This window comes from Zootoca vivipara, chromosome 9, assembly GCF_965207765.1.
Source record: "Zootoca vivipara chromosome 9, rZooViv2.hap1.1, whole genome shotgun sequence".
Classification (NCBI taxonomy): Eukaryota; Metazoa; Chordata; class Lepidosauria; order Squamata; family Lacertidae; genus Zootoca; species Zootoca vivipara.
The window spans coordinates 27,978,916-28,120,963 of NC_142592.1; the positions used below are offsets into that span (position 1 = coordinate 27,978,916).

The 142,048-nt window shown below is 44.0% G+C and overlaps 6 protein-coding genes across 16 annotated transcripts; 4 read left to right on the plus strand and 2 right to left on the minus strand.

The window, feature by feature from the left end:
* Positions 1 to 306: 306 nt before the first annotated feature.
* Positions 307 to 11,244, plus strand: CCT2 (chaperonin containing TCP1 subunit 2). The gene is made up of 16 exons (XM_035127650.3): positions 307 to 370; positions 2,344 to 2,418; positions 2,554 to 2,619; positions 2,950 to 3,061; positions 3,412 to 3,488; positions 3,795 to 3,907; positions 5,006 to 5,208; positions 5,744 to 5,844; positions 5,926 to 6,053; positions 6,460 to 6,563; positions 7,527 to 7,646; positions 8,659 to 8,787; positions 8,895 to 8,998; positions 9,653 to 9,752; positions 10,067 to 10,208; positions 10,985 to 11,244. Exons 1-16 carry the CDS (start codon positions 368 to 370, stop codon positions 11,013 to 11,015), a joined length of 1,608 nt encoding a protein of 535 aa, XP_034983541.1. The 5' UTR covers positions 307 to 367; the 3' UTR covers positions 11,016 to 11,244.
* A 10-nt stretch (positions 11,245 to 11,254) lies between these two features.
* LRRC10 (leucine rich repeat containing 10) lies at positions 11,255 to 13,657 on the minus strand. Its single transcript, XM_035127654.3, has one exon. The coding sequence runs from the start codon at positions 13,570 to 13,572 to the stop codon at positions 12,742 to 12,744; it is 831 nt and encodes a 276-aa protein (XP_034983545.3). The 5' UTR covers positions 13,573 to 13,657; the 3' UTR covers positions 11,255 to 12,741.
* Positions 13,658 to 16,795: 3,138 nt separating this feature from the next.
* Positions 16,796 to 29,237, plus strand: LOC118091055 (cathepsin E-A-like). Its single transcript, XM_035127651.3, has 9 exons — positions 16,796 to 16,976; positions 18,210 to 18,387; positions 21,542 to 21,659; positions 21,986 to 22,104; positions 22,595 to 22,794; positions 24,802 to 24,924; positions 25,774 to 25,918; positions 26,642 to 26,740; positions 27,383 to 29,237. The coding sequence occupies exons 1-9, from the start codon at positions 16,921 to 16,923 to the stop codon at positions 27,545 to 27,547; spliced, it is 1,203 nt and encodes a 400-aa protein (XP_034983542.3). The 5' UTR covers positions 16,796 to 16,920; the 3' UTR covers positions 27,548 to 29,237.
* RAB3IP (RAB3A interacting protein) lies at positions 26,642 to 87,961 on the plus strand. 7 transcript variants are annotated; one of them, XM_088651936.1, is made up of 13 exons: positions 58,632 to 58,717; positions 59,449 to 59,562; positions 72,355 to 72,442; positions 74,656 to 74,931; positions 75,092 to 75,353; positions 79,160 to 79,255; positions 80,457 to 80,534; positions 82,826 to 83,029; positions 83,764 to 83,892; positions 84,617 to 84,729; positions 85,858 to 85,957; positions 86,068 to 86,137; positions 87,527 to 87,961. In XM_088651936.1, the coding sequence occupies exons 4-13, from the start codon at positions 74,681 to 74,683 to the stop codon at positions 87,607 to 87,609; spliced, it is 1,386 nt and encodes a 461-aa protein (XP_088508062.1). In that variant the 5' UTR covers positions 58,632 to 58,717; positions 59,449 to 59,562; positions 72,355 to 72,442; positions 74,656 to 74,680; the 3' UTR covers positions 87,610 to 87,961. The 7 variants fall into 7 exon arrangements, with proteins under 7 accessions (XP_088508061.1, XP_088508062.1, XP_088508064.1 ...); XM_088651938.1 differs by lacking the exon at positions 72,355 to 72,442; XM_088651937.1 differs by lacking the exon at positions 59,449 to 59,562 and having other exon boundaries at positions 72,355 to 72,465.
* BEST3 (bestrophin 3) lies at positions 34,290 to 53,250 on the minus strand. Of its 3 annotated transcripts, XM_035127783.3 has the most exons (10): positions 53,046 to 53,250; positions 50,588 to 50,757; positions 48,338 to 48,432; positions 45,405 to 45,638; positions 44,375 to 44,529; positions 43,369 to 43,446; positions 41,847 to 41,999; positions 37,769 to 37,849; positions 36,666 to 36,817; positions 34,290 to 35,375 (listed from the first exon to the last, which is right to left on the minus strand). In XM_035127783.3, the coding sequence occupies exons 2-10, from the start codon at positions 50,737 to 50,739 to the stop codon at positions 34,448 to 34,450; spliced, it is 2,028 nt and encodes a 675-aa protein (XP_034983674.3). In that variant the 5' UTR covers positions 50,740 to 50,757; positions 53,046 to 53,250; the 3' UTR covers positions 34,290 to 34,447. The 3 variants fall into 3 exon arrangements, with proteins under 3 accessions (XP_034983674.3, XP_088508058.1, XP_088508059.1); XM_088651932.1 differs by lacking the exon at positions 37,769 to 37,849; XM_088651933.1 differs by lacking the exon at positions 50,588 to 50,757 and having other exon boundaries at positions 53,046 to 53,064.
* A 1,901-nt stretch (positions 87,962 to 89,862) lies between the features above and the next one.
* Positions 89,863 to 134,617, plus strand: MYRFL (myelin regulatory factor like). Of its 3 annotated transcripts, none has more exons than XM_060279661.2 (25): positions 89,863 to 91,900; positions 93,444 to 93,537; positions 94,600 to 94,667; positions 94,892 to 95,099; positions 96,574 to 96,662; positions 98,201 to 98,351; positions 101,696 to 101,891; positions 102,254 to 102,330; positions 103,801 to 103,911; positions 105,237 to 105,327; positions 107,617 to 107,817; positions 109,169 to 109,277; positions 110,082 to 110,191; positions 114,514 to 114,680; positions 115,763 to 115,817; positions 116,559 to 116,647; positions 118,589 to 118,657; positions 118,955 to 119,001; positions 120,026 to 120,187; positions 121,677 to 121,739; positions 123,008 to 123,095; positions 124,366 to 124,440; positions 125,437 to 125,548; positions 126,289 to 126,363; positions 126,474 to 134,617. In XM_060279661.2, exons 1-25 carry the CDS (start codon positions 91,855 to 91,857, stop codon positions 126,558 to 126,560), a joined length of 2,640 nt encoding a protein of 879 aa, XP_060135644.2. In that variant the 5' UTR covers positions 89,863 to 91,854; the 3' UTR covers positions 126,561 to 134,617. The 3 variants fall into 3 exon arrangements, with proteins under 3 accessions (XP_060135644.2, XP_060135643.2, XP_060135646.2); XM_060279660.2 differs by having other exon boundaries at positions 89,864 to 91,900; positions 94,847 to 95,099; XM_060279663.2 differs by having other exon boundaries at positions 89,864 to 91,900; positions 94,910 to 95,099.
* Positions 134,618 to 142,048: the final 7,431 nt, after the last annotated feature.

A 142,048-nucleotide genomic window follows, 5' to 3' on the forward strand; every position in this document is an offset into this window, starting at 1 on the left:
CCTGCATATTCCATAACTTTTTGTATCCAATTCTTCCTTTGCTGGGACTTCTGCTTCTTTCCATTTTGGGGCGAGTGAGTAACATTCTTGCCGCTGTATCCATCTCCATCCGTCACATTACAAACTCGTGCCGATCCCTGGCTAGGCTCCAACCCGCTACGCAGAGACATAAAGGACCCGCCGGTAGGGAGAAAACTACACTTCCCGGCATGCAACGGGCCCACTATGCCCTTCCTTTCTGCGCCGGCGCCGACGATCGTCATTTCCGGTGTTCGTTGAATCCGCTAGAACGCGCAGCTGCGGCTCCGGGCACGAGGCGGCTGGGAAGATTCGAGTAGCGGCCTGGAAGCCCGACCGCGCCGTCAACATGGTGAGCCTCGAGTCTAATAATCCCATTCTCTGTCCTTCTTCGCTGAGGGGGAGCAGGAGCCCGTCGTGGCCGAGCCGGGTGGGGGTGGTTAGAGGAATCGAAGGTTCCAGAATTACCGGGAAGTGGGAGGGGAGGGGAGCCGGTGACGCCCTGGCGGCAACGGCCGGGGATGGAGAGGCCCCTGGGCCCCGCTCTCTCCTCGGGTTGGGGCCTTCATCCCTTCCTTCCTTCCGCCCGTCCCCCCCGCCAAGCGCCTTTCCTTGGCCCGAGGAGGAAGGCTCGCCTCCCTCTCCATTCAGTGCGCAGGCGGCGCCAGAAACAAAGGAAGCCGCATCTCTGGGAGGAAACTCCGGAGAGAGGCCTCTTGGCTGTAGTTACATGCAGCCGCTTCATAGAGTTGGAAGGAACCCCGGGGGTCATCTAGCCCAACCCCCTGCAATGCAGGAATCTCACCTACATCATACATGGCAGAGACGACCAGCCAACCTTTATGATTCAAAATCTCCCAGGGAAGGAGAGTCAGTCGCCTCTCGAGTTCGTCATTGGGGATCTGTGTGAAGACTCCTTTCAGGGGAGCCCTGGCTGCTGCCATGCCTACGGTGTCGCATAGCAGACCCACCCACACCACCCTTTTTCTTATATTTTGATGTAGTGATTTGCAAACCCTATTTGTTCACGTTGCGTTATGCATCGGGGTGGGGAGACTGGATCTGGTGGGTGGACCAGATACTTATTTCCTTCCCCTGCAGGCCATGTTTGACAGGTGGGCGAGGCTTACCTGTTTTTGCCCTTGTTTGAAACCAAGCAGCACAGGCAGAGAGGCACGTAAAGTGCTGAGTGTCGTCGGATAATTGAGCTTGTTGACACCATGTGTTTGGCGTTCTGCAAGAACCAGCAGTCTTGCAAAGTCCCATGCACAGCACTTTGCAAGACTTGATGATCAGAGCCTGGGAAGCTTTGCGGACAGTGTGTCTTTAGCTGCCCCACACTTGACAATATCAGGTACAAGACAGGCTCGTGCGGCTTGACCAAAATGGCCTGGTTGGGCCGTGTGGGCATTATTTGGCCTGTGGTCCAGATATTCCTCATCACTGTTCTACAGCTGTAAGCTCTTGTTTAGTTGTGTGATTTGTGTGTACATTTTACACCTGAGGAGGGACGAGCATGCTAAGCTCATTCCCTAACCATCACCATCCCTGTTGCCCTCCACGAATTGGAGGATGAAGTGCTTCTACTCATGGAGGCTCCACATGTGATCTAGAACCCTGCTTTTGTAAGATTTTTATTTTTATTACTATTATTGTTTATTAAATTTGTATATCACCCTTCATCTGACAACCACAGGGCAGTTGACAACATTAAAAAACAAAACAAAATGAGAACACAAAATACATAATAAAACAAAAACAAACCAATTGCTTCTCTGCCACAAACACATTTAAAAAGCCATAGAATGTTAATCAGCCCAAGACCTGGTTATAGAGTAACATTTTTGCTGGGCACCTAAAGATGTGTGATGAAAGCACCAGGTGGACTCCTTGTGAAGAGCATTCCACAAATGGGAAGCCACTCCAGAAAAGACCTGATATTGTGCTGCCACCTTCCAGATCTCTTGTGGGGGAGGCACACAAAGAAGCACCTCAGGTGATGATTGCAGGGTCTGGGTCAGTTCATACTTTAAATCACACTGTCATCCTCTACCCTAACCCCCAAAGAGAAAATGCTGTCCACTTCAGACTCATGAAGGGCGATGACAGTGGTGGTCTGGGAGGCAGAACTTAGTGCTCTTGTACCTGTTAGTGTGTAGGATTTATAAGTTAACATCATGCCTGAAAGGAGCAATAGTCACAATGTGAGCAATTCAGAAATTACATAACACTCATAGTAAGTGGATGGGGCAAGGTGTAAAATTGTTATTTGAAAAATAAATCTTTCCTATATGCTAATTGGCATTTTGTTTCCTTTCATTTCAGGCATCCTTATCCCTAGCACCTGTGAATATTTTCAAGGCTGGTGCTGATGAAGAGAGAGCAGAGACAGCCCGTTTGGCAAGTCTAATATTCATTGACACTTGATATGTAGAAATACTGTTGCACCTGTATATGTTTCACCATAAAAGAAAGCTTGAGCGTATTCTGCTTGGGATCATACAGTATTTATAATTTCCCCTTTTTTTATTCCAGTCATCTTTTGTTGGGGCTATTGCCATTGGAGATCTAGTTAAAAGCACTTTGGGACCTAAGGGCATGGTAAGTTATCTGTAATTTCTGAAATACATTCCGTGTTTCTCATATTATAAGACACGTCTTATATTTATTTTTTCCTCAAAAAAACCACACTATGGCTTATTTTCAAGGGATGTCTTATTTTTTTCCTCCTCCTCCTGCCGCGGCCGGCATTGCTGCTGCGCCTATCACTATGTCTTATTTTTGGGGTATGGCTTATATTCCTTGAATGCTTAAAAATCCTGCTATGGATTATTTCATGGGTATGTCTTAAAATATGAGAAACAGGGTTGTTTTTGTCACTGTTACCACTTTTGAGTCAAATATTTAATATCTTCAAATATGGACCTTCAGGACAAGATTCTCCTCAGTACTGGAAGAGAAGGCACAGTGACAGTAACCAATGATGGGGCAACTATCTTAAAAGCTATTGGAGTGGACAACCCTGCAGCCAAGGTTTTGGTTGGTATGTTTGACTAAATACATTACGGGAATATTTTATTTTGCTACATTAAAAGAGTGTAGATTGTCTGCTTCCTGTGTAAACTACACTGTGTTCCCAGTCTGACATTATTCACCACATCATGCTGGTTCTTGAACCAAAGCAGTCAGAAAACAGACATAAAGAAAACGCTGGATGGTGCTGTGTTTGCTTCTCATGGCATAGTGCCCTATCCTGGGCACATACAGCCTTGCCTATAGTATGACAGTGCACTTAGAGAGATCCTGCTTTTATATCTGATTTCTGTATAGCCGTATAGAATGCTAACATGATATTTCAATGTTAAAGCTTATGTGGTAATGTTCTCCTCACAGATATGTCCAAGGTTCAAGATGACGAAGTTGGAGATGGAACTACTTCAGTAACTGTTCTGGCAGCTGAATTGCTAAGGGTAATAAATAGTTACGTTCTTTAAAACACTGAAAAGGTATGCCGAAATGCTAAGTTGAAGGGTTTTTTTTGCTGCAACAAACTAATATAGCTAACTTTATAGAATATGTATAAGGTATACTGATTAAAAAAATTAGGGAGTTTTTATTTGTTGAAGATTCCAGGTAATCTTATTTCAGCCATTACATCATTGAGACAACTGAAAAAAGGAACAAGAAAGTGGCATGTGCTTGCCGGAAAGCACACTTGAAGTTATTGTTTTACTTGCAACTGCATTAAGATAAACTAAATGCTTTTATAATTCTAGGAGGCAGAATTATTGATTGCCAGAAAAATCCACCCTCAGATCATTATTGCAGGTTGGAGAGAAGCCACAAAAGCAGCAAGAGAAGCCTTGGTGAAATCTGCTGTGGATCATGGGTTAGTTCTAGTCACAGACAACATGCATTTGTCTCTCAGATTGTTATGGTCCAATATCATGTAACTAATGTCGGGTGTGGGCAGCCAAACAAAAAAGGAAAGTAGCATTAAGAGCTGAATGGTGCTTGCACTTAAAGAAGTGTTTCCTGCTATTTGAAACACGCAACTTCATTGTAATATTCTACCAATAAGCAAAATAGTCTTGAAATTTATCCTGAACATACTACTAGTACTACTACTTATAATAATTTATTATTTATACCCCGCCCATCCAGCTGGGTTTCCCCAGCCACTCTGGGCGCCTCACAACTGATTAAAAACATTCTAAATTCTGCAGTATATTATTTTAGATATTGCTGTATTTATTTATGAAAAACATGTTTTAAAGACAGTGGTGTCTGATGCAAATGGCTTCTTCCCTCCTAAGTTTTCTGCTTTTCCAACTACTTTAAATATTTTACAGTGGCTATTATGGGAAAATGCTTTTGTCCTAGTGAACAAGACTTCTTCACACCAGGATAGGACAGTGTTCTAGGACGTTCTCCTATATTTTGAATAAAATTGTCTTGTATTACAAAAAATTTACCTGTGTTGCAAAACTTTGATTTATACCAGAGTTCAAAAATGTGCTAGTTACAGAGGGAAAGGAAGGACTGGGTGTATGGCACCTTAATGAGGCAAAACCCTATTGTACTGCTGCTTATTCATGGATTTTAAATGCTGAGGAGATTCTGTATTTGAAAAAATCCATGATTCATGGATTAATTTAGTCTGTTCAATATGCAAATGAAACATTGGACATCTTTATGTGAAAATGCAGTTTTACATTCTTCTAAAATACAAATAGTGCAGCACATGCTATTATGCCTCTGCTAGCGCTTATTTTTGTTCCTCACATTTGAAGATACTGAATGTCTTCCAAGTTTGGGTAGTGGCTTGTTAGGTTGGTGTAGGTGGGTGGTTGCTGTTCAAAAGTGGAGAGTCAGAAGCCTTGCAATTATATGCAGAACTCTGCTGTGTGGTCCTCTGGAGCAAGGCCATATATTTTAGTGATGATCCAAGATCTGCTTTTTAAAGTTTACTTTTTTTGCTTTTCAGGGGAGATGAAGCTTCATTTCACAAAGACTTAATGAATATTGCAGAAACCACACTCTCTTCAAAATTGCTTACTCATCATAAAGATCACTTTGCAAAACTTGCAGTAGATGCTGTCCTTAGGCTGAAGGGATCTGGTAATCTGGAAGCTATTCATATAATCAAGAAACTAGGAGGAAGTCTAATAGACTCCTACTTGGATGAAGGTATAATTTTGCTTACTGGTAACAATTCAGTAAATTATGTCAGAGCAAGGAACCTTCTCATTGCTTACTATGAAGATAAAATGGCAGGCTTGCCGCTAAGCCAGTTTAAAAAACATTGTCTACTGTCATGTAAGCCATAACACCAGACAGTGTTCACAAACAAAATTGTGCCCGCTTTATTCCTGCAGGCTTGCACTGGGAGAAAACTAGCTCACAATTCCTGCCGTAGTGTTATGCCCAAACTAGGAATCATAGTTTGTTTCACTCTAAAACTGTGATCTGTAACCAAATTTTCTTATTTGCTTACTGCTCATGGTTTGTAGGAGCGAAACCATCACAATCCCTGGTTCAGATATACAGTGGTACTTTGATGCTTCATATGATTTGGGGGGAATACTGCATTGTTTTATTCAGCTAAGTGTTTGAATCTATTCCTATGACTGTGAAAAGAGACCCAGCTAACCTGTTCAGTTTCATAAAATATGCCCAATAATCCTTGCTGCTGTAACAAAAGTCTGATTCTTCTTCATTTTAGGTTTTCTGTTGGATAAAAAAATTGGAGTCAACCAGCCAAAAAGGATTGAAAATGCAAAAATCCTTATCGCAAATACTGGCATGGATACTGATAAAATAAAGGTACGTAATTTTTGTGGTGCAAATCCTAGTGTAGTCAAAGCAGTTGAGTTATTGCTGAAAATTGCCATATTTATTTCTTAGATATTTGGCTCCCGTGTAAGAGTGGATTCCACGGCAAAGGTGGCAGAAATTGAACAAGCAGAAAAAGAGAAAATGAAGGAGAAGGTTGAACGTATTCTGAAGCATGGAATAAACTGCTTTATCAACAGGTATGTATTATGCTGAGGGATGTTTGGAACATGCTGATTGACCCCTCAGAGGCTCTGCTGACAAGCATGTAACATAGTGGCACAGTTCACACACCACCTTAAACCACAGCTTAAAATAAACTCTAGTTTAGTGTGAGCAAACAGCATGCTGGTGCAAGGTGCTCAGAAATTCCCACATCACTCCTTCCTCACACCTGCTGCTGCCATGCCATGTCATGCCATGGATGAAAGCTAGAGCCTGGCTTGTCGAACCCAAGAACAAAACCTTGCTTACTAGTCGTTAAAAGTTAAAGTCATACACAATGTATAAAAATCATTGTACTGTTAAGCACTATGAAAGTTTTTGTTGAGATAAATTAAGATATGTTTTCTGCCACATTATTATGAGCACCTTTTCTTATTACAGGCAATTGATCTATAACTACCCAGAACAGATGTTTGCTGCTGCTGGTGTTATGGCTATTGAACATGCAGATTTTGCTGGAGTTGAACGTCTAGCTCTTGTTACAGGTACAGAATTATTTTTAACCTGCCTTTCGTTGCACAAGGGATCCCAGAATGTGGTGCAGTAAAAAACAACAACAACTGCATAATAAAAGTAAATCAGCAGCACCAGATAAAACATGCCACTAATAACCAGGAATCACATAGTAAATACCAGACCTTGACTGCAAAGTACCATCCATTGAACAAAGGATCTGAATTCCTACTCCTATACTTCATTTTTTTTTTACAACATACTGTAAATCTGATTTCTTTCTTAGCTATTCAAGAAAGTTAGACAGAACCTAGCTTCTTTGCTGCGTGTGGGCCAAATATGAGAGCTGAAATTAGCTACCAATACATTTTTTTAAAAAAAATTGCACAATGATAGTGGGGGTGTCTCCATAATTTAAGGTGAATAGTGGCATATCAGCATAGTAAAGGTAAAGGTACCCCTGACCATTAGGTCCAGTTGCAGACGACTCTCGGGTTGCAGTGCTCATCTCACTCTCTAGGCCAAGGGAGCCGGCGTTTGTCCGCAGACAGCTTCCGGGTCATGTGGCCAGCATGAGTAAGCTGCTTCTGGCAAACCAGAGCAGCACACCAAAATGCCGTTTACCTTACCCCCGGAGTGTTACCTATTTATCTACTTGCACTTGACGTGCTTTCGAAGTGCTAGGTGGGCAGGAGCTGGGATCGAACAATGGGAGCTTACCCCGTTACGAGGATTCGAACTGCCAACCTTCCGATTGGCAAGCCCTAGGCTCTGTGGTTTAGACCTGTGTCAGCATAGTAGTTTCTTTAAAACAACAACAACAACAACACACACACACACACAGAGAGAGAGAGAGAGAAGACTGATGGACATCTGCTCATACTTCTTTTCATAAAAGCTTTTCAAAGTTCAGGTTTGTATGCCTATTAAGTAAACCGTTACTAAAACTATTTTACACTTGGGAAAGGCTAACATGAAGTTGCATTCATTCTCAGGTGGTGAAATTGCTTCAACTTTTGACCATCCAGAATTGGTAAAGCTAGGAAGCTGCAAGCTGATTGAAGAAGTCATGATTGGTGAAGATAAACTTCTTCATTTCTCTGGAGTTGCCATGGGTAGGTTTTGCTGCTAAATGTTAGACAGAACAATCATATGTACCAGCTACTGTCCACTGCTATGTCTGTGGAGCAGCTGGCACCTTGCACTCATACTTTACCCCAGGAAGGGAGGAGGAGATACCCACAATCTTAAAATTTTAAAAACAACAGGCACATCTGTCAAGCAGAGATTTGACAGGCATATGTCAAGAATGCTTTGATGGTGTTTCCTGCTTGGCAGGGGGTTGGACTGGATGGCCCTTGTGGTCTCTTATGATTCTATGATTCTATGATCTCTGGAAACTATCGGGGATGGTGGTTAGCAGCAATGTTCATATGTTACCCATACATGGAAAGAGCAGTGACCCCAGCACCTCTACCACCTAGAGACAGTATAACACCTTTTGCAAGTACAGTGGTACCTCGGTTTAAGTACACTATTGGTTCTGGAAGTCTGTACTTAACCTGAAGCGAACTTTCTCATTGAAAGTAATGGAAAGTGGATTAATCCGTTCCAGATGGGTCCACGGAGTACTCAACCTGAAGCGTACTTAACCCGAAGTATGAGTGTAATTGGTTCTGGAAGTCTGTACATAACCTGAAGCGAGCTTTCCCATTGAAAGCAATGGAAAGTGGATTAATCCGTTCCAGACAGGTCCACAGAGTACTTAAACTGAAAGTACTCAAACTAAGGCGTACTCAAACCGAGGTATGACTGTATGCAAAGGCAAATGCCTGAATATGCAACATCTAGTGGAGGGAGAGGGGTTTCTTGGTTTGTTGTTTTTTCTTGTTTTTATGCTTTTGTATTGTGTTTTTCTATGTTGTGAAGTGCCCCAAGATCTGCAGATGAAGGGTGGTATACATATTTTAACAATAATTAATAACAACAACAACAACCAGTCACTACTATGCAGCTTTAGAATTTGGCTTGATAGCAGCAGGTTCAATGTCCTTTTATATATCGCTATGTAGGAGACATGATTTTATTGCAAATATTTTTATTGCTTTCTCCTTTTTATGACTTTAGGTGAAGCATGCACTGTAGTTCTGCGTGGTGCAACACAACAGATCATAGATGAAGCGGAAAGATCTCTGCATGATGCACTGTGTGTTCTTGCCCAGACTGTAAAAGATACTAGAACAGTGTATGGTGGAGGTAAATATACAGTGCTCTTATTTTTACTCCCCAAAATTGAAAGGTTAACTTTAATACTTGCTCAGGTTGGTTACAAGGTGTCTGCTTGTTTGCTTTCTAACTCATAGGCTGCTCAGAGATGTTAATGGCTAATGCTGTCTGGGAGCTTGCAAAGAGAACACCAGGCAAGGAATCCGTAGCAATGGAGTCCTTTGCTAAGGCCTTGAGTACGGTAAGCTAGTGTTTGGTTCTCTTTACTACCAGTATAATGAAGCACAGTGCTCTGGAAAGCTAGTAATTCTGAGGAGGCTGAGCACCCAAACCACATTTATTGGTTGTTTGTCATTGCAAAGTCTTTCGAGATGGTAGTTTTCAGGTTTGTGCCCAAACTGTGCCCTTGCTAACCAAGGAACAATAACATTACCTATCTTCCTCTAGGCCCTTTCCCATGTTTCCTTTGGCTTGGCTGACTTTATATAGCGTTCTTTCTAAGCACTTCAAAAACATGGGTTGGCTTTCTCTCTCTCCAAACCAATTGTAGCAGGATTCCCTTGAACCAGGAATGGGGGACTGTTGCCCTCCAGATGCTGTTGGACTCCACCTTCCATCAGCCCCGGCCAGTGTGGTCCAGTGGTCAGGGATAATGGTTCCCTAGCCCTGACCTAAGCAGAGATCTGGGATTCTCTTGTAAACTTGTTTCTCTTCAATGAATGGGATTACCAAAGAAGGATACACATATTTTGAGTAAGGATAGTGCAATAGTACAATAGTAATTAATAGCGCTTACATGTGCTGTGCATTATTGTTATTTATTTTTGTAGTTGGTATATAGTTTGCAAGTTTGATCTTTGCCAGATGATCTAACAAGCCTGCTTTATTTTGTTAGCTCCCAACTATCATCGCTGATAATGCTGGCTATGACAGTGCAGATTTGGTTTCCCAGCTTCGTGCTGCTCATATTGAAGGGAAAACTACATATGGACTTGGTGAGGAATTTTATTTATAGTTTGTATGTTTTATTTTTTAAAAATACACCTTTGTGTTACTAAGACCAATAAACACTTGCAGTGGGAATAGAAGCTGCTTTGGGGTGGTTTATATTCAACAGCAGCAGTGAAAATTAAAATCAGGCGTAAGACTGAATTTCACTAAACGCAAATTCCACTTGAAAATGTGTAAACCTTTAATTAAAATCAGTATCATTTTAATAGTGCCAAGATAGAAATGCAAAACAACTATGGAAATGGGATGCTTGCCTTATTAACACTGAGAAACTTATATTTTTTTAAATCTCTTGAAGACATGAAGGAGGCTACCATTGCAGACATGGCAACTCTGGGAGTGGTGGAAAGCTTTCAAGTGAAACGGCAAGTTTTGCTGAGTGCTGCTGAAGCTGCAGAGGTGATTCTCCGTGTCGATGATATTATTAAAGCAGCTCCAAGGTACAAACCAAAGCTTTCCCAGTTCTTGCGAGACAATGCCGTAATCAATCTTTATCAGAAAAAGAATTGATTTGAACTATAATTTCCTTATAATAGGTATGCGTTTATGAAATTTCGTTATGGTTGTACCTTTGATGCTGCTGGCTAATATAGGATATACTGCATCAAGGTACCATCATCAGTTTCCTATCTGGTCTAGTAGGATCTGTTCCATCCAGGTTTTGAGGCCTGAGGATGTGGCCAAGGGAGGTGAACCAAAAACATACCCTCTCAGCACTTGCCTTTTGTGGCTGATTCAAAATAATCGGAAAGGCTTGGCCAGAGGGATCCAATGTGTGGTGAACTCGTACATGAATATCTGTGGGGAGGCCCCCTTGATGGAGCTGCAATTAATGTGACTGATACACAGCGCAGGAGGGAGGGCTTTCTTGGTGTTGGTTGTCTGATTGTTGAATTCCATCCCTCCGTTCAGATATAGCTGGTGCCAACTTTCTTGTAGAAATACTAATTTGTCCAGGCATCTGTGGTAGTGGGCCGAATGGTGGTTTTATCCTCTTGACTTGTAGTTACCTCTGCCTGATACTGTTATGAATTGAAATATCATTGTAACCTACTCTGGGATTACCTGGGCAATTAAGAATGGACCAGGCAGACTATTGCTGATGAACTAAATAACAAACATGTACGAACACTTTTAGGTTCTTACATGCAATGAACTTGGAAACTCTTATTTCCTCCCAACATTTGCTTGTACTGAAGTCTTATTCTTCTTTCAGGAAAAGAGTACCAGATCGTTATCCGTGTTGAGTATTCCATGGTCAGTAAGAACACGTGGACCAGAAGTTTGCAAAATACGTTGTGCACTTCAGACCGATTTGAAGAATAAAGGGATGGAATATAGAGCTTTGGCATGTGATCAGTCTTTTGTTGGTTTAACTTATATCGTTTCAAAAAGACCAATTCATTCTTATTGTATAACATCTATACTTCCCCACCATCCTCTTTGTAGTATCCCATAATAAAAGTTTCAAATCTGTTTTGACTTTCTATTTACCTTGGTAAAGTACTAGAGTGTGCACTTTTTATTGGAAAGACCTTCGAATATATACATGTGAAACAATGAGAGCACAATTCAGATAATATGCATGAAAGCAGAGTTTGCTGCTAGTATTTAAAAATGTCATCCTGTGCGATCATTTTATTAAACATTGCATGAAGATAATACAGGCCACTAAACCTTTAGCTAGTTGTGTGTTTATCACATCTCGGCAAGGAGGAAGTAATCTGAACCCTCACTGTTGTTGTTGGAATTGGAGGTTCAAGTGCATGACTCCCTCAAGACAAAAAAAAAGTTAATTTCTAGTTGGCATGTTAAAAAAAACCTGGAATAAGTAACCATATTAGATGATTGCAGCAAATGATAGAGTGCTGTGGTACTGTAACTGAACACATGTCTTGTGGCATGAGCTTTTATAGGCTGTAGTCTACTTTCAGAGTTCTGAAATAGCTTGGAAAGTTGGAGGAGAAATAGTTCACAATGAAATAATTTAAAGCTGTACTTAGGATCCCAGCCAACATATTTCATGCCTTTTAATTTAAAAGGTAAAACAACTAACTGCATAGATCCTCTAACTTGTTAGGCACATATAATGGGCTAAAGAAGTTGTGGTCCAAGGCACCATTCACATAGCAAAAAGTACCAGAGATACCAGTATTTTCAAAAGTAGGGGAGTCATTGGCTTGACTTGAAAAATGGGGTCCGCAGTACTTCGTTAATTGGAAAGCACTGGGCTAAATAGTTAAATGGCAACAAATTATTCCAATGGCATATCTATAAATCTTTTCTATCAGTCATGGCTTCCCCAAAGACTGAAGGTGCTGAACACTATGCTAGGGGTCCTATGTCTCCTAACCCTACACATTTCCTACATTTCCCTGAGCAGCTTTCAAGCTGGTATGCAGATATGCTCCACATGGTTGGATTTGTGACTGGTGAACCCCAACTTAAAAGTTCCCCTTTACACGCACAAAACCAGGATAAAGGCAAATTATTTCCCTGTTTGGCTGTATTAGATACATTTGCAGGATGAAATATCAAAGTGCCTTCAAAATACACACAATTTCTTCAATACCACAGGGCTAGTGGTTTTAATTTACAAAAGGCAAGGCACCTGCATTTTTATCTTTAAATTGATTCCTTTCCCCCTTCTCAAATTAAAGATTCATTTATAATGTGTACTAGGTTTTGTTGCATCTGAATTCCATAGAAGGAGCTGCAGGTATCAGAGGGGATGCATTAGCTGACTGTCACAGTTCAGAGTTTATCTTACTAATTCCAGATATTTAAATTACTCACCAAGCTGGGCATGCACAGAATACCGTAGAAATCAAGTGAAATCAAACACATGAAGCTTTACACTGGATTATACAGCCTGTGAAAACACAGTCCAAATATTCTCATCTTTATCTAGAGATGGATACCCTGGATGAGAAGGCTCCTGTGGCAAGCTCTGCACTCCAGTGGAAATTTTTGTCACTCGGCTAGGCTGAGATGCCCTGGAGGAGGGAGAATGGAGTCTATGTCCTCGGATCCTTTGTCCCTCTCCATACCAGAACGTTTCCTAGGTTCGGGGCTTTCCTCAGACCATCTCCCAACCCTATGCACCCCCTTTGCTACCTTGGGTGCATTTCTACAGGGGTTGTGGTCATAGATCACCAGCTTCAAGCTGCTCAGGTGCACAAGACTGGGGAAGTAAGTGATGGCATTGCGGTCGACGTCAATAATTTCCAGGAATGGCATGTGAAGCAACACGGGGGGGAAATCGGGCAGCAGGTTGCCTGAGAGCCAGATGCTGCGCAGGTCCTTCAGGTAACAAAGCTGTGCAGGCAGGGAGTGCAGCGCATTGGAGCCAGCGTGCAGCGTCTTGAGTTGCTTCAATTCGCACACCACATCGGGCAGGTGATACAAACAGTTGGACTCAATCCAGAGCGTCTTCAGGTTCTGCAGCTGGCACAGCTCCACAGGCAGGTCTCCGAGTTTGTTGTTGCCCAGGTAAAGGATACACAGCTGCTTCAAGGTGCACACCACTGGGGGGAGAGTTTGGAAATTGTTGAAATCCAGTGCCAAGATCTGTAGGTTCTGCAGCTGTTCTAGCTCAGAGGGCAGATGATTCAGATTGTTGTCGCTCAGGTACAATTTGACCAGTTCCCTGAAAGAACAAATGTGCAGTGGGAACCGCCTCACCTGCTTGCTGCTCAGATCCAACATTTTATCAATTGGCATCTCTTCAAGGTCTCCCAGGATGTATTTCTGGCAGGCATCTGATGGGAAGAAAGCAATGACTGTTCGTAAAGCGTTGCCCATCCTAACAACTTCAGAAAGTTACATTGGTTACCCAGTGAATCAGGCTTATGGAGTAGGGAAGCTGCCTGGCTTCTATTTTGTGTGCTGTTCCCTCCTCCTTGCTGTAATATATATATATGGTCCACATAGCAACAATCATGAATCTCAAGAGCCCTGAAATGTTCCTGATAACTGAATGAGTGTCTGCTGATGAGAAATACAGGCATTGCCTTGGAATAGCTCTCACCAAGGTGCAGTTCTGAGATTGCACAGTGGTTAATCAGACATATTTTCCAAAACAGTCCCAATGTTGCCCTTAGCATGCTCTACTCTAAAAGCTCTGCTGTAATGGTGCTTTATGCTATAGTCACTTGCTAGTAACATGTGAGAGAGATATGTTCAGTACTCATTTATGCAAATGTCATCTACTGTAAGTACTGTATTTATTCATTGCAAGTAACATATTATGCTCCCAGGCACAAACTAAAGGGTTCTCAGCCATGGCTTTCAGTCAGGGTTCAACCATCAGCCAAGCAATTCTTGTTGGCCCTAAACTGTGACAGGTTCCCATTCCGGTTAGGTGTGGCTGTTTTAGTATACCTGATGTAAACCACCCTTCACCTGTACCGCAAACCTGAACTGAATTGGACTCCATTGGCTGCTTTTGGTTAAAAAGTATGTGGGAGTCTTAAGCATGGGATTTAAAGACACATTTGACACCAAATGGATGGTTTCAAATTCCATGGCACAATTAGGCAAATCCTACTGCTTAACTTGGACATTGATTTATATGACATTTTGCTCTTTCTGGATGCAGAATGCCCATTTACATTTATATGTTATTAAGGAACATATTTAGGACTTACCTAAATATATTATGCGGTAAAAACTCTGGTTCACAGCTTAACTATTAATCTAGCCTTATCAATGCAGATCACAATGACCTTAGATTGCTGCACCTTGTGACTGTGTTGGCAAGCCAAAGTCTCCTTGCAGTGGGCTAATGAGATGAAGGCAATGAAAAAATAGCCTAGAGTCTGGACTTTTGAGGACCTTAATGAGTGATGGGGGTGAAGACCAATTAACATGGGATGCTCTGCCTCTCAGAGGTGAAAGTCTTGAGACAGACAGTAGTTGCACCTTTGTTTGCAAGAGAACAAGAGCTGATTCACGTAGCCCTCCACATGTGATCAGATGTGAGTGTTGACTGAATCCTGATTCAACTTGGGTTGTGTCCCCAAATGGTCATGCAGTGACTCCATCCACTGGTGCCCATTGGGACTGCTGGAGTGCAAGGCAGGGAGGCCAACAGGAAGTGGAGCCACAGCCAATGAAAAACAGCCGTCTAAATTTGTTTGGATCCCATCCTTGTCCCTGCTGAGTTTTACAATGAGAACAGAGAATCTGGGGAGGAGGAGGGAAGCGATAGGCAATGCTACCCCTTGGGCTATAGTTGTAAGCAAGCAGCCAGCCAGGTTTGGGTTTGGTGGGGCAGTGAGCCATTTGCCCTAAGGGAAGAGCCTGTAGTGTATAGTCTTCATTACTCACTGGGCTTGCCCTGAAGTCTTTGCAAACCTGCTTGCGTTAGATGTGCAAGCCAAAAGCCAGAGCCATTGAGCAACAGTTTTTGACACAAGGATTACTCAACTCCACATTATATATGTCAGGGGTAGGGAAGCTTTTTCAGAGGGCCACATTCCTTTCCAGGCAGCCTTCTGGGGGCCACATGCCAGTGATGGGCAGGGCCAGAGGTAAGGAAGAGGCATTGCCAGAGTTCAAGGATGCATTTGAGCCCCAGGAGGGTGCAAAAGAGGGCTAGTGAGAGGCATGGCCTGGGGAGAGGCTGTGTGGCTGAGGAGGAGGAGGAGCAAACTGGAGACAGCCTATCTGGAGGAATGGATGTGGCCCCCAGGATTGAGGTTCCCCACCCCCAATACATTTTGTAGGATTGCAGACAAACTCTACCTTTGAAGCACGTTCTTTCTCTCCATGAATTCTGGACCCTGTCCTTTGTTTATGAGGTGCTGGGAATTATAGCTCCGTGAGGGGAAAAACTACAACAACCAGAATCCTTCAAGGGAAAGAATGTGCTTAAATGTATATAGTGCCTACACAGCCTTAGAGTGCAAGCTTTGCACCTGCCTCCTTGGGGAGAGGTTAAATCAGGCACCCCCAAACTTCGACCCTCCAGATGTTTTGGACTACAATCCCCATCATCCCCGACCACTGGTCCTCTTAGCTAGGGACCATGGGAGTTGTAGCCCCAAACCATAGCTGCCAAGTTATCCCCTTTTTAAAGGGATTTTCCCTTATGCTGAATAGGCTTCCTCGCGAGAAAAGGGAAAACTTGGCAGCTATGCCCCAAACATCTGGAGGGCTGCAGTTTGGGGATGCCCGGGTTAAATGAAAGTAATTCAGTAATAGCTAATGAGAAAAATCAGGTGAAATAAGGAAAGGTCAAATTGCTTGTTATGGTGCTGAATCTTTCAGATGATCCCATTGACCCTTCATCTTTCTATAGTGCTTTGAATTGCATAGGTTCACCTATGAAGACCTGGAGACATGGTAAGAGACCTGGGTTGTAATTACTTAGTCCACACTGAAAAAGACTCATTATTCTTAAGCGTTAGTGGCATGTGTGGTGAGACACAGCCAACTTCCTTACAACGGAGTCTACTAGAGGCAGACTTTAAAATTTCAATGGCACCCTGTGCAACACAACAAAATTTGGCACCCCCACCCCCATCTCTCAACTTTCATTATAAGTCATTGTGGGTGAACCAGTCGCGCTTCCCTAAATCCACCTCTGTCACTGCTCCTTATTTGGACAGCATTGGGGGAGGGCAATAGTGGCAAGTTTGGGGTGGGGTGGTTGTACCAGTGGGAGAATCCCTGCCGGCCCAGCACTCCTGTCAGTGCAAATGCACAGTCTCGCCCTTATTGGCACCTCAGCCTCATTCAGGTAAGCAACCACACCAGCGTCAAGCTCTACCACACGCACTGCTACTACCTGCCTCCATCACTCCCTTGTTTGAGTATTCTAATGCAAGGGTGGGGAATGCGTGGTCCCCTAGATGTCACTGAACTCCAACTCCCAGCATCCCTGGCTATTGACGATGCTGGCTGGGGTTGATGAGAGTTGGAGTCCAACAGCATCCTGAGGGCCACCGGCTCCCCATCCACCTTGTAACAGATTGCAGTATTTACACAAATTGGTGGGTCCTTGTCCAGCACATTACAAATGTTCTGCCAAGCAACTGACCTGCAGTCGTTGATTGACCCCGCAAACAGCTGGTTGTGATCCAGCAAAGTATATAAAAGAGATAGAGAGAAGAATAGCCAGCTTTATTTCCACTTCCAGCTGAAGCCATGAGGGTTCTCTTAGCAGCTCTGGTTTATATTCCGTGCATCACAGCTGTAGTAAGGTAAGGAAGTATTTCATATAATTTCAATGTGTTCTTAGCAGTGGGCCTATGTTTCTGTAAAAAGAAATCTTGTTAATTACTTTAGAAGCTTGTTTTTTTTAAAAAAAGAAACTTTTGGTGTTGGCATGCTATAGAAAGGTATTTGCTACAAGATGGCCCTAGCCTAAAACCCTGGGCAAAATTCATGGAAACATTTCCCCTGCAACAAGTCCCAGTGGTAGGAATGCATAATACCACATTCACAATTTATGTTAATTTCAGTTCTTAGGAAGATGCTTTATACTAACCCAGGCTATTTTTCTAGTCCAGTATACTACCACAGACTAGCAGTGGCTCATGTACCTCAAGTAGGAATTGGGGAGAAACTTGATTCCATTGGCTCTTAAAAGTGAGCTTACCAACTTTGTGTCTTCTGAAACAAGATGCGAACTGAACTATCCTTCAATATTCTCAGCCAGCTTTTTCAGCGCAGTTCTCCAGTCAACTAATGTACATAAAAGTGCCTATACAATGGTAAAGGGTGCATATATTAGTGAAAATAACATATAAACATGTGAATATTGGTATGCGCATAGGAGAGATTTTCGCTAAAATGTTAAATTTTCATGAGGATTTTTTTAAAAATCGCAAACGGATGCAGAAATGTGGAATTTAAGATTAGAAAACCGAGAGAAACCCAAAATGGACATAGTTACAGGTAGGTAGCCATGTTGGTCTGAGTCGAAACAAAATTTAAAAATTTCTTCAGTAGCACCTTAAAGACCAACTAAGTTTTTATTTTGGTATGAGCTTTCGTGTGCATGTTCGCCCATTCCAGGCCTCAACATCTACCATGTAATTTTATAACACTCTAAAGGCCGGATTCAACTCAACTGGTGCACTAGCAGAAGCCAGTGCAAGACTTCCGATAGCTCAGAAGAGCTTTCCCTCCTCTTCTCCCCCTGCACTTCCCCAATTCATTTCAGAGGGTCAGGGAAACCCCCGAACAACACATGTGGGGAGGAGAAGGATGATTGTTCCATCTGGCGGGCAGAAATGCTTGAATTATCTTATTAGTACTATGTTGATGTCTATCCTAAGCTAGGCAAAATTAACAAGGTACGTACCAGGGCAAAAATATTGATTAAACCACTCTAGAAAAAACATACTAGTCCTAGTCCTAGTTTCGGCTTTTCAGAGATATCATTGTCCATTGTATGCCACACCAAATATGCATTCATGTCATTCGCCCAGGATCCCTCTAACGCGATTTGAATCTATCAGAGGAAAACTCCGCAAAAGAGGAGAGCTGCATAAGTTTCTCGAAGACCGCCAACCTGACATTTTTGTTCAGAGGTACCCGCACTGTCTCCCTTCAGATATTAATTTGTCACAGGGACTTGCAACAGAAAGGCTCTATGATTACATGAATGTGAGTATGTCATTGCATAATAATGGGGTGAAAGCTCATAGGACTGATGCTGCTCATTGATTGACTGAGTTGTAGACTGATATAACCTGCTCTTTCATGAAATAACAAGGCTCCTTCATAAAACAAGGCAGATTGCAACATATAAAAACAGTCTATAAATGTCCATTAAAAAAGTAAAAATGTCAGCAAACATCCACTGCTCAAAGTATATGTCCACCTGTCCCTTAGTAAAATTGCTGCACTTGGCACCTATTAAGCCAATATTTATAGAGCTGTTAGTAGCCCAGACCATACCAGAAGCATTATTGTCGTATTGTAAAGTAAACCTAAATTAGATTGCAAATTTAAACCATCCCTTCACTCCCAGGACAGAGTAGGAATTAAAGCACATGCCTGAAATAAGCAACAATTGACTTTTTTTACATTTTCCGAAAATATAATAAAGGCTCCATATGTAAATTCCTAATTCTAGGAAACATTTATTCCTCATAAACTGCAAAGAGAAGGAAGGTTGGTGTTATCATTTAACATGCCATTGGCAATGTGGTGCCATCTAGATGTTCCTAGACTACTGCTTCCACCATCCCTGACTGTTGACCACACTGCCTGGGGCTGGTGGGAGCTGTATTCCTATGAAATCTGGCGGGCTCCCTCTGTGCTAACCATTTGAGCAGAATAGCAACCAGGCTTCTTGTCTCAGGATTTGTGAGTGGCTCTTGGTTTAATTCTGATCCTGTTTGCTTGAGGAGGTGGCTGGACTTAGAGGAGGTCCTTCAAAAGGGACTGTGCGAGAAAAGGAGGAGAAAGGGATCGTGAGGTAAATCTACTTGATGAGAGGTGTGGTAAAAGCAACTCTTTCCTCAAACTGCTGTAGAAAAGGAACACAACAAGATGGAAAACAGTTTCCTTTAACGGTTTCCTTGTGAGGCCACAAATGTTTTCATTTTGATTTAGCTATGTTTTGAGGTAGCCGTGAACAAGGTTGCTGCCTTGGGCCGAAGATTGGGGGGGGGCAGCAGTGCCACGGTGCGGTGCATGTGTGACATGCCAGTGAATTTCGCAACGTGTGTTGTGTCATGTGTTGTGTGTGCGTCATCGGGAGGAGACAGGTCGTCAGGGGGAGGCCTTGCCAAACACCACGCAGCTTCAATGACCACAGCTCCTCTCTCACACTCGGGAGGAGGCTGCCTTTGATGATGTGCCACACTCGGCTTGGCGCTTTGGCCTCCTCCACCCCCTCAATATTGGGGGCGCTGAGGCCCCTGCTAAGAAATATTGAGGGCACTGACGGCACATCCGCCCCTTAGAGTTGGCACACCTGGCCGTGAAGGTCTGTTAAAGCAAAAACAACTAGGAGTATCGTGGCCCCACTATTATATATGCATATGCGTATGTATACAGTATGTATATAATATTAATTGTCAATAGCAGTAGAGGGACTTGCTCCCTTGCAGTTGTTGACCCATGTTGTTTCAAATGTGTCAACGAGGGCTGGGGAACCCGTGGCCCTTCAAACATTCCAGAAATAAAAAGGTAAAGGACTCCTGGACAGTTAAGTCCAGTCGAAGGCGACTGGGGTTGCAGCGCTCATCTCACTTATCTCACTTTCTGGCCGAGGGAGCCGGCGTTTGTCCACAGACACCTTTCTGGGTCATGCGGCCAGCATGACTAAACCACTTCTGGTGCAGCGGAAACCAGAGTGCATGGAAACACCGTTTACCTTCCCGCCATACCTGTACGTACTTATCTACTTGCACTGGTATGCTTTCGAACTGCTAGGCTGGCAGAAGCTGGGACAGAGCAACGGGAGCTCACCCCAATGTGCGGATTTGAACCGCTGACCTTCTGATTGGCAAGCCCAAGAGGCTCAGTGGTTTAGACCACAGCGCCACCTGCTTCAGGCATTCCTGGATTATAGCTCCCATCATCCCTCCCTATTTGTTCTGCTGGCTGGGGCTGATGGAAATTGGAACCCAGCCATGTCTAGGGCGCCACAGGTTCCCCAGCCCTGCTGTAAACAAGGCTCTTGGTTTGCTCAGGAAAGAGTGAAATTGCCCCAGGACAGCCCCATAGTAGCTTCTCCTATTTTGTTCTTTAAAATTTGCCGGGGGAAACAAATATGCAAAATATGCATTTCCAATTAAAGCAATGAAAATATAAATTAAAAGTTAAAGCCTGTTTTTGGAATACAAGATCATGTCACCTTCTGCAGCAGATGCCTGGAATGGGTTGTTGTTGTTGTTTTAAATACTAAAAATAGAACGTGAGACGGGGCTGTGCTGCTCGTCAGGGGATGATATGGAAGTGGAAGGCTGATAAGCTTGTGGAGTTCATCTGTGGGCTGATCCTGTCTTGTCATCCAGGACTCTTTGCCTGGTTTCTAAATTCACTTGGATGTTTAAGAAAGCATAATAAACCCACAAAGCAAAGCTTAATCAGGCTTGTTAAGAATTTCTGAATAAAACATTCCCTCCCCCCAATTTGAACAACATTCCATGCAGGGTATGGCTCAGAGTTCTGTGCAGTAAGTCATTTAGAAATATAGCTGTGCCTTTAAGTGCAGGGTTTTGTTTTTAAAAGCAAAATTACCATGGTGGGTTCCCTAATGCAAATGGGAATCCTAGCATGGGGTGGGTGGGAGGGAGGGGGCGGCGTCGGAAGCATTACATATTTGCCTCTGTCATGGTCTCAGTCTGGATTGAGGGGGGGGAAGCTCCCATTGCTGGTGTGGGGATTGGGACCACAGCAGGAAAACAGGATTAAAGCCCTCTGCCACTACGCTAAAATTCCAGTCCAGATTAGAACACTGTGCTGACAATCCCTATAAAAGACAAACACCACATTGGCAGGCATGTGACTAATGTAACATGCGTAATTCCTTCCCACAGAGGTGTGCCTGCCACCTTTATTAGACAGCTTCTCGCGAATGCTGAAGACATACCTCTTTACCTTGGCTTTTTAGGTGTATGTTTTTCAAACCCACCTCTATTTTCAGTGTTAGGCTTGGAGGGTCATTACCTTTGCACCTAAAATGGAACTACCTATGCAATGATGTGTTTACCTGCTGGGCACCACCACCCACCCGAAGCTCCCCCAACCTTGTCTGTCAGGTGACTGAATACTGGACTAATGGGTTGTTTCCCCCCCCCCTCAGGCCCAGTACTATGGAGAGGTGAGTGTGGGCACTCCACCTCAGCAATTCACCGTGGTGTTTGACACCGGCTCCAGCGATTTTTGGGTCCCATCCACTAGTTGCTACAGCAAAGCTTGCAGTAAGAAATATTTTGACATTTAACGGATTTAACGCAGTAGCAATCTCAAACATATTCCACCTTGTGTACCACAGAATTCTCCAGACCCAAACTAAAATAATTTAAGGTTTGTTTCCTCCCCACAGCCCCCCAAAGATGGGCGGGGTACAAATAATATATATAGAGAGAAATAATGGATTGGAGACGGGGAAAGGGAGATTTTAGATGCAGTGCTTTGCTTTTAATTAATGAAATGCTTTGCTTTTATTATTTAATCAAAATTAGGCCTAAACCTGGGGGGAAATCATGTTTATTGCTCAGGTTACTAATGGGTTTTGTTTTTGCAGGCATGCATAAAAGATTTGAGTCGTTTATGTCACACTCCTATGCGCTAGGAGGGCAGCCGTTTTATTTACAATATGGGACTGGGAGTTTGATCGGCATCACTGCCAAAGACACCGTACAGGTGAGGGAAGCTCTTACTAGGGTTGCCTTCAAGCATTCTGTATTTTGTTGCGTTCTTGGCAGTACACGTGAGGGTATGGATAATTTCGGACATGTCTTTCATAGTAATTCAGCTGATGTTCAAAATGCATTGTTAAGGAAATCCAGTCCGTGTTTTTTGTTCACCAAAGTCTCTTTGAAGGTAAGGGATCACAAATCACACAACTATCTTATAAAGTCACTTTATATGCAGATGATATAGCACTAATACTATCATTCTTATCTTTGCCGGAACTGGAGAAAGTTGCTGGCATATATGGTTCAATATCAGGTTGTGTGATAAGCTTTTTCCCATCAGAGGCGGGGAAACGTAGGCCCAAGCTGTAGAATTTTGTGACATAAACCAATCCTGAAAAGGTTCAAGAAGGAAATTGTTTTGAACTGAATAACCTGAACTATAATGTGGTTACATGTTTTTCATATTGTTTCTCTTTGGCAAATAAATGAACCAGTTCAGCAACATTTCCATTGAGGCTCAAGACTTTGGAGAGTCTGTCTATGAGCCTGACCTGACCTTCATCTTTGCACACTTCGATGGGGTGCTGGGCTTGGGATATCCATCGTTGTCAGTACTGCATGGACTTCCAGTATTCGACAATATGCTGAGGCAACAATTGATAGAGGAACCTGTATTTTCCTTCATCTTGAACAGGTCAGTGTTTGAGAGTGAAAAGACAGGATGACCAACAAACCAGCCTTTCCACAGAATGGTTTCTGGGGAAATATTCATGTTGTTGTTGTTGTTGGCGGCATCCATCTGCCTCGAGAGACCATAGAGTGTGCCTTCTGGGGTAAATCAAACCACTGTGATAGCAACACCGAAGTAACTTCCCTGGGGCATAGGCCTGGGCTTTGTGTATGAGAGTCCTGGGCTGCCCAGACAAGACCACCGTCTCTCTGGCCTCACTGATGTGGTCCAAAGGAAAGCAGAGCAACATGCTTGGGCTGCAGGAGTTGCCAGAAAGAGGAGGACAAGGTGCCATCCAATCATCTTAGGGACTCTTCTCTGGATTGGTGTAGGGTTTACTCAGCGCTTTCTCCCCTAAAAAAAATGTTTAGCAGGCGTCCCCAAACTGCGGCCCTCCAGATGTTTTGGCCTACAACTCCCATGATCCCTAGCTAACAGGACCAGTGGTCGGTGAAGATGGGAATTGTAGTCCAAAACATCTGGAGGGCCAAAGTTTGGGGATGCCTGGTTTAGAGGTACTCTCATTTTGACTCAAGAAAACCACCATTTTATAGTACAAATTGGGAAAAATAAATACAGTAAATGGACAAAAGTACAAAGATTCACAAAATGTTTAGGGGTATGCGTACCCCTGCGTGCCCCAGGGAAAAAAAAGCACGGAGTATATATATTAATTTATGCAGCTATTGTGAGATTTCTGGTACTACATGTTTACCACACAATTCACAAATTTTATCTACTTGCTGCATGATTTCAGTGAGTTGAGACAGGCAGAGACAGCCACAAGTTTTAGGGGGCCCTCGGACAAGATGCCAATTATCCAGCAAGGAGGCCTACTTATAGTATAATCATAATCATAAAAATTATGAACGTTTATTTATTAATCCCCTTCTACTACACCATCGTCTCAAGTCAATGGAAATAAAAAAAATCCAAAAACAGTTAAAAACACCAAGGACAGCTGATACATTTACAACAAAACCGAAACAATACAAAAGGTCTATTTATCCAGCTGGGAAAGCTTGTTGGAACAAAAATGTCTCCAGTTGTTTCTAGCAAGTGCAGATAGTGGGCACTTATCAAATCTCGGCAGGAATGCTATTCTGCAGAACCGGGGAAACCACACTGAAATTCCTGCTGGGAGTTGCCGCAGAGCTGGCTTCTGAGATCCTTGGAACTTGCAGGAGAAACTTTCCTGCAGACCACAGAAATCTTCTGGATATGTAAGGGATAAGGCTATCCCTCAAGTAACCTGGTTCTGTATATGTTAGTACCAAAACTTTGAACCTGGCCTGGTAGCAGCTTTCTGTTCCATCTTTTTGTTAGAAAATGAACATATTCATATTCGAGCTTTTAAAGCAATCAGGACAGTAATTTCTAATGAACTTCTATTATTATTATTATTATTATTATTTTCAATTTATACACCACCCTATACCCGGAGGTCTCAGGGTAGTTCACAAACAAAACTACAACATATAAAATCAAACCAAAAACCCAATTAAAAAAAACAACCCCAACAAGCCACATTCTAAAAGGGTGTTGGATGTCAATAAGATCAATATGAGTTGCTTTTCAGATTTGGACTTGATGGTTCTGAAGTATTAAATACTGTTTTTGCATTCTGGCTATTCTCTTGTCATGGTTTGACTACGGCTGCACACATACCATACATTTAAACCATGACTTTCCCCAGAGAATCATGGCAACGACAGGTTACCCCTCATAGAGGTACAATTTTCACCACCCTTATCAAACTCCCGTTCCCAGGCTTATTTGAGGAAGGTCATGTGCTTTAAATATGCTTTGAATGTATGGTATGTTGGCAGCCTAGGACACTTGCAGCTTCCAAGGCAAACACAAATACGTATCTGAGAAAACTGAACTAGGTTACACCCTCATTCAACTTCATGTCAAACCACAACTGTGTTTACACTTGCCTATCCAATTGTTTTCCTTTTTTTCCTTTAGAGGAGGCAACACTGAGAATGGGGGTGAGCTGATATTTGGAGGCATTGACCATTCTCTCTACAAAGGGTCCATTCACTGGGTTCCAGTCACCGAGCAAAAGTATTGGAAAATTCATATGGACAAGTAAGTTTGAAAAATAAATGGACCAGAAACCTTTGGAGTGGTAATGTAGAAAGGAAATCATCTCTGGATCAAATAACACAAAAGAGCGAGGTACAGGGTGTGTGTGTTGTATTTGGACCAAAGCCCTTGTAAAATGTGATTTATGGAGCAAAAAAATTGCAGGCTCCATTCTAAGCAATTGCTTTGGGGGGGAAAGAGCTTGCTCTCACCTTTCAGTGTTTTTAACCAATGAGCCAACTCATGCATGTCCTAGAGAGGAATTGTAAAACTAACCAGGAAGTTCCTTCTCCAGACAATGGCTGGCTGCAATTCAGCAGGTTAAGCCTTGGCTATTATGGAAATACAATTATGGTGGAAAGTTTACCTGAGGACATTATGTTTGTCGGGCAAACTTATTACTTGTGTGTGGCTCCTGATTATTTTTGTGGGGGTTTCCTCCACTCCTTTGCAAAACAGTTTGAATACAAATACATTTTATTGCTAATTTTATGCAAATATTGTGCCAGTCTTTGCAGGGTGTGGGCATGACCCAACCCACATGCCATATACCAGGCCTAGAAAATCTCTTTGGAGCTCCTGGCTGATGGTATTTGGAACCCAGCAAAATCTGGACACCACAGTTTCCCCAGCACTGTTTTAAGATATTAAAAATTAGAACTAGTTGAATAATACAGAGTCAAATTTTAATATCCTTCAGAAGATAATTTTGCTGAGATGATTTTAAAAGGTTATGTTTTAACTGAGTGCTGACCCTTGCTTGCTTTCCTCATCTATATATGCCCCACATGCTTGCAACCTGATTCAGTCAAGAGTATTCATGATTGTTCTTTTCTCCCCATAAAAATACAGCGTGAAAATCCAGGGACAGATAGCAGCATGCAAAGATGGCTGTGCAGCCATTGTAGACTCGGGTACTTCCCTCATTACTGGCCCACCCTCACAAATAATACTGCTGCAGCAAAAAATCGGAGCCCACCCAGCCCCGCATGGCGAGGTAAACAGAAGGTTTGGGCAGCAGAGCCCCAAAGAAAATCCAGAGCTGTTGATATGATCCATAGCTGCCAAGTCTTCCGTTTTCTGCGGGAAACCCCCAGATTTTAATCCGTTTCCCGCTGTTATCTTGAATAGAAAAAAATCCCGGAAATCCCCCGGTTTTCCTACCTGCCAGGGAGGCTCCATTTCGGGTGCCACTCTGCCCATGCCTGGGCACCGGAAATCGGGCAGAGGGGCTCCGGAAGTCGCTTCTACGCATGTCTGGACATGCGTAGAAGTGACTTCCGGTGCCGCGCCGCTGCTGATCCCGCATTTTACAGCGGGAGACTTGGCAGCTATGTCCAGGACATATTGTTTGAGTTGCGGGGGGGGGGGGGGGAGGAATCAAAGGTCAAAATAAGGGGGAGGTTTTGGGCAAGGCTACATATATACTTTGCTGGAATTTGAGAGAAATAGGAAGTTACGTTTGTCTACTCTCGCGTTATTGGCAAAAGCAACAAAGATTCTCGTGGCACCTTGTCTCATCTGCACCATACATTTAAAACAGTCTTCTACCACTTTAAGAGTTGTGGCTTCCCCCAAAGAATTCTGAGAACTGTTGTTTGTCAAAGGTTTCCTAGCTGCCAGCTCTCCCCACATACCAACGCCAATAGGTCACTTTCGCTGTTTATGTGAATGACAATAAGAACCCCAGTTCAAGTGGAGGAATTAATTTCTGTTACAGTTTACTGTAGACTGCAGAAGACTCTCCAGCCTGCCTCCGATAACCTTTACCATTGGGCAGAGGGAATACACAATAACTTCAAAGCAGTACATAATCAAGGTATGTATCTGAATTCTCACGGTTGCTGTCTTCTGAAGCAAGAGCTGTGTTGAGTGTTTGTGGGCTGAGTGTCGATATGGAATGTGGGTTTTTAGCTGATGGGCATAAAAAGCCACTCAAGAGCCTCCCTAACAGCTGGCATCCAGAGGAGAGCACTACCTTTAACAGTGGGTGCCCACTGCCTTCTCGCCACTTTCCCCTATACAAACATCCCTGTACCCTTTGGCCAAAGGGTGTGAAAAATTGTGAAAGGGAGGGCATGTGTTTTGCAGAGGCCAAGCGGCTTATGAAACGAAAGCCTGTCGGTTTTGGTTCAATCCAGGGAGGGCATGGCTCATTTCACCACCTAAGGTGAAATGGGAAATGCCAGCTTTACCCTGCTGCTGCTCCCACCCTCACATGTCCTCCTGCATCTGCAGCTGGTGGAGAAATGGCATCACCACCAGTATTGATTTTAGGCAAGATTGCACCGATTTGGGGTGACATCTCACCCAAAATCATGTGAGATCTTGCGCTCTCTGCGTGGGTGGCATCTGCCGCCCGAGGCAGCGGCCTCCCCCTGCCTAATAGCTGTGCCAGCTCTGGTTCAAACGCTAGTGTAAAAGCATCACCCAAACAGAAGTGTTTGTTTTTCTGTGACAGCAAACCAGCGGAGGAGAACCTTTTTGCCTCAGTGGCTTTCAGGCTCTGGATCTCGGCCCCCGCAACAAACCGATGTGGATTCTGGGAGACGTATTTATGTCAGCTTTTTATTGCGTCTTTGATCGCGGGAATAATAGAGTTGGATTTGCTCACAAAGCAAAATAGCACGAGTAATGGGAAATGCTTTGACAGCGGTTTGCATCCCGCCAGTAAACCTGCCCTAGGTGCAACGAGTCCAACTGATTTGGATGAGGGGGTGGGAAGAGGCAGTGTTAAAGAAGACTTGAAAATTCTTGGATCAACTTGGAAGTGAACCAGTGTTTATGTGGGCATAGGAAAGCAGTCGTAGGTTGCAACCCTGTAGCCACTTACAGTGGTACCTTGGTTCTCGAACGGCTTAGTTGTCAAACAAATTGGCTCCCAAACACCGAAAACCCAGAAGTAAGTGTTCCAGTTTTCGAATGTTTTTCAGAAGCTGAACCTCTGAGTGCAAGAAGTGCAAGAACTGCTTGAGTGCAAGAAGCTCCTGCAGCCAATCGGAAGCTGAGCCTTGGTTTTCGAACTGTTTCAGGAGTCAAATGGACTTCCAGTTTGAGAACCAAGGTACCACTGTACTTGCGAATAAACCCCATTAAACTCGGGGCTAACAATGCATGGAATTGTATTTTAAATCTCTGGGCTAGAATTTTTCTCAAGGAGCTGAAAGTAAAGCAGGAAGTGAAGCCATCTCAGGGATGGTGGCCCTCCCAGAGAAGCCTGACTTTTCTAAGAATGGTATATGCACCATTGTTCTCACCTTCTGTGGTCTTCCAATGGCACATTTCCTTTCTTAGTGGAGGGAATATGACATCAGACTAATATAAAAGGGAAGAACCCAAATTATTCACTGCAAACTGGATTTCCCCTTCTTCTGAGCAGTAGTTAAGGAAAGAGGAGTCTTGGCTTCTCAGAGTTTGTGTTGCGTTATAAGTAGGCAGTGATAATAATAAAAAATTCCTTTGACCGTGCAATCCTATGCATGGTTTACTCAGAAGTAGGGATGGAAGGACCTTTTCAGTTCTCCCAGTTTAACAGTTTTCCAACCTTAAATTAAGTTCTTCCCATTTCTGCGGCAATCTGTGAATCTTTTCTAAAAATCCTCATGGATTTTTTAGAGCAAGTTTCTCCAAATAAACATATTTTTGTATGTTCTGACTAATGTACACATTTTTTTGCAAGTATTTCCCCTAAATATAGGTGCTTTTATATGTTATTTTCACTATTGTATCCACACTTTTCCATAATTGATTTTTTTTTGGTAAACCTTATTTGGTTGGAGAACTGCACCACAAAGTTTGGCTGAGTCTGAATTTTGTAGGATATCTGTGTTTTGGTTCTCGTATTGCTTTGGCAAGTGCAAATTTAATAGATAAGGTTTTAAATGTGTACTGAATCAAAGTTCTCCTCAGAAGTCAACAAATTCCAGTGGGGCTTATTGCCATGTAAGTGTGCATGGTCCAATGAATGGGATTTGCAGGTTAAACCTATGCAGAGCAGCACTGTAAGTCTGGAATTTGTCACTTGCACAGTAGAAAGGAGAGAACTCCAGGCAATTTGGTTTTTAAATCTCAGCTACAGATGCTGAAACCGCTTAAAGCAATTTAAACTTTACTTCTGGCAACTGTGTCAACATGTCACGTTTTAGATTCTGCTTTGTCCTACGCAAAAATATTTTACAAAGGCTGAATACTAATCAAATGGTGTTTAAACAGATACTTTAAATGGCTGCATTTTTCACTAATGCCCACAGGGCTAGATTTATTAAATCTGGTTTTAGAATCAGATGTATGGATGAATTAAAGTTGATCAAGAAAATGCCCTTTGGGGTTGTCCTGTTTTCACTTTATTTGACCAGTTTGTTTTCATTTGCAAATGACTTCACTCTGTTTGTGTCCTCTTGCGGATTTATGCTGTGGGAAAAGGGAATGGAGGACATTAACTCTGTCATACAAAGAAATGTCTCTATTGTTGTGAGGCATAAAAGGGGGAAAATCCAAATATAATGGAGTGGAAATCTCCAAAGGGTTTGCTGCCGACTTTGATTTACAGCTCTTCCTTTCATTGCATTCTCCTAATTTGATTGGAGATATTTGTTGGAGACAAACAGCATATTTAAATTTGAAGGAATCCTGTTGTTACAAACATGACAGTTCTTACTTCAGCCAGAAGGATAACTACTCTAAATGTAGCTTCACGGATCCTGTGAGAACTCCTCTTTTAGTTGATATTCCCGTGCGCAGATTCAAACATCATTGTTTCATCTGCCCCACTACCCCCACAGAATCAGGTGGCGCTGTGGTGTAAACCACTGAGCCTCTTGGGCTTGCTGATCAGAAGGTTGGTGGTTTGAATCCCCACGAGAGAGTGAGCTCCTGTTGCTCTGCCCAGCTCCTGCCAACCTAGCAGTTCAAAAGCACACCAGTGCAAGTAGATAAATAGGTACCGCTGGGAAGGTAAATTGCATTTCTGGGAGCTCTGGTTTCCATCACAGTGTTCTGTTGCGCCAGAAGCATGCTGGCCACATGACCTGGAAAGCTGTCTGTTGACAAACGCCGGCTCCTTCGGCCTGAAAGCGAGATGAGTGCCGCAACCCCATAGTCGCCTTTAACTGGACTTAACGGTCCAGAAGTCCTTTACCTTTACTTACCTTACAGACAGTGGGAGAAGGACAAAGGAGATTTTAATGGCCCAACTCTCTTTGGGACTGTCTCTTCCACCTCTGTGCCTCCCTGCAGCTTTTTCTCCCGTCTCTGACTGCCCAGCCTCTTCCTCTTCCCCCTGCCTCATGGATGGCACAGAACCCCACAAATCACCGGTCCTTTCTCCGGGATCATCCTCCTGCCCCCCTGCCTCCTTTGCCCACACTTTGGACTCTCTAGCCTGTTCATGACACCAGGCCTTTACCAATGTTTCATTCCTGTCAATTTGTTAATTTGTACCCTGTTGTTGGTTTATCAACTACACTGGTTATTTTCACTACAACTTTTTTGTTTATTTTTTTATTTTAAAAAAACATTATTTCAATGGGCAGTCTCTGGCCCCACCCACTCTTGGCACTCAGCCCCTGGAATAGTCACTACAAGGGGATGCAGCCATTGGGCTGGATTCTGCCTCGGGTATCAAGATGTCTTCCCAGTGCAGATAAAGGCTGCTGAACCGCACCCACCATTGTGAGGTCTTGCTGAGGTCATGATGATGCCTCCAAGGCTGCTTCCATTGGCTGTGGACTGCCTGTGATGTCACAAAAGCAATAATGCTGCTGGGTGGATATATTGGAGGTCTATCCCCTTCTTCCTAGCAGAATGCAGTTGGCAACTGCTGTGATGTTCAACCCTAAGGTGGTCACACGGCAGACAGAAGGAGGTAATCGCCCAGTCATGAGATGCTGTGGAGCAGCAAGAAGGCAAGTTCATATGCTGAGTGGGATTGAGGCTTGAAGGGACGTGATATCCATGGTTGGTTTCAATAATAATAATAATAATAAATAATAATAAATAATAATAAATAATAAATAATTCTTATACCCCACCCATCTGACTGGGTTCCCCCCAGCCACTCTGGGCGACTTCCAACAAAAATTCAGAGGGAAAGAAGGAGGGTGGGGGGGGGAAAGAAACTTCAAACCTTAGAAGCTTCCCTGTGTCTCAACGGCACCAGCCATATTAAGAGCGTTCAGGCTGCTGAGGGGGAAATTAGACTTCTGCTTCAAAGAGTGAGGTGGGGGGCATCAAAGAGGGCTGCAAAATGGGGGAGGAGGGGAAGGGCACCTGGGGGGCATAAGAGGGGAAGGACAGTAGTTGTGACACAGTAGGAAATGAAAAGCATTATTTGTCAAGCCCTAATTCCTCTGACTGTGTGCCTGAAAAGTCGCTTGATGCACACACAGAGAGACAGAGACAGCGTGTGAAAGTGGCCACAGCGGCCATATTCACTTCATACATAGTTGTTCCCTGTCATGAGGGATTTTATCGTTAACCCATTCTGGGGAATGTAGCTATCTGAGGGGAATAGGGAGAGTCTTCTAGCAACTCCCAGCACCCATAACAAACTAGCTCCCAGAATTCTTTGTGGGAAGCATTGAAAGTGGTATCAGAGGGCTTTAAACACATAAAGTGAATGTGGTTTAGAATTGGCGTACATCCTGAGGAGAATGGCGCTTACCTGTTTTCCATAGCCACTGCAGCTAGAGCTGGGAAAATGAGATAAGGGGAATGCTGACTGCTATGCTATCCATGTGGCGTGGTGGTGGGCAAGGCTTAGATTATGATGGAGCAGCTGCCGTTTCTGCTGTTCTTCACACTGTGGACCACCAGCATGGAGCTCTCAGGCCACTGGTGATCCATGGACTAGTTTGGGAACCTCTTGATATAGGCCAGTGGTTCCCAACAGGTGGTCCGGGGACTCCCAGGGGTCCGCGAGCTATGCAAGAGGGGTCCGCAAGATGCTATTAGAATAAAAAATATATTAAATATATTTCGTATGATAACAAATTTTTTGTTTTGGCCGCTTCCTGCATGAGCAGAGTCTAGCGCAAAACGAGAATTAGATAGAGGCAGTAGTTCTGCTGTATGCCGTTAGGTGGCGCTTTACAAACACTACTGTTTTGCAAAGAGGCAGTGCACACATTCTACTAACGCTCCCCTCCCCAAGATGCTTTGCGCGTGTCGGCTTCATTTGTGCGCTACTGCGCAGGTACCCTGTCTTCTCCATTCCCCTCCCTCCTCCCTGGTGCGCGCTGCCTCTTTGCAAAACTCTTAATTTGACTCTCACTTTTTAATTTTAGGATTAGGAATTAATGGGGGTCCTTGTCACAATAGCGGCTCGATGAGGGGTCCTCGAGAAAATTTTGTTGGGAACCCCTGATATAGGCAACTGTATTGATAGGCAACTTTCTATATTTGCTCCAAAGTAAGATCATGTAACTATTGTAGTGCTAATCATTAGGACTATTTTTGGCTCCTAATTTTTTTTAAAAAAATAATTCTTATTTGATTTTACAAGTATAGAAGTATAACTTAAATATCCATATTTAGAGATATTTCCCATATTTAGAGATATCTCTAGACTTCCCACCTTCCCCTCCATGGGTCCTATTTCCCACCTTCTCAACTGCACATTATTTCATAGTCCATATTTTATCTCTCCATATTAACCTTAGTATTTGCTACATACAAGTGTTATTAGAATCCTGCTAATGTTTTCATCTGCTTACAGTGGTCTCCTAGATAAATTTTTCCCATTTATTGAAGTTTTGGTCTTCTTGGTTCCTGAGCTTTCCGGTCAATTGGCTCCTAAATTTTCTATAATTGTTGAGCTAGCTCTTAGAAATCTGAGTACAATTTTACTAACAACAAAAAAGAAAAGTTTTGAAAGGTATTAGTTATTAAAGGACAATTCAAGAGAAACGAAGCCATTGTAATGATATCCCACTTCATGCAAATAACGCTCATAATATTTGCACAAGCGTATGCTGTTTTTCGAGGCTTCCTGCATGTGTTTTCGAACAGGTTTTCTTTCTGTTGAAAAAGGCCACTGAAATAGTTGTGTGGCGCTTTCTAATTGAAAACGTCACCAGAAATGTCACACTAATTAAGAAGGCCTGATAGAAACTGATGATCTGATATTGGTGCCAGAACTGTGAGAAGCTTATTTTGCAATATGCCAAACCTGCCAGGGTGTTAGTGAACAAACACAACTGATATTTATTTGTTCACAGTTTGAAGGGGAAAGGATGGATCTTAAGGCAACAGGGAAAGTCATGGTTGTTTCGAAGCATGCCACATTTTACCTTTTGCGAACAGTGCTGCCTTTGAGTGACTGTAGTGCAATATCCCATCCCCACAATATAGTCAGTGTTGAATAAATAAAGCGGGAAGGGGTGGAACTGTAACAATCTCTGCAACTGAGTGAGGGTGTGTGTCTGGATCCCATGTTACAGTAGCAAGAACAAATTTATTACGGCAGGGGAAACATCTCATAGAAAGGGGAGATTATCCATTTCCATCGCTATCACAGGCAAATAGAGATCGAGGGAGAGGCTATCTATGCACACATTCACTAGGCTTCCCCATTGCAGACATTTCTCCAACATGGCATGGAGGTGGGGCTGGCAGTGGTCTCGGTGGTGGGGCAGGGCCAATGGGAAGCAATGCCACGCCCTCTTCATGCAATCTTATCAAGAGCCTGCTAGATCAGGACGATGGCTCATCTAGCCCAGCATCCTGTTCTCACAGTGGCCAAGCAGATGTTCCAACGGGAAACCCGCTAGCAGGACCCAAGCACAAGAGCTTCATCTGCTCCTGCCGTTTCCAGCAGCTGGTATTCAGAAGCAATACTGGCTCTTAACTGTGGAAGGGGAGTGAGACCATCATGGCTAGTAGCTCGATGTGATTAAGCAACAATTAACCACGGAGGGTAAGGCTAGTTAGTGACTGATGGGGACTTCTATGAACTTATTTCTTTCCTACCTATTACGTAGCAAAACAGGCTAGAAATGATACGGAATGTAATGCCCCAGTAAAATGTCAACCAGTTGCCAAAATGGACAGGGCTCGGAGGAAGAATTCTCACCCTTCTCCAGTCACAATGTGCCAGTAATGGGCAGAAATATGCCTGCTGAATGTTGCCGCTGCCCTCTTATCTGTGCTTCTTAAAGAAGCTCCAATGCAGTGTCATCTTTATGACGTTTCTGGGTCACTTCTGGGTTCGGTGCAATGGACACACATATTGAATGTGCAAAAAAGGCGCGCTTACCTGCATGGTCATCTTATTGTGAACACGCAACGCACACATACAACCCCCTCACACCTGTATCTCATATTTACCTGTTCAGTTTGAGCTAAATTACCCAGAATAATTAAACCAAGATAGGATTAAATATTTTTAAATTGTATTATCAATATGGAGGCTTTTGGTGAAGCATAATGTTGCCTGCAAGCTGTTGCCTGCCCTGAGGTGAGCTGTTAAAAAATAGATGCCCTGCATGGCATGAGTCAGCAGCACAACATCTTGGTGCTCTCCAGTTTGTCAGAGGTGTCCTTTATTTTTCTCATTGCTACACTCAACGATATAAAGGATATCAGTTTCTCTAGCATCCACTTGTTCCGGTAAGTGGCCTATGTCAAATGTATTAGTAGCAGCAGGAGAAGACGTGGGAGTGCTCTCAGCACTTAAGCTGCCTTCTCCAGGCATTGTCCCAGACTCTGTGGAAAGAGATTCAGTTTTTGTCCTAGGTGCCACATGGCGAGTAAAAACATCTGGGCATTGCCACATTTGATTATTTGGCAGGTTGCTGGATGTGGTGCTTGGATGGGTGTGAGGTTCCTTTTCCTGTTTTGCACCAGTGGAGGAATCCTGTTGCCCGGATCCCATCTGAGGTGGTGCAATTTCTGAAGGAGATATGAGCAAATCTGTGGGAGAGCTGTGCAGGGGGGCACAGTGGGTCATCACAGGTTCTTCAGAATCAGTCTCCGACTCACTTTGATTGCCAAAATCTTCTTCTGTCAGGATGTTAACGTCCCTGTTGATTTGTGCATTCAATCTGCCTTCGTTTTCAACAACCATCTTTTCAATGGCTGCCGAGTCCATTTTAGCTAGGCTTTCTTCCGCACCGGACTGGTAGCCTGTCTCCAGACCTTCATTCCTGCTGCTTTCTCTAATGACTCCAAGATCCAGGCTCCCGTGCCCCCTCTCATGGCTTTTCATGCTGTTTGAGGAGAACTGTCTCCCCCTGGAGTGCATTTCTAGCAACTTGCCAATGTGATGCATTTCGTGAGAGGGGAAGAAAACAGAGTTCTCACTCGACTGCCTTTGGTAGGACCGTCTGGTTGGGGCAGGAGAGACTTCACGAACACTCAGGAACCGCTTCACTTTTCTCAGCATCGAATGCTGCCTTCTGGGTTTATCGTTATTCCGGGGCCAGTTTTCTCCATGAAAAAACTGGCTCTCACCCAGGCTGCAAGTTAAAACATGAAAGCAGTTATCATCCCTATTGCTATCAATGAACGCAATTCTTAGTGTGTGGATCCTTATGGGGCCCCATCCACACATGGTGGCATCATCCATGAATAAAAGGGAGGCAACCCCCCCCCCCCCGGGATTTACAGAAGTACAACAAAACCTTTGAGAGGAGAACTCTATGAGGGGAACATAAAAAAAACACAGCCCAACCTTGACTGCCTCTCCCCATATAAACTGTCCCAGGCTCTGTGCTCATCACCTGAGGCCCATCTTTATGTGCCTCCTCCATGTGAGGTCCTGAGGGTGGCAACACGAGAACAGGCCTTCTCTGTAGTGGCTTCCCATTTGTGGAATGCTCTCCCCCCAGGGAGGTTCGCCTGGTGCCTTCGTTATACATCTTTAGGCATCAGACAAAAACGTTCTTCAACCAGGCCTCAGGCAGATTCATATTCTGCAGGCTTTTAATATGTGTCTGTGGGAAGGGTGGGTTATTGTTCCACTGATTTGTTGTAGTTATTTACATGTGTTTTCATCTTGTAATAAACTACAATATCTTGTAGTTTATTCTGACTAGTGGTCACCGATAGCTTCCTCTAACATGAATTTGCCTACTAGTCATGGTGCTAAAGGTTGTCTACACTGGGTTGGAGGCAACGTTCTCTAGAATACCACTTGCCGGAAGCAACAGTGAGAGAGTGCTGCTGCCCTCATGCGCTTGCCTGGTGACTGGAAACAAGAGAGTGCATGAGATAGCTCTTTTGTCTGATCCAGCAGAGCTCTTGCTATGTTCTTAAATAGTCTGACATCTGGTATCTTCTATCAAGAATTAGATATGTCTAAGCGGGTGGCGCTGTGGGTTAAACCACTGAGCCTTGGGCTTGCCGATCAGAAGGTTGGCTGTTCGAAACCCCGTGACAGGGTGAGCTCCCGTTGCTTGGTCCCAGCTCCTGCCCACCTAGCAGTTCGAAAGCATGTCAAAGTGCAAGTAGAAGGTAAACGGGAAGGTAAACGGTGTTTCTGTGTGCTGCTCTGGTTTGCCAGAAGCGGTTTTGTCATGCTGGCCACATGACCAGGAAACTGTACTCTGGCTCCCTCGGCCAGTAAAGCGAGATGAGCGTGCAACCCCAGAGTCATCCGTGACTGGACCTAATGGTCAGGGGTACCTTTACCTTTACCTAAGCCTGAATTCTTTTAGGACTAGGCTGTTAATGATGGAACAAACTGGGCCCACAAGGAACCATTTTCACCCCGCCTAACTATGGTAGGAGACCGCAGACTTGCGTACCGCATTTCGATGGTGGATCCAAGGAAAGATGGAATGCAGGAGTCTGCAGCTGCTAATGTATAGGGCGGGCGGGCGGAGGAATCATCCCAGTAAATGTCTTTTTTCATTCTGGGTAAATTCATGTGCATTTCATCAACAGCCAGAAGTGAAACCTGGAACGAGGGCCGTGAATTAGAAAGCTTGCAATGCAGTTTTAGGCACAATAAACTCTGACCACAGTCTAGAGAATAGAGAGAACTGCACTATTCATACCCAGAACACCCAACATGCCTTTGTCATTAATTTTTTTCCAAGCAGCAGTTCCTTGCACCATATGACAAAATTACATTGAAACGTGGGCATTTCAGAAGCAATATGTGAAGTGGTTGCTGCTTGGAGTAGGGCGGATCTGCTCCCACAGGGCTTTGAGCATGCCTAAAAGAGCTCCCTTCTGGTAGCTTTAAGCTACAATCTGTCCAGACTATCCAATGGCAAAACCAAAGGAAAATGAGACAACCTCAGAGGAGAAAACGCCACCATTGGCCAGAGCGCTCACTAGGGTCTAGAGCAGGCATCCCGAAACTGCGGCCCTCCAGATGTTTTGGCCTACAACTCCCATGATCCCTAGCTAACAGGACCAGTGGTCGGGGAAGACGGGAATTGTAGTCCAAAACATCTGGAGGGCCGAAGTTTGGGGATGCCTGATCTAGAGTACCTGCTGTAGGGAAAATGCATGCATATGAACACTAAAGAGCCATGCAGCACACAGCCTGACGTTTCAGATACCGCAGCTGCAGCAAAAAAATATTTGGAACAATATGATAGCATATTGTAGGGTAATGATGTGTTTCTCCTGTACTTTTGCCAAGAGAACAATCAGCCTCTTAGCTCTGAAATAAGTGGAGGATCAGTCACAGCAAAATAAATGAACGTGGCAGGCAGTGAAGACCCTTCAGCAATGTGTTGAAGTGGAGCTTGCGAAGAAGTGTTTGAAATATGCCTGTAGTCTAATCTGTGAAATGTGGGAGGAAGGCATCACACAATATTATCCACGGCAGAAAAAAAAATTACATTGCTGCAGAGCTGAAGAAAATAATTGTAAGTGGCAGCAGGAAAAGTCACACCTGCAGATTCCTATCGATGCACCAATTTGTTTCAAAATCATCGTCGTCTTCACCAAATGGGTTGATGAGCTGCTCAGCAACCTGTCATTAGAATTGCGCGCATATATAAGTACATCACCAAAAGCTGAAATATCAAAAGATATTTATGCTACAGATTTGTACTAATGCACAGTCCCCTAGAGGGTAAGGACAATGCTTTTGATAGGTGCTTGTGCAAGCTCCACATTTCCCCAAGTGGATTTTGCAGCACGCGGCACCTGATCTACTGGACTGAGAAATCTGTTGGAGTAGGGGAGGTAAAGTATACAAAGAGGCTGGGTTTTCTGTGATAAATCTGACAGATTCTGCCAGTTACAGAGAGGAATGGCATGAGTTGGGTAGAGGAATCCAAAGCCCTGGTCAGCCGTGATGGGGCTTAACAGACCAGCATGACCAATATCACCTTGAAAGCCCAGCTGCTCATGACGGCGAGAGCGGAAGGTGGGTGGTTCAGGAAGGAAAGCCTTATTTCGTTATGTCTCTCCTGGGCTAACATGATGAAAAGGACTAGATTGGGCCCACCTTACAATCCTGTGATGGCAGGAGGATTGGCTCAAGGGTGCAGAGGATCCCAGCACGAACCCAGTGGATTCAAGATGAATTACGATTTTACGAACAATTATGTAACTAGATGCTACAGAAGTAGGACAATGAGACTTGCTGTACTACCTAGCTAGGCAGATATCTGTGAACAAGCAATCACATTGCAGGGCATCCTTAAATGAATGTGGAAGATATAAAGGAGAGTGACTACAAGGGGAAACATTGTGTTGGCTCATCTGCCATGGGCAATGCGGCACATGATATCACAGTCTGGAAAGAAATGCAAACCAGGACAATTAAGTGCTATTTTAGGATTCCTGGATATGAGAACTGAACAGATTAGTGACTAATCCATGACAACACAAAGTAGGATTAAAGGGGCCTCATGTGAGGGGGACTGTTGCCCTATACATAACATCAATGACTGGCGGCCAGGCAATGATTTCAAATAACCTGTTTTACAAACTAACTTGTATTCGGTGCCATCAGTAGATGCAAATGTCCCTTTCATCTAAGATTTTATAGAACCTTTATTTTCAATGAGGATAGAACTCACAGGAGGAGAATGCTTTTATTTTTATGTATCTTTGTTATTTGTAGAGGGAACCTTTGTATAATACCTTTGGAGATGTGCTGTAACTTCTCCTTCCAGGCTGTAATGCTTTATGGTGTACATTGTTATTTCTTTTTGTTATGTTTGCACTTCTTTTTGGCTAACAAATCAACACAATATTCTTTGGCATTCTTCACATCGTCGTATCAGGCGGACAGCAACGTGTGTTTTAACATCGTTACCGGGGCCAGCAGCATAACCGCAACAAACCTCTTTTGATATAAAAAATATATGCAGCAGAGGGTGTATTCCTACTCGCAATTTCACTATGACAAGGTCTGCTTTGTAGACATTGTCAGAGAGTGAGGGGAGAGTTTGACCCAGTAAGCACAGTCATACCTTGGATCTGAAGGGGCTTAGTTGCTAAACGTTTCGGCTCCCGAACGATCGAAAACCGGAAGTGAGTGTTCTGAAGCCAAACGTCCGCCGTGGCTTCCGATTGGCTACTGTTTTGTTGCCGCAATCTGTTTATTTGCTAATGTACAGGTTAAGCCGGTATTATAGAGGCACTGAGGAAAAGCAAGTATGTTACTCGTCCCCAGGTACGTCTTCACAACTCTGTGGACAGGCCCATACTAGCTAACAACTCTCACAGGAATCATGGGAGACAGGCATGCACACAAACTATTTGTTTGCGCCAGTGTCTCCATGTGCAATGGCTTCTGAAAGGGCAGTCACAGCCCTACAGATCGCGGTGGCCCTGTGTATGTTCAGCATTTCTTGCTCCTGTTGCTCCTGGCAAGGAGGAGTCTACTCTGGCAGGGATCTCTAGATGACTCCCATTTCTTTTCATTATTGGCCATGCTGGCTGGAGCTGATGGGAGCTGGAGACCAACATCAGGGAGTGGCACACATTCCTCACCCCTGTGCAATGGCAAGGTTTCATCTGATACAGTGGCTGTACCCTTTTGGGGAGACATGAGCTCTTTCCACAATCAGGTAGGCTTTTGTCTTTCCAAGGATGGTCTATTGCAATGAGGTGTACATAGCATTATGGAGCTCTGTTAAGAGTGGGGAGATGCATATACAGCAGTACCTTGGTTCCCAAACACAGAAAACCCGAAAGTAAGTGTTCTGGTTTTTGAACGTTTTTCAGAAGCCGAACATCCAATGTGGCTGTTGGGTATTGTTTCCAGGGCTCCTACACCAATCAGAAGCCATGCCTTGGTTTCTGAACATTTTGGGAGTCAAACGGACTTCTGGAACGGATTGCGTTTGAGAACCAAGGTACCACTGTATTTGGTGCTTTTGTTTTTGCTATTTATTTTGCGTTTTTGTTTTTGAGGCTTTTTCGGTTAATTTGTTTTTGTGACTGTATGGAACCCAGTTCAGCTACTGACTGATTGGAATGGATTAAGTTTGAGAACCAAGGTACCACTGTACATTGTAGGAAAATGACTGGAGAGCAACTTCCCTCTTCATCTGTGATATACACTATGGTAGAAGCAGGAAGCTCTGGCTACTCACTCATCTCTCTCTCTCTCTCTGTACTATTTTTTTTACCTTGTAAGCACCTTTGAGCGGGCTCCTGCCCTTAAAAGGCAGCCTCAAAGCCCCCCACCTCACTACTACAGTTGATGAAGTGGTCTGTGAAATCCAAGGCTGACAGATTCCTCTATACACAACATACATAGTCTTCTCAGTGGTATTTCAAGAGACAGAATAACACTTGTAGCAATTTATAGTAGGCTATGTATAAAACTGCTAAAACCTGCATTGCTGATAGTGGGGCTGTTTGTAAAGTTGAGCTACAAGCGGCTCAACAGATTGGCACGGCTGATAATGGGCAGGATGCTGTGCATAATACAGTGGTACCTCGAGTTACAAACGCTTCGGGTTACAAACGCTTCAGGTTACAAACTCCGCTAACCTGGAAGAGTTACTTCGAGTTGAGAACTTTGCCCCAGGATGAGAACGGAAATCGTGTGCTGGCGGTGCAGCAGCAGCAAGAGGCCCCATTAGCGAAAGTACGCCTCTAGTTAAGAACCTCCGGAACGAATTAAGTTCGTAACTAGAGGTATCACTGTACTTGGAATTTGCAAGAAGCCTGCAATTCAGAAATGCTGCTCGCAGTGTCATTGTAAATGCCAAACCTTCTGCAGTATGCACTCTCAGCAGTGCGAATCATTGTAAGAAACATAGCACATTGGATAGCTATATATTTTTGGTATTGCCTAAATCCAGTGCTGCTTTTTTTTCTTTTAAAAAAATATTTAGGGGCACTCTCATTTTCCTACTCATCTCGAAATACTGCCCTTCAATGAGGCCAAACTTAGTAGATTCACAAAATGTTTTGGGGTATGTGTACCCCTGCCCCCCCCCAATAGCACTGCCTAAATCAATATGTGATGCTGTATGCTGAATAATTGCCAAGTGTCCCTCTCCATCCTCTTTACCGGTACTTTGTAATTGCGTCTATTCAGATTGCATGCCTGAAAAGCATAGCCGGTGCGCTTTTAAACTTTATAGAATATTTTTAAAATAGAAAAAAACCGACAGTCTGAATATCACTGTCACTTTATCTCAGCCTAGCTTGGACTATGAGACATGGATGTTGGCTGTTGGCTGAGCTCCATGAAACACAGTAGGCTGTGTCTAGAGGTGACCTCGTGTGACTAGAATGGGCTTCTATCTGAGTGACAGGACAGACTTTCCAGAGCAGATTTTCCAGAGCAGATTTGCAAGGGAATGGGAGAGGGGGAATGGGGTGGGGTGGGGTGGGGGGAAGGAGAGGAGCAACAAAAGTATAGATAGCTTTTTCAAGGGGCCCTTTACTTCCATTGACTTGGCTGGAAGAAATCCCAACAAAAAAATCTGAACAAAAAAAAAAAGCACAAGAAAATTCCAAACATACTGGAAAACTATACAGTAGTAGCGATTTACCTTTAGCCATCCTGCATAGAAGAAAAACTGTAACAATGTGAAGATAGGAATATAAAGATCTAAATCATGACCTGGATAGTTTTGTTCAGGGTCCAAAAACTGACGTCCTATCAGGCACGTGAAGAAGAAGGTGTAGACAGCAAGTGTTACAACCTGAAATGAATTAAGGCCACATTAAGCTACTGCTATGGATACAGTATAATATGGGACGCAGGTGGCACTGTGGGTTAAACCACAGAGCCTAGGGCTGGCTGATCAGAAAGTCGGCAGTTCAAATCCCTGTGACAGGGTGAGCTCCCGTTGCTCGGTCCCTGCTCCTGCCAACCTAGCAGTTCCAAAGCATGTCAGACTGCAAGTAGATAAATAGGTACCGCTACAGCGGGAAGGTAAACAGCGTTTCCGTGTGCTGCTCTGGTTCGCCAGAAGCGGCTTTGTCATGCTGGCCACATCACCTGGAAGCTGTACGCTGGCTCCCTCGGCCAATAACATGAGATGAGCGCCGCAACCCCAGAGTCGGTCATGACTAGACCTAATGGTCACCTTTACCTTTACCTTTATGGATATAATAAGGTAAAGGTAAAAGGTAAAGGACCCCTGGACAGTTAAGTCCAGCCAAAGGCGACTATGGGGTGCAGTGCTCATCTCGCTTTCAGGCTGAGGGAGCCGGCATTTGTCCACAGACAGCTTTCCGGGTCATGTGGCCAGCATGACTAAACCGCTTCTGACGCAACAGAACACCGTGACGGAAGCTAGAGCGCATGGAAATGCTGTTTACCTTCCCGCTGCAGCAGTACCGATTTATCTACTTGCACTGCTTTCAAACTGCTAGGTAGTCAGGAGCTGGGACAGAGCAACAGGAGCTCACCCTGTCGCACAGATTCGAACCGCCAACTTTCAAATCAGCAAGCCCAAGAGGCTCAATGGTTAGACCACAGCACCACCTGCATCCCTATTACGGATATAATTACTGTATAATAAGTGTGCCATAATATATATATATATATATATATATATACAGTGTATATATATATATATAGAGAGAGAGAGAGAGAGAGACCTACAAAGTGAACGTGCAAAGTTCTATTGGCCACCTACAGTGCAATACATTCTCATGCAAGATGATACAAACGTGACATGGAGTGGGAGAGCAGCCCCAAGATTTGGGTTTGGTCTTTAGTGAGTCTCCAATTCCAATACTGAGCTAAGAAGTGAATAAACCAGGATGGTGAACCTGTGGCCCTCCAGAGGTTGCTGAACTCCAACGACCACAATCCTTGGCTATTGGCCAATCTGGCTGGGGCTTCTGGGAGTTGGAGTCCAGCAACATCTAGAAGGCCACAGGATCCCCATTCATGCAATCAACTATTTGTGAAAGCAGGAGAAGGTGGAGGGAGAAACACAAACCTTTCAGGCTTCAAATATACACTGCATTTAAGTTTAAACTTTTCAGCCTTCCAAGATCCATCTCTACCCACCATTCATCATTGTTTCTGTATATTGGCAAACGGTTTCATTCCAATACCTGTGTGTACACTAGGGGAATTCCAACCCAGTCATAACCAAATAGCAGGCTACACCATGATCGATAACGATTCATCTCCTAAGTGGAAAACAAACATACACGAACACAAAGTTGATGTGGTCATTGAAGAGAACGACTTCATTCTTACAATTATTAGCATGGTGGAGCTTGGTAGTAATAGTGATGTAACAGACTCTCTGGCTGCAATTGGTTTAGCTGATGTGATGTCACAGAGTAGTAGAGCAGGATTGGTTTAGGCAATGGATTGCCTAGGGGGATGGCAGGTCTTGGTGCTATAACGCTAAGGCTGGAACCTTAAAGCCAAATAATAACATTTAATGAAATTAACAGTGCAATCTATACATGTCTACTCAGAAGTAGAATCCTATCTGTGGATAGGATTGCAGCCTGAACTAACCAATTATATTCTGGATTTTTCAGTTGAACTTTAAATCATATCATTGCTACAGACCAGAGGAGGTCACTTGTGTATGACAGCTGGCAATATAACACTGTATTTTTGGAACACACCTTTCATGTTTCTTGGGGCCAGGAGCAGCAAATTTAATGTCTCACAAAGTCCTAGAATGACACTACTACGAGGGCATTGTGGGAAATTAAAATGGGGGCTCCCAGACCCAATTGCCTAGTAGCCTACTGCTGTTAGATAAGCCAGAGGAGGCTCGCCAACATAGGAGGAGAATCACTAGTGGGCACCTTGTCTGCCCCACACTCAAGCCTGACAGCAGCCATAGGCTACAAATGCAATGAAAATAAGGCATTCGACATGCGAACCAATGGAAGGGTAGGATGTGAAGACGCCTTGCCTGGGGTGTCATCTGATCTAGGGCTGGCCCTGGTGTACTGTAGTGTAGGATGAAACTCAGTCACTGTGATATAATGGAAAGGAAAGAGACAGGACTATGGTTTATATACGTAAACCAGGCATGTTTAAGAAAGAGCACATCCCACCCCCTTTGGTGTTAAGTTGCGTTGGCTTACTTACAATCAAAAGGCTCTGCAAGTCTACACTGTCTCTGATCCTTCCGTCCTGTCGTGCTTTCGTTGCCAAATTTCCAAACCAGACAAAGGGGACCCAGTATTTAAGGTGGGGAGATTTAAGATCATCAAATATTTTCCTTTCCTCTGGTGTCATAAAACCTGTTTATAAAGAAATAGAGTTGCCTTTGGATCTCCTTTATATGTTCAGAGAGCACATCCTCTGAAGCACGTGACCCCAGACAACCTTACTCATTTCTGCTTGTACTCCTATATTATTAAAAGTATGACCATAAAGCCCTTCATATGGTCAAACGTTATGTCTAAAACAAGGATGACGAATCGGCTCTTGAAGCAATTTTATATGACCCTTAATGGACCAACCAAATTGTAGTCAAGGTGTAGTTTAAAAAACAAAAAACTTGTCAGTTTCACCTGAAAGAAAGAGAAGCAACAACTCATGCTGTGTGCTGCATATATATGGTGGTCCCAAGCCACCTTTGGGGTTGGTCTGGAGGCAGCAGTTGGTGCAGGATGTGGAAGATAGCAGTGACATGCGGTGAATTTTTTTGTAGGAGAACAGTTAGAGTCGGAGATACCAGCTTCTGAGGACAATTTTTTGAGGGGGAGGGGAATAGGTTGTGCATGTGAGCATCGTGCCTTCCTCCCTAAGCCGGGCAGAAGTTTCCTGGGCTTTGGGAAGGAGGCGCCCGGCCTCTGACAGAAACTCTAACTATGGGTTTCTACCATTTTGAATCTAAGGTCTTCAAGTCAAACTGCACCTGCTTGTGGAATCCCATTTCCTATATAATGCTACATTTAGCATGATTGTTATGGTTCATGTATCACCCTAAGTACTCACTAACTGGAAAAGCAACTCCCGGGATGAGGACGGAAGTTCTGCCTCTCTTTCTGATGATGTGGCCCTGTGCCTTGTCTATATATACATTACTGATACATCAGAAGATTCTGCCCCTGCTTAGTTATGGCCACATGTGACGTAGCCAAGATGGAGAAGGAAAGAAATGGACAAATACCTCCTTCTACCACGTGGTCGATGGTTGGAAATCGCTTATAGACAGCTGTGCTCACTGAACGGAAGATGAGGACGGACGTTAAATTCACGTAACGTATTAGAGTTCTTCTGAGCAAGCGGCCATGCTCGTCTCTCCCCTGGATAGTACTGGAGATCAATAACATAAGTCTGTCTGGCCACGGCAGATTTACAAACTGGTTCCACCAACGGTTCACCACCAAAGTAACATAGAAGCCTGGAGATTTTGAAAGATCCCGGTTCACATTTGCTGCTGCAAATCATCACATAGCTTTGGCTCTTCTAAAAAATGTGCACAGTTTAAAATATACACCTAGGCTTACAGGGGTTTCCGGTTTCCGCCTGCAGGAATGGCGGACCTGTTTTCCATCTCTCTGACCTTCGTAAGGAATTTGGCGGTTGCTAGGGGAGTAAATGGCAACCCCCTACCCTCTCCGGGGGTTACGGAGAGGGGCCGCTGGCCCGCGATGCCCCCAGACCCACTCCGACTGTTTTTGGAGTGGGGGGAGCTTGGGCTGAGCACTTACGAGGGCCAGGACTCCCGGACGCTAATCTGCATGGCGGGGATTTCCATGGTTAAAGAAGATAATTAGGCTTAAATCTATGGACATACTTCAGAAGGAGGGGAAGAAGCGCTGTTTACTGCTGAGAAATTTATGCTGCTGAGGGAGAGGAGTCAAAAGACTGTACTGCATCTGGAAGAAGGATTGATGGGGACGGAGCGATAAGGGAAGTGTTTTATTTTTTTTTTCTTCATATTGTTGCCTCGTACCTTCCCGGACGCGATGTCCTGGCTTGTTTGGAGGGAAAGAGAAGCAAAAGACTGTGTGAGTTGAACTTTATAATTGTTGTTACTGAGCATATTTTTTAAAGATGTGGAGTTGCCGATGAGAAAAGCCCCCCCCTAGTCGGACGGAAGAAGTTCTGGACGCGTTTGGAGGATTTATGAGCTGTGACGCACTTTAAATTGGAGCAGCGACCTGAAGCTAAGTTCAGCTATAGGGCAAGGAGATCCATTAATTTACCAAGAGTTAATGGTTTGATGTTTGGGTCTCCTGCCTGAAAAAGCTGTAAATTCTATAATGATTGTAAATCTTCATGGCTATGAGAGAAAACGAAAGTGATTTGAGTTTTTCAAGATGGCGCCGCTTCGAGCTGCTTCGACGCAACAGGGAGCTCCATTAAGAAGATTTATGGGGAGGCTGGACTGATTAACTCACACAGGAGAAAGAACATCTGTGAAACTTTGTTTGATATTTATCTCAGCAGCGGGGAAACAATCGGATGAAAGTGGAATACATCTATGTGACTGTAAGGGGATGATTTGGATTATTATGAACTTGGAGGACGATTTGAACTTTAGAAAAAAGACGGCAGTGGACAGTTGCGAGGAATTCCCAATTTCTTGAAGTATGGGAACCCAAATAAAAAATTCTTTAGATGATTTGGCATAACATTCGGTTTGATTGATATATATATGTGTATAATTTGAAATATTGAATGTGATATAATTGGTTTTAATTGGAAAATTAATAAAAATATTTAATAAAAAAAAAAAATAGGCTTACAACAACTCCATCATGGAAAGCAACTTGTGGCTCTCTCCAATTGCTTCTGGACTCCCACCCATCCTAGTCAGGAAGCACAATGGTTAGGGCTGATGGGAGTTGCAGTCTAGTAACATCTGGAGGCAGGGGTGCCAACTTAAATAAAATATGGGGAGGGCAGGGGAGCCCTGCCATGCATAATTGATCACAAGATGTGGCACACACACCCCATTTGAATGGCAATGCCCATCAACTTTAGGGGGCGGGCCCTTCAAATATTTTATTGGGGGCATTGAAAGGACCTCACCTCGGCCCCTAGGAGTTGGCTCCTATGTCTGGAGGGCCAAAGGAGGTTTTCTACCACTGCTGTAGCTCTTTTGTGAAGTCAGATGTTTTGACGGGAGCATTCAAAGAAAGAAGCAGGAAAATATCACGACAGAGCAGCAAATGCATTCCTACTCCCATGCCACAATTCAAGGTGCACAGCACCCAAGGCCAGCCATATTATTTTGGCAACAGAGGCAGAAAATTCCACAAGGACTTCCCCTCCTCCTTCCCCCTAGCAGTAAAAATACAATCCTAATAATTTAAATAAGTAACAACTCACTGCCTTTTCATGATACCCAAAAGCAATTTGCCTGGAGCAGATGCTACACTCTGCCAGCCCTGGTAAATGCTAGCATGTCTCCCATCCTCAGAGTGGTACTGACACTGTGATCATAGCAGCATCAGAGCAGCTTGTGAACTGAGCTGCCTACTGGCTGTACTACCCTGGTGTATATGACATGCAGTTAATATTATTAAACAATTTGGGAGAAAGAAATCTGGGCCAATCTACCATGACTCACACAGAGATCTATCCAGTAGATCCCAAACGTCTTTGAAATATACTCGGAGTCGAGAGTGAATTTCATGCTCTTTATTCAGCTCTTAGTCATCGAGGAGAAGAAGAGAAGAAAATCCCCTTTTCCCAAAACCATCTGCATTATTTACACAATGGGCTTTGCGTGATTGGCTACTTCAGGGCTACACCTGTGGGCCAATCAGTTTGTGGATTGACTTCTGCCAGCAGCCTGATTGGCTGCTCCTGCAGGCCAATCAGTTTGTGGATTGACTTCTGCCAGCCGCCTGATTGGCTGCTCCTGCAGGCCAATCAGGTTGCGGATTCACTTCCACCTGGAGTTGGATTGGGTGGCTCCTGCGGACCAATCATACTGCTGATTCTGGATCCTATTGTTCTATGATTCAGCTCAGTACATAACAGTCTTACTGCCCATCCCTGCTTCAAGGTTACTGGTGAAGTGGTTACTGGTGAAGTCCTACACAAAGTCATGGTAATTATGGGATATATATATATGTATATACTCACCAAGCACGAAAGTAACTGGGATTTGTTCTGCATATTTGTCACAATAAATGGCCAGTTTTTCAAAGTATCGTTTCTGGCTACCAGTAAGAATAAATCTGCAAGGAAAAAAAAGATATTAGTTTTTCAAATTAGTTTTGTATAAAGAGCAGGTTAATTCCATATTAAGAATATAATATGGGCAAGCAGGAATACTAGTATTAATAGTCATTTACTGCATAGGAGGTGATAAGGAAGCTTGACTGTGTGTTTCACAATTATGACAAAAGCCACTGCTCCGAGACTGACAAGTGAATGGAAAAATCTCAGATATGCAGAATGAAATCATTATACAACTATTATTCCGGGCATATAACTCATTGGGGCATGCTGCTTGGCAGACATGTACGGTATAGGCTTGTCCCTGCTTAGCAACGTAGGTGAAAATGAGAAATATTCAGTGCATTATGACAATATTTCTACAACAACACAATTCCGTATAATGGTAATAATACAGCCCATTAAAAACAGAGATCAGATTATATAATCCATGATGAGAAAGGGGGAATCAATCAAACAATGGCCATAATAGCTGATGCAGGTTGCGAATCTTGGAGGTTGTGAAAGATGCAAACTCTAAATCCACATCAGCACCCAGATCAAACTATGCGGATTGCTTCTAAACCACTCTCATTACTATCCAGGACATTCCCCAAAAGATCTATAACAGGCACCCCCAAACTTCGGCCCTCCAGATGTTTTGGACTACAATCCCCATCATCCCTGACCACTAGTCCTGTTAGCTAGGGATCATGGGACTGACCACTAGTCCTGTTAGCTAGGGATCATGGGAGTTGTAGGCCAAAACATCTGGAGGGCCGCAGTTTGGGGATGCCTGATCTATAACAAGACAAAATTGGCTAGATTGCACCCTCCCTTTTATTCATTTATAAAAACAGTTTTGCACCACCTTTCAGTCCTAACTAGGGCCCCCTGTGGCGGTGAACAAGAAGATGATAACAAAATTAAAATTCAACAACAAAATAAAAACAGAAAATTACAGATCAAGCAAGAGCACAGTAAATGAAAAACCATTGCAAGCATGCCACATCATAAAACAATTTTTGCTGCCTGCCTACATGTCATCAGAGATGGGGCCAGCCTAATGTCCCTGGAGAAGCTATCATGTGACCCAACTCTGAAGAAACCCAAAGCTCTGGCCAAGGACACCTCAGGAAGCAACCTACACTCAAAGCTCCACTTGCATAAATTTGATAGGAAAAACCAACACAAGATATAAATGGGCCTGTTTTTGCTAGAATGTATTACTAATTGGGGGAGGGGAAACGATAGCTCTCCCATAGACATTTTATTATAATTGAGTATTTGTCTTCATAAAGGGATGTAGCTTTGTTTTCACAAAACACTTTTGCTGTTGAATATCAAAGACGTTTCCATTTCATTGTCAGTCGGTGTAGTAGCGACTCCCATCATAACTGCAAGGCAATCAGCTTTCTTATTGGAACAGGAGATCCTGGACCATGTATATTCTTGCTGAAGCCAAGCAGGTCTGAGTCTGGTCAGTGCCTGGATGGGTAGACCCCGGGAAACCACTTGTACGCTGTCTTGGGTTCCATGAGAAAAGCAGGATATACATTTAAGAAGATTAAATAAATAGTGGTACTGCACAGCTCCTTCAATAGAGCTTGTGCAGGAGAACATCCTAGTGGACTGTGTTCCAGGTAGTCATGTTTCTTCAAGTCTTTCTTCAAGTACCAATCTTTATGTGGTCTAGATAGCACCATCCTTATACAGTGTACAAGAAGATACAAGCAGACCTGGGGAAAATTCAGGTTTGGAGAAGTAAATACCGGTAAATTCTTTATGGAGGAGAAGGAACCAATGCATTTGCATTGGGGGAATAGTTCAGGCCACAGATCACTTGAGTGTTGGTGAGGGGGATGGGAGCCATAAAACTGGGAGGTGTGGCTAATCTTTCACCATCCAGATGTTGCTTGACAACAACTCCCATCATCCCTCACCATGGCTGGCCATGATAGCTTGAGCTGATAGGACTCCCAACAACATTTGGAGGGCTACACATTAGCCATCCCTGGAACAGAGTATCCTGAGAAAGGGCAGGATTGGCTACAACTGCATCCTGAATGGAAAACAACATGCTGAAATGTTTTGTTGCAGATCCCTCCATCATTATCCAAATAAAGATTGCAATACAGAGTTGTTCACGAGGTGGAAAAAAACAAACCCCAGTACCTGTATAATAGACTTATTGCCGTGTAAAGAAAAGCAAAGAGCAAAAATTCTCTGTAAAGCAGTTTGTAGATGCTTCCTTTCCACTTGAGAAGCAATCTGTGGAACCCAAAGAAAGTGGCATTTGCTACTTTACTAGAGTATGTGACTGTCATCGCCTCTGCTGATTGCTCCTGGGAAAATGGAAAGACAAAACACAACAGGTAACCCATATAATAATATTTATTTATTTGCGTATGGATAACCCACAGTTTCATTAAAATATATATACAGTATACCAAGGTGGTATACTACATTTAAGAATGCAATCAGAAAAAGCATCCATAAAAATGCTATTACGAGAAAGCATCATTGGTTAAAAAAGGGGTCAGAAAGAAGAGAGGAGTGGGTCCCACCAAACCTCTACTTGTATGGTAGGGTGTTCCGCAGGGGAAAGGTCTGCCACACTACTAATGCCTCCTTCCACTCCCTACTGAAGGGCAACCTCAGGGGTGTGGGGGACAACCACACTTGCCCCATCGGAAGATCTCAGTACATGTGGTAGCGTTTAAGGGATCAGATGATTCTTAAAGTAATCTGGGCCTAAGCTGACTAGGGTTTTGTGAATTAACACAAGCACCTTGGACCTGGTTGGGTAGGAAATCAGCAACCAGCGCAGCTCTCTCAGCAAAGTTACTGAGCAGAGTCACTCCTTGCCAGTAATCTTCTCCTGCGAACAGTGTGAACATTTTGCCCTAGTTGAAACTTCTAGAAGGGATACAGGGGCAGACCCACGTAAAGCACATTACAGTAATCAAGCCTTGAGTTTACCATGCATGGGCCATTGTGGTCAGGCTGTTGTGGTGCATAAATAGTTGCAGCTGGCATACCAGCAGGAACTGGTAAAAAGCACTCCCGGTCATGGAGGCCACTTGGGCCTCTGGCGACGGAGGTGGCTTGAGGAGTACCCACAGACTGCGTCCCAGCTCCTTCAGAGGAAGTGCAACCCCACCCAGAACAGGAAATCCAGCTGTCTTCTGGATCTGGGAACTACCTACCCACCCACCAGGCCCCTCTTTCCAGGATTTAAGCTCAGTTTTTACGTAGAGTATCAACTTATACAGCATCACAGCAGCCACCACAAGGAACAGTGTTTTCCAAGTATTCACAGCATGTACAATCTGGATGCCTGCTGTGATTTCAACAGACATGGCCTACATTTTTCCAAGATACGTAGCTCCAAGAGATAACATGCTGTAAATTATGAATTCTGCAAGAGACATCGGATCCTGCATTTGTGTGGCAACCCTGCTAATAGACAGAATATATTCTACGTAACTCAAGCTGTTCTAACGCCAATCTAACATGTCATTAACAATGGTACTGCAATGAGCATAGAAATACCAATAGACCCTCTGGACCAGGCATAGGCAAACTCGGCCCTCCAGATGTTTTGGGACTACAACTCCCACCATCCCTGACCACTGGTCCTATTAGCTAAGGATGATGAGAGTTGTAGTCCCAAAACATCTGGAGGGCCAAGTTTGCCTATGCCTGCGACTTTTACTGGGGTTTCAACATGCTGCTCAAAATGCAACTTTCCTTCCGCCAAGTAGATTCAGCAGTAGGAGACGTGTTTCCCAACCAAGGCAAATGTTCCATTAGTGGAACCTCTAGCTGAAACATTTTCAAAGCACTGATTAAGCCGGTTGGGATCCAAAGTAACAAAAGACATTAGTTGCAATGTTATTGGCAGTATGCATTGGCCGTGTTTAAGAAACCACCTAACGAAGACATGAACTGCAATCTGGCTTTGCTGAAAATGGTGGAATTTAGGCTGTAATCCCTTAAACACTTAACCCGGAAACAAGCCCCACAAAATTCAAGGGGATTTACTTGCATTCAGACCTGCATGGTTTTATTAGCCACACATAATGGATAATGGGATTATACATTAGCCTCCAAACCATATTATTTATTCAATTTATAACTCAAAATTTTCAATTTTTTTTAAATAATAGATTTTAAAACTCATATTGGAAAGGAATATTAATCTCACCTCTATTCATCATTTTCCCTTTGAGGCCCTTCCATGACACCCTCCCAATAAATTGATCACGTAAGCTTTTAATAAATGTATTAAATAATCACAAACAGACCATAATCTGCCCATCACGAAAAGCAACCACCGAATGCCTCTATAGCCAGTATTTTGCAACTATAAATAACTGCTGCGGGTTTTGTGTGTGTTGTACAGTAACTGTGTATCCTAGAATTGCTAGTGTAAATAAAACGCCGTAAGAACATCAACCACATGCAAGCATAGAAAGGCTACAGGAGGACTAATCAGTACTTTGCTACATGTTTTAAAAACATAATTTATTCCCCCCCCCCCCCAAAAAAGTGTGCACGTTGCAAATGCCATTTTAAGAGATCAGGTTAACTGAAGCACGGAGAGATATCAAAATAAAAATTGACTAACCTGCTGATCTGAGGCCTTCTGTGCTCCCCAAGCAAGGGAGCGTTCAGGTCACTTTGTTTCCCTCTCCACCTTAGGCACACAGCCTATCTGGGCTTTAATTGCTCCCTGGAGTCCTTACCGTAGCGGACTGACAAGCACAGGGGTTAACGTGTCTTTCCACTTCTGGAAGCCTGTTTTTGCCAAGTTCTCTACTGCTGTCAGCTACAACAGGGAACAAACGCAAGCAGCAACAGCTGCTGATCTGGCTCTTTTCTAATCTATAATTATCACTCCACTTGTTATCCAAAGGAGGACCCCCTTTGGTCTGAATGCAGAACCAGCCGTGGGCATGATTTGCCGTGATGTTTTTTCAGCTTGGATTCCCCCCCCCCTTCTGCCATCTGCCTAGTGCAGAAGAAGTAAAGAACAACTTCAAAAAAACCGGAGCCTGCTTTTAAAAAGTGCTACAGAGCAACCTGTGTCAAAAACAAATGGGACCCCCTTTTTTTGGGTTGCAACCCTTAACTGCTCTGCAAAGTTCAAAAACTTGTGCAATTTGGTCAAGGGGAATTGGATCAATAAATAGGGATTGCCTTGCCTGCTTGCTTTCTTCTGAAGGCAATCTGTCTATGCCTGTTTCCACCGGTTGCTCAGATCAGGAGAATCATTACAAAAATAATGTGATTAATCTGAAGACTGTATAATAGAAAGATGTATGAGGTCTGGGATTCTGGGCTTTTAAAAATCCTCAATCCTGTTAGCAGAAATTAGGAGAGAGAGAGAGAGAGAGAGAGAGAGAGAGAGAGAGAGAGAGAGAGAGAGAGAGAGAGAGAGAGAGAGAGAGTCAATTAGAATAAATTATGCACATTGAACATGCCATTTGTGCATGTGTTTTCTGTAACCTGACTCATGATGTGAATATGCTTTGTTTTGATGACCCAGGGTTCTTGGTGGAAGAATTGGGAATTGTGTGATGCATTTTTTCACTCCTCCACAGCTTAGAAGATGAGGGAGGTTAGGGGTCTGACTGGTGGGGCAGGAGGCTTGCTCATTCCTTGGAAATGGGTGGAACTAGTGAGAAGTAGTAGCTCAGGGAATTTATTTGGGGCTTGAAGGGGCCAATGTATGGAATGCAGAGTAGAATTGTTTAACATAAATAATATGACATGGTAAATATGTGAGATGGATGAATTGGGACTTAAGTCTGACATGTGATGAGATGGTTGCATTATTGACCTAGTTTTTTAGGATTTACTGGTGACATTGTTCTCGAATATTTTTCCAGTACTTAGAGTTTATACTGAGTTTATTCTGATACATCAATTCAGTAGTTCATTCAGATTTTCCACTTAATAAACGTATAGGCCATCAGCAAGAACTAGGGATGGATGAATTTGCCAATTTCCACCATTTCTTTTTTTCCTACTCCTAGATTCAGTTCTCCACATTTTTGCAGTACTATCCAATTAAAAAAAAAAACCTCAATGAAAATTCACCAGCATTTCAGTGTGTATGTCCCCGATGAGAATTTTTTTGTAGGCACCTAAACACGTTACAGGCAATTTCCTTTAAGATATGCATATTTGTATGGTAGTTTCACTAATAGATGCATTTAATGCACATTTTCTCCATATTCATGCATTTTTGTACATGTCGTTGGGTGGCAAAACTGCATCACAAAATTTGGAGAAGTGTGAATGCTAGCTGGGTTTCAGTCCAAGTGTTGGTTCAAGAAGTGCAAAACAGGTAGTTTCTCATTGACCATACAAACAAAACTGAATTTCACCTCCATCCCAAGTAAGAACCTTTGTACAGCCGTACCTTGGAAGTTGAACAGAAAATCTGTTCCGGAAGTCCATTTGACTTCCAAAACGTTCAGAAACCAAAGCGCAGCTTCCGATTGGCTGCAGGAAGCTCCTGCAGCCAATCAAAAGCCATGGGAGCCTTGTCGGATGTTCAGCTTCCAAAAATAGTTCGCAAACCGGAACACTCACTTCCGGGTTTGTGGTGTTCGGGAACCAAAACATTCGAGAACTAAGCTGTTCAAAAACCAAGGTACGACTGCACTCTGGCACTTTAGTCTGTGTGAGTGATCTCATGTGCGTAGATTAGCTGTTACAAAGGACTGCTATAGAGGGGGCAAGTGTACCTTGCACTCTCAGGGGCGGAGAACCTATGATCCTCCAGTTCTTATTGGACTACAACTCCCATCATCCATGGCCACTGTCTACACTGGCAGGTGTTGGAATCCAGTAGCAATTGGAGGGCAACAGGTTCCCCAAGCCTGCCTTGTTTAGTACCTGGGATGAATTTGCAAAGCTCCACTCTGCATCGACAGTACCGATCAGCACTTTTACAACTGCTAGCACTGCTAACATTTTAGATGCTAATGGGTCTTCAGTGAGTGCAGCAGTAGGTACCCCGATCCTCTGCTGGATTGGGGCCATGGCCTTTTGGCTCAGGGGCATCGGCCGCTTGCTCAGTTCTTGGCAGTGTCTAGGAAAACACTGGCTGCAAAGAGCAGACATTTCCCTTTCCAGACAGAACAAAAGCCTGCCAAAAATGTGTGAGCAAATGGGGAGAGGATTTGCTTAGATGTATTTGCTTGAGAGTCCCATGGACTGCAAGAAGATCAAACCTATCCATTCTTAAGGAAATCAGCCCTGAGTGCTCACTGGAAGGACAGATCCTGAAGCTGAGGCTCCAATACTTTGACCACCTCATGAGAAGAGAAGACTCCCTGGAAAAGACCCTGATGTTGGGAAAGATTGAGGGCACTAGGAGAAGGGGACAACAGAGGACGAGATGGTTGGACAGTGTTCTCGAAGCTACGAACATGAGTTTGACCAAACTTTCGGGAGGCAGTGCAAGACAGGAGTGTCTGACGTGCTATGGTCCATGGGGTCACGAAGAGTCGGACATGACTAAACGCCTAAACAACAACAACATATGTGTTTAGGATCCTAATCAGACATTGTTATCAACCACTTATTCCAGTTTGGGGATACTTCATTAGTTTTTTGACACTGCAGTACTTCAGGGATGCTGTGAACATTCAAACTACAATCTTAAAACTGACTTGTAGAGAATCTGCACCATTTACCTTTGTAGAGTTTATTATTTCTGAGTAAATATACACAGGATTGAACTGTAAATTTCCAAGAATTATACTACTCTCATACTGATAGCACGGAAATATAAACAAACACAGCCCCAGCAATATTTGAGTTTTAACAAGTCTTGAGAATAAGGGGTTGATTGCTAAATGAAGTCTTACCTCAAAGGAAGCACTAGTCTGCAATTCTGAATACAGTAATGTCTTTTCAGTGCCATATGAATTTCTCTTTATTTTCTAACACCATTTAAATTTTTATTATGTTGTGATTTAGTTCTCTGATAGGTTTTACTTCTTTGCTCTCTACTTTAATTGTTATGATTCTGTGGTGTTTTATTTGTTTGTTCTAAGTGATCTTTTGACTTTAAAGCTATCTGGTTTTAAAACTGTGCTTTTGCTGCATTTAAATTGTCTTTCACAGAACTGTGATTTTTTTTAATTACAATATTTTTTTATTGGTTTTTACAAATATTTTCTTGCATGACATCATAGCAACCTTTTTACAAAAGTAGAACATCTGGCTCCAAGAGCCTGTGACTTCCCTCCTCCCCGAGTCAACTGATGGTTTTCAAACCAAATCTCTATATATTGCATTTTCCTATATTTCTTATTCCTGCTAAATCTTATCCTTATATAATTACTTAATTAACTACAGTTACAGGTAGATAGCCGTGTTGGTCTGACGTAGTCGAAACAAAATAAAAAAATTCATTCCAGCAGCACCTTAGAGACCAACTAAGTTTGTCATAGGTATGAGCTTTCGTGTGCATGCACACTTCTTCAGATACACTGAAGCAGAAGTCCCCAGATGCTTATATGGTGGGGGGGGGGAGGTATTACTCAGAAGGGTGGAGGGAGTGGGTGATTGACAGACTGATAGCTGTTGATGACCATTAACGACTGCAAATGGTCTACAGGAAAAAGCAAAGGGTGAGAATTCCTTCCAGCTTTATCATGTATAATGAGATAAGAATCCAGTGTCTTTATTCAATCCAGGTCTCTCCGTGGTTTTAAGCTTGGTAATAAGTTGCAGTTCAGCAACTTCTCTTTCCAGTCTATTTCTGAAATTCTTTTGTAATTAGACAGCTACTTTGAGATCTTGTATAGAATGTCCTGGGAGATCGAAGTGTTCTACTACTGGTTTCTCTGTCTTGCGATTCCTGATGTCAGATTTATGTCCATTTATCCTTTGGCGTAGGGTTTGGCCTGTTTGTCCAATATAGAGAGCTGAAGGGCACTGTTGGCATTTGATGGCATACACAATGTTAGAAGATGAGCAATTAAATAGTCCTGAGATGGTATGTTGGATGTTGTTGGGGCCAGTAATGGTGATGTCTGGGTGTATGTGGCAGCAAATTTGGCATCTGGGTTTATTGCAGGCTCTGGTACCAGTGTCCATGTTAAGTCTGGTGGTTGTATTATTGTGGGTGAGTAGTTGTTTAAGATTGGGTGGCTGTCTGTAGACAATGAAAGGTCTTCCTCCCAGAGCTTGAGAAAGAGAGCTGTTATTGTCTAGGAGAGGTTGTAGATCTCTACAACCTCTCCTAGACAATGACAGCTCTCTCAGGAATATAAGCTATAAGAATTTCTGGGTCTTGGCTGCACTGTTATCTTTCAAGGTTAGCACATACTGCTTTGCAAAACTAACAGTTTTAAGTTCTCAGTGTACCCGGGTTAAAACACAGCTTTAATTAACTTTCATAATAAAATACCACAACTTTATTGCATTAAAAAATGCAATATAGAATAGAATAGGGGGTTTACTACAGTGATATACATATATTTGAAAGCATTATATCTAATAAAGAGTAAATGTAAATAAAATAAGAAGTAAAATAAAGCAAAATTCCAAGTATGTTGGTACTTGCCCAATAAATAATAATAATAATAATAATAATAATAATAATAATAATCTATCATAAACAAATGTTACAAACAAGCCTTGATTTACTGGGTTGCCAAACACACAAATTGGTCATGGCGCTTCTGCTTTATTAAGGCTGCCAACGAACCGCGTCGAAACAATACAAGACGCGGTGTAACCCTGACAACCCCTCCCAGGATTTGTTGCTGTTAGTCAGTGCTTCCCTCCAGATCAATGCTTAAATTTCAGGGGACTAACGAAGCAGGAGGAGCCCAGACCACTCAACTTCTCCCTTTATAAGTGCTAGAAACCAGACCGCTTAAGCTACAACAATTTGCAAGCTGCCCAGCTGAGTGCAAAGGGAGAGCTTTGTAGGCAACCAGGGATTCTGCGCCTCTCTTCTTCTTCTTCCCTATTATTGGGGCCCGGACAGGCGTTGAAGTGACGGGACGCAGCCTCCAGGGGGAGCCCGCGGCGCCACCTACCTGGACCTCCTCCTACCCAGCGGGCCGCTGCTTCTTACCTGACATCTGATTACATACTGGAGTTCCGCCCGGCCCGAGGGCGCCGCGTCCCCCTGCGCGCATGCGCGGCGGCTCCCCGCCTCTCCGCTTGCCCTCTTGTTATCAGAGACTGTCTGCAGCCGCCGAGGAAGGAGCAGCGCAGGGAGCCGCTGCCACCGCCGGCAGGGAAGCGTCTCGCTCGGCTTGGCAGGTAACCCTTTTCTGTCCTCCTCTGCAACTTTGGCTCCCCGGGGCTCCCCAGCACCACCTGTGGCACCTTCTCACCTCCCAGCCCGTCCGGGGCTCCTCCTCTCCCCGGGCAGGGGCTCCGCGGAGCACCCGAAACACGCCGCTCCCGAGCAGCCGGGACGCCTGCAGGAGGAGAGGCCCTTCCCTTCCCTTCCCTTCCCCGCCGCCGCCTCCGTCCCTGCTGCTGTGCTTTGCTAGGCACCCATGGCGGAGGAGAGGCGCTAGGGTGGCCAGGAGCGCCTTCCTTTCCCCGCTCTCTTTCCACGCACCCCACGGCAGGGTGCCCCTCCAGGATCACCACTTCCAGCCCATCCTCAAACTCGACGGAGTCACCTTGCCCAGATACGCTCAGGAGCGGCTCCTCTCCTACCCCACGTTAGTTAGTGCACTCATCAATGAGGGTGTCTAACAGCCATATACCGATGCCACCAATTTAGATGCGAGAAGAGGGTGAATGAAGATAGTATTTGAAGGAGGGGGTAACCTGATGCTAGATAGCACTGCATTTAACAGTCTTTCTTAAGAGAGGGTTTGACACCCAGGATCTATGGCTGCTCTGTGTGTTTTTAAACCCTTGACACTCTTTTAAGTGGCTTTGCATTCATCTAAACACCCTAGCACTCAGCGCCTGTGTGGCCCGGGCATCTGCAGACGGCCACATTTTGCACAGTCAGTCTTTCTGTTGTTTTTCAGAAAGCCAGCATTTGCAAGTTGGAAAGCCTGCAAACGCGCAGAGTAATGTTTGCAACCCTGTGGCAGCCATAATGATGTCTGGCCAGCCAGTCGTCTGCTGTATTCTCCAAGAGGGTTTGTTGTTTCTATGCCCTGCTTCCCCGGCTCTGTCAGCTACATAATTTAATGCTGTTCCCAGCTGTCGTCCCCTATATTCCATCTTGAAAGCAGAATAAATTATACAAGGACAATTTATGCAAGTTTAATGAGGACAACTTATTCTGAACTTTATCTTGACTGAAGGGGGACTAGAATTTGGGAGGATGATAGAGAAGGCTTTGCATAGGAAATGAATTTGAGGCAAATTTCATGAAGGGAATGGGAAGGTGCTGGTAATTGTTGCTTAAAAAATAAACATTGAGAACAGATTGGAATTACTCTTCGTGAAGAGTTGACAGTAAAACTTTGTTCCTGGAGTTAAACATTGTCGGTTTTTCATTAAAACTTCTTTAAAGTTTTGATATGAACTTGACAGTTCTGCTGGATGCAAAGCAGAATGTGTTCATTGTTCTTAAAAATAGCGTCTATTATGTTGTCTAGAACAATTTATCAATAGGAGACCTACTTTCAATAGCATGCTAATACCTTGTAACTGGAGATTACCAATACTGTAAGTACTACAGATTTAAGGTAACAGTATTATGAAATTCAGGTTAAGTTGAAGGAAGGATAAATGGAGTCTCTGTTCCTTCCCAGTTAATGTTAAAAATTCTGGATGGTGGCTTGTGGGGAACAAAACAACTATTTTCTGAAGCAGTGTTTGGCTTGAAAAAGTTGTGAAAGCAGCTTTTATTTTGATAGTTTTTCTGTCTCTCATTTTGTACAAGTTCTTCCTTGTCTGCTTGGTTCATAAATACTAGAGCATTAAAAATAAAGAAATAATGTATGGTTCTTTGAAAATTACTTCTAACATAAATGAAAGGTTGATAATGCATGCATTTGAATGTCATTACTGCATAAGTTTAATCTATTATACATGAAACAAGGGGGACGGTATGCAGAAATTTTAAAAAAATTGTGCGCTTTTTTGGTTTCTGGCAGTTTATGTATGTTTCCTGTTTTCTGTGCATGGTCAACATCAGCCTTTATCTGTCCCCTCCCTCCCTTAAGTCCTTTGTCTATTCTAACCCCCAAGGCCATTTAGTAGTGCTAGAGTTCTGTTACGCAAGGTTAACATTACCTTGAGAATAAAGAGGGATAAATAATTTATCCTAGTCATTATGCTTTTAATAAATAACTAATGTCCATGTAACTTGCAGCTGACACTTAATACTCAAATCTCATTTTAGAAGGGCCATATTTATTGGAGAATATTCAAGTGTGTCTTAGAATTGTCATTTTCATTAGAGGAAAACATATTTTGAGTGTCATGACATCTTAGCACCCTGCAAACAAATGTATTTTGAAGATTTAAAAAATGACATAGAAGCAAGTTAATGGATATTCTAATGGTGGAAAAGTAGCATTGCACTCGGCCCAGATTGCTATGGGCACAGGTATGCACACTTAATTTGCCCAATGCAAGTGGTAGACAGTATTACTCCTAGCTTGCCAAGGAATCTCGTCCTGATTCATAGCCTCATTGCCATGCACATTCCCTGTCAATTGCTGCTTCTCACTGGTTGCCATGCTCCTTGGATACATAGGCTACTGTCTCATTTGTTAACCTACAGCAGTTGTTCTTCACACTGTGTCTGAGAACTGGTTGGTCTGAGGAGCAGTACCACTAGTCAGACTGAGCAACTGATAATGATTGGAGAAGCAGAGAGATTTAGGGGGCAATGTAATCATCTGGAAAAGGGGGGGGGGACATTATAGCTGTCATTTGGAGTTTGGACCTAATTGATTTAACAGTATTTCTGGCCTTAGGGTTTGAGTTAGTAGGTAACATTATGCAGCCACAAAGTAGTTGTTTTGCTTGCCTGATAAAGTCCTGCAGTTCTGTTAGCCCTCACTCCGTGTCCAAGATCACCTTGGTTCATTGCACTGCCTCTTTCATGTTATCCAGCAAGTTGTTCTTAGCTAGTGATATAGCCCAGCTGAGCCATTGGCTCAGTGGATTAGGTGCTTATCGAGAAGTGGCTCAGTGACCTAGCAGAGCCGTTGAGCAACTTGATTTGTAACATGCACCAAATACATGTTTGTAGTGATTATATGTCCATGATACTAGGAAAAGAAACAAGCAAGGCATCCTTCATATAACCTCACATACTGTACCTGCTATTGAATACACAAACTGCCATTTGTAAACCACTGAGCCTCTTGCCAATCAGAAGATCAGCAGTTTGAATCCCCGCAACGGGGTGAGCTCCTGTTGCTCTGTCCCAGCTCCTGCCAACCTAGCAGTTCAAAAGCATGCCAGTGCAAGTTTAGTCATGCTGGCCACATGACCCAGAAAGCTGTCTGTAGACAAACACTGGCTCCCTTGGCCTGAAGCAAAATGAGCGCCGCAACCCCATAGTCGCCTTTGACTGGACTTAACCATCCAGGGGTCCTTTACCTTTTTTTTTTTTACTACCTACTCTGACTGATAGCAGCTCTCCAGGGTCTTTGCTAGCCACCTTCTAACAGAGAACTTTTATCTGGATGTCTTATGGATTGAATCCACAACTCTCAGTATGCAAAACATAGCATATATCACTGAACAATAGCCCCTTCATGTAGGGTTTAATTCTATACACTCTTGCTGCTTTTTGCGTAATACAGAAGTGCAGGAGAGGAGCATTGTCTATTGGTCTGTGTAGATTTATTTTATTGTCTCACTGATGTCCCTCTTGCCTCAAGAGTGCTGAAGGTGTTGTGCTTGCTTCTCCTCACAACAACCTTGTGGGGCAGGTTAGCCTGAGAGCCTGGCCCAAGATTGTCCAGTTAACTTCATAGCTGCGTGGAGATTTTCCAAAGTTCTAGTCTATTCCAACATTTTAACTGCTATACCACACTGTCTCTTTAAATGTTTGGCTTTAATGGAAACTTGAGACTTAACACTAAAAGTGCAGAGGATAAGAGTAGCAGAAGAAGTGCCAAATAAACATTAACTCAAGGGAGATGTGCCTTTTGGTCAGAGTAAAAAAAACCCATAGCTTTGTGTTGTGCAAAGATGGCAAAGATTGAAAGAATTTTGCTAGGAAGATTACATTTAAAATATTTAAGGAAAGACACATTCTTTGGAATTTAAGATAGGTAAAGCTCTAAGATCTTTGAACAGCTCAACGCCATAGTAAACCAACAGTTAACATGTGTACTTGTTTCCAGAAATAGTCCATTCCTCCTCCTGCACCATGAGCTCACTTTACATTTCTGATATCATCTTTACAACAAAATTGATTAAATTCACACTTTCCCCCCAAAATATTCTGTTACATGTTATTACTCTTCCTTCCTTTTTTATTATGAAAAAATTGCATCTGACAGAAATGGGCATTAGGGTCGCAAACAGGATTAGAAACCTCATTCCTTAATGGAAGAACACTGAAATGGGATTAATGCAAGTTCACTAGTAATGCATATAAGTTTCCACTCAAACAATTCTCATTTTTTTAAAAAATTGAAATGCTCACTTTTATTATACAATGTTTCTTAAAATATGTAGTAACCTGGTGCAAATCAGCAGATGAAACTAGATTTTTTTTGTTGTTGAAAAAAATCTCATCGTAAACAGCAAGAGAAATCACAAAGCAGCTTTCTGTTTTATGCTGCTCTTGTTGATGAAGGTAGTCTCTGGTGATTGGCTCCAAAGGCTAGTGATGGCAGGAATCTGGGGAAACTTCCAGAATCCTCATCAAAGGTGTAACTATTCCCCTGCCTCCGACATTTTTTTTTTAAAAAAGTCTACTGATTTGATTATGTCTTGCTTGATTGGGATAAATGAGGTTGTCTTGCAGGCTGTTCATTAAGGGTTTTCATGCAGAGCCCTGATCTAAATGTGGCATTCTGCATTTGTGGGCAACTGCAGAGAGTGGGTGTAAGACGTCTGTGAATCTCAAAATGCCAAAAATAGCCCTAAATTGCAAAAGCCTGCTAGGGAGTCACGTGTGTTTATCAGTTCATGCTGTGAGCGGAGAATTAATTCTTCATATATAAATGTGCAATATCTTGAGTTAGCCTTCCCTTCAATGCTGTTGTTGCCCTACACATACAGAAAAAGCACATACAGTCTGTTGCCCTACACATACAGAAAAAGACACAAATCCTTATGAATCTGGTGGTGGGCAGGAAGTTGGAAGTTGAGCAGGGTCTGTGGGTTCTCTGGAGAAAGGGCCTTCCTGCTGAATCCCCATCTCTTTTGGCCCTGGCTTACCCAACTTTAGCAGCAGTCAGTTGCAGCCCTGGGTGGGCACTATTTAAATTTCCCACAATGCCCCAGAGTACCACTTCATTGGGGGAATTGGGGGGAATAAAATGGCACCTAGAACAGCCAGCCAGTGTGAGGTGGGGGGAAATCTAAAGTGGGGGGCTAGACAAACATTAGCACTGGGCCTCGCCAGGGATTTGGGGTCTCGACAGCTGCCCACGGGCACTGAGTGCTGATGTTTTCCCCTGAAGGGAAGACCATTACGGGAAAGAATGGCAAGATTATGTCTTTACCGTGTTTCTCACATTTTAAGACACCGTCTTATAACTTTTTTCCCTCAAAAAAACACTGGGTGGCTTATTTTCAGGGAATGTCTTGTTTTTATTACGTCAGGAGCAGTGCCCCTCTTGCTCCCTGGCTCCCTGCGGGGCAGGATTCTTGACTGAAAGAAAAGGACGGGCAACAGCCACCACCAAACTCCGTGAGAGGGAGTCTGAGGGAAGGGAAGTGTGTGCGTCCCTGGCCCAGCCCTCTCTCCCCGGCCCTGGGATGTTCGTGAGGGAGGGAGGGAGGGAGCTCCTCCGAAGGGCTGCTCTCTCTCTCTCTCTCTCTCCTCCCAGGTGGGGACTCACTTAATAGCAATCTGCTACACTGGAGCTTCTTAAATTTAAACCAGTACAGTATAATGGAATCTATCTGTGTGATGCAGTACGTATAGCAAATAAGGATCTCTACCAGCCAGCCCAAGACTTAAGAGCGAAAGTTCCAACAATGTAGCACTTTGTAGCACTGATAGCAAAGAGGCTACCGGCTGATAAGAGATACTGTAGAAAACAAGGCAGTTGAGCAGCAATTAAAATGGTAAATGGTAGCAATTGTAGCAATTGAGCCAGCAGGAAAGCGGGGTGAGATAATCTGCTGGTCCTAACTGCTTCTCTTACCCACAAAATGTTAACTTTTAGCAGCTCCTAAACAGCGAGAAGCCACCGGCAGCGATCCCGGTACCAGTAAAAATCCTTAAAGGGGCAGCTCTACAGACAAGCAATAGAAAGAAAAAGAATCCTCACTTTTTAAAAGGTTTTTAAAAGGGGGGAAGGTGGGGGGAAGCGAGAGGTGGGCTCTGTGTGTGTGTGTGTGTGTGTGTGTGAGAGAGAGAGAGAGAGAGAGAGAGAGACACGCAGGGGAGAGAGAGAGAGAGAGAGACGCGCACACAGAGTCTCTCCCTAAAGGGGAAGGCAGCGTCTTCAATCGCCCCTCTTTTCTTCCTCCTGTTTCATCTCCTCCCCACCGCAAATGCCACTTTTCTCCTCTTCACTCACACAGCCTAGCTAAAAAAAAAAAAATCGAACGGGAGGGGAAATCACGAGTCTGCAGCAACCAGCAGCTATGGCTCTTCGGTGCATTTTTACAAGCTTTTAAAAGAAATACGTGTCTTTGGAGCGACAGCAAAATGGGGAGAGATTTTTAGGGGGGGGAGTTTGCTGGCGGGAGGGGGGAAGGGTCTATCACTATGTCTTATTTTCGGGTTATGGCTTATATCGCACAATTGCTTAGAAATCCTGCTATGTCTTATATTATGCCTACGTCTTAAAAAAGGAGAAACACGGTATTAGAAGTGGAAAAAATATTTTTAAATCTAGTGTTTTTTTTTATAAAAAAATTGATTACTCATTTCTGATATGTAAGTTAGCATTCTAATGGACTGGAAAACTGAAACGGTATCTGAAATGGTCATTATCTACATAAAAGTTCCAATGTATATACAGTAAGTAGGATATGAGGATGGTAATAGTCTCTTCCTATTATGCACGTTTAAAATTATTTATATTTTTAAAACTGTGAGGGACAGGGGATATCGCGAAGTCCCTCCCCTCCTGAGTTCAAGCCCAGCACCGACCACAGGGGAAAGCAGAGGGAGCTCTGATTCCAGTGGGGAAGCAAAGCGGCTCTGGCGGTGGGGGTGAGACAGGAATCCCGGTGGAACGACAAGCAAGCAACGCGCGCAAAGCGGGCTTGGTTCCCACGGTCGCAGGAGAAGCCACTCCCCCAACAACCCTTTCAAGCCACGTCTGGGGCTAGCCAGGACCAGGAGCCCATGCAGATTGATAGCGCGCGCGCGCGGGCTTTTCAAACCCCAGCGGCGCCAAGACGCAAGGAGGGAAGGGGCGGGAATTGCTTTCTCTGCAACTCCCCCCAGCATCTCGTCAGGGACTGCCCACATCGCAGGGAGTGGCAAGGAAAGGCGGGAACGGTGGTGCCCTCCCCCACTGACGCAGCACCACAGCAGGGAAACGGGAAAGCCTGGCTGCAGGAGACAAGGGGCAGCAGCCAGGCACAGTCAGCAGACAACAGCCCCAGCCCGCCCACCCGCACAGAGAGGAGCAGAGCCAGCCCACCCCTCCCAGAGCAGGAGTGGTTCTAGAAGTCACGCTAACGCTCCCAAATGGCTATCCCCTGACAGTCCTAGCCTTAATTGACAGTGGTGCCTCAGCCAACTTCTTCTCGAGAAACTTTGCAGAAGAGCACCAGATCCAGCTTCTGCAGCTGGATTTTCCTCTGCATGTGGCAACCATTGACGGCAGAGAGCTGCTGGGAGGGGCCATCACACATCAACCCCCCCCCCATGAGAATGACGGTGGGAAGGCACTCAGAGACACTGGCATTCAACGTCACCACCATCTCAGACCCCCCCATCGTCTTGGGCATGAGCTGGCTGGCGCGCCACGACCCCTCCATCAGTTGGCACCAGAGATGCATCACGTTTGGGTCGGACTTTTGTCTGGAACATTGCATGCAGCACCAACCAGGGGAGGGGCCTCCGATAGCCACGGTGGCCACCATGCATGTCAAAGGGGGTGAGGCGATACCCAAGCCGTACTGGGACCTGCAGGAGGTCTTCAGCGAAGCGGAGTCCGACCACCTACCCCCGCACAGGCCTTTTGACTGCCAGATCAACCTGGTGCCAGGGGCGACGATACCCCCAGCCAAGCTGTACGCCATGTCAGACCAGGAACTGGAGGATCTGCGCGCTTTCATCGACAAGAACCTCAAGCGGGGGTTCATCAGGGAAAGCAAGGCAGCAGGGGGCAGCCCGGTCTTCTGGGTGGACAAGAAAGACACGCAACAGCGCCGTCTGGTGGTGGATTTTAGACGACTGAATTCAGTGACAGAGCCAGTGGCTTTCCCCATGCCCAGAGTGGACGATCTTCTGACAGCGGCACGCAGGGGCAAGATTTTCACCAAGCTGGACCTACGGGGGGCGTACAACTTGATCAGGATCCGGGAAGGCGATGAATGGAAAACCACGATGTTCACGCCTCTGGGCTCTTTTGAATATCTGGTGATGCCCTTCGGGTTGCAAGGGGGCTCAGCATGCTTCCAGGCCTTCATGCACCACGTCCTGGGGTCCCTCCTCTTCAGGAAATGCTTGGTCTTCCTGGATGACATCCTTATCTATTCCAATGACCCAGTGCAGCATGTGAAAGATGTCAGGGAGGTGTTGCAGCGCCTGAAGGAGAACCACCTGTATGTGAAGCTGGAGAAGTGCAAGTTTCACACCAAAGAGGTGGACTTCCTGGGCTACAAGCTGTCAGACAAGGGGCTGGCGATGGACAAGGACAAGGTGCAGGCCATCCTGGACTGGCACAGCCCCAGGACGCGCAAAGATGCCCAACGCCTACTAGGCTTCGCCAACTTCTACAGGAAGTTCATCAAGAATTTCTCTCGCGTTACGGCTCCCATCACGGACTGCCTGAGAGGCAAGCAGAAGTTCAGGTGGACACCAGAGGCGCAAGCAGCGTTCGAAAGCCTCAAGAGGGTGTTCGCCTCAGACCAGAACCTGTTCCACGTGGTTCAGGACGCGCCCCTACGCGTGGAGACAGATGCTTCTGAAAAAGCTGTGGGCGCCATTTTGTTGCAACTGGACGCCAACAGAGAGTGGAGACCCTGTGCCTTCTTCTCCAGGAAGTTGACCCAGCCTGAGCGAAACTACACAGTATTTGATAAGGAACTTCTTGCGATCCACGCGGCGTTCAAGCATTGGAGACACTTCCTGGTGGGCGCCAAGCACCCCATCCAGGTGTGCACAGACCACAAGAACCTGGAGTTCTGGAGAACTGCCAGGGTGCTCAACCAGCGGCAGATACGGTGGGCAGAGTTCTTCTCGAACTTCAACTTCTCCATCCACTACATCCCGGGAGAGCAGAATGTCAGGGCGGATGCCCTCTCCCGCAAGCCAGAGTACATGGAGGAGGAGGCGCCACCAGCACCCAGGCACATTTTCCCCCCGTCAGCATGGTCCTGCGGAGCAGCAGTGGTGAGCGAGGCAGAACTCACAGCACTGACGGCAGCGGATGAATTTGCCAACCGCATCTTCAGAGAACTGAGAGGGGGGAGGGAGCAGGCAAAAGACTTTGCAGAACGCAGGGGGCTGCTTTTCTACAAGGGTGCACTCTACCTGCCCACCAACCAGCTTAGACGTACAGTCCTCAAGCAGATGCACGACAACCCAACGGCGGGTCATTTTGGAAGGGACAAAACCGCTCACCTAGTCATGAGACACTTCTGGTGGCCAGGGGTACGGGAAGATGTTCGAGACTATGTACGGGGCTGTGACACATGCCAGCGGGCAAAGGTGGTCAGAGCAGCGCCACCAGGATTGCTGGAGCCCTTAGCCACACCACACAGGCCGTGGGAAGTGGTGTCCATGGACTTCATCACAGATCTGCCTTCTTCCAGGGGCAAGACCGCAGTGTTGGTGGTGGTGGACCTCATGTCCAAAATGTGCCACTTTATACCGTGTGCCAGGGCGGTCTCGGCAGAAGAGACAGCCAAACTGTTTGTTGACCACGTATTCCGACTGCATGGATTACCTTTAAGGGTTATTTCGGATCGTGGCCGCCAATTTGTTTCCAGGTTCTGGCGGCGGCTCATGAACCTCCTGCAGGTGGAGGTCAGCTTGTCGACGGCTAGACACCCGCAGACCAACGGACAGGCGGAGAGGGTCAACGCCATTCTGCAGCAGTACCCGAGATGCTACGTCAGCCAGCGGCAAACGGACTGGGTGGATCGCCTGCCACTGGCAGAATTTGCCTACAACAATGCGGTGCACGTCTCCACAGGGGTGTCGCCCTTTAAGGCCAATTACGGGCGCGACCTCAGATCTTTCCCTGAGAGGGAGGGGGAGGAGGAGGAGGAGGACCCACAGGCTGAGGATTGGGCAGAGGAACTGGAGACGGTGCACCAGCAGCTCAGAGAACACTTGGAGAGGGCCAAGGAGGCGTACAAAAAGGGGGCAGATCGCCACAGGCGACAAGGGGAGGTCATCAGGGTGGGGGACAAGGTTTGGTTGTCCTCGGAGGGCCTTCCCACCAGAGGGAGGTGCAAAAAGCTGGCGCCCAGACGGCTGGGCCCCTTCACGGTCACGCAACAGGTCAACCCGGTGGCATACAGGCTGGCACTGCCAGAGGACATGAGGGTGCATCCAGTGTTTCATAGATCGCTGCTGTCGCCGTACAGGGAAAGCAGCAGGCTCCGAGACAGCGAACAAACCCCCGAGGGAGGGGGGGAGAGGGGTGGCAGGCAGCAACTAAATGAAGCCACGGCCATCCTTGATTCACGGAGAGGGGTGGGGGGCCTGGAGTACCTCATGGCATGGGAGGACGCTCCACCATCCCAGAATGAATGGGTCCCAGCCACTCAGATACAGGAGGAATTCTTGGTGGAAGAATTTCACACCCTCTTTCCCCACAGACCCAAGCCCTGGCACATGGAAAGGTAGGGGGAGGAGGAGGAGGCACGGGAGAGCAGCTCACCATGGCGCTGGGAAGCGGAGTTTGAGGAATCGGGAGACGAGGTATGGGTGTCACCAAGATCCACCCAGTCAGAAGCAGAAGCAGATTGGCAGCACATTTTTACCCCCACCAGCTCGGACGCCACGGACTTTTTGGGATTCCAGTCCTCCCAGGCGGAAGGGGGGGCCTCGCAGGACTGGGCGGAGGTGTTCACACCAACGGGTTCGGAAAGCACTGAGTTCTTAGGCTTCCAGTCGTCACCGACACCTGGGGGGGACCTGGGGAGGGGAGAAGGGGAGCTTGGGAGGGGGGTGGATGTGAGGGACAGGGGATATCGCGAAGTCCCTCCCCTCCTGAGTTCAAGCCCAGCACCGACCACAGGGGAAAGCAGAGGGAGCTCTGATTCCAGTGGGGAAGCAGGAAGTCGGGTCCGAGGCTCAGGCAAGGTAGCGGAGCCAGGGTCCCAGGTGGGACAGGAAGGGGCAAGTAAGGGGGGGAGACCCATCCCTCCAACGCCGGAATTACGCAGAAAGAGGAGGGGCAAGAGGATGGGGCTTCCAAGGCTTTTGTGCTGGGGAAAGACGCGCCAAAAGTCATTCGGAGGTTCTGATACCGACTGACCACATCACTCCGTGTAAATAGCAATGACTTCAGCACTGTAAATACGCAGCACCAATAAAAGAATAAAATGCAGAGCTGCGTAGCGTCGTTACTCTGAAGTAGCCTACTCCGGCCACTGTGACAAAAACTTTGTAAGTTTTATGACTTTAGGATGTAGCTGGGAAACTGAACTGAGTTTCTATCTCAGACCCATAGCCGTCAACTTTCAGATTTGAAAATACGGGATCAGCAGCATCACCCGTCCTGGGGACAGTCTATGGTATATCTAACAATCCAGGATAGCAGTGGGAAACGGCGCTGGAATAAGGGAATTTCCAGCAAAAAAAAGGGAAGGCTGACAGCTGTGGCTTGGAATATGGGAGTTTCCCCACAAAAAAAGGGAGGGTTGACAGCTATGCTCATACCTTACTGAAGTACTGTACCCTCTTAATTAGCTGTGTGTCACATGTGCTTTCTGAAAATGTGGATTGACCCTGTGCTTGCATGTTGTGTATCATTGGAGAACTGTGTCCATGACTCCAATGTCTGGTGCTTACCGAGCTAAAGTGCATCATATAATTTATGAGCCACTTAACCAGAAATTGTACAGAGGCCAGTCCAAAGCTCTTTGTATTCAGAGCCTCTTTCCTTTAGTTAGCTTCAACTTTTGACACACGTGACACCGAAACATGTTTTAAGGTCTCCTCATAGGCTAATGCATTGTGTAAGCAAGCCCCGAGTGCTGCTGAAACCGTATCACTTTCACCCTCTTTATAGAAGTAAAACATAAATAAGCTTTAAATGGTGGTTTGTTTTTTAAAGTGTTTTTACAACTTTCCGTCACTGTTTCACTAGGGATTTAAATATTGAACTTCCTTGTTTCTCCACACATGAGGCTTGAACTGGCTTTTCTTTGAGAGCGTAGAACTACTCTGGCAGTAATTTACCGGTGCACAAAATGTCTCATCTGCCATATAATAACTGTGACAAAACATGGCATAACTATCTCTCTAGAAGTTCTAAGGTCCTTTTTACTTTTGAAATTGGTGCTTTCCAACACCATGCAATGCTTGGTAAGAACACAAAGTTGTTTTGTCTGTTTTAAATCTGAGTGATCCCAAAACTGGTTCTTGTACAGTATTCTTTTTCTTTGTTACCTCAAAGTGTAAATCACTCTCTTTAATAGCTGGTTTGGCTGGTGAGTGCTGACAGGATTGTAGCCAAAATGAGGCCACTGAAGCAAGAGAGAATGATTGGCATGGATCCCAGAAGTACAGAACATATTTGAGAATAAATGCCCTAAGACCTGCCCCCCCCAACCCCAGTCTGGCTAAAGCTGAGCATGCTGAGTGGACTTGAAAGGGACAAAAGTAAAAGGGGGTGGCATTGAATGGATTGGAGTATCCTGGAAGAGGGCGTTTCTTGACTGAGCAGTTTTGTTGCAGGTCTCATTTGTACTTTACTAGTTCACCTTCTCCATGGAGTTTCCTTGGCAAAATACTGGAGTGGTTTGCCAGTTCCTTCTCCAGGTGGATCACATTTACTCTAAACTCTCATCTATGACCTGTCTGTCTTGGGAGAGAGCTGGAGAGCTGGACCATCAAGAAGGCTGATCGCCGAAGAATTGATGCTTTTGAATTATGGTGCTGGAGGAGACTCTTGAGAGTCCCATGGACTGCAAGAAGATCAAACCTACTCATTCTGAAGGAAATCAGCCCTGAGTGCTCACTGGAAGGACAGATCCTGAAGCTGAGGCTCCAATACTTTGGCCACCTCATGAGAAGAGAAGACTCCCTGGAAAAGACCCTGATGTTGGGAAAGATGGAGGGCACTAGGAGAAGGGGACGACAGAGGACGAGATGGTTGGACAAAATACGAATAGAGGTTTTTGTGCAATGCTGTCTCTAGAAACATTAAATTATTTACTGTAATTTGTTTACATCCTCTTCAGTGTCAATTACGTGCATTCCAAATCCTTTGTTTGAATGCAGCTGCCTGTCTTGCTAAAAGTCCTCAAGCCTCAAGATGTGCTTGGTGGGGGAAGGGAGTCCAGGAGTTGCATCAGGTGACAACCAGCTCCCTTGGGTCCCAAGTGCTAGAAGGGTTTGCATTATTGACTATATAAAACAAGGCTTTAGCAATGCACTGCCTTGGGAAGCTTTGACCCTCATTATTTTTACACAGTTGCTGTTATTAAAGATGTCCGGTCAGACACACTGAGTCAAAGTACATCGGATTCTACTGTAAATATTGAGTATTGAAGAACGGCACGGTATGGTCAAGTTATGTCTTCTGGTAGGCTGTGGACATTCTGAAAATAATTCTGGAAAAATCTTCCTATCTAAATTGGGGTGCTTTGCTTCGGAAAATGTCCAGATGCCCTAGAGCAGAGCTTTCCAAGCTGTGTGTCACAACTCCTTTGCTAGCTAGGGATGATGGGAGTTGTAGTCCAAAACACACACACACACACACACACACACACACACAAACAACAAACAGCTGGAGACCCAAGTTTGGGAAACACTGCTCTAGAGGGTTGAGGGGAAACCCAGACCAGATTTGCGGTGGGGGGGGGGTGTTAAAAGGAGGTATTGTGTAAGTTTGTGCAAGTTGTATATTCAGACATACTTCTTCCTTACAAAGCAACCATTTGAGATGAGATGGGAGGCGATTTAGTTCTGGACAGAGTGTGTGCCTCTAGAAAACCAGTAGGACTACCAGGAAGTCCCTGTTTACTGCGCAGAGACTTAGTGGGGGGTTTCTTGGCAGAACACTTTGGCACTTGGGAGGTGCAGCAACATTCCACAGAAAATTACAGTGTTTCTTTTGTGTGGCTGTTTCTTGGATTATTTTCTTCGACAGTCAAAAGCTGGAGTACAGTTGTCAGGGTAGCAATTTATTGCACGCCACTTCTGCACGCAGTATGCCATAGGAGCGAAAATAACATTTTGAATAGAACTAAGCCGCAATATGCTTGTGGAAAAAAAGGATTAAGTGACTGAAATAGATATTAAGCTTTTACCTTCATGTTAGCAGAATCTCTTTCCTCTGACCCCCAGCCCCCGGCAAACACATCTTTTCCATAGTTGGAACTTTCTCCATTTGTCCTGCATTAAATTATCTGAAAGCTTGTAGCTATCATTCGACGGTTCTCCTATTTTTGGTTTAAACCATGGGTAGGCAAACTAAGGCCCGGGGGCTGGATCCAGCCCAATTGCCTTCTAAATCCAGCCCAAAGACGGTCCGGGAATCAGCATGTTTTTACATGAGTAGAATGTGCCCTTTTATTTAAAATTCATCTCTGGGTTATTTGTGGGGCATAGGAATTTGTTCACCCCCCCCCCAATAGTCCGCCCCCCCACAAGGTCTGAGGGACAGTGGACCGACCCCCTGCTGAAAAAGTTTGCTGACCCCTCGTTTAAACCTACCATCATTCCATGGTTTTGTTGTTTAGTCGTTTAGTCGTGTCCGACTCTTTTTGACCCCATGGACCATAGCACGCCAGGCACTCCTGTCTTCCACTGCCTCCCGCAGTTTGGTCAAACTCGTGTTCGTAGCTTCGAGAACACTGTCCAACCATCTCGTCCTCTGTTGTCCCCTTCTCCTTGTGCCCTCAATCTTTCCCAACATCAGGGTCTTTTCCAGGGAGTCTTCTCTTCTCATGAGGTGGCCAAAGTATTGGAGCCTCAGCTTCACGACCTGTCCTTCCAGTGAGCCATTCCATGGTATCCTATATATTTGTGGTGTTATCCTCTCCTTTCTCTAAGCATCTCTGAGCAGCATCTTAGTACCCTTGAAAGATAGGCACCATTAGACTTTACATCTGAATGGGAATGTGAAGCTGGGTTCCTCAACTGTATGTTTCAGCCACTGTCCCTATGTTACTTTGGCGAGGGCCCATTTGCTTCCCTCACTGTCTGTCTTGTCTCCTTCCTTTCGCTGTTTTAGCAACATGCTACTACTTTCCCCATTCTGCTGCTGCGTGTTACAGAGATGAAACGTAGGTGTGACCCCCCCCCCAAAAAAAATCTGGTCTGAGTTTCCCCTCAACTCTCTAGAGCAGTGTTTCCCAAACTTGGGTCTCCAGCTGTTTTTTTGGACTACAATTCCCATCATCCCTAGCTAGCAAGACCATTGGTGAGGTATGATGGGACTTGTAGTCCAAAAACCAGCTGGATTTTCCCAAGTTTGGGAAACACTGCCCTAGAGCAGATTTAGGCGTTGTGCTGGGAAGGGAGGGGAAGGGAGAGTTTCATTCTGCTGCTAAAAGTGCTTGCACTAGTGGAATTGTTTAGTAGTTGGATACCACCCAATGGCTTAAGTGATTTCAGTGGAACTCCTAAGTATGACTTAGGTAGTTAGGCATCATCCAATGTCGCCATATCTGGCTACACTGTTTGCCTCTCCGTTTCCTAAGGGTAATCTCAGATAAACAAGCAATACAGCTGATATAGTGCAATAATTCAAAAATTATTCTCATTTTAGGACTTCGTATGATGAATCTTTTATTATGGCCAACGACACCCTGGAAGGTTTTCACGAAGTGAATCTAGCCTCACCCACCACTCCAGATCTTCTAGGAGTGTATGAATCCAGTGCTTCTGAACAAACTACCTCACCCACGGTCATCTACCGGCTTCATGCCTCAGCTGTGTGCTCCACGCCAATTCAGCCGAGTGCCCTGAACGTCTCTGATCTTCCTACACAACCCGTCTATTCATCTCCTAGGCACCTCAATTGTGCAGAAGCATCAGGTATCAGGTTGGTTGTGAGAATCTTCTCTTGATGATCTAAGCAAGCTTTGTTGCAAGCCGTTTTCTGGTGTATGTGTTGGTCTCTGTTTTGTTTTTTGTTTTTTTAATAATAATACTTTATGTGCAGCAGTATACATTGCTAAAATATGTATGCCTTTTTCTTTCAGCATCAATGTTACAGAAACCATTCCTTGTTCTACCTCGGGACTCCAAGGTGCGCCGTCCAAATATGATAATTCCAGAAAGGCAAGCGGCAATGCCGAGAGAGAATTTTTGCAGGGAGCAACCATAACAGACTCCGCTGAAGGAAGTGATGATGTTTTGGGACTGAGCACAGACAGTCTGTCTCGCCTACGGAGCCCATCGGTTTTGGAAGTCAGAGAAAAGGGCTATGAAAGATTAAAAGAGGAACTTGCTAAAGCTCAGAGGGTAAGATTAATGTATATGGTATGTTTTTTCAGTTCTGTGTAAGTGCAGTTTGCTGTTGAGCGCAGAATTCAGCATCCTGAAAATCTTGGAGTTTGTGCAAACTCCCAGGCTTCCTTTATTTATTCTCTTAATGTCATTGGTATATTGAAAATTGTTCATGAGGCACTTAATAAAAATATAACTTGTAAAATCAGCTGGAAGGAACCCCAAGGGTAAAAGATTTAAAATATGGTAGAAGCAGACAGATCTTCAAATTTCAGTCTTGATCAAGAGGTTTTGCACTCTAACGTTCCAGAGGAATAAAAATGTGATTGATTGCTTCTGAAAAGGAGGCAAATAACAAGGCCATATGGAATAGCCTCACATTGGGTTGATTGCAGAATATGCTCTGCTCTTAGCATCTGATCTAATCTTGCATCTGAACAAAACGTCATGTGTATATGGTGGGGAGAGTTAGGACTTCTTATAGAAGACTTTCCATGACCTGGACCCACTTAAGACTTTAATGGTGCCTGGAAACAGTCTAGTAAGTAACAGAGCTGCTGTAAGATAGGTGTAATATGACCCCATCAGTTTCTTCCCATTAAAGATCAGGCAGCAGAATTTTGAGCTGAAGTTTCTGAACAGTCTCCAAGGGCATCCCCGCATAAAGTTCATTGCAGTAGTTGAGTGTGGAAGGTGCATGGATGACAGTGGGCATGTCTGTGGGACGATGAAGACTGGCTTCAAGCTGCATGGGCAATGCTTGGTGGAATCTCAAAGGTTGTGAGATAAGATGTCAATATGAATTTCAGTGGTTCAAGGGAGAGCGTTTCATTGCTCTGTACTCCCTCCCTATGAATAGTAAAGCAAACTACAAATATTTGCCAATTCAATGATTTATACAGGTTCTAACAGTACTATCCTTCAGGTACAGCATACTTCAAGTGTTAAAATACATAGTTATGAATAGCCAAATGGGCATTTTGCAAAGCTATCATTACTCTGTCATATTTTCTAACAGACCTCTAAGAAAGTGATGTTACAAGCCCCCCCCCCATTTTCTTGCTAATTACAAATGCTTGTTTAGCCAAGCTTAATCATTCAATCTCTTTTAAAATGAATATTATTTTTACTTCGGTATCCTGATGGTGATGATGTTGATGTTGTTAAATGTGTATATTGCCCATCACCCGTACATCTCAGGGCTTCAGTTCTGTGTCTATAAAATGAACTTAGGTTGACTGATTTCAGTTTGTAAAGTGATGCAAGTCTTGGGTTTTCCCTTCATTCATATAAATCACATATGACCATAGCCTGTGGAGATGCTGTGTGCAATGTAGGCATTGGTGTCATGAAAGAGAAGAAACAATTCTTCTGCTTGGTTTCTGTTTTTTTGTTTTGGAAAGGTCAGCATTGCTTTAAGCCAAGACTTCTCACGTCCCAATTTTCAAGCTGCTTAGTCTAGAGTAGCCCTATTCATGTAAACAGGGCTCTTTCTAAGGAACGGGCCTTGGAACTGCCTTTCCAGCTCACCTTGCTTTCAAAACGAAACCCTTTGCCACTTTGCAGTTTTGCAGAGTTGTTTGTGAGTGAGCTTTGCAAACCTTTGCAAATCTTATCTGTCACCCCGAAAGTATCCTGTAACCCTCCTGGAGATGTAACTCTTTGTTTTCCATTCTGTGTGAGCTTGTCATGCATGACTTCAAAATATTGGCTGCCCCCTAGGGCTGTCTCGCCTACCAGAGCCCATCGGTTTTGGAACACTGGCAAATTAAAAGGTGAAGGGATTGCTTCCATTTTGGTTCATTCTTGATGTCTTTGGGGGGGGGGGGAGAGGCAAGGGTTGTTTGGCTGCGATTCCTATTTTGCCTGGAAGCATATCGTCAAGCTGAAACTCCTGGCTATGCACCAGTAGCAATTCTCTCTGAAGAGCTTGTATGGAGCAAGGTTTCTGTTCCAGCAAAAGACAAGCAAGGGGAAACAAGGCAACCCCATTCCCATAAGAAGCAGTGGGCCCTGTTTCTTTTGAAAATGTAGAGCTCAAGAACAGAAGGGCAGCAATAGCTTCTCCTCTCTTGCCTTGCTATGCCCCATTGCTTCAAGCACTTTTGTCTCCAGCACAACTTGCTGCTTCTGGTGTGAGAGTCATGTCAGGAGAAAAGAGCGGAAAGGAACAAAGTCTCCCATTCTTGCCTGCGTATTCCATTTCATGTAACGCCACTGCCCTTTTACACGCGAACAAAGCAGACACGTAAAATAAAAAAAAATTCCTTCAGTAGCACCTTAAAGACCAACTAAGTTTTTATTTTGGTATGAGCTTTCGTGTGCATGCACACTTCTTCAGATACAGTGAAATGGAAGTTTCCAGGCACTTATGTAGAGAAGGGGTGGGGAGGGGTGGGGATGGGGAGGGGGGATCACTCAGAAGGGTGGTGGAAATGGGTGATTGACTGACTGATAGCTGTTGATGACCGCAAACGACTGCAAATGGTTTTGCATGAAAAAGCAAGGGTTGAGATGGCTGAAGATCGCTTATCATGTATAATGAGATAAGAATCCGATATCTCTGTTCAAACCAGGTCCCTCCATGGTTTTGAGCTTGGTGATAAGTTGCAATTCAGCAACTTCTCTTTCCAGTCTGTTTCTGAAATTCTTTTGTAGTAAGACAGCTACTTTGAGATCTTGTATAGAATGTCCTGGGAGATTGAAGTGTTCTCCTACTGGTTTTTCTGTCTTCTGGTTCCTGATGTCAGATTTATGTCCATTTATCCTTTGGCGTAGGGTTTGGCCTGTTTGTCCAATATAGAGAGCTGAAGGGCACTGTTGGCATTTGATGGCATACACAATGTTAGAGGATGAGCAATTAAATAGTCCTGAGATGGTATGTTGGATGTTGTTGGGGCCAGTAATGGTGTTGTCTGGGTGTATGTGGCAGCAAAGTTGGCATCTGGGTTTATTGCAGGCTCTGGTACCAGTGTCCATGTTAAGTCTGGTGGTTGTATTATTGTGGGTGAGTAGTTGTTTAAGATTGGGTGGCTGTCTGTAGGCAATGAAAGGTCTTCCTCCCAGAGCTTGAGAAAGGGAGCTGTCATTGTCCAGGAGAGGCTGTAGATCTCTGATGATGCGTTGTACTGTTTTAGCTTGGGAGCTGTATGTGATGACTAGTGGTGTTCTGTTATTTTCTTTTTTGGGTCTGTCTTGCAGCAGGTTCTCTCTAGGTATCTGTCTGGCTCTGTTGATCTGTTGTTTAACTTCATCAGGTGGATATTTTAGTTCTAAAAAGGTTTGCTGTAGATCTCTTAGGTGAGATTCTCTGTCTGTAGAGTTGGAACAGATGCGGTTGTAACGTAAGGCCTGGCTGTATACGATGGATTGTTTGGTATGTTTGGGATGGTAGCTAGAAGCATGTAGATATGTTTGTCGGTCAGTTGGTTTTCTGTATAAGGTGGTGTCTATATGTCCATCCTGTATTTTTATAGTAGTGTCCAAAAAATGTATTTCTTGCATAGATTGGTTCATTGTTAGGTTGATTGTGGGGTGAAAGTCATTGAATGTCTGGTGGAAGGTTTCCAGGGTCTGTTGTCCATGTGTCCAGATAATAAAAATATCGTCAATGTATCGCAGGTACAGGAGAGGTTTGAGTGGGTAGGAGTTAAGGAAACGTTGTTCTAAATCTGCCTACCTGTAACCAAAGCAGACACGTGAGTAACATGCACATGGCTGCTGTATCGTGTCTAGTTTGGTCCAAACATCTCTCTCCTGGCCAGGGTTGGAAAAGTCGTAAATTGTAACTCTCAAAATCGACACCCATTTCTTTTTCTTAGGAGCTGAAGCTGAAGGATGAAGAATGTGAGAGGCTTTCTAAAGTGCGCGACCAACTCGGACAGGAATTGGAAGAACTTACTGCCAGCCTCTTTGAGGTTTGTTTGGAGACTTTGCTGTGATAGCATGCTCCGGATTGAGGTTGCCATTTCAGGATGTACTTGAATGTCTCCCCCCACCCCACCTTCAAAAATGGGAAGTTTGGGAAGTAGTTTATTCTTGTGAGCTCATCTACTAAAAGCGAAGCAAATTTCTTCACCAGTTGGGGTGACAGCAGATTCACCAGGGGGTGGGGGGGTGCTCATGCCTGTAAATGAGGTTGGGTAGTCAAAATTGTCCAAGCCATGCTTCTCCAAATAAATGGCGTGGGTGGAATAGCAGCTATATATCTACGTGGGGCTATCTTTGAAGGTGACCCGGAAACTGCAGTTAATCCAGAATGTGGCAGCCAGACTGTGACTGGGAGTCGCTGCCGGTACCATATAACACCGGTCCTGAGAGATCTGCGTTGGCTCCCAGTACCTTTCCGAGCACAATTCAAAGTGTTGGTGCTGACCTATAAAGCCCTAAATGGCCTTGGTCCTGTATACCTGAAGGAGCGTCTCCACCCCCATTGTTCAGCCCAGACACTGAGGTCCAGCGCCGAGGGTCTTCTGGTGGTTCCCTCATTGCAAGAAGTGAGGTTATAGGGAACCAGACAGAGGGCCTTCTTGGTAGTGGCGCCCGCCCTGTGGAACGCCCTCCCATCAGATGTCAAGGAAGTAAGCAGCTATCCTATTTTTAAAAGACATCTGAAGGCAGTCCTGTTTAGGGAAGTTCTTAATACTGAATGCTGTATTGTTTTGTTTTAATATATGTATGCTGTATACTCGATTGGGAGCTGCCCAGAGTGGCTGGGGAAACTCAGCCAGATGGGCGGGGTATAAATAATAAATTATTATTATTATTATTATTATTATTATTATATTATATTGTTGCCTTTTGAATGGCAATCAAACCGCAAAGTAACTGTCTCTCCTGATTGGACCTCGGACTCAAACATTATGACATTATGTTTCCAGCACTTTCCATCGCTTATCTTTAAGGCATGGGCGACTCGCCTGACGGTGCACTTGAGACTTTCAAAAGCAACGTGAAAAGCAGCTGTGTGGTTGGGTGACTTTAAAATCTTATCTCTACTATCTATTATTTATAAAGACCAAAAAAAAGAGAGCCACATTTCATAGCATCCTGTTTTCATGGGGCAGGAAAACCCGTGCAAAAGCATTTATATACCATTGCAAATGTTTGTTCTTATAGGAAGCACACAAAATGGTGAGGGAAGCGAACATAAAGCAGGCGACAGCTGAAAAACAACTGAAAGAAGCACAAGGAAAAGTGAGTTAATGATATGCCTGTGACCCAGAGGGGTCTGTTTTTGAGAGTATGCATTGCTTTCCCAAGCTTTTCACTCACAAAACAGCCTCCTCAAGTTGCCAGCTGACCTTTGAAGTCATGGTGTTAAAAAAAAAACCCACTATTGGAGTCAAGCGAGGATGTTAGATGGGCCTTGGGCTAGTTTCAGGTGGGCCTTGGTGCCACAGCCTGCCTTGTGCGTCCTCGTTGTGCCTTAGCTTTGTGGTTGGACCCAGTGCCAGTACCAACAACTCGTGCTGAGTAAAAGTAGGCAGGAGACAGCTGTTTTGGATGACACAGGAAGGAAAGTCTCCTTTCTAAGGAGAAAGGGCCAGAGGGCATGTTGTAGGCAATTGGAAAGTGAGGTGAAAGGTTAATATTATTAATAAAAATAAAAATAAAATCGGGAATATAAAGGAAAATTGATAACAGCGGAAAGCTGTTGCAGTTAGGAAGAAGTGAATGTGAAAGGACAGGGTCGGCTCTAGGTAGAGTCCTGGTGGCGCGGTGTGCTAGGGTGCCGGGCCGGTAGGCGGGAGCCGCGTGGAAACCATGCTGCACCCTGCGAGGGTGGGGGTGCCGGAGCGATCTCCACCCCTCAGTGCCAGGGCGCCCGGCCTGCTCGAGACTGCCCTGTGAAAGGACAACAGAGGAGGAGGAGGGGGAGGAGGGGGAGGAGGAGGAGGAGGAGGAGGGAAACATGAAGGGGGAAAGAATACAAAGTACAAGCTGAGTGTGAAGGAAGAACAGGAGAAGAAATTAGGAGTTGGGCAAAAATACTTTCAGAGGTAAATGGGGATGGGAAGGGGAGAATGAGAATATGAAAGAAAAAGTGTTTTCCATATAGAGCCCTCTGAATCAGCAAATTCTGCCCCAAATGGGGAGGCTGAGTCACTCCAGCTTGAGGAAAGCTTATACAGTGGTACCTCCGGTTACGAGGTTAATTCGTTCTGGAGGTCTGTTCTTAACCCCAAACCCTTCTTAACATGAGGCAGACTTTTGCTAATGGGGCCTTCTGCTGCCACCGTGCCGCTGGTGCGCGACTTCCGCTCGCATCCCGGGGTAAAGTTCACAACTAGGAGCATCTACTTCCAGGTCAGCGGAGCTCATTACCCAAAGTGTTTGTAAGGAGGACAGTACGTAACCCGAGGCTCCACTGTATATGGAATTCTTTGCCACACGGAAAATGCTGTTACATTTTGTATTTTTTTTTAGTAATTTCCAGAGGGAGATTAGATACCCAGTAGAAAATGATGTTAGTAATTGAGAGCTGGTGGTTTCAAACTCTGTCTCCATCCGATACTATTTAGAGATTGTTTGGCTTCGGTGATTCTCATTTATGTAACCTATAGAAATATTTGTATGACAATTTGAACAAATATATGAGCTAGTTCTTGCCAGAGGTTTAATTCACACTACCCACTTGGAGTTATGTCATTATTTCCCTTCGTAACTATTCCGCAGTATGTTACAGACTTCAGCTGGAACATTCTTGGCCCTTTCAGTCACTAGAGTTCTGTTTTTCTAGTTTAACAGTGAGCTGAGGTGATAGACTCCATTTGTAGTGTACTTAGAGATGAATAATTTCCTCCCCGGTGGACTTTCGCGTTTAGTCTGTTTCCATTGTATGGCAATGTGAGGAAAACAAATGAATGACCATGAATGGTAAACTGAAAGATCTGTTGAACAAGAGGATATAAAGTCGGCTGCTCTCTTGCTTTTGTGGAAATGACTTTATGTTGTGACTCTGGGGCACACAGGTGTCTTCCTATCTCCTGGTTTTTAACAAAACAGATCTTTCAAGCAGATGAAAGAATGAAACTAATAGTTGTGGCAGTAGTGCCATGCAGTGTTGCTGTTAAAGGCCTCTTACGTGGTGACCCCTAACCTCTGTAGCTAGCCCATTGCTGAGATTTCACCTTCAACTCTGCCAATAAGGCATTGCGCAAGTTACTCATATTCAGAAATGCCCCAGAGTATTCTTGTCAAATTATCCAAAACCAAACCCTAAACTAATTCAAATATACGAAGACTGCTAATGCAGAGTTCCGAATGGATAAGCTTTCTTCTGGTGTCTTACTGGCGAGTGAAATCCTAGGTCTCTGGGGCTATGTCCCTTGGTTACTTCAGGTCATTTTGGCTACAAAATACTTTATTCCATGAAGGACTTTGCCACCAATGGTGACTGTAGGAGAAGCAGCTTTTGCTTGCTTTCCGATCAATTACTTGCTGCTTGAAAGTTTGGTCTCTCTTTTCTTTTCATACGTGTTTAGATTGATGTCCTTCAGGCTGAAGTAGCAGCCCTGAAAACGTTAGTGCTGTCCACTTCGCCCACGTCGCCCACGAAAGAGCTTCAATCTAGTGGAAAGACCCCCTTCAAAAAGGGCCATGCGAGGAACAAGAGTACGAGCAGTGCGATGGGGGTCAGCAACCAAGATGTCGCCATGATGCAGCCAATTGTGAAAGACTGCAAAGAGGTATTTCACGTTTGCATGTGCTGTAGGTCTGCATCAAAACACCTGCAACAAACTAGTTGAAAACAATTGCACTTGGAAGCCGCCATGAGGCAATACCATCCATTGAGGCAATGGAACAAAGAATTTGCATTTCTCTTCCAAAGAACAATTTCTTAATTCAGCTGTCTAACTGTGGCCAGATCACCCTGTTCCCCCTCAAAAAAGTGGTGTACATTTTGTCTAAAGGATTGTCTTGAAGCACTGTTTTTTTGATTCAGTTGTTTTAAAATTCAGCTTCATTACCCAGTTAAGCAGGTCTTCAGAATGACCCGCAAAGAGAATATTTCTTATCGTTGTGAACTTCATAAAACTGGCTTATATCAGGTGTTCCATATTTCTTTCCTTTGTGCAAAATAATGCAAAATTTAAAGACCTGCAACCTTTTGTAAGTTAGTGTGAAGAGGATGAGCTGAGGTTAAGAAACAAAGGCAGATGTTGGCAGGTAACCAATGCCCTAGTTAGTGATTGAACAAGGAGGGAAATGTAACCTTTGTGCAACTTGATGCCTAAAGCTGTGGTATTAGGGTGTAATCTACCCGTGTTAAATATGTGTTAATCAGTGGGACTTAGGGGTTCTTATCACTGTCTGTATAGTCACGTAGATTCTGTATTCAAGGTGATTTGGGTGTCATCTGCAATATATGATTTTAGTATGGATCCTTCATTTTTCCTTTTTTTCTTTTTTTAAATGATAGGCTGACTTAGCTCTGTATAACGAATTCAGATCCTGGAAGGATGATCCCACTATGGACAGGGGATGCCCTTTCCTGGATAAAATCTATCAGGAAGATATCTTTCCGTGTCTGACCTTCTCAAAAAGTGAGGTAACGTTTTGGAACCATATACAGGAACTCGCTTCCTCAGGAGGCGGTGATGGCTACCAGTTTGGATGGCTTTCAAAATTTGTGGAGGAGAAAGCTTCCAACCATGATGGCTACTACTTTCTGCCTCTATGGTCAGAGCAGAATGCTTCTGAATGCCAATTGCTAGAAACCACAGGATCCTGCTTTGCAGGTTTTTCACAGGCATCCGGTTGCTTGCTGTCCAGAGACTCAGGGTTCAGCTACCCTGAAAAAGTGTTTTATATGCATTATAACACTGTGACACCGGATGGCGGTGTAATGTCCCGTCTTTCATCAACGGGATTTCCCGTTACGAAGTTTACAACGCGTTTTCCCAAAACACGTTTTTGATGTGCCTAGATCCAGCCTAAGTGTGTACAGAGGTACCTCGACTTACGAAGGCGATCCGTTCTGCGGCGCTCTTCATAAGTCGAAGTCTTCAGTTGCGAAGCGCTGGTTTTGCGCATGCGTGAAGCGTGATTTTGCGCTTCTGCGCATGCACCGACCACGCACACCACTTCTGCGCAGGCGCAGAACACGCACGCGGCGAAAAGACTTCTGGGTTTGTCGACTTCGGAAGTCGAAACCTTCGGAAGTCAGTTGTTCGGATGTCGAGGTACCACTGTAGTTGTTTCAGGGTAGCATGCTGTGTATTTAATATCTTTAGGAAATTTCAACAGATCTAAACTACGTGCTCCATTTTCAGCTGGCCTCTGCTGTCTTGGAAGCTGTGGAAAACAATACCTTAAGCATTGAACCAGTTGGCTTGCAACCTGTTCGATTTGTGAAAGCTTCTGCGGTTGAATGTGGAGGACCAAAGTATGTTCAAACTGGTGGAATCAGATCGTGCAAGAGACGTTAAGATGCCATTTCAAAAATAATGTCTACCTGTCACTGGCATAGGTTTGCTAAAGGCCAGAAATGTCACAGGGTGCTGCAGAAAAGGGGCCATAGGGTTTCTTTTCCACCTGAGTTCCTTTTCCTTTTGAGCTGTTTTGTGCCAAAGTATCACAATGTGCATGTGCATCTAGGCACAGCAACATAAATGGCAGCTGCTGTGTGAACAGTGGGGCATGCCTTCTCCTGAGTTCCTTTGAGGAAAGGTGGTGTTATGTGCCCTGAGTTCTCAGGCTCAAGAGTTGGGGAAGGAGCTGGACCAGGGTGGGGTTGCTCTCCTTAGGAAGGAGTAGGTCTCTACCTTGGGGGTGCTGCTCACCTGTCTTGGAGGCTCAAGTGGCCTTGGTGGCTAGGAGTCCCTTTTCCCAGCAGCAGCTGGTTCTCCAGCTATGGCCCTTTGTTTGACAGAAATGACTTCAAATCTGCACTAAAATTTTGGAACTGAGCACTCCAACTTGATTCATTTTGGTATAAGGTAAACATTGCCATGTCACTGCCATAGAATCATGGAATTGGAACGGACCTGGGCTTTATTAGTGTGATTCTCGCAACTTGACAGTGCACTATAAAGTTAGCATAACATAGTTTTCTCTCTCTCTGTAAATACTGTGACTGTTTATTTATATTGCCTCATAATAGCTGAAAGTAGTGATAAGCACAGTCCTTTCAGTTGTCTTTAAATATTTGTTGTGTCTTGACTTTGAAATTATATCTAGCAATATAATCCACAGTTGAGAGTGCTACCGGATATCCTTGCCTCTGCTGTCCACCTGAGGCACATTACGTTACCGAGAATTTATGGTGGATGTTCTCTCAAGGAGATTTTGGGACTCAATGAGCACGATTGAGGAAGAGAGCGTGAAAGCTGCATGACCATTGTGCACAACTATCGTTCACGATGTCAAGTGGTCTCTGTAAATCAGGGTGCAAGATCAGATTGCAGATTTCTTGTTTAATTGTAGGCAACTGTGCCAGACCTCAATTTTCATATAGATTCAATAGGTTTCAAAACAACAACAAACAAGCTACTTTTCTATTCTGTCCGTACAGGAAATGTGCTCTCAGTGGACAAAGTAAAACATGCAAGCATAGAATCAAGTTGGGGGACTCAAGCAACTATTACTATATTTCTCCTTTCTGTAGATATAGGGTAAGTATTGGGGGGCTCCCTGTGCTTTGACTCTGCTCATGGAGCATACAGTTGTGTAATGTGCACAATTAAGTATATTAAATTATAACTCTTGCGTCTCTCTTGTGCAGATTACATCTGTATGTAACTTCTTCACATACATTCGGTATATACAACAGGGGCTTGTGAAGCAGCAAGATGGTAAGTAAAGATCTATGTCTAATGCAAATACCAAAAATTACTTACTTAATGGTGAAATTACTGAAGAAAGGCTTTGTATCTATCTGTGGTTGAGACTTTACCGACCCTAAAGATTGCCTCCTTCTTATTGGCAGTGACTCCCGTCTGAGTCTCCATTAATTGAGCAAAGACTTCTACAGCAGGCTTTCCCAAAACGTTGCCTTCTAGATGCTTGGGACTACAACTCCCAACATTCCATCAACATTGGCCGAGCTGATGGGAGTTGGAGTCAGACAACATCAGAAAGGGCCAGAGCTTCCCCATCCCTGCTTTGCAACCTCTAGGGCTATGCATATAACATATACAGTCGTACCTTGAAAGTCGAACGGAATTCATTCCAGAAGTCCGTTCGACTTCCAAAACGTTCGAAAACCAAAGCGTGGCTTCTGATTGGCTGAGGGAAGCTCCTGCAGCCTATCAGAAGCCGTGGAAGCCCTGTCGGATGTTCGGCTCGCAAAAATAGTTTGCAAACCGGAACAGTCACTTCTGGGTTTGTGACGTTCGGGAACTAAGCTGTCTGACTTCCAAGATACAACTGTACTTTGGGAATATGGACAACTCAAGACCCTTTTCCCTTTCTTTAAAAAAAATTAAATAAAAATAAGAATAAAAAACAAAATAACACAGGTCTCTGTTCCTGGTGTAGTGGATGATACTTCATGTTAATATGTTAATGTTCTGGAATGTCTTTGTTTGACTCACACGACTTCTGCAACCAGTTTGCATACTGTAAAAGGGAAGGAATAACTTGAAAGTATACAAAAGTAGATAAGTATACAAAGCTGGGAGCTTTTAACAAAACACGTTCCCCCAACATGTCTGTTTTCTTTGTTTTACCTTTTGTTAAAACGTTAAAAGGAAAGCAGCACTAGTAAATCTTAGTAAAACAACACTAAACATACTAAAGGGAACAAAGGAAAAACGAAAGCAATCACTTCATGGAAAACCAAGGTAAGCACAAAGCAGAGAGGGAGCCATGAGACAGCAAATGAAAAAAGGGAATGTTGTTAAGTAGGGTTGGGTGAAAGGGGGGCATGATTTGGACCACGCAGTCAAACAAAGTCAGATGTCAGGGGTGTTGCCCAATAAAGTCATGCTTCACTGGGATAAGTAGCTTCATATGTTTATGTGTATGGCAAAGTCCTCCAAGTGGCAGCAAAGTCCACTGGTTGAGCAGTCCCCTTCAAAGCCTTAAGATGATGAGTTAATTTTTCTGAGACACCTAAGAACAAAGCTTTATTACACCAATAGTTCACCATAATAAACACATGCTTCCATTTCCCTTTTTTACAACCAATCTAGCTGCAACTAAAATGTCTTGAGGTTTTTCTTTCTTTCTTTCTTGTGCAGTGGATCAGATGTTTTGGGAGGTTATGCAGCTGAGGAAAGAGATGTCACTGGCAAAACTCGGATATTACAAGGAGGAGCTGTAACTGCGACACTTCTGGTGCTTGCATGCACTTCCATAAATGTACATATCTTCAGAGTGGTTCAAAATCCTTGTCACGACATTGATATTTATTTTGAAAAGGGTCCAAGGCTTCTCCTTCTGTGCAAATTGCGCTACATACTCTTGGAGTTCAGCAAGATTATTTTACTTAAGGATGGACATTATTGTTTCGTTTGAAATGAAGGCAAGAGGATTTTCAGGTGTACTATAGCGATTGTAACTTTTAACAGTTGAGAAACGCAGGTTTGATGCTGTTCAAATATTGTGTTCATTTTTGTGTTCTGGAGAGTTTATAATGTAGGATTTCAACTTAATAAAAGTTAACTCAAACTTGAGTCCTGTGATGTTGAACTTTAAAAGGAGAAGTGCGCATTCTGCAAATTGTGAGGGGCATGTTTATGCACAGATATTCCCATTACTACTGGTATAGGGAACTTGGCATTAATAGCTTGGGGTAAATATATATGGAAATAACAACCAAAAACTAGAGCTTTGAAATAGTAAACCTGCTTCAAACTTGGTATCCCAAATTACCCATTTAGTCTTTATGGGGTTGGAAATCTTTTTATAGGGGTTTACCTCTGGAGTAAAAAGGTAAAGGTAAAAGACCCCTGGATGGTTAATTCCAGTCAAAGGTGACAATGCGGTTGCAGCGCTCATCTTGCTTTTAGGCTGAGGGAGCCGGCGTTTGTCCACAGACAGCTTTCTGGTTTATGTGGCCAGCATGACTAAACTGCTTCTGGTGCAATGAAACACCGTGACGGAAGCCAGAGCGCACGGAAACGCTGTTTACCTTCTCGCTGTAGCGGTACCTATTCATTTACTTGCACTGGCGTGCTTTCAAGCTGCTAGGTTGGCAGGAGCTGGGATGGAGCAACGGGAACTCACTCCGTCGTGGGGATTTGAACCGCCAACCTTCTGATCAGCAAGCCCAAGAGGCTCAGTGCTTTAGACCTCAGTGCCACCCACGTCCTTTGCCTTTTACCTCTGAGTGAAGAACATGAGAAATCCCTTCTGGGCCAACATCCTCTTCTCACAGTGGCCAACCGGATGCCTATAGGAAGCCTGCAAGCAAGGACTCTGTATGACAGCTCACCTGTCCACTTGTGCAGCAGCTAGTCCTCCAAGTCATCCTACCCCCCCTCCCCAGACCTCTTTTTCTGTATTGGATCTTTTACTTTCTTGGTTTATCTTGCATGTTTTCTTATTTTACACCATTCTGTGCTCCACCCCTTTTCCCATATGAGCTTCCAAGAAGTGACAATTTTACGCACCAGTCAGTTCTATTTCCTTCCAAAACCTAAATAAAATGCTTGTGCACTTAATGTAAGGTGTACATATCCCAACCATTCGGCGTTTTAAAAAGAAAATAACCCTGACAAATACTAGAGGACCATTTTTCCTTGTCTTGTGTGCCATCTTTTCATGGCATCTGAACTTTTGGCATATGACTTACCAGGGTATGGCCATAAATGTGTTTAAAATACCCCAGAGGCCTAGTCACATAACCACGCTGCTAGCAGCCAGATGCTGCTTTTCATTCAATCTGGGTTGTGTAACTAAACAGGCAATCTGCGTATTTTGCACATCTACCCCATCTTTATTTATGGTAGTCTGCAAATATCCTAATGATGGGCAAGCCTTTTTGGTAATGTGCATCATGCAAGCTGATTTACAAAAAAAACCACATGCCCCAAGCCCTACTCAGAGTAGACCCATTGAAATGGATGGACCTGACTTACATTTATTGATTTTCATGGGTCTACTCTTCAGTAGGACTGGAATACAACTCCATCCCATAAGAGCATATTAAGCATAACCGTAAGAAGTTGGGGTGTCAAAGATGGACTCCTCCATTGTCTCACAAGGCAGAAAGATGCCAACAGCAAGGAGCTTACCTTCCAAGTCCCGGACTGCAGAATCCGGGACCAGCAGCCGTGTGACACCGGAAGTTAGTTGCGTCGACGTAACTTCCGGTGTCGCTTTGCCCTTCTATGGGCACCAAAATGGCCACCGCCGGCTTCAAAAGTAGCTTCTATGCATGACCGGAAGTGCGTCGACGAAACTTCCGGTGTCACCCCGCCCATCTATGGGCACCAAAATGGCCGCCGGCGACACCGGAAGTCGCATCTATGCACTTCTGGTCATGCGTAGATGCGACTTTTGAAGCCGCCGGCGGCCATTTTTTTGTGCCCATAGAAGGGTAAATCAGAAAAAAAATGGCCACCGGCAGGAGAAAATAACGGAGAAAAACAGGAGACGAAGTGATACGGGGGACCACTGGGAAAAGGTAAGTAAAAACGGGGGTTTCCCGGGGAAAACGGGAGACTTGGCAGCTATGGCAAGGAGTTTGGGGGCTGCATGCCAGTGGTTGGCAGGGCCAGGCACAAAAGCAAGCAGAGAAGAGAATGTGAGTCTTACCACCATATAGTTCATACGAACATTTGTACAGTCTTCTCTGTCCTCCAGCCTGGTAAGCAAAAAGTAGGACCAGAGTTTTGGCGGCACATTCCTGTCAGGCCAAAAGGAGGGCAAAAAACCATGGCTGGTAAGGAGTGTGGCCTGGCGAGAGTTCCTGGGACCAGCTAGAGAAACGGCCAGGAGGGCTGCATTTGGCTCCCTGGTTTGTGGTTCCATCCATGGTTCCCCATAGTTCCTCTAGGTGTGCTTCATGGCTTTAAGCTGGACTTGATTCCTTGGAGTTCCCTTCCTCAACAGAAAGGTTTTGCTTTTTTCCTGCCATGAGGGAAAACAGAGAAACGATTGCAAAGTTTTATTTATTTGTTTGTTTTCAAACAAATTTGTTTTCAAACAAAGTTCAAAAAGTACATAATTATATGTGCACTAAACATGGTGAGACGTAAATAAAAAAGAGAAAGAGAACCCGTGTAGAAGGGAAAATAAAGGGGGGAGGAAAAACCCCCCCCAAAACTGGTATATTTTACAAGGTGGTTATTGTACTTCACCAGATGTTAACCTATTACAGTACAGTATTTGTAAGAATGGATTCCAAATATCATTGAATTTGTCCATGGCAAATTGCAAAGTTAAAAGTTGTGCTCATTTTGCAAAAAAAGTGCACAGAAATTAAAGCTGCCTAAAACTTCATTAACTATTTTACCAAATACAGGTCTGACACACACATACACACGGCAAATATATTGGAGGTTTGTGGTACTATACATAAAGTACATAAGAAGTGCAACTATGGATGGAGAAGAATGAAGTTTGTTCTGCATTTCACCCCCTAGACTTTAAACATGGAGACTGGACTATAATTATCCTTCAGGTTTTACACTTGCTTTGCTATACAGGCGTTGGCTTCAAAAACAACAACAACCCAAATGTCAACTGTATTTTAAGACAAAATATGTCTGGAAATGTATATAGATATAAAAATGAGCATTTAAAACCTTTAAACAGATTTTTGTTGTTGTTTAATCAGATTAATGCAGAAATGGGACAAAACAGATTTGTGAATGAATGTATCGTAACATTCACATCCCAACTTTTCTCCAAGGATCTCAAGGTGGCTTCCATATTTCTCCCCCTCACAATAAACTCTGTTTGTTGGTAAGGTGGAGAGAGAGGGGCTGGTCCAAGGTCACCCAGCCAAGTTCATTGCTGAGTGGAGACTTGAACTCGGGTCTCCCAGATCATAGCTCGGCAGTCTAACCATTGTAGCACAGTAGTGGTGTAACAAGCGACATCTCGAACCGGGACTGATCATCAAGAAATAGCTGCATCTTTAGCTTTTTAAAAAGGAAAGGAAAAGCAAGAAATCTGATCACACCTCCATTTATGCCAGTTACCTTAGCTATACATAGACAACATGCAGGGGAAGGAGAGGCAAGAGATAAGCAATCTTTGTTGCCTTCTTTATTGCACACATGCTACATAGCAGAGGGAATTAAAGGGTAAAGGTCCTTAAGGAAGGACACTCTTACTGGGATCAGCTTTACGTAGGGAAAATACATGTTTTGGTCCTAAAGTTATGGTAGGATCTTTATTTGGTGCCGAAACCCTCAAATCTGACCAGGAGCTCATTTGCAAAAGTCCTGGATTCTCTCCGGCACATGTAGCCTGTGTGTTTTGACAAGAATGAAGGAGATCTTTTTCGGACATATTGGCAGCCCTCTGAAAAGGTGCAAGCTCTCCGTAACTAGCTGAGCAAGTCTGAACACTCACAAAGTGGTTTGGGGTGCAAACTGCCTCCTCCTCCTCGTCCATGGATGTTGTGGGTGAAAATGAGGCTCTTCAACAGTTCTTCAAAGGTAGGTGGCCAGCAGCTAAAGCAAAAGATTGTTTTGTCCACACTAAGGGAGTGTGTTGTATTTTCATCGCCTCTTCTGGTCATTCCTTATTCGTATACGCCAAAAGACTACTCCTACTTTTTGCTGGGCTATTCTCCCAATTTCATTTCCAAAGAGAGCACATGTATTGAGTGGGTGAGGCCATGCAAATGACTAGAAAAAGAATGTATTTTAATATGTTTATATCCTGCCTTACCTCCCAGAAACTTGAGATTGATTCATTTACAATATTCATATTTGGACTACAGGGACTACACAGTATATGAAGCATAAAATCAAATAACTCAATACAGAGAAAATGTAAACAGACCTCAGAGCAGACCTAAAGCCATTAAAATGTTTGGGTAAGATTTTTTTTAAATAAAAAAGTGTTTTCCTGGTGCCTAAAGAATAGCAGTGTTGGTGCCAGGTAGTCTAGGTCTAGTGCCATGCATGACTCTACAACACAACAACCTTGTGCGGAAGGTTAGGTAGGTAGATGGTCACTGGCGTGAGCCCATCCAGTAAACTTCATGGCTGAGTAGAGATTTGGATACACATGAATGTTCACCATACTGTCTGCAGCTTCAAGCTGTGATCTTATGCAGCACTGCATTCGTGTGGGATTTTAATTTTAAAAATCTTAGTACAGACGTACCTTGGAAGTCGAACGGAATCCATTCCGGAAGTCTGTTCGACTTCCGAAAAGTTCGGAAACCAAGGTGCAGCTTCCGATTGATTCCGATTGGTGCCCGATTACGCAGGTGTGCTAGAAACAATAGCAGAAGCCGCGCCGGATGTTTGGCTTCCCCAAAAACATTCGAAAACTGGAACACTCCCTTCCGGTTTTTGAACTTTGTAGTCATCTTGTTCAGAAAACCCTAAAATTCTCTTGCAGCGACTTTACATGCATATTAATCAAAACATTTTCCTGAAATCTAACCGCATATTCACACATATTCATATTAGCCACATCCCATATTTTCTAAGCTATAAATATATAAAGGATAATTCAGTTTGTTTTTTTAGTATTGGACAACTAATATATATATATTTGCTGCTTGTGGTTCTGTATTAACCCCCCTTCTTTGGCATTATGATACTATTGTGCCTGGAATCTTTTGAAGTCATAATAATAATAATAATAATTTATACCCCGCCCATCTGGCTGGGTTTTCCCAGCCACTCTGTGCAGCTCCCAACAGAACATTAAAAACAGAATAAAACATCAAACATTAAAAACTTCCTTAAACAGGGCTGCCTTCAGATGTCTTCTAAAAGCCAGATGGTTGTTTATTTCCTTGACATCTGATGGGAGGCCGCCATTACCGAGAAGGCCCTCTGCCTGGTTCCCTGTAACTTCGCTTCTCGCAGTGAGGGAACCGCCAGAAGGCCCTCGGCGTTGGACCTCAGTGTCTGGGCTGAACAATGGGAGTGGAGAATTATGTGGTCACCGAAAAAATGAATATATAACAGCATTTTCAGCCAAAAACCATAGCCCGAATTCTCCATGTTTAATCTTAAGGGCAAGATGTGCAGAGAGCATTGGAGAATGCATTGGTAGATACACGTCTGCTGGAAGAATTCATAGACAGTGACTTTGAATCGTTTGGAAGCCTGTAAGTATGAAAAGTACACCGTTTTCTTCATCATTTCCCTCCTCCCCCAGTTTCTTAAAATTGCACACAAATAACGGCAGGGATGACGCCCCATTCCAGAAACGGTGAAGATCCATGCCTTATTCAGAAAAGGTTTTTCAAGGGCAAGTGACTATTTAATTGCAGAATGGCTGCTAAACTAAGGTTACCAAACGTCCCCATTTCCTGGGGACAGTCCCAGATTTACAAATCAGTCCCCATACGAAATCCATTGAAGTGTCCCCAGATTCATTGAAAAAAAATCAGGTAACCTTATGCTAAACAGCAACGAGTTTTATTTTATCCCTGCTCCTGTGTCCTCCACCCCACATTGTTCAAGAGAGCCCCGTACCTTCTGAATAGGGTTGGGGTGGGGGGAGGTCGTAAGTGGCCGCAGGGGAAAGCAAGGAATTGCAAACTTTCCACTGTGAACTTAGGACCTGAGCCAATATCTTCCATGGCTCAATTGATACTTAAAAATACCCTGTGGAATGGGAGGGACAGAACAGCAAATGTGCCCCATGCTTCTGTTTCATGGAGCCATGCCAATGCTGAGAAGGCAGCAATATTATCAGTTCTGGATTATGCTTCTTCCTCTTCCATAGGCAACTCTTTGAATATGTCAATGCATCATATAACACATGTGAATGCGTGGTAAGACAAGTGCCAGCAGTCATTAGAATAGCAGACTCACTTTGGAAGGAGAAGGAAAGGATACAAACGCTGCTGTCATCGTAATTTCCTGAGAATCAATTGCAGATCTTTATAACCACAGTTTCTCTTCAATACTTGTTATAAAGCCATCCATGGGGGTTTTGGGTGGTGGGACTGACACATTTATTGGGCCTATCAGGAATCCTCGCAGAACGAGACTTTAATAGCTCATGTACATGTAGATCTGCATTAAAAACTATATGCATGGCCTTGGCATAGCTAACAAATAGGTTTTTTGTTTTGTAAACACAGAGAAACAACATTTTTGTTATCTGTATAATGGCTTTGTTTGTTTGTTTTTTACCCTGCCCCTCTCAACTCCAATTCTAGGCAAAACAAGCTACCAGACTCCCCGCCAGATTCAGGATCAGAGCCCTGCTCTCCACCACAGACCAAAGGTGGGTTGTGTGAGTCCTGATTGGCTGGCATTCTGGACTGGAGTGTTCAGGGTTCATCTGAAGTGGTGACGCTGGATGATGCAATGCTTCTCTCTCTCTCTCTCTCTCTCTCTCTCTCTCTCTCTCTCTCTCTCTCTCTCTCTCTCTCTCTCTCTCTCTCTCTCTCTCTTGTCCCACAGTCGCATATTATGACATTTCATACCCTACCGGGTTGCGACCTTCAGCATCTCTCCCTTCTGTAGGGCCCACCAATAAGTTTCCTTGCAACTTTTTTGAGACTGCTTGTAAGACAAATGCTATCGGACAAGCGTGCGGCACACACCAAGACTTCAGTCTGAAGACAGGCAATGCTCCAACTCCCTGGAATAACTCCACGCCATCAAATAATCATGCTTTAAATGGCTCCCCGTTAAGACCCTCTCACAACCCCAGGTAATTTAAAATATATATTACTGTAACCAGTGCTTTTTTTTCCTGGGGGTACGCAGGGGTACGCATACCCCTAAACTTTTTGTGAATCTAAGTTTGGCTTCATTGAGGGGCAGTATTTTAATATGAGTAGGAAAATGAGAGAACCGATTAAACATTTTTGTTTTGGAAAAAAAAAAGCACTGGCTGTAACTGAAAGAGATGGTAGCCGGGATGACTCATGGGTCAGCAAGAAAAAGTGTGCAGAAAAAAATGACACTGATTTAAATTTCACCCGCAAAAAGAAATAAAAATGCTGTTGCATCTTTTAGAGGCTCGTCATATTTTAGAGGCATTTCCTTTTGTAGGAAAGAGCTGCTGTCAGCAAATTCGTGTTGTTAAGGCGCACAAAATAAGATTTAAATCTCTCCACAAGGTGGCAGCATTTAAATGTTTAACAGCTCAGTCTTGTACATGTTTTACTTAGAAGTAAGTTACAAGCAGGAGGACTCCCCTGCTTGAGTGCCTGAGGATGGATGGCGGCTAACAGATTGAGGTTGAATCCTGACAAGACAGAAGTACTGTTTTTGGGAGACAGGAGGCGGGCAGGTGTGGGGGACTCCCTGGTCCTGAATGGGGTAACTGTGCCCCTGAAGGACCAGGTGCACAGCCTGGGAGTCATTTTGGACTCACAGCTGTCCATGGAGGCGCAGGTCAATTCTGTGTCCAGGGCAGCTGTTTATCAGCTCCATCTGGTACGCAGGCTGAGACCCTACCTGCCCACTGACTGTCTCGCCAGAGTGGTGCATGCTCTAGTTATCTCTCGCTTGGACTACTGCCATGCACTCTATGTGGAGCTACCTTTGAAGGTGACCCGGAAACTACAACTAATCCAGAATGCGGCAGCTAGACTGGTGACTGGGAGCGGCCGCCGAGATCACATAACACCGTTCTTGAAAGACCTACATTGGCTCCCAGTACGTTTCCGAGCACAGTTCAAAGTGTTGGTGCTGACCTTTAAAGCCCTAAACGGCCTCAGTCCAGTATACCTGAAGGAGCGTCTCCACCCCCATTGTTCTACCCGGACACTGAGGTCCACTACTGAGGGCCTTCTGGTGGTTCCCTCGTTGTGAGAAGCCAAGTTACAGGGAACCAGGCAGAGGGCCTTTCCAGTAGTGGCACCCGCCCTATGGAATGCCCTCCCACCAGATGTCAAAGAGAAAAACATCTACCAGAAGACATCTGAAGGCAGCCCTGTTTAGGGAAGCTTTTAATGTATAATGTATAATGTAATTTAATATTCTGTTGGAAGCCGCCCAGAGTGGCTGGGGAAACCCAGCCAGATGGGCGGGGTATGTATGTATGTATGTATGTATGTATGTATAAATAATAAATCATGTTCAGTAGAATTTAGGATTGCATTTGTCACATGATCTTCCTTTGAAACATTGCATTCATATTTTAATCAATTGGTATCAATGTTCATGTTTCCTTCTAGTCTTTCCTTGGTATCTAAAAAGAGAAAGCACTCTGAGATGTTGGAGGACCCTCTAGAATTTCAAACATGGTCTGGCAATGTTGGACAAAGTAAGTGGAAATGTATATTTTGTGGAAGGGGGTAGGAAGCATCCTTCAGTACAGATATGTTAACCTCCATACACCTGAGACTTTAAAGTAATATAATACAGTAGTGGGGTTGGAAGATGGAAAGCATGGAACTGCCTTGAGGCAAGATCTACCTTATCTATCTATCTACCTGTCAAACTGATCATCGACATTCCTGAGAGGCCTGTATGAGAAGGCTTGGAGTTAGTTATTTCCTTAATTTTGTTTTTTGGTTTGCTGTGTTCTGTGGGCTGGAGATGAGCGCAACTCACATGTCCCATGTGTAATGCCAATAAATATATACATTTGCACCAGGAGGGGAGCTGTCATTGATCCAATGTGCCAATGAGCCTGCCCCCTGATCCTGTACGACTGTTGTTTGAAAGGAAAGACCTGGACACCTTAGATGGTATTCAGTTCAGCAATTCTGCTAGCACAAGCACTTTTGACTGTGCAGCAGAACTTCCCCTACCACTCCTCTCACCACAAACCCTGTGCACTCCCTAAATCTGCTCTGGAGGGTTGGGAGGAAACCCAGGACATCTTTTTAGGAGTGTGTGGGGGAGTACACAGGCAAAGGAACTTCAGTTGTACAGCCAAAAGTGCTTGTTCTTGCATAATTGTTTAGGCGGGTGCTGTGCACCACATGCAATTGCACACACAATGTATAATAATAATAATAATTAATTTATTATTTATACCCCGCCCATCTGGCCAGATTCCCCCAGCCACTCTGGGCGGCTTCCAACAAAATATTAAAATACAGAAATCCATCAAACATTAAAAGCTTCCCTAAACAGGGCTGCCTTAAGATGCCTTCTAAAGGTCTGGTAATTGTTATTCTCTTTGACCTCTGGTGGGAGGGCATTCCACAGGGTGGGTGCCACTACCGAGAAGACCCTCTGCCTGGTTCCCTGTAACTTGGCTTCTCGTAGCGAGGGAACACCAGAAGGCCCTCGGCGCTGGACCTCAGTGTCTGGGCAGAACGATGGGGGTGGAGATGCTCATCTTCTTTGGCCCCAAGATTCTGCAATTCTAATCCTGTAAACTGCAATCCAAGCACAACAAGCAAGAGATGGTACAAGAATGTTTCTATGGTTCAAGATGCCATCACCATCATTTATTGTTTATATGCCTCCCATCTGACTGGGTTGCCCCAGCCACTCTGGGAGGCTCCCAGCAAAATATTAAAAATACAATACAATAGGAACCATGAAAAACTTCCCTGAGCAGGGCTGCCTTCAGATGTCTTCTAAAAGTCAAATAGTTTATCTGTTTGACATCCGATGGGAGGGCATTCCACAGGGCAGGTGCCACTACCAAGAAGGCCCTCTGCTTGGTTCCTTGTAGCTTCACATCTCGCAGTGAGAGAACTGCCAGAAGGCCCTCAGAGCTGGATCTCAGGATCTGGGCTGGACATTGTGGGTGGAAATACAGGGCCAAGGCATGCTTCTTCTAGCCTGGCAGAGTTCCAGAACCAACAATATGACAGATTTGCTGATGATCTGATCTCCTTCCAGTGACTGTAAAGGATTCTTCTCCTGACATGCAAGAGTATGACAGTGGTGTGCAGAACGTAGCGTCTGTTGAAAAACCCTATCCGTCCCTCGCCTGGCAACCATATCGGATATCTCCCTGGAGCAGCCTGTTCAACCATAATTATGAAAAGCTGTAAGTGCTTATCACATTCCATCCTTTTTTCATTGTGATGCTCAGATTGGAAAGAAATAGACACCACGGACTTCTCTTGAGGAAGAGACTGAATTGATGCTTGAACTACAAATTTAAATGGGTTTGATGATGTTGATGGTAAATTTATTTATACCCCACCCATCTGGCTGGGCTCCTGCAGCCACTCTAGGTGGCTCCCAACAGATTAAAAACAGAATAAAACATCATGATTGGGTTGTTAGCTTGTAGGCTGCCTTGCCCCAAGTCAGAACACAGTCTGTCTGGCTCATACTGCTTCTGCTGACCGGCAGAAGTTCTCCTGGGTTTCGGACACTGGAGTTACCCCCAGGCCCACTTAAGAGATGTGAGAATTAAACCTGGGACCTTGCTACATAGGAGGCATTCTTGGGGAGGGAAGGATTAAGGGGAATTAATGGATGCAGGATGTCCCAGCCAGACACGCAGATGACATTAGGAAGGCCAAGCCCATGGGCCACCTTGCAGGTGGCTCACCCAGTGCACACCCAGCTAAACTGTTCGGCTTGACTGTGTGTCCACCTTCAAGATGGCATTTCTAATTTCTGTCCTCATGTCCAACATGGACAGCCTGTGTCCGTTAGTTCCAGGCATTCAGCATGGAGGCTGCCTCTGAATATTGTTTGCTGGGGAGGAACAGATGAGGAGAGCTATTGCCTTCATGCTAATTTGCAGACTTCCTAGAAGCAGCTGCAGAAAGCAGGATGCTGGACAAAACGAACCTCCAGCAACGCTGCTCTTCTTCTTCTTTGAAAATAAGAGACATTTTTCACCTGAAACTGATGGATGGCTGGAGCTGCATTTCTAGTATTGTGTAAATCAGGGGTAATAAGCAGCCAGGGGTTTGTTGGGGTCATAAAAACAAGGCGCCATGGCATCTCTCTGGGGCTCTTGCACCCTGTTCGAAATCAAGTGACTGTCAATGTAGTTATGGTTAAGTGTTACTGCTAAAAACATAATATAGTCTTACTTTATGAATACATTATTTTACTTCTTGGAAATGTGCAGTAGTCCAAAGTCATTCATATCTATGAATACCTTATTTTATTTCTTGGAAATGCACAATTGTTAGAGCCATTTCTTGCTTTATCATCTTTTTAGAAGTAGCCCCATAATATGAAGAGGGATATGAGACTGGGCTGGGGTGGAGGTATCCACAATACAAAAGAGGAGTAGTGAATATCTTCTCAGCCCATTTTTTTTTTTTGGTCTTCGTTGTCCAAAACCGGGCATATCTATTCTTTCACCAGCAGGGTAATATTGGGACTACCAAATGTTTACTCTCCAATGTAGAAGAAACATTTAAAAATACAGAGAAAGCCTGATTTTCAGAAACTTGTATCTTTGAAACTTGATATTATCCTCTTTATTACACGCTTTACAAATCCAGAAGTGAGTGGACATTATTTATGAGCCACTTCTCTTCTCTTCTGTAGATTAAAATCTCATGAAGAAAGTGACAGGTCTCAAAAGGGACCATTTGCTCTTTCTTCACCATCCTGAGAGACCATAAAGTTGAAATAAATCTTTTGTGAAAGTCTATACATTCTAGCCTCTAATGGCCAAGTGAAAGGAGGAATCCCAAAGAGCTGCCTTTCATTTGCGGGGAGGAAAGAGGGTTTCTACAGTACCATGTGACAAGGGATCATTGTTCAGCCTTCCTTTAATGAACAAAATGACTCTATATAATGGAGACTTTGAGTCTTGGGCTGTAGCTTTCAAGTGATATATTACAGAGATGCAGACAGAGAGGCACAATTGTCCTAGATAGCTAATTCACTGCTTCTTTCTAGATGGCCTTTGAGACCTTTGCCCCATACACAAGAGCAGAAAAGAAGGGCCTCACATTTGGTAGAAACACACGTTTAAACAGCCCATGATAGCAGTCATCCTCAGAGTGACTCTGCATAGTGACCGCCTCCCAATCCACATTGGACAGTATATTTATTAGGACTAAAACAAAATGTCACAAAATAGGGTGCAGGTTTAATGCTCTCCAGAATTCTTCTCCGGGCTGGGATGTGACACAAAGCTCGTGGACTGGGATGGAGGTTGGGGAGGGAAACAAATAAGCAAATGAGGAACAAAAAATGGGCTTGAAGCTGTTGCTCTCTCGAGATGGGAGATTGTAGACTTGGTTGGATATGTCCCTGATAGAGCCTGCTGCAAGTCTCAGGTTATGCCTATGATTTTAGGACAAAGAAGCAATCTGGAAACACCAGTGGCGTCAGTTTTCCAGATCTGTTTCTAGCATTAAGTGAAACAGACACGAGGAAGTAGAAAGAAACATACTTATATTAACTAAACTGGGGATCAGTTTAAGTGGGCATTAATCTTTGTGAGACTTCAAATGTAGCAAAAATTTTATTAACCAGAAAAATTCTACTGGATAATACTGCAGGAGGTTGAAATAATCTTCCATGTACCTCTGGTTAAGAACTTAATTTGTTCCGGAGGTCCGTTCTTAACCTGAAACTGTTCTTAACCTGAGACACCACTTTAGCTAATGGGGCCTCCTGCTGCCGCTGTGCCGCCGGATCACGATTTTTGTTCTCATCCTGAAGCAAAGTTCTTAACCCAAGGTACTAATGCTGGGTTAGCAGAGTCTGTAACCTGAAGCGTCTGTAACCTGAAGTGTTTGTAACCCGAGGTACCACCGTATTCTTTTACTGTTGTTTACATCAGGAGGTTAGATAGCACACAATATATCCTCTTATGAGATGCTTCCTTGGTCAGTCTTAAAGAGTATACTTAAAGAGTATCTTCCTTGAGGGTGCTACTACATTTATTAATGAGCAGCTGCAAAACATCCGCATGTCTCTTAGACCTGATGTGGCTGTTAGTTCTTAGCTAGGCATTTTTTTAAATAAATGTTTTTTTGTTTTGTTTTTTGCTGAGGCTGTGATTTTGTATTTCATATTTGTATTTTGACTTATTGGTTCGTTGACATTCATAAATATCTGACTGAATGTTTTAAAATGAGGGTTATATGAGAAAAATGAGTAGCCTTTTTGCTCACTGTGTCAAAGCGGCATCGTGAGCAACAGTGCTCCCTTCTGCTTCCTGTCAGCCCTGGAAGGAGCCAATCACTCTCTTAAAAAGGAAGCAGCCCTAAACAGTACTTGAGGTGTTTAGGTATCTCTACCTATTTCCTGTACGGTAATTTAAGAATCCATTATTACTTAAAAGACCCCCCTCCAAAAAGACATGAATACTGGAGTATCCACATCTATGATATTGTCTGACTGATGTGACTTGCTGAAATATTATTCCACTGACAGATTCCTCTTGTGTGTGTGTTTTTCCAGCCCAGATGTGGGATATTACATTGTTACAAACAAAGGATTTAATTTTTCAACAGCAGATAGCGCTTTTGTTTGTCAGAAGAAAAACCATTTCCAGATAACAGTTTACATTCGAGTGGTTGGACACCCAAAATTCGTCAAAACCCATTTTGGGCTGAAGCCGGTAGAAAAGTTTTACTTGAAAACTTTTGGTATTAAGGCAAGTGTGTTCTCTCTCTCTCTCTCTCTCTCTCTCTCTCTCTCTCTCTCTCTCTCTCTCTCTCTCTCTCTCTCTCTTCCATTATTAATTTATTTCAGATACTTCTATGCTACCTTTTATGGCAGGTATGGGGAAGCAAACACAGCCTTCCAAATCCTTGGGACTCTTCACAGCCCCCCCCCCTTGCCCTGCTTCACACCTTCCTTGAATGTTTTTGTGTGGCTGGAATATGCCCTTGAACTCTGATCCTCCCTCTTGCTTGCCTGGATGGAGGTCAGATAAGCTTAATGTATAGAAACCTTATTTTATATAAAATAAAATAAAAAGTCTTAAACCTCCTTTGCTTGTTATACCATATTTAGATGGAAGCTCCCAATCAAGTAATCACCATTGAGCAATCTCAACCTGATCGAAGCAAAAAACCTTTCTACCCTGTTCAGTAAGTAAAAGCAAACATACAAACCACAAAACACCAAAACCCACACATCATCATCATCACCATCACCAGTAGTAGCAGTAGTGTGGGATGCGGGTGGCACTGGGGGTTAAACCACTGAGCCTAAGACTTGCCAATCAAAAGGTCGGCGGTTCGAATCCCCGCGACGGGATGAGCTCTCGTTGCTCGGTCCCAGCTCCTGCCAACCTAGCAGTTCGAAAGCACGTCAAAGTGCGAGTAGATAAATAGATACCGCTACAGCGGGAAGGTAAACGGCATTTCCATGTGCTGCTCTGGTTTGCCAGAAGCGGCTTTGTCATGACCTGGAAGCTGTACGCTGGCTCCCTCGGCCAATAACGCAAGATGAGCGCCGCAACCCCAGAGTCGGTCACGACTGGACCTAATGGTCAGGGGTCCCTTTACCTTTTAGTAGCAGCAGTAGTAGTACACTGCCCATCTGACTGAGTTGCCCCAGCCGCTTTTAGCGGCTTCCAACAAATATAAAAGCATAATAAAACACTGTACTTAACAAGTAAGTATATGTATCCATTCAGTTATTCATTGGACATATCCCACTCTTCTGTTCAGAAATATCACAGTGGTTCCTTTCGATTTCCAGTCTAGGCACCTCTCCATTCCAGACCCCCGCCCACCCAGCCACCCCTGCCTAAAAAGGGCAGGTCAAGCGGAAAGCTGCTCAGACCCAAGCTTTCTAGGCATGGCACAAGGGGTGGTGTGGATCTCTTAACTATTCATTTGCTAATGCCACTAAACTAAGGTTACCAGATTTTTTTTCAAAGAATCTGGGGACACTTTTTTTTTTTTTTAGTCAGTTGACTGGGTGGCTGGGCGCTCTTGCTCCCGACTCGATTTGGGTCGCGGTGTGTGTGTCAGCAGTTCCCTCTCAGCAGTGGTAGTGGCGGTGGCAGCAGGAGTCTCAGCAGCCCAGAGCCAGCCTGGTAGCGCAGTTGGCTCTGGCTGGCTTCAGGACCTGCTCGCTGCCATGGCGCCCGCCATTTTGCCTCACCAGAAGTCCCCATATGATGTGTCTTGTGCCGTTGAACCAACCACACAACATTCATTCCCTACTCATAAATCTGCAACACTTAAAATATAAATCCGGGGACATTAAATGAAATCTGGGGACATTCCGGGGACGGATTTTGTCCAGGGACAGATTTGTAAATCCGGGGACTGTCCCCGGGAAACGGGGACGTCTGGTAACCACACACTAAACTGTTTAAGCGTGCACTACTGAGCCAGAAAAACTTTTTTTACTAACTCTAAATTTAGTAAAGGTAAGGTAAAGGTAAAGGACCCCTGGATGGTTAAGTCCAGTCAAAGGCGACTTTGGGGTTGCGGCGCTCACCTGTTAAGGACTGAGAGTTAAACTTATTAGGCACCTTGTGGAAAATTTGCTGCGAATTAACAGTTAAGCTGAAATCTGTGTGCTTTCCCCTTTTTGTGTTATAGTGTTGATCTGCCAGGAGACCAGGTGACCAAAGTAACCTTGGCACGATTGCACTTTAGTGAAACAACAGCCAATAATATGAGGAAGAAAGGAAAACCTAACTCTGACCAAAGGTATTGCATCTGACAGCAAACATTTCACATATTTCACCTTATGTTTTAAGGCTCATTACTCTTCAACTCCTCTGTTATCTCACTTCTTCTTTTAATGGCCCATGAAAATTGCCATTGCACATGTAGTCCCACTGTTCAAAACAACGAACATCCATGGTCTAATTAATGTATATGGCATGTGCAGCCTTACAGCACAATCCTAAACATGTCTACTTAAAGCAAAATCCATTGAAATAATGGGCCTTACTCTGAGGTAAGTGGGTTTAGGATTGCAACATTTGTGTATGTATTGTTATAAGTTTGTGGGGTGCCTGGAGTCTCCTTCTAATTCTGGACCCAACTTCTAATTCCAGGGTGCCTGAATTTAGCATGTTAAAATATAAGTCATTTTAAAACATTAGCCAGGCTGGCTTCCTGATGAAGTTATTGCCTGGAGAGATGAACCATTAAAAGAGCACAAAGGTGGCCATTAAGCAAAGACTCTCTGGCCCTGGTGGCAAATGGTGAAAGCCCCTCTCTGAGGTGAGAGATAATTAACAGAGACAAAAAAAAAACAGAGTTTCAGGAGGGGGGGGGCAGAACTGCAATGGGCAAAGACCTGGTAAGTGAACAGGAAAAGGTGTCAGTTTTGCAAGCTGGACAGGGGAGGAGCACGAGGTAGGCTATCTGCTTCATGCTGCAGAGAAGGTCAGACACAATGTTCGGGGGTCTCTTGGAACCTGAGGCTACAGCAGTAGAAGGAACAGGACCCTGTTGGGATGTGAATGCTCTGCACTCTCACTATCTAGGCTCAGGTTGTACACATGTGTAAATAAACCATATATCATAAAGACATCACAGTCTCTGTTGTGCCTCATTGTCCAAACAGAAACACAGACCCTGGTAAGGACACAAGACCCTGGAATCTCACACCGCTCAGAGATTGCGGTGGCGTGTCACAGTAGGTTGTTTACTCAAAAGTCAATCCCAGCTTCAGGTGTGGGATCCCCTGGGGGCTGGAGAGAGAGAGAGAGAGAGAGAGAGAGAGAGACTTAGTCAGGCAAGCTCCTAAGCATGTCTACTCAGAAGTAAGTGACATTGACTCAGTAGCATTGACTTCCAGATAAGTGGGTTTCGGCTTGCAACCTTACTCAAAGGGAAATCCCAACTTTGGGTGTGCTTTGGACCACATTAGCATCCTTGTAATGTAAGTCTTGGACAGAGTACAGGAAGCTTCTCTGTTTTTGAGGCGCACACCCCTTTGTTTCTGGAGTTCTTGGCCATGTCTGTGATTTTTTTAATGCCTGAAATGATTTTCTAAATTAAAACAACAACATTCTATTTAGGTACTTCATGTTAGTTGCTGGGTTGTACGCCGTCAGTCAAGACCAGCCTTATTTGGTGGCTGCTCATGTTTCGGAAAGGATCATTGTCAGGGTAGGTCCAGTGCCAGATACGGCCCTCTGTGTTTTGTTACTGCTCTTCATCTCAGCTGCACAGTATTACTATTGAGATTTATGGGGTGGCTTTGCTGCTGCAGTAATGATTTGGCACTCTTTGCCCCACCTCTTCCTCCCTTCCCCCATCTTTGACCTTGCAGTGGATCTGTGGGAAGCATGTTTTATCCTCCATTTTATTCCTGTGAAAGTTGGGGTGCTAAAAAGTCCTTGCAATTACAAGGGGCTGCCAAGTGGATCCAGCCCTTGGAACTGGCATGGTCTCATAGCCTGGCCTAACTCACATGACGTTCGCGAGAATAAAAGCGGGATAACCCGTGTTTACTATTTTGATCACCACAAAAGCGTGGGTTGCCAATGTTCATTCAAAAGTTGGCATTTTTAAATGGATTTATAATTTTTTTTATTATATATCACTGCATTCTAGAAATACATCACATTGGTTTGCAACTATATAAAACCATGCAGCAAAATCATTTTTTTGAAAAATTAAAAACAAACTAAAAGCAAAAGAATTAATAACAAGCGTCCAGAAATTCCACAACTGCCGTGTAAACAAAAGCCCTTTTCAGGCCTTCTTGTTTTGCATCCGATGAGAGGCACAAGGCCCACATATGTCAGCCTGACCCCTTTACCAACCCACCACAACCTTCCTGCATTGATTGGGATGGTCTGAAAGGGGATTCTAACTGCACACAGCTGATCTTGGTTCCATCCCCCATCTCCAGACTATGCCACTCAATGTGGGATGGTCAGGGTGGAGGGGACTGGGCTGTCATGCAGAGTCCTGCCACCCCAGATACAGATTAAGAATGCCTGAAGAGGACTAAAATCTTAACAAGATATTGTGCATCTGAAATCTCTGCTTAACTTGGTATGTGCAGCAAAGGCCCGTAAGAGAGAAACTCTACTCCGCCTTTCCTGCAATACTGGGAGAACTCAGCCATCTACTCACCAAGTTGTGGTTAACAGGCATATCAGATCATGCTCTAATTGTGAGGTGCTTGGCTCCACATATTACAGATGGCAGAGAACGGTTAAAAAGAAGAAAGCTTTCCCCGGTGCTGTTTTGCTTGGATACAAACGGGAATCCTTGAATTCCATACTGACTGTCTGATCTTTTTTTAAATAAACACTAATAAATCACTAAAATCTCAGCATCGTCGTGTTTTGAACACCTGCCCTTATTTTGCATTCTCATCCCACTTCCCTGAATGGTAAGATGTTATAGTAAGTGTAAGTGTTATAGTGTTTACAGCACAATCCTAGCCATGTCTACTCAGAATTACTTCCGGCTGAGTTGAGTGAAATATATTGCCAGGAGACAGAGCAATCGTAACAACAGGAAGCGGGCATAATTTAGGCCAGTGTAATTTATGCTCTTACCCTTATTGCAAGCTTCTTTCAGGACCCTATGGGAAGGGGCTATTGCTGGCTGAACCATCATGGAGGGTGGGCCTGAGTTTTGAGGACTGCGCGCTGGCTCACATGACTGAGCTGAACGGGGTTTGGAATAGGTGCAAGTCTCATCTCATACCTTCCGGTACACCAAAGACAAAAACCAGGACGCCATCTTCTGGGGTGCCATCTTTTTCTTGTGAAAGGATGGTGGCCATTTTGGATGCCATGACCTTGTGCAATTTCACACCACAATTCTCCCCTCTGAAAGTGCTTTTTTGGGCACGGCACCCAAAAACGTGCGTTTGGGGGAGCTGCACAAGATTGTGGCCCAGTAAAGGGGGAAAATGCTTGAGATCATGTCACCCAAAATGGCCACCATCCTCTTCAGAGGAAAAAATGGGATGTCCCAGGTTTTTGGAGACACTTGTGGGGTATGTCTTCTTGCCCTGTCCTGCTCAGGCCACGCCCCAGAACACCCCTTTGGGGGATTTATGCCATTGCAGATTCTCTTCTTTTTATCTAGCCAGATTTATCTAATATCAGTTGTGCACTTCTGAAAGTCACAATCCCAATCCCATCCTCTATCCTGCCCCCCTTCCCTCTCTGATAAGATTCCGTGAGGTGATTTTAGACCAGATGTTTGCTTCAGGCCTTCCCTTCCTTGCCCCCGATTGCATCTTTAAAGTATCTCAACACACACCGACTCCTTTTGGGTGAGGTTGTTTTTACTCAGCATGTTCATTTTGCTGCGTCACAAAGAAGCATGAGGGTGCATTTCTCTGGAAGGATTTTGCGTGGTACTAATTCCTCCTCCCCCCTAGAAAACGAGTTCTGTGTTTGTACACTACTGACCTGAAAATGTTTTCAGGCCTCTAACCCTGGACAGTTTGAGAATGACAGCGATACGCTCTGGCAGCGAGGACATGTTCCTGAAACCGTCGTATGCCACGGTCGAGTGGGAATTAACACAGATGCACCAGATGAAGCCCTGGTTGTCTGTGGAAACATGAAAGTTATGGGAGCAGTCATGCATCCATCTGACAGGCGAGCCAAACAGAATATCCAGGAGGTGAGTGAGACAGGGAAGTAGTTTCCCAACACAGCAGCGCATGTGCGCATGGAGACAGCGACTGAGAGGCAGGCATAGCGTTGCGAAGTAACCAGATGTTTCATAGCATTTGCTCACAGCTTAAAAAACTAGCAGGGTGCCAGAAAGGATGGGGAGAAAGGGGAAGAAAACAAGAAGGTGTCTTATACGGCATAAAAGTATTTTGTCTATCTAGGCCAATATTGCCAACATAAGAAGCTGCCTTATACAGAGCAAGACTATTGGTCCATCTCACTCAGTATTGTCTACACTGACTGGCAGCGACTCTCCAGGGTTTAAGGCAGGAATCTGCCCCAGCCCACCTGGAGATGCTGGTCATTGAACTTGGGAGCTTCTGCATGCAAGAAAGATGCTCTACCATCTTTCCCCATCTTGAGCCTTTTAACAGGAAGTTCCACTTAACAAAAAGTACAAAATTCACTAATTTATATTTAAAGAATGTTTCTGTCGTCCTTCTTTGCGGTCACATCCACACCAGTCATATAAAACATATAGTTCTCTCACATGTATTTTTAAAGGAACGTAGCCTGACTACGTTTTGAAGTCTGCACAGTCGTACCTTGGTTCTCGAATGGTATCCATTCCGGAAGTCCATTCGACTTCTGAAAACGTTAAAAACCACGGTGCAGCTTCCGATGGGCTGCAGGAGCTTCCTGCACTCAATCGGAAGCCACGTCGGACGTTCAGCTTCCAAAAAACGTTCGCAAACCAGAACACTCACTTCCGGGTTTGCGGCATTTGGGAGCCAAAACGTTCGAGTCCCAAGGCGTTTGAGAACCAAGGTACAACTGTATCTGGGTTGCATCCATTGGTGGTTTTGCACTAGTGGAAAGCACTTCCGTACTTGTACCAAATTTTCACCAACCTGCCCTATCAGTTTCAGCCCCCTGTGATCCCCCAAAAGCTACTGCTGAGGGTTGAGGAACCATCAGGGATGGTGTGGGATATGGCACAGATTATTTCAGTAGGTAAGCTGAAATTGGCAAAAATGGAGTATCCCACCTTGTGGAAACCCTCTTCCTAGGGCTTCCCCCCCCCTCACTCTCAGATGGGCACCATTGCCATTATAAGAGAACGAGGGAGGTGTTCGTGGTGAGTTCCTGCACCTCTTTTTCTAGATAAATAGCAGTGCCTCTCCCTTTGCCTCAAAATACGAATTGGAATATGGGGGCATTAAAGCTGCTTAATGACATCTAGGCGTATTAACTGCGGCCACCTCAGACTTCAAAAGCACTTGCACATGAAAGCCCTTTGACATGACTTGACTGCGTTAAATATTTTAACACGCTAAGCCTTGTCTTTGGTCAATTAGGTTGATACGCATGAGCAGCTGAGAAGAATAGCGCAGATGCGGCTGGTTGAATACGACTACAAGCCCGAGTTTGCATCTGTTATGGGGATTAACCAGATCCACGAAACAGGTATGCCATCAGATCATCTGTTGTTTTCAGGTCCTCAGGCATAATAATCTTGAATACACCCCAGCATCATCTTCCTTTATAATGTTGCAATGTTTGCCTTGGCAGTCAAGCGTAACGCAGCCATCTAATTAATGAATGTATCAATTGCATTGTATTGTGTTTTTTTAGACTGCCCTTCAATCACATCCCCAGGGCAATGGGCAAAAGAACGAAACACCTAAAATGCAAATGCGAACACAACAGCAAACCTTTACACAAGGCCGCAAGCTCAGAAAAGTGTCTGGAAAGTTGGGGGAAATAAAAAGGGGGTTGCCTAGCACAGGAAACACCTCATAGTAGGTACCTGGTCAGCCTCTTTAGAGAGGGTGCTCCAAAATTGGGGTGCCTCTGTATTCCAGTAAATAATAAGGTACAAAATGTGCAGGTGGGTCAAGGGTCTGAACTGGGAGGAACAGTCCCCTGGGTTATATCAGGGATTACATACAGGCAATTGCACCTAGACAAGTGGAATCTGCAACAAAATATTGAAGTGTGCAATGCTTCTGTTTGGGATTCAAATCAATAATCCATGTCCCCTTTTCAGGATACTCCATTCCATTCAGAGGGAGGTCCTCCCTGTTTTCCATAGCCTCCTTCATAGCAGTCAGTAATCCATTGTTTATTAATGTTTACAGTGCTTAAGAATAAAATAAATCTTCTAGCTTGTAGGTAAAGCAACAAGGAGTGCTTACAGAAGGAACCCCCGTGAGAAATGTTCTGCTTTCGATTGCACCCCTTTCTCTTATTTTTTTTGTGTGTGAGCAGGAGTAATTGCCCAGGAAGTTCAGGAACTTCTGCCAAGAGCCGTGAGAGACACTGGAGACTTAACATGTGAAAATGGAGAAAAAGTGGATCATTTCCTCATGGTAGATAAGGTAATTCTGTTTTCCTACAGTGCTGTAAACCATCTTGCTTTGAAAACCAGAAGTTGCAAGTTCACTGTAATTAGTGTTCATGATTAGTCACATCATTTTTGAGATTCACCTTCAAGAGAAGTAATAGTCTATTCTTTGTTTGTTTTTAAATTAAATAAGCTTTATTTAAATTTTAAGACTTACAAAAATTTAGAAAAATACCAACAACAAAAAAGAAGATTTGAAAAGACATATTACAAAAGCAAAACATCAAATAACTTAACAGAAAATATAATCCCAAAATCATATAATACAATAATCAAATAATACAAATTTTCACACTCATACAAAGAAAGAAAACTGATATAACAAAAGAAGAAAAAAATATAACATACAAAAAAGAAGAAAAAGAACAGATGATCAAAAAGTTACCTCCCATTATTTACAGCACACTTCCCTTACTATATTTACTTTCCTTTGTTATACCTCTTGCTTCCCATATTTCTATATCTCAATGCCTATAAATTAATCATCACCTCTTATATTTTTATTCCAAACACATCACTAGGTTATTTTTTATAATCTCTCTTTCTAAGTAGTTTTGAACATATTCCCATTCCTTCATTATCTTCCTCTTTGGTACATTTCTAATTATTGCCGTTAATTTCGCCATCTTAATAGTCTATTATTTGATGGTACTGTGTTTTAATACAGCAGTGATTAGAAACAGGTGTCCCACCCAAGCAGGGAAAGGGAGAGGGCAACTTCAGAATGTTGAACTGGGGAGACCCAGGGTCAAATCCTAACTCGGCCATGTAGTGCACAAGAAGACCATAGGCCAGCTACTCTCTCTTGACTTGGTCTACCTCAAAGGATTGTGGTGAAGATAAAATGGGGGTGGGGGTGGGGAAAGAGAAATTCATGTACACCACTTTGCGCTTCCTCAAGGAAAAGCAGAATAGGCATTGGAAATAAATAAAGTAGTAATAACGAGCTATTTCTTTCTTTCATTTGGATCTCCCTTTGGGCAACTAGTGTCATGGCAACGTTCCCAGCTGAATAAACTCCCAAGACTCTCAATCCTGCACCATTGGCATGAAATGGGACCAAGGGCAAACTTGAATGAAATGCTAGGCCTCATCATTTGGAGCATTCGGATACCTTGTTCTGGCTGCTCAAGATAAAGTAGACCTGTATTTTTCTTATCACCTGGGTTCTGATGGGAGAAGTGCACTTTCACAAAGGGGAATAGGTTAACCATACTTGCATCTGTTCAGAAAAAATGTGCTGGATTTGATTGTTTCGGAAAATATTAATACTATATATACCCAGGGCTGCCAATGTGGTGCCCTTCAGATTCTGGACTCCAGCTTCCATCAGCCTCAATCAGGCTCAGTCATCAATCAGGGATGATGGGAGTTGTAGTCCAACAACAGGGCATTACATTGGGTACCCCATACTAATAGTGATGTAATTTATCTGAGTGCCAGTCCTTATGTTGCCGAAAGAGCACTACCCACCCCCACAAAAGAGCAGGCATCAGCAGGCGGGGGGATGTACAAAAGAAGAGGAATGATCTACACTGCGACTTTTTGTTTTAGCAGGCCCTTCCCCTCTTGTGGATTTCACTTTGAACTTGCACAGTTTCACTTAAATGGCTGCAAGCTCTGGCACTCTGCGGGACCTTGTGATTTAATAAAACTCCAGTCTATCTCCCTCCCCCTCATATCTCCCTCATACAAACTAGACTTTTGTGGAGATCTGGGCATGACCGGTTGGGAAGGCATCAGATGACAAGAGGACCATGTCATCGATGTAATGGCTTCAAGACCATGAGTGTTTTGAAGATACCCTTCAGCGAACCAATTGTGGAACGTCTTGTCTCTGTGTGGGCTTACCCAACTGTGTTGGTTTTGTTTATGCTACGTATCATATGCAGCAGTACAATGGCAGTTTTCAATTTGCACGTTATAGTGTGGGAAAGCAGTTTGCCGAAATGCAGCGATATAAATAGTAGATCATCCTGGGGGCCTTGCATAGACAACTTCCCTCAACCATAGGCATGGCTGCACTTCCGTACAGAAATGTGTTTATTTGTGTGATGAGTAAGACAAACGGGAATGAAAGGGCAGTTTGCCTGAGGCATCACAACCCTGCAAACATCTAGGAAGAAAGCCAGGATCCTGAGGAAGCATTCTTAAGTCATGTGTGAGCTGCTTTCACACTCCTGTGGTTGCATTTGTGAAGAGGAACGATGTGGCTTGAGCCGATGATGTGGCTCCTTCTAGGGAAGCTTGAGTAATCCAGCCTTTGTGAATTCTGATATGGCCATCAAAGATTGGTCCAGGGCCCTTCCATGTGCACAGCAAGTGCTAAGTGCTTAGGACTGCACTATACACCACACCAGAGAGAGAGACACACCTGATGCTGCTGATCCCAAGTACCTGGTATGCTACCCCTGAACCCGTTTCAGCTGTTGCGGGGTTAGGAGGAACAGGCACTCTGAGCTCGTTCCTCCAGAAATTAGCCTACCTGTGACTACTCTGAGAATGTATGCACACAGAAAGTACAAGGCTTTAAGGACTGTGAAGATGAGGTGAGCTGTGGAGGAGAACCCCACTCACCAACCCATATATGATGTAGTGGAGGCATCAGCCCAGGCTTTGTACCATGGAAGGTGCTCATGGTGGAGAGGACCTCCAGGAGACACACGTTGTTATCAGCTGCAAGCCGAAGAGGTGCCTATGGTTAGTGACCTCACCCCAGCCAGGCAAATGCATAGATTGGAAGGCCAATGATTCGGTGCACTTCCTAAATATTCCAAGACAGTTCTCAGCTCAAGAGATGTATTGAAAGATTTCTCAAGTGCTTATTTTCAGAGAAACATCTACAACTTTAAATGCGTATGGAAGAGCCAGTGTGATATAGTAGCACAGTGTGTTGGGCCACTTATGAAGTTTGCCATGTGGTCTTGGGCTCCAGTCATGCCCTCACAGCCTAACCCACCCCACAGGGTTTTGTGGGGATAAAATGGGGAGGAGGGGACCTCTCCTTGGAAGAGAGATGGGATATAAATGCAATAAAATCAATAAGCACATTAAAAAAAACCCAGATCAACATGGAAATGAGACAGAATGGAGTTTCAGGTGAATTCACGAGAAAGTGTCACAGAGTAGAAATAGCAGATTTACCCATCCCTCGCTCCCCTCCTTTCTATCTCACTCTGGTGCACTCTGGAACATGTTCTGCCATGTAGCCGCATGGCCACTTCTTCATGCATTCAAATTCAAACCATATTCCCTCAGTTCTTTCCCTGGTTTATATAGATTGACCGGTTCATACATAAGAAACAAGGACACCTCATAGAAGGCCCATAAAGAGGACCTGGTGTTAGCTGATTCAGTGTCTGTCATCTCGCTTAGAAAAAAAAAAATACTTCCCAAGCTCCCAGTTCAGAAATAGCATAAGGGGACTCTCTTCTTCCATCTGTCTTTTTCTCCCTGGGGAAGTTGTGTTGGAGTTGCAAGATAAATGGTTCAGCTGAGTCTGTTTGCACCATCTGATCTGCACAGAACGTACTGTGTGGCAGGGAGTTCTGAATCTGTCCATGGGAAACAGTTTGTAGAGGAAAAGATTCAGAAACCTCGAATGCCTGTCACGATCTATTTAGTGTTTAGGCACAACATTAATTCAAAACAAATGTTTTAGCGTGGTACTGCATGATGTCCTCTTGTTAGTCACTGCCTTTCCTGCACAAGTGCTCACCGGCAATTGAGTGCAGATGGCACATGATTTATTATTTTTATTATTTTACATACGTAACTGATCCAGCAGTTTGGGGGTTGTGAGGGGATTTTTTGTGGTCTTTTTATTTTGAATAAAGGTGTTGGTGTTGCATGCAGTTCTACTTTAGGGTAGAACTGAGAAATCACATGCCAAGGGTAGCATCCAAAGGACTGTGAAGCTCATGCTTGTGTTTCCTGAACAGCAATCTCCTCTGATGTATGGTGAAGGGCTTTTGAAATCGACAAGAGTCTTAAAAGCAAATTGTGATTTGGTTAGTGTTGTGCCAAACTCTGCTCTCCAAATTCTCAAAAGTTTTCTTCCCCTGCAAAAGAAGTTTCCGTTTTTCTGTCACATTTTCAGAGCAAAAAAAAAAGATAAAAGATATGGGAAAACTTTGGCACACCATTAGTCATGATATAATGGAAGGGGAGTGAGTTTTGTGGTTTAAAAAAGCAGAAATAATACCTTCAGGAAGCCACCTAGGATGCTCAGCTAAGGTAACTCCTTTTTCCACATCTTATTTATTGATGGGATTGTCTCTCTGTGTTTCTTTCAAGGATCAAATTTTCATGGAGAATGTGGGCGCAGTGAAGCAGCTTTGCAAATTAACAAACAACCTTGAAGTCCGGATAGAAGAGTTAGAAGTGTGGAATAAAAAACTAGCTAGACTGAAACAGATAAACAGCTTGAAGTCAACGACACCCAGTGAAAAGAATACAAGAAGGTACAATATCTGCATTTCTCCTCAGGGCACACAGCCAAATTCACCAGCTTCCTTAACATGTCACACATAACCTGTATATCTAAAGGTAGAGTTGAATTCATAGGATGGCAAGTTCTGGATACGTCAGGAACATTTTTGTGTTTTCTTGTTTAGACTGCAACTTTTTTCAGAGCACTTAAACAAAACAAAAAAGTAAGGCGGCTGAGGGAGCAATCCCAACTGAGGCTGGAGAGGTATGCAATGCCAGCCTGGCACAGGAAATAGACTGGGGCTTTGGTTCCTTATCAGCCTTGCTTGAGCCCAATCAGCCCCATTTTTGAGAGCTACAGTGACTACCCACTGGCGGCAGCAGGCACTCTGCCATATCATCAGTGTTGGAGTCCAGTGGACACCTCTGCAGCATCTTACCCTTTTGCAGCAGTGTGCGTCAGGGATTAGTACTTACCCATAGCTATCGCCATGGTCAGATTTGCACTTTGATACTCATGATTTCTGAAGAGTCCATCGTTTTGGCAAAACTGTTTCTAGCCACATACTATTTTCAGGCAAATGGAATGCACTCCAAATGTCCATGGGAGCTTACCCCGCCCATCTGGCTGGGTTTCCCCAGCCACTCTGAATATTATTGGGGGTTTCCCCACCCAACAGAATATTAAAAACAGAATAAAACATCAAACATTAAAAATGTCCCTAAACAGGGCTGCCTTCAGATGTCCTCTAAAAGTCAGATAGTTGTTTGTTTCCTTGACATCTGATGGGAGGGCATTCCACAGGGTGGGCACCACTACCAGGTTCCCTGTAACCTCTGCCTGGTTCCCTGTAACCTCTCTTCTCGCCATGAGGGAACCTTCAGAAGGCCCTCGGTGCTGGACCTCAGTGTCTGGGTTGAATGATGGGGGTGGAGATGCTCCTTCAGGTCTACTGGGGTTTTCAACATGAAAAACGATCTTTGATGGCATTCATCTGAGCAAGCTAACATCAGGCTTCACCTCCATGACAATTTCCCCTTCCAATATTCTTCTTTTATCACTTGCTGCGATTAATTCACAAAGTAAAGCATTTTTTAAAAATATGTATTCCAGGATTTTTAGCCAAGCTACTTCTCGTTTACCACCAAGAAAATCAGCTCCCATAAAGGTGAGTGAAAGTAAGAACATAGATTGCGTAATTGTGTAGATAAAAAGACTGTCCATTTAAACATAAAACCTGTTGAATTGGTTATAATCTCTTAAAAAGGAGGGGGGGCACAGTTGGAAATCTCCTTGCTTTCAGGTAGGAACAACCACGGGAAAGTCAAATCCTGGCTCTTCTAGGTAGGGCAATACACCTAATCTGGGGCTACAGTCCTGGAACCTTGAAACTGCAGCTTACTTCTGAACAGATGTATAAAAGAATGCATTGCAGGTTGATAAAGCAAGTGAGCTAAACTGCACGCTGTGGGGGCTAGGACAATTCTCCCCCCCCCCCAAAAAAAGAGCAACTTTTTTTGCAGACACCTCAACTCAGCAATTGGTTGTCTCAGGCAGCTGATTTTGGATGTAAGGAAAGGGTTTGTTTGTTATTCAATTCCCCCCCTCCCCGGCTTGGGTCAAGAGTTGGTTCCACTGAAATCCACTGAAATTTGACTTGTGGCCCATTGATTTCAGTGGGTTGACTCTGCCTTAACCCTGGGTCCAACCCCTTGCATTTTTATTCCCAGGGGGAAGTGCTTGTGGGATCTTCTGCCTAGAGGTCCCAAAATAACTTTAACAGGGGTGAAATAGTTTTCAGTGTTGATTCTGAGCTGTACTCATACAAAAATATTCTGATGATGCACACTGCCTGCTCTACACAGGCATTATGGATTAAGCCCATGCTCTTTACTTCCTTCTTCCTCAGATGTGTTCTCCAGAGAAAAATCAGTCATGGTCCAGCTCCAGGATCTTCCAGATAACTGTGATTGCTTTGGTTGCAGTTATGGCAGTCTGGTAAAGAAAAGCATATTATTAATGAGATGTTGGGATGTAATTTCAGCATTGCACAAGCAAAGTTCTACTAGGGCAATGGGACTTACTTTTCCTCTCTGCCCCTCCATGTGTTATCAAATCTGTCCTGGAGGGTCCCTCAACCCTCTGGGTTTTGAAGGCTGCAAGAAGGAAAGGAGAGGAAGTTCCATTGTGAAGTGGAAGTCTGTTGTCAAGCAAAACAGCAGCACTGGATACAACCACTTGGTGTGTTTTTTCATCAGTTCATTCATAAAACCTTTTTGTAAAAAAAAATTATTGGTATAGGGAAGAACACACACATACATTTAAGTGGTGGTGATAATCATCAACACCATCAGGCTTCATTTCTTTGATTCTAATATTAAGAACTGGTTTAATAAAAAATAAATGATAACTGAGGCTCAAAAGAGAACTTCAACAATGGGAAGGAGACATTTGAGGCAAAGGAAGAGACAAAGGCCATGATCCTAAACAGGGCTCCCCATGCTCATATTTTTCTGGCTCATATTATATGAATTCATAATATTTATTAATATTATAATAATAATAATAAATTTTTATTTATACCCCGCCCTCCCCAGTCAAAAACCGGGCTCAGGGCGGCTGACACCAACAGAACCACAATAAAACATAAAAACAATTAATTAAAATACAGATTAAAATACAGTATTAAAATTTAAAGTGCAGCCTCATTTCAAGTAGGCCATAAGTGGCTGACACCAACAGAACCACAATAAAACATAAAAACAATTAATTAAAATACAGATTAAAATACAGTATTAAAATTTAAAGTGCAGCCTCATTTCAAGTAGGCCATAAATCCAAGCCATGAGGGAGAAAAACACAGGGGTCAGGCTGAGTCTAACCCAAAGGCCAGGCGGAACAGCTCTGTCTTGCAGGCCCTGTGGAAAGATGGCAAATCCCGCAGGGCCCTGGTCTCCTGGGAAAGAGCGTTCCACCAGGTTGGGGCCAGTACTGAAAAGGCCCTGGCTCTAGTAGAGGCCAATCTAGCCATCTTATGACTCGGGATCTCCAGAATATTATTATTTGTGGACCTTAAGGTCCTCCGCGGGGCATACCAGGAGAGGCGGTCCCGTAGGTACGAGGGTCCCAAGTCGCATAGGGCTTTAAAGGTCAAAACCAGCTAGGTTACAGTAACTGGGTAGCTAGGTTACAGTAACTGGGTAGCAACAGTGGGAGAGGACCATTGCCTTTTTGTGCCATGTTTTGGACCTTCTGAAGACATATGTGAGAAGCAAGATGCTGGACTAGATGTAACTTTGACTTGAGCCGGCAGGGCTCTTATTAGTGAAGCTTCAGAAAGCATGAAGGCCACCGTTTTTGTTACCAGATTCCCTTGTACTACTAGGGATCATCAGCTCAGTAGAGATGCCATGTGGCTTGCATGTCAAAGGCAGTAATGCGGGAAGCCAGAAAAGGGGAGAGTGCTGTTGTGCCTAAGTCTACTTGGGCATTTTGTGGGCAACCATGAGAACATGTTACCAGACTTGATGGGCCACCGGCCTCATCCAGCCGACTCTTAAAGTTCTTAATAATGAAAGTAGCAGCCTAAAAAGTTTCTCTGTGGATGTTGCCACAGAGAAACTTTCTTACAAATTGGGCAGTGGTTGTGTTCCAAGCCTATAGAACAGGCATCCCCAAACTGCGGCCCTCCAGATGTTTTGGCCTACAACTCCCATGATGCCTAGCTAACAGGACCAGTGGTCAGGGATGATGGGAATTGTAGTCCAAAACATCTGGAGGGCCGAAGTTTGGGGGTGCCTGCTATAGAACTTGGTGCTATCAAAGGTATTTGTCTCATGCATCTGGAGGCAGGTCAGTCAAAGACTTTGCTTCTTCTGTACTCTTTTTTTTTGTACATGATGATAGAAGTCAATCTATGGAATAAATGTCTTCTTACAGTGTTCTGTCGATAGCCACCATTTATGTCCTTAGCATACCCGACCCAGTCATGGCCAGTTCTACAAACAGGCAAGTAACCAATTTGTTGCTCATTTGAACTTTAATTGTTTCCTCTTTGTTCCTCTGGGGTTGGGCAGATAGCAGCCTATTTAAAGCGTATAAGCATTAAATGTAAAGGATTGGCAAGCCTCCATTGAGATGCAATTGCACTCTTTGAAAGCAGCCACTTTTATGTGCCTGTTTCCCACTTGGTGCCAGCAAAGCATACTTGAATATGCTTATATACCCTTGTTGCTGCTGTGTTAGAGTAATAGCTGCATGATTTTTTATTTTATTTGCTAATGTGATTTTATTAACCTTTCCCAGCAATTCAACAAGTCTGATAACACTCCCTCCACCCACCACTTTGACAGGTACTGTGCCTTAAGCTATTATTTGAGGCTGAAAAAATGTCAACAGGGTAAATCAAAAAATTGCACCCTGCATTGATGGAATTTGGCAGGTGACACAGAATTCTGCATTCTCAGAACCATTACCTTCATTGTGCTGTTTTTCAAAAGCCCATGAGGTAGAGCCAGCATAGCATGAGTGGATATCCACCCATACAACAGGATCTCTTCAGTCCTGAAAAGCCTTCCATTCCTCCTAAATCTGCTCCAGGGGGTTGGGAGATGCCCTCAGAGCAGATGTTTGGGGTGTATTTGCAGGGATCTTGGGGGGGCGAGTATGAGAAACAGAAAGTGCAAATGGAATTCTACTGTGCAAACAGGCGGGCGTCATTGGACGTTGCCCCATATTTCTAGGCTATAAGGCTGAAGAAGTACACTTAGAAATAGATAGGCAGCACTATACATTAGACTCACAACTTATGCTCACTTTACATACGCAACCTTATGCAGTGGGCAGGAAATAAAGGGAGATCGGGAGAAACGTATTGTTCCCTGCTCTCCCTTTATTTATTTTCCACACACCCAGCAGGTTTTCCTTCCTTACCAGCCTCTGGGAAGGAGGTTTGAGGGCTCTGGAAGCATCCCAGAGGCTGGTAAGGAAGATGGCACATCACTTACAATATAAAGCCACAAAAATATTGAACATAGTAACAAATGAAACAATAACCCCCCCCCCAGGGGCTTCTCGGAGTTCCTGACTTTGCAGGATATTGTCTTTGAGCATGGATCCCCCCCCGAACTGAACCCTCACATAAGTGGCATGCCAATTGTGTAATATTTCTGAAGGCAGGTATGTGGGTCAAAATTTCCCGTTGTCGTGGTGTGCATTGCTACTCAATGCGGAGAGCAGAAGTAGAATGAATTAACTGCTGAAAAGAAGCTAATCTGTTTGAACTGAAAAATTAGAATGTATCGACACACCCAATTTGGTTATGTTAAATCTGGTGAAGGTGATTTGTGTGTCACTCATGGATTTCTTCTACTGTAGTGACCAGATACAGCACAATGCCTTCAAGCCCAAAACCTACTGGCGTCATTCCTGAAGTGAATTTTTGTGGCATTTTACCTTGTCGGGAAACTTACTGCTGTCCAAGTCATCAAACAGTAAGAAAAGACCTACATTATCAGAAGGTGAAGGCAAAGGAACATAGTAAGTTAAATCATGAATGGATGTTGCACCTACTTACTAGAAGTCAATTTCTGTGGCAATTTCTGTGATTGTAGTGATTGTGAAAATCTCCATGTAGCTGTGTTCCTGTACACTTGCCCAATGACGATAATGTGGAGACAAAATTAACATTTTGCTGAAATCTGTTCTCAGTTTCTCAGAGGTTTTATTTCTCTGTGGAAGATTATTTTTCAGTTTTTCTGTCTCTTTCTTTATCACTACCTTGAGAGGATCCCTTGAGAATTTCAGGGGGTATGGAGCTTACCTTAATGTCGCAAGATGTTCAAAGATGGATTATATTTTATTTCTTTCTCTTAAACATTGCTCCAGCACTCTGTAGCCTTCCTGGCTGGCCCATCTGAAAAACAAACAAACCCAAAACAGACCACAAGAGTACTGTAGTTACTCATGTTATCTTTCTCTGGGCTTTCACTGATGGTGACCAGAACAGATAATGCTTTCAGACCAGCACCAGGGGCTGGCTGAATATATTTGGCTATCTGAGGCAAATATGGTGAACCGCACCCTATTCAATATCCTGGAAATTGGCCGGACAGGTAGCTAAAACTTACTTCAAGACTGACAAAGGGACAGTTTGCTCCCCCACTGTAGCTGAGAGCAGCAGGCTAGCTTAGGACAGTATTCTTCAACTATGGATCTCCAGATGTTGTGGGGCTATAACTCCCATGACCCCATGAGGATGATGGAAGTTGTAGTTCCCACAACACCTGGGGACCCAAGGTTGAAGGACACTGGCCTATGGAGCACACTGCAGGTCACATGACACACACAGCACCTCCCCACCATGCAAGGTCTGAGGCCACCACCTCACTCTACTTAACAGGGGAGCTGGCCCTGGCTCAACTTGCTGGGGCTTGCTGCTGCACCCCCCAACACCTAATCCGCTTTATACTTTATACAGCTCCACATGCAGCTTATACAGCTTTATACAGCTCCACATGCAGCTGCTGGGTGACCTTGGGCTAGTCACACTTCTCTGAAGTCTCTCAGCCCCACTCACCTCACAGAGTGTTTGTTGTGGGGGAGGAAGGGAAAGGAGAATGTTAGCCGCTTTGAGACTCCTTCGGGTAGTGATAAAGCGGGATATCAAATCCAAACTACTACTACTACTCCTCTTCTTCTTCTTCTTCTTCTTCTTCTTCTTCTTCTTCTTCTTCTTCTTCTTCTTCTTCTTCTTCTTCTTCTGTCAATAAAACAGAGTATTACAATGCAAACTGTATATTCCCTTGCTTATTCTCTTCTCCAAATGGAATGGTCCTTGAGAAACTGGACATGACCTCTAGAGTGTGAAACAAGTTCCCTTTCATGAAATGAACTGTCTTCAGAATAGAGCAACTGCAAGCGTCCGTCAAACCCGTGCTTGGAAAACTCACGCAGAAGCTCATTTTGCTGTATTTGTTTTTGTCATACAATTGTTTCAGTTTGTGAAGGCCCTCTATTCTTCCCTCAGGAACGAAAAGGAAAGTACTGTCAGGGGAAAACTGGTTTGAGAAGCCTGACCTTGGAAATGACTGTAAAGTATTTTTTATTTCCTTTGAAAAACAAAGTTCCTCAAAACCCCTTTGGTTACTTTAAAATGTCTGTTGATCTAGTTTAGAGAAGTTATGCATATAGCTCATTGCCAGGACAGCTGGCGCATCTTAGTCTCTGTGGTCCATTATGATTTCCTCCTATCAATAGTTTTGAGGAAATGTATTAGACCCACTTTGTGAATAATTATTCTGGGGATGTCACCCACAACTTGGTTCAATGGGTCGTGTTCTCCTCCGCCTCTTCCTTTTGCCTCCCGTTACCAGCAGGAATGGGGAGAAATTTGAATCAGTTTGCATTTAAAGGTAAACCTACCAAATTTGCACTTTCTGAAACAACCCTTGGGGTTCCTTCATACAGAATCATAGAATTTTAGGGTTGGAAGGGATCTTGAGTGTCATCTAGTCCAACCCCCTCAAATGCAGGAATCCTGCCCACAGCCATCGCTGGATGGGCTCGAACCACCAACCATCTGGTTAACAGCCAGACACACTGACCCATTGCTCCACTAAGTCCCATGCTTTTTTTTCTGACACGATTTGCACATGTGTTTTTGAAATGGTAACATCTTAAAGCGGTGAGTGTACCATGATGTTGTTTTCACATGTGGTGTGATTTGGATGAAATTGTGTGTGTATCAGAGTTACAATTCCAGAGGACTCTTCAAAGTTAATATGTCGTCTGAAAGCTTGACTTTTTCTTCATGTGAAAACTGTAAGGCAAAGTCACTACCATTAATAGGGTGTTATGTACTAAGCTTGGATCCTAGAACAATAGGCAGGTAGGATCCTAGAATGCAACAACTGATTGGCTTGCAGGAGAAGACCAATCAGGCTCCAGGAAGAAGCTAATCAGCCTATTAGACTGGTAGGATGGTAGAATGCAACAACTGATTGGCCTGCAGGAGAAGACCAATCAGGCTTCAGGAGGGAAGCAGAATCAGCCAATCAGACGGGACTCATTGTGTAAATAATGTATATAAAAGCCTGAGGTTTAGGGGGGAATTCAATCACTGTTTTACAAGCTGCAATAAAGAGCATGAAATCACTGCAGGACTCAGAGTATATTTCATAGGGCCTTTCACCAGGGGTGCCAGGGTGAGGGCAGAGGGCAAAGACAGTTAATGGAATGGGGAGCCGCTTGTAACAAAAAGTTTTCATATAAACTTTTCATTATTATTGCGTGTGCATTTTTTAAAAAAGTTTCTTCATGTCAAGTGTCTATGCTCACAAAAACAATTCTTCCTTTCAGGGACTGACACATCTATCATCTCTATGCAGATCTTAGAGACGCAACAAAAAATAGATCACCGTTATTGTCGCAAAAACCTGCAGTGTGGGTGGGTAAAATTGTTTCCTTACATCTCTTTGTCTAATGCAACACAGAGCCTCAATATGTTAAGTTGAGCTAAGGATTTTGCTGCTGCAGGTGGGCCACTGTGAAAAACCAGAAGGGATGGAGGGAAAATTTTATTCAGCATGCACTTAAAGCCAAATCCGACAAATTTCTGAAACAATATGCGGACTGAAACATAGCTATCCTTCAGCAATTGCACTTAATCTGAATTTTGCAATGAAGTTCTTGAGGCAGCCAATGTTTGCAGAATCACATATATTAGAGGAAATTGCTTACAAAAATTGGTACATTGATCAAAACTACACATAAACATGTATTTATTAAGAGAAATTTGCACTCGAATGCAGATGAGTTTTTATGAGGATTTTTTAAAAATGCCGTTGCTGTGAAATGTGGAAAACTGAAGTTCAGATTCAAAAAAACGAGAAAATGGATCTTTGAATCCCTAGCTGTCAGTTGGTCTTACCATAACTTATAGTTAACTCAACAGAGATTAGCTACAGTATTTGGAGAGGGCAATTCTTTACCTGGGAGAAAAGTGCCATTGAATTCAATGAGACTTACTTCTGAGTAGACATATGTAAGGTGATAGTGTCATGCCTCCACAATTGACGGTGCAAATATTTTCATCTAAGAAAAAAAAAGTTATACTGCATGCTCAGGAAACTGATCTTGTGAAATCACCCTGTGATCTTTGGATGAAGGGCAGTATACAAATTTAATAAATAATAATGATAATGATAATGATCGCCACCATCTGCACATGGGGGTGCAGAATCTTCAGAAAGGCAAGATTTTCTAAATTTTGCTTTTGCTTTTAGTTCAAACCCTAGCTAATTCATGCTCCTGTCATTTATTTCAGCTGTTTTTAATACTGAATTTTAAAGTGTTGTAACCCACCCCGGGACCTGCTGTTGAAGGTTGGATCATAATTTGCAAGAGGATGGCTGATTATTTTACCTGTTGCTCACTGCTGTTCTCCATTTAAAAAGCAGGCTACCTTGATTTTCTCTGCAGTGCTGGTGATTGTCTCAAAGTGCCTCCCACTGAAATTGTTGCCCAGCTATGCAACTGGGCAACTGTTCATTGCTGTTTCCCATTAGAATAGTTGATAAGGTTGCTTAAGGCTCTACTTTGCAATCTCCAGTTCTTATAGCTGATTGGCTTGGCACTTGACGTTGTTTTCACTTTTATTGATATTTGACTAGAAATTTCAAAATATTGAATGCCGTTGTCACTATTTATTGTTTTAGGTCTGGAAATTATAGTTACATTGTTCCCATTAACAAACACACACCTGTCATGGTGAAAATCTCTCTGGAAATCAAGTAAGTACACAGACAGATTTTGCTATAGATAAACTTTTTTAAAAAATATACCTTATCTGTTATTATGTATATGGTATGAATGAAGATTGTGCCCAGATCTTAACAGATCCTAAGGAAACTGCAAGGATGAGAAAGCACAAACTGAAATTTACAAATGTCCTTTAATGGTTCACATTCTGCTGGAAACCTCAGTTGGCCTTAATGGGGCTGGGTTGCATCCTTAAAGCCAATTCATGTGTTGCACTCATGTAAAAACACGCTGATTCCCGGACCATCCACGGGCTGGATTTAGAAGGTGATTGGGCTGGATCTGGCCTGGATTTCTCATGTTCTAGATGATAAACAGAGAAATCCCCTGGGCCAACCCAGTACATTTTGCCACCTGAGGCAGAGGACAAGATGGTACCTTCTCCCCACTCCACGTACAGAAGCTGAGTGTACTGGCTGTTGAATCTAACTTCAGCTCAGCACTGATGATGGGACAGCATCTTCCACTGAACCTGCAAGCAGCTGACTAATATAGGAGGTACTCCAACACCTCCCCTCTCCTCCCTACCCTCCAGCAATCCACCAGCCTAGGCAGCTGCTTCACTCTGCCTAATGGTGGGGCTGGCCCTGAAAGTCCATCATTCAAACATTCACAAAATTTGATTTGCACTATTGATATGAGTTACCCCCTGCTATGCTATGGTGCTGCTGGAAGCAGATCATTCACTTTATCTGCGAAATGGGAATGCAAGCAGTCATATATGAACTGGCCCATAGAATTTAAACTCAACATTTCCAAATTGCTATGATCCCATTTCCATGTCTGTACACTCTTTTGAGCAGCTGTATTGTTAGAATTAGCATTAATTTTCAGTGGAATTCTGTCTCCCAGTATGGAGCTTCGCATTTGCCTTGGGTGCTTTGCTTGTTAAGCTCCATATTTCGTATATTTTTAAAAGCAGTACTATAGAATCTTGCAGCTTTTAACATTATCCTTGTTCCTTGAAGTACAACGGAACCACTCATTATCTTTCAATGCAAAATCACCTTTGGGAAGTCTTGCTTTCGTCTTCCACAACAAACCCGTCAAAAGAGGGAACCCTTTCCAGAAACTACACAGGTACTTAGTTCTGTTGTCTCTTCCATACAAGGAGTTTTATTTACTTCATCTGTCAGTTAAAAAACAACTAGAAGGAAGCACTGCCCACTGCTGTTATATTTTTTTGGGGACCTAGGGAGGCTCCAGCTCTTGGAAATAATACAATAAAGGCTTGTAAACAAGCAATATGTGTTTCCCTTGAGCTAGGACAAAGTATTAATTCTCATTCTGACCTTGGCAAACCCCAGAATGGCCACAGCCTTAGAAACTCTAGCTTTCCCACATGTGTAATAGGAATGCCAGAGAATTCTGATGAAAACGGGAAAGGAAGCGGAAATTACTGCAGTTTCCGTATTTGTCTGTGGTCAATGAAATGAATGCAGTTGCTATTCATTCACATTGCTGTTGTTTTTGATGTACACAGATGATATGTAATTAATGGCCTTTTTTTACGTGGTGGTGATGTTTCCGTTACATTGAAATGAATGTAAGTTATGTAAATTGTTACCTAAGTTATGTGCGCTAACCATAACTTATGTAACTTACATGAAATAGTAGACAGCAAGACAAATAATGTATTATTTGGTGAAAACTGAACTGCAGCAGAATGGAAACAGTGCTGCTTGCAATGACTACATGTCCGGACGGAAATGGTTGCCTTCTTACTTCCCTAATGTGCATTTGCAGCAATAGACATCTATGCAAGTTTCATTCCCTATCATCTCTCTCTCTCTCTCTCTCTCTCTTATTTGGTTACATAGGGATTCCATCATATTTGGTATCTCCCTGTAAGCTCGTTCCATGACAGTGCTTACCATTTTCGTGTTGCTGCTCCAGTAAGTCTTTTTTTTTTTAGACTAAAAAAGAACAAAACATTTAGCTATGATTATTGGATCTATCTCAATCTTACTTTGTTTATTGTTTTGTTATTGTTTTGTCCCACCAGGATCTTGCAGACTGTTCAACGGATCCTAACTATGCTGGGATATATTTCACTGATTACTTCTTCTATTTCTATCGGAACTGCATCTGAAAGGATGGCTTTAACTCTCCCTGAAAAGATGGGGAAATTTTTTAGTGCTGCTGAGAGCATGTTTGCCGCATTAATTCTTCCTGGCAAACACTTAATGAACTTCTGTTTTATCCCCTTGTTTTGGGAAAATCAAATAGGAGTAAATAAAACTGAAGCATTTTGTTGTTTTGTGAGGTCTTCATAGAAGCTGCTAGTAAAACTGTGTGGTTGCTGATGATTCAAAGGCAAGCACATGAGCCGACTTCAGTTTAAGCTGATTTCCCGCAGTAAGACACAATTGGCTTAAATCCAACTATCTGTCTGATCTAGTTTGTGGACTGGGCTGTAATCATTCATTTTAATGGTGCAATAGAGTAACAGAGTAATTGGACGGAAACAATCTTATTTTGCAGAGCCTCTCGGCATGTTTAACTGCCCCCCTAACCAAAGGGAAAAAACAATTGGATTTCTAATGGGATTTGTGCTCCATACACAATATTGTGCTCTTGCAACCCACACTAATCAATTGGAGGGGAACGGGGAAAGCTACCATGTTAACCAAATGACTTTTTCTTATGTCACCTATAAATGCGCTTTGTATGAATGTATCGTGAGCTGATGCTGTTACAGGCCTCTCCCAATAGTATAAGCACCCCACTTACATGCGTGTAAGGTTGCCAGGTGTCCACTATTTGAGCGGACAGTCCACTTTTTTCACATTATGTTCACTATTTCCCCCCACAAAATAGTGGACATTTTTTTTTATTCCAAAGCTTTATGATGAAATGGTACGTAATCTAAAGCTGTACAGTCTAAGAGAGTAAGGATAGGAGAACCACGTTTTGTCTTTTTTTTTCATAAGTGAGAATGAGACAAAGATCGAATATCCATTGAACTCGATTCTCCGAAAAAATTATTAATCATACTCAATTGTTTCACAAGACATTTAAAAAATGGGGGGGGAGGCGCCTCTTGCCAGAGTTCTGCCCCGCCTGACCCCGACTCGTGGGGAGAACAAAAGGGAGAGGTGCGAAAGAAAAAGATGCCCCTTCCTGTTACTGATGCGCAGGAGCAGCAGCAAACCAGCTACCGGTAGAGGTGCAGGGGAAAAGGTGGGCTTGGAGGAGACTTGCCCGATGACCTGAGGGAGCGAGATCCTTGCCCCAAGGATCACTTCCCCAATACGGGAATGGTAAGAAGGAACCCCTGTTGGGAACTTGGGTAGCTTTGCCCCAAGGATCCCTAAGAAGCATAGAATTGTAGTGTTGTTGGAAGGGACCACGAGGATCATCTAGTCCAACCCCCCTGCAATGCAGGAATCGAACCCATGGGGGCTCGAAACCCATGACCCTAAGATTAAGTGGACTTTGTATATTTTTTAATATTTCGCAACGTTGTACTGAAATTAAAGAATTATTCCTTAAACGCAAAGAATTGATCAAAGCTGCGCAGCCAAATAAAAAATACACACGACAGCAAAGTAAAATGTAATCTAATAGTTTACATACTTATTTGATGTTTTGAATTTAAAGTAAAGTTTTGGAATGATTATTTTAAGACGTGTTAAAATGTTTGCAAGAAAATATTTAATTTAATTTAATTTAAACCCCCAACCCCGCTTGTCTGCTACTTTTTTGGAAGCAGACCTGGCAACCCCACATGCGTGACTACACACGCACATGTGGTGCCAGGAAATAAATAAATAATTCAATTCAAACCTGGAAATGGCAGGAGAGAGCTGGTGAGCCCTCATGGCTTGCAAGGAGACCCTCCCTGGAGCCTGACGAGGATGTCATTGAGGGTGGAGCAACCCCTGAAGAGACTGGAGGCATAGAGGGGCTTTGTTTAGGCTGCTCAGCCTCTCCACCTAACAGCTGATGTGTGGGGCAGCATGGCAGCTGCAGTCACTTCCCCACGCCTCCTCCAGCCAGCCCCAGAGCGTCAATTCTAGGTCTTCAATTGTTGGATACAGTGTTTTTGGTCTAGACTGGAGAGGGAACAGCAGAGAGGGTATTTAGATGAGCTCCCCACTTACGTGATTTTTGCTTATGTGCACGGGGATCCAGAGCGTAACTTCCGTGTAAGTGGAGAGGGGGGATGTCTGTGCAGTCACAATGTTGTTGTTGTTTAGTCGTTTAGTCGTGTCCGACTCTTCGTGACCCCATGGACCAGAGCACGCCAGGCACTCCTGTCTTGCACTGCCTCCCACAGTTTGGTCAAACTCATGTTCGTAGCTTCGAGAACACTGTCCAGCCATCTCGTCTTCTGTCGTCCCCTTCTCCTTGTGCCCTCAATCTTTCCCAACATCAGGGTCTTTTCCAGGGAGTCTTCTCTTCTCACGAGGTGGCCAAAGTATTGGAGCCTCAGCTTCAGGATCTGTCCTTCCAGTGAGCCCTCAGGGCTGATTTCCTTCAGTCACATTACTCATATCTAAATATGAGTATTCACAATACTCATATCTAAATATGAATGTTTTGATAGGCCAGAGTAATTTTACATGGGCAACCAGGCCATGGCAGCACAAATGATGCATGTACAGCCCATGTTAAAAAAACCAAAACATCATATTTTTTGTGGGTGCTGAAAAGCCCAATCCTAAATCTACAAAACAAACATTTGATAGTACAGTATTGGGTGAAAGGGTCCTGTTTTGTGTTGTGTCCTCTGTGGAAACATATTTTTACAGAATTCGAGCTCTGCATGGGTTTTTGGCAATTTTAGTGGTTTGTGGAGGTTCTACACACCTTGCTGTCAGGGCTCTTAGTGCAGGCCTGCAGCAGAAGAGAGGAAGAAGAAGAGTTTGGATTTGATATCCCGCTTTATCACTACCCGAAGGAGTCTCAAAGCGGCTAACATTCTCCTTTCCCTTCCTCCCCCACAACAGACACCCTGTGAGGTGGGTGGGGCTGAGAGACTTCAGAGAAGTGTGACTAGCCCAAGGTCACCCAGCAGCTGCATGTGGAGGAGCGGGGAAGCGAACCCGGCTTCCCAGATTACGAGTCTACCACTCTTAACCACTACACCACACTGGCTCAGCAGGGTTTCTTTCTAGGCCAGGGAAAGATGGATTATGCTTGAGGGGACAGCGCACAGTTAATTCACTCTGTATGAATAAAACACAATCCCGACCCACTTTATTCCCAGTTACTAGTTACTAGAGAATTGACAGAATTGCAGAAACGTGTGTGTATGTGTGTGTGTGTATCTTCATCTTCACACACAAACGCACACACAAAGTAAATCCATGTGGGGTAAAAATTACAGCCTTTTATTTCTCTCTGGCTTAAATCCAGAGAGCATGCGCATCTCCTGACAGTTGGCTATAGTTTCCGTTTGTTAAGAAGGAGCAGCAATGAAATTGCATTCGCTTTGCAGGGTCATCATCTTTGTATTTTACATAGCGAATTCACATCATACATGTAAAGCACATTTAATGCACATTTAAAACCGTCCTGCAAAGAATCCTGGGAACTGTAGTTTTAAAGGGGCTGGGAATTATAGCTCTGTGATGGGTGAATTACAGTTCCCAGGATTACTGGGGGGGTGGGGTGGGTAGCTATGTGCTTTAAATGTGCTTTACAAAATCCGTATACCACTTGATTGTGACAAAACCTTTGGTGCCCAAACAAGGAAACAGCATTTCTGATCCTGTTGGCAAGGACCCACCGCCAACCTGTCCCTAGTGTGCTCTTGACCACATGAAGTCTGTTTCCTGCTCTCTGTTTGCCCCCTGGAAGATGAAAAATTATAAGGGCTCAAGCTGAAAGCATCATTAAATGTTAATCTGCCAGGGCCGGCGAGGTCAGTTTGTATTGCTGAATGTAGCGACAGATGGAGAGTCCTCTGTGAAATAATGCAGCTTTGCCAAAAGCTGTCAGTACATGAGCTGTCTGTCATCCTGCACATGTTCTCACCATGCGCCCTATAAGCAGGGAATGTGAGCTGGATGGGGAAGCTCACAAAGAGATCACCAGCGGATCTAGATTCTCTCATTACGGAGCTTCTAACTATGGGAAACTTGCTCGTGGTAGTCTAGAGGTGGCGGGGACAGAGATAAAAGAAGACAGATGCAGGAATACATGTTTCCCATTTCTTTCTTTTAACACCCCCCCCCCCCCGGTAAGAATAAATATTAAACATGTATTAATCTATACAGTATTTAAACTTCTGGGTAAGTTTAATTTAGGATAAACTTTCCACATTCGTTCTCAACAAATTTGTGGTGCATGTTTTAGTCATCTCCTTTTTACAGACAGGCAATTAAGGTTGGGAGCTTTGTCCAGGGTTATTGGTGGAATGAAGTCTTCTCAGAGGACTCTGCTCTAAAATATATGGCACAGGATGGTGATGCAGTTAAGAACATTAGAACCCCGCAAGCAGGACCAGAGGGAAGCAGCACTCTCTCTGCTTGTGATTGCTTCTTGGGAGAAAAGCAATGACAAACCGAGACAGCATCTTAAAAAGCAGAGACATCACCTTGCCGACAAAGGTCCGTATAGTTAAAGCTATGGTTTTCCCAGTAGTGATGTATGGAAGTGAGAGCTGGACCATAAGAAGGCTGGTCACCGAAGAATTGATGCTTTTGAATTATGGTGCTGGAGGAGACTCTTGAGAGTCCCATAGACTGCAAGAATATCAATCCTGAGTGCTCACTGGAAGGACAGATCCTGAAGCTGAGGCTCCAATACTTTGGCCACCTCATGAGAAGAGAAGACTCCCTGGAAAAGACCCTGATGTTGGGAAAGATGGAGGGCACAAGGAGAAGGGGATGACAGAGGACAATATGGTTGGACAGTGTTCTCGAAGCTACCAACATGAGTTTGACCAAACTGCGGGAGGCGGTGGAAGACAGGAGTGCCTGGCGTGCTCTGGTCCATGGAGTCATGAAGAGTTGGACAGGACTAAACGACTATAAACAAGAAGAAATTCTATTTTTATGAGAGCAGGAGAACATCTCCCTATGCACTTTCTCTATACCATGTATACTTTGAGTCACCTCTATCATACTCCCCTTTACTTGCCTTTTTTCTAAAAAGAAGAAGAAAGAAAAAGCCGTGTATAACATCCCCATATTTGTGTAGCTGTCTCTTGCTTATAATTTGGCTAAAAGAGACTGAAATCTGGAGGTGCCTGGCTCAAATCTTGCCTCTGCCACGAGTGCAAAAGAGATTGGAATAGCTCAGTTGGTAAAACATGAGACTCTTAATCTCAGGGTCATGGGTTCAAGCACCATGTTGAGCAAAAGATTCCTGCATGCCAGGGGGTTGGGCTAGATGACCTTTGGGTTCCTTCCAACTCTGCAATTCTATGACTCCATTCTAATAGGCACATTGGGTTTCTTCTGATTATTTTGCCGTTAATCTGCCACTGTGCTTCGTTACCAGTACTGTATTTATTTTTCACTAGGTTGTGTTGGGTGTGCCCACCGTCCTGTTCTTGAACTAAAACAATTTTTCTCAAGAACCACTTAACCAGACTCAAGAAGCCTTTTTCTTTAAAAAGTGCTTGCATGAGGAGTAGGTCAGGCACAGTTAAATGCATAAATATTTCAAGCTGATGGAAGCTAAGCAGCAGTCTTGCAGGAGTGAAAGAGCACAACAATTACAAACGTAAAGTGGCGGTTGTTGTAGTGCCACATTACGTATGACGCAACAGTACAACTGAAGCTTCGCAAAGCCTCTGTTGGTTGAATGCTACACATGCAATAGCGAAAACAGTTTGCAGTCTGTGCATAATATGCATTTTTGTATTCTTTTATCTTCTCTGTTAATTCATGCTCTCCAGTGTTTCACAAATGAAAAGAGAGTTGTGCTTTCAACACTCCAATGCCCAGGATCACATCAAGAGTTCTACCGCAGGGTTGACAAATTTCAAGAGGTAAAAATCCAGACACAAAAAGTGCCGCCTGAGCTGCCCGCACTAGAGCCTGAACAAGAGCCATTCGGGCACTTTTTTAAAAAACCCCAAAACAAACCCCAAATCCAGGACATTTGCTTTAAATTGTAAAATTGCCCCCGGAGGGGCATGTAGGACCACCAAAAGAGGACATGTCTGGGAATTCCTGGACATATGGCAACCCTATACCTGCCATCTCCATTGTTATAGAGATAGGTTGTTGAAGATTTGCCACTGCCTGCTGTATTCATTGGTGGCTCAAATATGGCCCTGCCCGCCACTGATTTAAATGCTCAAACAATTTATTCCTCTTTTGGGTTAAAGTTCAACCACCGAAGATGTGCTCGGCGGGGGGGGGGATTATCATATAATTTCATTATTGACAGTTCAAAATATAGGACAGCAGCTGCAGTTTTCGAAGTGGCTGGCTGTGCGCCATATGTCACCGTAGGCTGCAATCCTATTCAGAGGCGGGGCTAGGCTCCCTTGTAGCCTTGGCAAGGAGATGTGGGCCACTCTGAGCGTTGGAAGAATGGCCTGGGGACTGCACAGGTGGGTTCCTAGACCCTCAGAGCCAGATTGGAGAGGTATGATTTTTGTGGCCCCTTAGCCAGCCACCTAGGGACACCCCTGATCCTATACCAACTTACCTTGGAGCTATCTGAGACATCTACAGAATGTAGGTGGCACTATGGTTTAAACCACTGAGCCTCTTGAGCTTGCCGATTGGAAGGTCAGCGGTTCAAATCCCCATGACGGGGTGAGCTCCTGTGGCTCTGCCCCAGCTCCTGCCAACCTAGCAGTTCAAAAGCACACCAGTAGGTACCGTTAAATAGGTACCGTTGCAGCGGGAAGGTAAATGGCATTTCCGTGTGCTCTGGTTTCCATCATGCCAGAAGCGGTTTAGTCATGCTGGCCACATGAACCGGAAAGCTGTCTGTGGTACCCCGGGCCTGAAAGTGAGATGAGCGCTGCAACCCCGTAGTTGCCTTTGACTGGGCATAACCGTCCAGGGGTCCTTTACCTTACCTTTTTTTACACACAGATATGCATGCGCACTTAGAAGTAAGATCAGCCCTCTCCACCATTTGAGATCTAGCTTCTAGAGCTCCTGGGCAGGAAGCTAAATCTTAAAGAAGGGGGACTCTAGGAATTTACACTAACTGCCTTCTTGATCATGGGACCTACTATTGGTCTCGTCCACTGGAGCCTGCCTTCACATGCAGGGGAAGTTCCTAACTCACTGAGGGTTCAAGATCCACCCCAACTGCACTCCATCAAAAAATGTGAAAATAATTTGCATTTTAAAGTTATAAGATGGGAGAGAAATTTTCAATTAAATTCTCATAGGTGGGCTGCAGGCTTTGTAAAGGATTGAACGGCGGCCAAGAGTCTGAAGCTCAGTCCAGAATAGTTAGAGGGGCACATTGTACGAAACAGGCAAAACATTTTACTGGGATTTTTATTGTAACAGCTTCAGGTGATGTTAGGAATGTGTAAGCATTTGATTATTATAAAGTTCTTACAAAAACACAAGTGACAAAACCAAAGAAACTTCACGCACACGCACACAAAATTTTCAGAAAAATAGAAACAACTGACAAAGCCATTGTCCCAGGAGCCAATAAAATGATTTTTAAAACCTTCCATTTTAGCGGTTAGACTATCTTTAAAATGTATATATCTCAATTCATATTTCTTTGTAATAAAAAGCACTAGGAATATGATTGAAGGGTGATATAAAAACAGTGTTAATAAGGAAATGTACATACTGAATTACTGGCCACCAGAGAAGTTTTGATTTCATTCTCAATAAAGCAGTTAAAATTTAATTACATTTTACAGTTTCCCGTGTCTTTAATAACCTTTCTTTCTTATGGTTCCTGTGGCATTTCCCAATATTTCCCAAAGCTGCATCTGACCTCAATGGGATCGATTACTTGACTATCAAGGTACAGTATCAAACTACAAACTATTCCTGGAATCAGGTATTAGAAAAGTGCATCTTTTTTAGCTCATAGATCCAATTTCAGAGACATGTACATGTATATTACTGAAGACTCTGTGCTCACTGCTATGCATAGGAATCTCCCCTGTGGACTGTATCCAAAATGGCAACCTGCTCCCACATGTTGGATGTCATGCCTGACTTAGGGAGACAGCAGCACCAGGCAAGTTATTTGGCCTAGGAAATGAAAAAACCCACCGGCTTTGCATATTTGAAATATCGCCTTCTTCCTTTCATTGTTCCATGATGATTTGAAATAAACCAAGTTTATTATCCTGTTTATTTCTTCTATGCACCATTTAGATCTAGAGAAGCAGAAAGGTTTGGGCAGAAAGTGATTTCCCCAGTCCTCCGTCCCCCTCTCTGAAAAAGCCCATCCCAAGGAGAACCTTCCTGAACAGGGTGAGCTGTAGTATGATGAGCCGAGGGGGAAAGAGGCTCCCTGAAAATTGGGTGGTGCTAACTCAGAGTGTTGCTGAATGGAGAAGGGGGCAAGCAAATTACCTTCTGCCCACCCGCCTGGTGGGATTTCTCTAGTAACTCAATTAGTAGCTGTAAAGTTCTGCCCCACAAAAATGGTAGCCTATCCATTTGAAAACCCCTCAATTAAAGAGTCTTAATGCAATTTAAAAATGGCGAGATTAAATTGCTGTTTGATGGGGTGGAGAGTTGGGAAGATTAATCTTTTTTTTAGAGCTGGGTGTGTGTGGGTTTACTATGAAGATTCTGCAGTAAGAAGAATTATGTGTGTTTGGTTTTTTTCAACCGGCATGATCCTCTCAACCTAGGTGATGTGACGGAATTGACATATAAAGAAATAGAATTTCTTGGCGTATCCTTCTGCTTGAACTAACACAAAGGTATCTGCTTCCAGCGAAGTAATTGCAAGTCTGGTACTAAGCCTTAACGCTGATTTAGGAGAGTGACCAGCGAGCACAGATGGAAGTCATTGATAGAAGGGAAGGGTGCTGTTGCCAGGCAGATTTTGCCTCTTACACCCTCACTAGGTGTAATGACTTTCCATGTGTGGTGCATGTGATGAAAGGATTATGTTTGAATGTGAACTCTTCTTTAAAGTAATACTCTCTGCACTGAAGCGAGTAATACTCTTTTCCTTGCCACTCTCCATTTATTTTTGTTTGAAGTCCTGAAGGCTATTTGTGAACAAGTACTTATTGCCAAAAAAGAGGAGGATTTATTATGCCAGGATTTTTTAGTCAAGGATTAGTTCTGTTTGGAAGTGGATTAGGCATGTGCTGATAAAATAAATTCAGCATCTGGATGGCTTCCATAAACAATAGAGCGTCTTATTATTTCACCAACTTTTTCAACACCCCCTCCCCACTGAACAATTTCACACCAATTTCTGCCCAGGTTATGTTTGTTCTCCAGAAGGAAAAGCTGCATTTCCACTTTTATGTAATCTCTCTTGCTAGGCATTCCATTATACGACCCTGTCTTGAAAACGACTTGCACCAATTTACTAGAAATCCTGCTAGGAATAATCTCGCTTTGTTCGTTTTGAAATTAATCCTATATGATCTTTTCAGCTCAGATGACTGACATAGATTTTCCTGCTAGGCATTGCATATATAGAAGCCTTTCTGGCTACAGTCCAGCCTACGCTATTGTTTCTGCTGCCAAAAGAAGGATAGATGGATAAGAGATCAAAGAACAAGGGCTACAGAATTGGAGGATTTGGCGATAATAATCCACACACAAGGGATGCTCTAAAGGACACCTTGAATGAAATGGTGATTTTTCATTTGCCTCCTGGCCTTGGATACTTGCGTATCCAAACAATTGCCTCAGGCAGCAAAATGTCTTGGTCCGGCCAGTGGTGGTTGTTGCCTATTAGTGCTGTTGGAGGCCAACAGTAGGGGGAGCCAGAAGCAACAGAAGGCAGAGCCAGCTCATTGGAGTCTTGTTCCCAACCTCCTCCCTGCTGTAAGAGGCAACACTGAGACTATGGAGGAGGGAGCTTTACAGGCAGTGTCACTCCTTGGAAGTAAGAAGGCAGGCAGGTGGGGGCTGGCTGAGGGCAGATAGAGGTTGGTGGAAAAGTGCCCTATTTGCTTCCCTGGGTCCATCCCTACTGGGAAGTGAAGTGGCCACAATGCTGAGGAGGAAATAAAAATGGCAGCAGTGAAGAGATGGAACCGCTGAGGGTGATCTGCCCAATAACCTCCACCCCCCCCCAAAAAAAAATCTGGAACCAACTCACAACTTTGTTGTGGGGATTAAATGAGGAGGGGGAGAACCATTGAGCTTTCTTGAAGGAAAAGGTGGGGTATAGATGCAATAAAACAAACAAACAAACCTCTCAGGGGTTGCCAACATGGTGCATGCAGAGGCCTTCCCTGGAGCCTATAGATTCTTCTCTGCCCCACTTCTTTATGAAATTAGGCTTGAAATAATCCTTCAACTGTGGCCAATAGAACAGAGCGTATTAAGTGCTTGGTTGAGGGGTGTGTGGGCGCCCACAAGTTTGTCCAGTTTGCAGATTTACCCACAGACCTCAAAAGATTGGTGACCCCCCCTATATGTTACTGCACTGACTACCCACCATACGTCCAAAGAGCCCCTCTGTGCTTCACTACTCTATTTGGTTTTTAAAGTTTTCCTTTCCTTCCTGATTTTGCAAAGTTTAAACTAGTACATCTGAGCTTTGTCCCATGTCCCACTTTGAAGGTTGCTGTCCTTTATGTTCGAGTGGCAGCAATATTTCATTTTGCTATGCATCATGCACAATTTCTTGTTACAAAGTATAGTTCAGAAGCTCGCCAGTTTCTGGGATCTAATCCAATTGTTTATTTGCTCTTTGGGGGATCGCTTAATACGTTGCAAGGGATTTCTCTCTGAAGTCTGTGTTTCTCTTTTGATGTTCACTTTGGAATTGTATCCGTGTCCTTGCAGAAATCCAATGTCCCGACTAATATAGAACAGATATGTGGGAATTGGTGAAAATGAAAAATAAGCTGCTAATAGTGAAAGATGTAATAATACTTCATTGGCACTGGTGGAACTATCCTGTTCTCTGCGACTTCTTCTGGGAAGACTATAAACTGATTCTCAAGAGAGCTGTTTCAGTGTCTTTTTCAGATTTTATCTGTGCTCACCTTTTTTTTTTTTAAAAAAGCAAACTTTAAAGATATGGTGACAGTAATTATTGTGTGAGATTTTTCAAGGCATGTGGCTGACAACAATGGGAAGTGCCAGACTGCACTATATACATCTTTAGCCTGATCTGGCACAGTTCAGAGATCTTCATGTGCAACGATGAGCAGCTCGGAGTCGGGGCAGAGGAAGGGGTGGTGGTGGTCCGCCCTAGGTGTCTCCATTAAGGGGGGATGACAAAATGCCGGGCGACACTCACCGCAGGGCCCACAGCATGCCCAGGCCCGCGGCATGCCCAAGCCACATGTCTCTTCTGGGAGTGACGCGGTGGCATGGGTGCCCACAGGCTCCGCACTGCCCCAAATGGTCCGCCCACCCACCCCTCAGCTGTAGGGCGATTGAGTGGGAGGAGGCAGGCAGACTCCTTGGAGGCCCCGTGGTGCAGAGCACACACACCGCCCCAGGAGTCTGATCAGCTTGCTCCACCGCTGCTCGGAGTTCTGAATATTCTAATAACAACACTGCTTGCCACTGTTTGGCAGGGTACGTGGAGGAGGTGGGTGGGTTGGTGCTCAACATTTCCCTCAACATTTGATTGGTGCTGCTGTTAGACCTGACCATCTGCTAAAGTAGGTGTGAGAAACTGGTGGCCCTCCAAATGTTGTTGACTCCACAATTGGTGTTGTGTTACATAGTTCCCACTTAGAGGTGTTCCGTTGCTAGATGTTCCTTTTGTATGATTTTTCAGTAAGGGTAATAGTATACAGAGGCCCAAACTACTTCCTACACTATCCTGCAAAACTGAAGTCATCCAAACAATGTAGTTTCATCAGAAAGCCATTCCAGTGGCGTCAGCAAAGCAAGATCAACTGAATCCACCATAAAGTATCAGATGAATTATTAGCTGCCACCACCTACTGAGTTAACAGAGCAGTGGGACTCTTAAAGCTTTATGGGAGGAATATATTTCAATGGGATATTAGCAAGTCACCACTCTGCCTGCTCCCAATTCCTGCCCAACTATGCCCTTGAATATATGCCTCTGCTGTAGCTTGGCAGAGAAGAACCAGGTCATCGGGTGAGTGTGGGTGAGTGAAATATAGTGTTAGGAGTCTGCTTAGGTGAGAATACACTGGATTACTTTTACCCCCCCCCCAGGGAGATTTATAAATCAAAACACACAGAACACAATGCTGCAGCCATTTAAATAAACAAAGACAATGTTTCTAACTTCTAAGGCTTGTGAACATTTAAGACTTGCCCTAGGTAGCTCCTTCTCTTCTTCCATTCTACAGAGGATCCATTTTTAAGAGCCATCAGAAATCAGAAGGCTCCCTTTGTCCTCTTGCTGTACAATAGCATGGCTTTCAAGGAGCAGGACTAGGCCATTTCAACTGGGAAGAAGAGTGTAACAAAAAGATGGAAGCCCTCTGCAAGCCTTACTCCCTATCTGCTCCCAAAGGTTGGAGTAACTTGGGGGGGGGATGGGGGTAGGAGAGGGAGGGGACATTCCGCTGCACAAGCAAAATTTCTTGCATGAATGAGATGATTTTATTGGCTACAACTCAAAGCCAAATGTAAACATTCGCTGTGGGTATATTCCACTCCCTGCCATATTAATTGAGTATTTACAGGCTTTTAACAAACAACGACTATGAAACACCCAGTTTTACAGCAGTCATAACCCTGCAAGACTGTTTTGGAATTGGCAAGACATGTCTCATTTCTCTGCTGCCAGGCCAAAGTATTTTCCATCAGCAGACAAAACAGGCAGCACTTACTCATGAGCAGCTCTTCTTGGGAATGCGCCTGAAGTCTGCCATTTCAAAGTGCAAGCCCACAGAGAACTTCTATTCATCACAGCAGCTTGAATCCAAATGTGTCCTTTTATGAATGGGAAGCCTCTGCCACTCACACAAGGACTGTTTCCAACTTCGTGGAAGAACGGTGCATGACGGAAAAATCTGAAATCCAGCCCATTTGTGCAAGTCCCTGCACAACTATGTGCACCGTTATGTATTCAGCGGTCTGTGTTTGACTGAGCTTGAGTCTGGACTAAGGATTCTGAGCTCCTGTGTTCTGATTAGATACATGATGCCCAATCACAGAACATTTCAGGATTTGGGCCTCTGCCATTGGCCCTTGAACTCTGAGTTGTGATTCGCAGCTTGGAAGTTTAGACAGCCAATCACATTGGGAGTGGCAGTGGCCCAGGCTTTCAGGAATGTATATAAGCAGTTGCTTTGCCCCTGTTTCCCAGTTATGTAGTTCAATAAAGGTTCTTGCTGTTATAGCTGTGTCTTGCCTCATGGGAACCCACCTACACTTCATGCATATTATAGCTATTCCTGTCCCCCCCCCCTTTACTGTTCTTTGCATAAATCCCTTACATGTGTGGGTAGCAAGCCTCAATGGCAAGGATACATGGAGTCCCCCAATGCAGAGCAAGACACTAATGGCTGGAGAACAAAAAGCTCCACATTGAAAAGAAATACTTGATTTTGCTGTTGGGCAGAAAAAGCGGCTGCAGCTGTGAGAACTGTATGGGCTCTAGCCATTACGCCTTTGGACTTGATTTGCGGCACACATGCAAAAAAAACGGTTGACCATCACTGACCTCCGTCTTTTGTGTCTGTCCATTTCAGACCAACAAAGAGGCAGCCATTTATCTGTTTCCTGGCATCTGGAAAAAAATAGGTCCCCCCCCCCCCCGCATCCCTGGTTAGCGCATATGCTGAATGTATTAGGAAGGGGTTGGGTTGTAGGGCCTCTGGGATCTCTTCCAACTCTTGACTCTAAGATTGCTGTGAAAAATCTACAGTCCGGGTGGGGGTGGGGAATCAAAGAAAGTTAAGTGCAGACCCTCCAAGTGTCCCTGTTTTCCAGGGACAGTCCTGGATTTACAGAAGCTGTCCCAGTTTCTGATTTGATCAAGAAATCAAATTTTCCTTAAGAAGTCCCTCTTTTCATCGTACAAACGTTGGAGGACATGGAGTGATCTGAACCCGAAGTCATCTGAAGGCAGCCCTGTATAGGTAAGCCTTTTAATGTTAAATGTTTTGTTATTATTTTTATACGTTGGAAGCTGGCTGGAGTGGCTGGGTCAACCCAATCAGATGGGTGGGGTATTATTATTATCACCTTGCCAACAAAGGTCTGTATAGTTAAAGCTATGTTTTCCCAGTAGTGATGTATGGAAGTGAGAGCTGGAGCATAAAGAAGGCTGATCGCCGAAGAATTGATGCTTTTGAATTATGGTGCTGGAGGAGACTCTTGAGAGTCCCATGGACTGCAAGAAGATCAAACCTATCCATTCTGAAGGAAATCAGCCCTGAGTGCTCACTGGAAGGACAGATCGTGAAGCTGAGGCTCCAATTCTTTGGCCACCTCATGAGAAGATGGTTGGACAGTGTTCTTGAAGCTACGAACATGAGTTTGTCCAAACTGCGGGAGGCTGTGGAAGACAGGAGTGCCTGGCGTGCTCTGGTCCATGGGGGTCACGAAGAGTCGGACACAACTAAACGACTAAACAACATTATTATTATTATTATTATTATTATTATTATTATTATTAAATAGGATGTCCCTATTTTCATTGGAGAAATGTTGGAAGGTATGGAACTGGAAGATGTAATTGCAATGCAGGGAGAGAGATATGTATGATTTTCTACCTCTTATATAACAGTTGACAAAATTACTTATTTTGCAGCAAATTCTCTGCATGTATGCTCAGAACTGAGTCCCAGGAAAGTGGATGTTGGATCGCAGCCCAAATTTCTTTATTTATTTCCTGAGCTTTCTTTGAAGTTTCAGAGCTGCTAACAGAGTCACTAAAAACATACTGTATTTAGATCATTTTTGCGGGGGGAGGGGGGATGGTGAGGTAATACAAAAACATCAGCAGCTGAATATAACCTCGTCTTTAGGATGTAAAAAGCATAGAATGCTCACGGCGTTCTGAATAAATCAAAAGCAGGGCAATGTTATGAATGCAGAAGCATTGGCAAAAGAGATTAAAACAAGTCCGGCAAATATTTCATTGCAAAGCCTTTCTAAGAAGAAAAGTTTTCCCCCTACAGTCCATGAGAGAAGGAGCAAGACCAGCCTTCCTTCGGATGATTTGCCCAAGTTTACAGACCCACCCACCCATAGCTACCAAGTTATCCCTTTTTTAAAGGGAAATTCCCTTATGCTGAATAGGCTTCCTCGTGAGAAAAGGGAAAACTTGGCAGCTATGCACCCACCCCCACAATTCAGCAAAAAAGCTACTTCTTTAACTCAGTCTTTGACTATATTGTTTTACCTTCATCTTTAGCTCATAAACCATTCATTGTCCTTAGCAAGCTAATTTATATGTTAATACACAGCCAAAAGCTTTTGCAGCAGTATAAAATTGATCTTCTGATTATTAGGTCTCCCCCTTTTATTGCTCTGTTCTGCCAAATGTTATTTGCAAATAAAATTGGTTAATGCATCCTGCTCCAGACAG

Bases quoted from the DNA above. Each gene is read 5' to 3' on its own strand.
- CCT2 (XM_035127650.3), top strand. The intron at 7,647-8,658 runs GTAGGTTTTGCT...TTATGACTTTAG, and splicing joins TTTCTCTGGAGTTGCCATGG to GTGAAGCATGCACTGTAGTT. The intron at 9,753-10,066 runs GTGAGGAATTTT...AATCTCTTGAAG, and splicing joins GAAAACTACATATGGACTTG to ACATGAAGGAGGCTACCATT.
- LRRC10 (XM_035127654.3), bottom strand. From the start codon at position 13,572: ATGGGCAACGCTTTACGAACAGTCATTGCTTTCTTCCCATCAGATGCC.
- LOC118091055 (XM_035127651.3), top strand. From the start codon at position 16,921: ATGAGGGTTCTCTTAGCAGCTCTGGTTTATATTCCGTGCATCACAGCT. The intron at 21,660-21,985 runs GTAAGAAATATT...TTGTTTTTGCAG, and splicing joins TTGCTACAGCAAAGCTTGCA to GCATGCATAAAAGATTTGAG. The intron at 24,925-25,773 runs GTAAGTTTGAAA...ATAAAAATACAG, and splicing joins TGGAAAATTCATATGGACAA to CGTGAAAATCCAGGGACAGA.
- BEST3 (XM_035127783.3), bottom strand. From the start codon at position 50,739: ATGACAGTCACATACTCTAGTAAAGTAGCAAATGCCACTTTCTTTGGG. The intron at 43,447-44,374 runs GTAAGTAAGCCA...TTTTCCACTTAG, and splicing joins ACTTGCAGAGCCTTTTGATT to GAGATGAATCGTTATCGATC. The intron at 36,818-37,768 runs GTGTGACTTTTC...CCCTCGTTCCAG, and splicing joins GCATCGATAGGAATCTGCAG to GTTTCACTTCTGGCTGTTGA.
- RAB3IP (XM_088651935.1), top strand. From the start codon at position 74,681: ATGGCCAACGACACCCTGGAAGGTTTTCACGAAGTGAATCTAGCCTCA. The intron at 83,030-83,763 runs GTATTTCACGTT...TTTAAATGATAG, and splicing joins TTGTGAAAGACTGCAAAGAG to GCTGACTTAGCTCTGTATAA. The intron at 85,958-86,067 runs GTAAGTATTGGG...TCTCTTGTGCAG, and splicing joins CTCCTTTCTGTAGATATAGG to ATTACATCTGTATGTAACTT.
- MYRFL (XM_060279660.2), top strand. From the start codon at position 91,855: ATGGATGTTGTGGGTGAAAATGAGGCTCTTCAACAGTTCTTCAAAG. The intron at 107,818-109,168 runs GTGAGTGAGACA...TTGGTCAATTAG, and splicing joins CCAAACAGAATATCCAGGAG to GTTGATACGCATGAGCAGCT. The intron at 116,648-118,588 runs GTAAAGAAAAGC...GTCTTCTTACAG, and splicing joins GTTGCAGTTATGGCAGTCTG to TGTTCTGTCGATAGCCACCA.